This window comes from Rosa rugosa, chromosome 4, assembly GCF_958449725.1.
Source record: "Rosa rugosa chromosome 4, drRosRugo1.1, whole genome shotgun sequence".
Classification (NCBI taxonomy): Eukaryota; Viridiplantae; Streptophyta; class Magnoliopsida; order Rosales; family Rosaceae; genus Rosa; species Rosa rugosa.
In genome coordinates this window covers 30,285,825-30,425,411 of record NC_084823.1, presented here as the reverse complement: position 1 = coordinate 30,425,411, position 139,587 = coordinate 30,285,825, and the positions used below count along the sequence as shown (strand labels likewise).

The following is a 139,587-nucleotide window of genomic DNA, read 5'->3' as shown; positions in this document are numbered from 1 at the left end:
GACAGGTATAAATACATAGCAAAAGGTTGGAACATAAATAAGCATGCAAAGTAAAAAGAGCAAGAGATAACAACTATGACACACTATACCTCAAGAGAAGTAAACAAAGAACAACAGTCCAAAAATTAGAGGAAAAAGCAATACTGCCACCTCCCATTCCCGTCCATTTAAATCCCTAGCAAATGCAGACAATATCATGTTACTACAACAAAAACAAAAAACTGAAAGATAAATCACAAAAGCTCAGAGTTAAAAAAAAAAACAAAAAAAAAAAAACAATAAACAATAAACCAACAGATCAGATCAAATACCTTCCACCTCTTTTCTTTCAACCAAGCAACATCCCCTCTCCTTCTTTCAAGCAAGCAAGAGCTCCTCTCCTCTGTGTTTGACAAACAACAAAACCCCAAAACAAAAACAGATTTGATCAGATCCCAAAACAATCCCAAACTCTATAAACCCTAAACCAAAACTACCAATATATCAAATTTCGAACAAAAAAAAAAAAAATCAAAAAATCTCACCCAAGATCGTATACTCTGTAAAGCATCCAACAAAATCTACACAATAAACGATTACCCCACAAATCAGCCACATCATTCACAAACCAAATCATATAATACAATCATTCATAAGCAAGTTAGAGGAATCCAACATGCAGAATCGAAGCCAATATGCTTAATCAATAGCTTACCCACCTCCTAATCTTTACCTCCAGATCATAGTTATTCATAACTATAGGTATAGAAGGATGAAAATCAGGTTTTACATGTAGTTTTAGGCACTCTTTTCTGCCCAGTATTCACTCTCGCCCTCCTATATAAGCAAGCATTTCAAACTTCAAAACCATTTTCAAATCAAACCAAAATTTTCAAATGTTTAACAATCAGCCAAAAAAAAAAAATCCAACTTTTCAGCAGAGTAGTTGTCAATGCATGAAAACTGATTTTGAGAATCTGCAAATGGAAACCTTGTAATACAATTGAATGGAACAAATGGTGGAAAAAAACAAAAAACCCAACAACTACATACCTCTACATGCGAAGAACCCAGCCAAAAAGGAAGAGAAAAAGAGAGAGACAGAAGATCGCGACAATGAGCCCAACACCTCCTTGACCCAACAAAAACAAAACAAACACCGATTACAACAAGTAGAAAAGTGAGGGAAAACATTAATCCATTGAAGCAATATGCACTTGAGTTTCCAACAAACCCAAAATCGCCAAAGAAAGTACTCTCCTGCTTTCCTCGATCTAATTACAATCTTCGTCTTCCCTCTCGTTGCTAACATGAACTCCTGCATCACCAAAACCCCAAATCAGTCACATGCAAGGAACAAACAAACCCTAAATGGAAAGAAAACAAACACCATCACAACATGCAGAACCTATTCTCTGCAACTCTCTCCCAAGAACGCAGAGTTGAGGCAAAAACGAAGAGAAAGCAAAAAGGTCGCGTCCACCGAAACAAACCATAAAAGGAAAACAAACACGATCACAACACACAGCACCTATTCGCTGCAATTCTCTCCCTCTCTTTCACTCTATCAACAACAGAAACACAGAGATCAGCCAAGAACGAAGAAAGGGGAAAAGGGTCGCTTCTATCACCTCAGCGCGTTTTATACCCAGGCCAAACAGCAAACCGCAATTAAGCAAAGAACGGAGGGCAAAACCGTAATTTCACAATGTCGGCTCGGCTTGAGCCGGCATTGTTACTAAGCCGATGAACAGTTAACTGAGAATTAGTATATAGTAAATGGGCGTGTGCCTCACTGTGAATTAATTAAGGACAGCGAATGTATGTGCAAGCAATCAAGTCTCCCATGCAATTAAGGAGTGTGGTGGACGTGGAACGTATGGAAGGAAGTAATCATCCTTGATTATAATCAAACAAGGGATCTCAGTGCATTAAGTGTGCCATAAGCTACGGAGTGCTCGCGAAGGCAATCTATGCATATCCAAGAATCAGTCCTTGAACCACCATAGGTGGTCGAGTTGGTAAGAGCCTCTAGGTGTGGAACCCCTACACCCGGGTTCGAATCCCGCCGACGCTTATTGGAGTTAAATCCCAATATATTCTTGGTGGCCAGGGGGGAGGAAGCGTTCTGACAAGATCCCCCGAACACGGATTAGTCTCTGAGCCTAGGAAGCCTTTGAGGACACCGTGTGATTGACAAATCAAAAAAAAAAATCAGTCCTTGAGGCAATTACGTTGCCTAAAGGAAGATTACGTCCAGGACTCCAAGAGGCGATTAACCTTTGCCTATATTCTAGCCATGGACAAAGGATAATTATCTATTATTGCCTACGATAATATCAAAACTATTAAGTGTTTTGATTTGATTCAAGGCCAATAACTGTGGCCTAAAATATAGTATTGCACTCCTATAAGGAAGGTGAATCTGCAGCAGCCTATATATAGAGGCTAAAGACGATATAGAAAAAACAACACCTCTCAATCAACTAATTAATCTCTCAGATTATCAAAGCCTCTCCGGAGCAAACCTACCTTCAACCTAGTTGAAACCAGCGAAGCAAGGGTAACGCCCTCGCAACCCAGCGAAGCTAAAGTCACGCTTTAGCAAACCCGTGTTTTCTCCTACTTCACGGTGATTGCTCTGCTTAACCTACAACGTTAAGTATCGACTCGGTGACGCAAGAGATCACACCACAAGTCCTTATCCGTAAGGCAAGAAGTCCTTTTCCGAAAGGCAGAGAAAAGAACCTTGTGACGAGGTTGGTGCTCTCCTCGTCCACATCGTTTGATCCAATGACTAAAATATCGAGTTTCGAGGAAATATCGATGGTCCCGAAAACGGAAATTTCGACGGAAATATCGATTTCGATAAAAAATCAAGAAAAATGATGGAAATTTGAAGAAAAATATGGAAATTTTAAGTGAAACTTTTGGATCTGTTTGTTTTATCAGTTGTCTACTATATATGAAAAGAAAACCTTGAATAAACATTGTTATATAGTAATTTGTTATAATTTAACATAAAACGATAAATGCTGAATCGTCGACAACTCTGAAATTTTTTGAAATAAACATCTAATTTTTTTTTTATGGCTGGAAACCCAATGGGAGGCTAGGCCATCACGCCTTATATACATTCTTTATACATATCATACATTACACCTTGAATTACATGAGTAACTTAGAACCACGTAGAAGACCTATGAGGTACATAATCTTCACTATCTTCATCATCTCTATATGTAGAGTCTTGAGTGTATTGTGAAGAATAGTCATTAAATGATACCTCCCCTCTGTAGTTTTGCATGTATTGACTTACATGCCAACCATATAGGTCCAGGGGGATTGGCTGCGGGTTTTGGTGCTGGTAGTTATAGTAGGGATCATGCATTGCTCGACTTTGGCCATAACCATAATCATTTGAAGATTGTCCTTCAGATTGTGTCCATGAGTTGTCACTTGATTGCATCCCATAAGGCGTCATATATGCTGGGTAAGGCATTGCCAAGTTTTGCCCATAAAAGTAAGGTCCATAATTGCTTCCTCCCACACCAAATGAGTCAAAAGTGGGAGATAAAGAATCATCTTCATGCATTGACATGCTTCATTGACCTATTTCCCTTAGTGTATAGTGTTTTCCTATAGCACCAATACCTGATCCTGCTCTCCTACTCCCATGATCTTCATCTTCTGTTGCATGTGTGAAGTTTGGCTCACCAGTAAATGGGCTCATGTGACCAATTTGACTTCCATTATAACCTCCAACTCTATCATCACCTCCACCTCCGCTGTAACTTCCACTATCTCCACCTCTGATGCTTGATGAGCCTCCTGATCTTATGCTAGAGATATCATTTGTCCTTGAAGGAATATGTGAGCCATGAGATTCTCTGCGAGAGGATCGAGGTAAAAGATTATATCGGCCCACTAACGCTTCAATAGATTCTCTATCAGGTCCTATAACCTCTTCTTGAATTACTTGCTCTACATTTATTCCTTCTGCACGTGCTTGTTCAGCAACTCTGGGAGATGGATTGCATTCATTGTCATCCAAATGAAGTGGCCTGATCCATTCATAAAGTTGATCACTCTCTTCGTCATCAGACTCAGTACCAATATCAAAGACATCCAATGGATCTTTTTGTTCCACCTGAGAATGCGCAGCTTCTCTGTCTCGAATTTTAAGCCTCATGTTGTAATAGCAGAATGCCAATTTCTCTAGCCTACCATATCCCAACTTGTTTCTTTGCTTAGTATGAATTAGTGCAAATGTGCTCCAATTCCTTTCACAGGCAGATGATGATGCTATTTGTGATAATACTTTAATAGCTAACTTTCTCATAGTAAGTGCACTACTTCCATACATAACCCACCAATCGGCTATCATAAAAATTCATTTGCATAAGTTAGACATCTTAGCATAGTAATTATGTGGACTCATATGAAAATATGAAATATTTTAATATATATACTCACTAGGAGACATCTCTGTTCTGGCTGCAATTGCTGTTGGCGTGCCAAAATTTAGTTTTGCATCTTTAAAATAGGTAAGCTGAACATCACACAAAAAAAAAAAAATTTAAAATTTATCATAATCAATGGAGCTTAAACGGAGCAATAAGGTAGCAAACATGAAGTATAGATGAAATTTTTTTGGACTTAGGTTATTCTCATCTTTTTAAGGTAACTCCTTTCGGATACGACTAGGTTAGGAGAGGAGCGATTTTGGTGGAGCTAGGCTCACTTGTAAACACTTCTCGCATCCAAACCAATCCTAGACATCGTATCATACTAAGATGAGCCTAGTGAAAGATAAGTTTTCACCCAAAACAATTTTGACTCTTAAAACAAACTAACAAGTAACAACCTAAATAATAACAGAATTGTAAATATCTTTAGACGGTGGGAATCAAACCTCTTTTCCGAATTGACCTATTGTTGGAGAGTTAGGGTCCAATTTAGAAAAAACTTTATGCACAGCTTCAATAAGCATACAATCATCTCCGACGCCTGGTCTATAATTGTATCGAGGATTCAAGTAGTAACCTATATTAAAGAAATGTATATAACAATTAGTAAATTACATCTACATTTAATAATTATAGTTTGCTAAATAATAGGTGTAGTATGTACCTGCTGAATGCAAATTGTGCCATAATGTTTTGAACCACCGATCATTGATAATTTTTACTACCCATTTTGCTCCATGCTTTCTGTTTGGCTCCAATTTTGCTGCAGCTGGTCAACAGTCTCTTTTCTTGCGCGGGCGTGCCAGCACCGCTCGGGTGCGATCGTCGGGGATGTCCCTTGACCTGACTTCTTTCAAGCAATTGTGGACGAGGAGAGCACCAACCTTGTCGTGGGATTCTTTGTGCCTCGTGGTGAGGACTTTTGTTGAGCTTCTTGAAAATCACCAAATCGATACTCGATGTTGTAGATCGAGCAGAGCGAGAACCACCGGGAAGTGAGGAGAACTTGCTAAAGCGTGACTTTAGCTTGGCTGGGTTGCTAGGAAGTTACCCTTGCTTAGCTGGTTCAGTAACCGTTGTGGTCGCGGCACTACCGTCGGCTCCCGAGGAGACTAGGACCGAAGCACGTTGACAGAGGGTTTGGTGGCACTGAAAGTCGGCTTCTGAGAAGACTAGGACTAGGAGCGTGATCACCGCTAAGAGAAAGAGAAGGAGAGGGAGAGGAGTTGCTCTTAGAGAGGTTTGCTCTAGAGAGAACTTAGATCATCTTAGAGATGTTGTTGTTGTGTTGTGAATGTGTGTTTTAGAATGAGAGGAGAAGGTGTTTATATAGGGAAGAAAAAGAAGAGTGAAATGATGAGTGGAAGAAAAATAATGAAAGTAGATCTAAGTTCACTTGTAAAATATGGAAAAGATAGAGAAAAGATGAAATGAAAGCAAAGCATGAAGGTGCAGCAACATGGAAGTGGTGATGACCTATTAAAGAGATTGTAGAAGAAAAATATATCCAAGGAAAAAGAGAAAAGCATCTAGCTTTCTTCATGTGGGTAGGAAACATGAACATGTGAATATTGAGCTGGTTTTAGGTCAGTTTCTGCCCCTTTATTCCTTCAATTATTTCTCCAACAAGACTTCATTATATGCCTTCGACTTCTTCATATGAAATGTTCCACTATGAGTGTAGATCATCCTGACAAATTTTCAGATTTTTATTCCATGTGGTTGGGCCGAAAATGCTGCTGGACCTCTTACAGGTCCAGTTTTCCAGTTTTGCTTCTGTAGAAAATTGGGCTGATTGTTTGAAGGCCTTCCACTCAAAAAAAACTCTTGTACTCTTCATAAGAAATGATCCTTGGGCTGTCTAGAATGGATCTGGAAAGTTTCAACTCATTTCAAGTTCATTTGGTCAGTCTGCCGCCGCTCCTTCCTTGTTTAGCTCGGTTTCTCCTAGCCGAAGTAGGAAAATGTGCTAAAGTTGACTTTTCATGTTTCCATGCTTCCATAGTAGGCTTTATTTAGCCTCTAAATATATATTTCAAACTTGTCGACAATATATAGCTTGAGCCACTGACATTGGCTCAATTTCTCCAACACATGCCTTGTCAGGCCAAAATGTTCATTTTGGGTCCAAACATTGCCCCCCAGACCTTGAAGTCAAAGGTCCTCGTCTTAACTGAAGAGGTCTTGAATCAGCACTCCTCTTATAATGTCGTTGCTCCAAAGCCACTTGTATTGGCTTGACTAAAATTACTTGAACAGTAGCCTCTCTCCCTCTTAATTATACATAGTGAGCATACATATATTAATCGCCAGTCTTCCTTCGCGAACCATCCTTTGCGAGGCCATGTAATTAAAACCACTTCGCTGCCAACAATTCGCAACCCAGCTTTCGCCACAATTATTGGCAAAAATATTGATTTGACCTCCTCCACTGCTAATACCATACTAGGCATATTAAATGCCTCTTGTATATGTGCCCAGACCAATACCAATGGCCTCTTAAGTATATTAGCAAGTTCCAGCCACTATTAGGCAAGAACACAATTTTTTGCATCCTCCGCGACGCACAAATTTGAAACTCTTTTTGTATTTTTGTATTTTTGTATTTTTTTTTTTTTTAATTTTAATAAGACATTGTGAATCAAGGTTTAGACATGCGGCCCAAGTATAGTCGTCTAGACACAAATTTTCTTTCAAATCCTTTGGGCAACCTTACTGAAATGGCCAGGTGGGGGAGGGCGAACAAGAGAGGCAGAATCCATTTTGGCATGAGCTACTCCCACATAGTGGTTTAGGCCCATTTGCACGCACTTCTGGATTCAAGAACCTGTCATGAACGTTGTCCCCTTTCTAGACACCATTTCACATAGGCTATACTTACTAAGATGAGAAAGGTCATAAGTGTGAAGACAGTTCAACAAGTGTTAATAAAAGCCGCCCTTAACCTTAAGGGACCTGAACTAGGCACCAATAAGGAGTTTAGGCCAATATTAACAAAAGAGACTTCACCTATTCCGTTATGATTCACAAATGACGAAAATAAAAATGAAAACTGAAAATTGACAGGAAATTTAAAAACAAAGAAAGAAGTTAGCAGCACTATATTTGGCTAACCTCCAGAAGGCCACGGGGGAGGCCATCTATGCTTCATTCCAAGCTCTGATGTATCAAAATTTGTAGGGTAAAAATCCCTCCTGTGAGAGCTTGTAGGAAAAGAACAAAGATACTTCTCGTCAAAGAATTGGAAGCAATTTGGCTCGTGAGAGGGGTAATCTTGCCCCCAAGTATCTTTGTTGGTTGACGAGACATGATCTCCAATTGTAATTTGGAAGATGACGGTGTCCCAAGATCGGCTTTGTCGCCAACTGTCGCCAACTTCTCTTGATCAAAGGGATGATCATGGGTCATATCTTGCCCCCCATGCATCTGATCAGTAGCCACATATTTGGCTTGATCAGTGGAGACATCAGATATTTGTTCAGAGACAATTTTCTTGTCTGAAGAACAATCTTGTTGATGACGTTCTCCATAAGTAGCCTCTATGTAAGGCTGTGATTCACCAGTGAGGCCATTAGGTTGATTGCCACCTATAGGCAAATCAGCCTCATAAATGACCTCTTCTCGAGCGTTCTGCTCAATTTCTAGGTCCCAATCGCGAAACCTCTGCTTTGTTTTTTCGATCAAAATGGCCATGTTCCTGGCTTGCTTTTCTTTATTCCTCTCGATGTTGGCCATGATGATCGCGAGCTGTTCATCAATGCTTGCCCCCTCTGGGATGGGAATAGGCATAAACTCATCATTAATGGCGGTATCGCCAATGGTGGCAACATTGTCCATCAATTCACTTTAGGAATTTCTTTTGGTAAAGATTTTCCCCTGGCATCTCAATGATGACAAAAAAAAAAAAACTCTATCCTTGTCCCACTGGGCGTGCCAAAATGTTTGGCTCCAATTTTGCTGCAGCTGGTCAACAGTCTCTTTTCTTGCGCGGGCGTGCCAGCACCGTTCGGGTGCGGTCGTTGGGGGTGTCCCTTGACCTGACTTCTGTCGAGCGATTGTAGACGAGGAGAGCACCAACCTCGTCACGGGATTCTTTCTGCCTCGTGGTGAGGACTTTTGTCCCACTGGGCGTGCCAAAATGTTTGGCTCCAATTTTGCTGCAGCTGGTCAACAGTCTCTTTTCTTGCGCGGGCGTGCCAGCACCGCTCGGGTGCGATCGTCGGGGATGTCCCTTGACCTGACTTCTTTCAAGCAATTGTGGACGAGGAGAGCACCAACCTCGTCGTGGGATTCTTTGTGCCTCGTGGTGAGGACTTTTGTTGAGCTTCTTGAAAATCACCAAATCGATACTCGATGTTGTAGATCGAGCAAAGCGAGAACCACCGGGAAGTGAGGAGAACTTGCTAAAGCGTGACTTTAGCTTGGCTGGGTTGCTAGGGCTGGGTTGCTAGGGCGTTACCCTTGCTTAGCTGGTTCAGTAACCGTTGTGGTCGCGGCACTACCGTCGGCTCCCGAGGAGACTAGGACCGAAGCACGTTGACAGAGGGTTTGGTGGCACTGAAAGTCGGCTTCTGAGAAGACTAGGACTAGGAGCGTGATCACCGCTAAGAGAAAGAGAAGGAGAGGGAGAGGAGTTGCTCTTAGAGAGGTTTGCTCTAGAGAGAACTTAGATCATCTTAGAGATGTTGTTGTTGTGTTGTGAATGTGTGTTTTAGAATGAGAGGAGAAGGTGTTTATATAGGGAAGAAAAAGAAGAGTGAAATGATGAGTGGAAGAAAAATAATGAAAGTAGATCTAAGTTCACTTGTAAAATATGGAAAAGATAGAGAAAAGATGAAATGAAAGCAAAGCATGAAGGTGCAGCAACATGGAAGTGGTGATGATCTATTAAAGAGATTGTAGAAGAAAAATATATCCAAGGAAAAAGAGAAAAGCATCTAGCTTTCTTCATGTGGGTAGGAAACATGAACATGTGAATATTGAGCTGGTTTTAGGTCAGTTTCTGCCCCTTTATTCCTTCAATTATTTCTCCAACAAGACTTCATTATATGCCTTCGACTTCTTCATATGAAATGTTCCACTATGAGTGTAGATCATCCTGACAAATTTTCAGATTTTTATTCCATGTGGTTGGGCCGAAAATGCTGCTGGACCTCTTACAGGTCCAGTTTTCCAGTTTTGCTTCTGTAGAAAATTGGGCTGATTGTTTGAAGGCCTTCCACTAAAAAAAAACTCTTGTACTCTTCATAAGAAATGATCCTTGGGCTGTCTAGAATGGATCTGGAAAGTTTCAACTCATTTCAAGTTCATTTGGTCAGTCTGCCGCCGCTCCTTCCTTGTTTAGCTCGGTTTCTCCTAGCCGAAGTAGGAAAATGTGCTAAAGTTGACTTTTCATGTTTCCATGCTTCCATAGTAGGCTTTATTTAGCCTCTAAATATATATTTCAAACTTGTCGACAATATATAGCTTGAGCCACTGACATTGGCTCAATTTCTCCAACACATGCCTTGTCAGGCCAAAATGTTCATTTTGGGTCCAAACACTTTCTTTCTAACTCTTGTTTCACTACACGCATCAGCTCATAAACAGCACCCATGGTTGGATAGACTTCTGTGTCAACAACGCGTAATACTTTATAAAGGGGCTCAGAAATTTGACACACATTTTCTGCTTGATTCCAAAATGCTTGATCAAATATAATATCTTCAACAATGCGACCATGATCAGTGCGACTAAAATTAATGTTGGTCCACCAATCACTTGAAAACAATTGCTTCAATCCTGACTTCTTCTTGACCAAGCTTTCCAATGAAATGAAGTTGGTTGCGAATCGAGTTGGTGCGGCACGAATAATTTCTCCTTTACAAAAATCCCGCATCTTGCTCAACAACAAATTATGATTGTAAATGTATTTTGAAATAATTTTACCTTTGTCAATCACCTTTGCAATTTGTTCTTTCTTCCCCATTTCTTCGAAAATGAGATCAATGCAGTGAGCTGCACAAGAAGTCCAATATATATTATGGTGTTTCATCAACTTCTTACCAGCTTTAACATAATTAGCAGCATTGTCAGTCACCACTTGAACCGCATTGTGCTCTCCAACCTCTCTGACAACTTCCTTCAAGAGTTTGTATATATAGTGATGCTCTTTTTTCTCACCAGAAGAATCAACTGACTTGAGAAAAACAGTGGTACCTTTGGAATAGACCATGAAATTTATGATGGACAATCTAGTTGGCCCTGACCATCCATCGCACATGATCGTGCATCCATAAGTCTCCCATGTTGCCCTCAAGGTGTTGACATATTCAGAAATGTCTTTGAACTCCATATCCAAATACTTGTTCCTTATCTCATAAGGTGTGGGGGGTTGAACTCCTTCTCCTGCTCTTTGGATTCCGATCACCATATTTTGATAATGAGGACATGCTGCTTTCTCTGCAGGAATATTACCATGGATGAAAAACTTTGCGATCAAACGACCCATTACCTCCTTTACTGAACCTTTTGAAAAGAGATTTTTAATACTCTTTTGGCGGGCTTGGAATGATTTGCTAAGATTTGGTGCCAACGGTTGCATTGGTTGTGATTCTCTGGAACTTGAGGCTCGTTGCATATGTGTGCCTCTACTAGACCCAGAAGATTGTCCTCTGTTAGGAACTTTGTGGAGGTGTTCCCTTTCCCATTGTGCTTGTTTGGAGTTACGAATTGCTTGTAGGAATGCTGCTCGTTCCTCAAGACCCATGTCATCATCATCATACACCTCATCGTCGCTATCATCTTTTGAGCCAATTATGTCTCCACGAAGCTCTGCTCGAATCTCTTCCATTGTATGTGCTTTTTGTGCTTTATTTTTTTGTTTATTCATCAATAAGGTTTTGATGAAATTCTTCACTTCTGTTGGAACGGCCTCACATTGTTGCACATTGTTTCCTGGATCAAGTCCACTGAGATGGTATTTAAGAAGTGTCACTCCACCACTTTTCATCGTAACCCCACAATATTTGCATATGCTGCCATTTTTGTTATCAGGGATTTGTTCTCCGTGCTCCCATGCAGGATCACGTCTACTTCTGCCACTAGCCATTGTATTTTCTTATAAAAATTCCTGCACGTAAATTAAGTAAAGTTAAACCCTAAACCCAAATAAGGTATGCAATTAAGTACTATTGATAATTTGATATGCAATTAGGTATGCAAATAAAGTTAAACCCTAAACCCAATTAAGTAAATTAAGGAATGTATTAAGATACCAAATATTAAAAGTAGTAAATGTCAATTAATTAGAACAATAAAATAAACAATAAGAACTAAATGGTTAGGTTAATAATATTAACTTATTACTTACCAAAATTATAGAGTGAAGAAGTAGTAAAAGAAAGAAGAAAGAAACTTTGTTCTTTCGGTGCAAGGAATGGTGGAACCCTTTACAAGGATTTATAGAAGTTCAAAATTGAAATGTAGTTGTAAATTTTTTGAAAATTTGGTAAATAAAATTCAAAATGTAATAGATTGTTCTGTGTTAGTTATTGATTGGACATGTACCTAAGTTTTCAGATTCTTAGGCTAATTGAATATATATTAGAATGGTGCAAAAATAGCATGAGTGTATGTGCAGCAGAGTTGGTCAAAGCTCTCAAAGTGCAATGGAGTGACCAAGGTTCGAGCCTTGGTGACTTTGTTGGTTTTTTTTATTTGAAATTCAGCCACTTGCATGTGAGTATGTGACCAATGCATGCTTTTTTGAGTGAATTTTAGGCCAACTGATTGTCATTGTCCCACCACGTGGTGGGCCGTGGGCCATCAGTTTGAACTTTGAAGAGTGGTGGACGTGCATGTGAGTCCTTGTAGCAGAATGGTAGGTCAAAGTTGACCTTGCATGTGAGAGAATTCATGCAAGAATGGAGGGTTGGCGTGAGAAACTAAGAATGTTCCGGAAATATCGCTAATTTCGGCTATATCAAGATATATCGGGAAATTTCTAAAATTTCGGTCGAAAGATGCTTGGTATGTTAAGGATATATTGGATCCTAAAAAAAATGAAATTTTCGGCGAAATATCGCCGAAAGTTTCGATTTTTTAGTCCTTGGTTTGATCAAGAAGTCAGGTTAAGGGACTCCCCGACGACTGCACCCCACGGTGCTGGCACGCTTGCGCACATTCAAAAGAGACTGTTTGCAACCAGACTGGTTTTGGAGCCAAACATTTTGGCACACCCAGTGGGACATACTAGAGTCTCTTTGCGTCCATCATTGGGAAGCCGGAGAGAAATCCTTGTCCGAGGAAAGTCCTAGAATGCCCAACTTATGGAGTTCAAAAACTCCTGGAAATTTGACTATGGTGAAACTGAGCAAACATTAAAGGCGTCTCAACATGATGCCTATGAAGATTCCTCACTTAATGAGGTGGTTATTGAGAGTCCCGGCCAAATCAAGTGGATCGATGACACGGTTTTTGTCCTCCCAGCCAAGTATGCCCTCCCAACCAAGTATACGACATCAGAAGATGCTCCGAGCTGTGGAATAAGAAACCGACCAAGAAGTCAAGTCTGAAGTTGGCAAAGACCATAAAGACTTCTTGGAAAGTCAAGAAGTTGCACGCGAAGATGCTGTTTTTGAGACTGAATTGCCTATAGGTGGCAATCAACCTAAGGGTCTCACTGGCAAATCACAGCCTTACACAGAGGCTGTGCATGGAGAAGATGGACCACAAGAATGTTCTTCTGACAATGAAATTGTCTCTGAACAGATAGCTGATTTCTCCATTGATCAAGCCAAATATGTGGCTACTGATCAAATGCATGGGGGGTAAGATGCAGCCCATGTTGATTCCCTAGATCAACAGAAGCAAGTTCATGATCAATTTAATTATGATTTTGCTACTAGACGTCATCTTGGTCAAGGAGATGGTCAAAGTGGTCCATTCAATTATCAATCAAGATGTCATATGGTGGTTGGACGTCATCATGATCATGCAAAGGGTCAAGAGCATGATCCACTAAATTATCAATTAAGACGTGGCCCACCTTACTATCATCAATTTAGCCTTGGCCATGCTACTGGACGTCATGGTAAAGATGATCAAAATCATGGCCAACTTAATTATCAATTAAGTTGTGGTCTGGAGAAGCCAATCTGTGGCTTTATTAATCAATTAAACTTGAATTTCTTCGTCAGTGCTTCAAGGCCAAGCGGTGGCTTTGATATATGTGGGAGACACATCTGCAACCCACCTTGTAAGAACGGTCAGAATAATTATTCGTGTGGCCAATTTGTTCTTCGCGACTGTAAATTTGAGTATCATCAATACAAGTTAACTTTTATTTACGATTATCCAGCTTCAAATTTCTTGCAAGAGAAATTTGTTTATGATGATACTAAACAGTCCATAGAGGCGTCTCAATATGATGCCTGGAAAGTGGACAGAGACAAACAAATATTTGAGATGCCTATCTTTGAAGAAGAGATCAATTCACCACTTTTTGGTGACTCTAAGTATGATCTAGATGTTTCTTTTACTTGTTTAATTTTTGGAGTGCGGGTGGGCGCTTGACGCCCCAAATTTGCTATTGCAGAGGAGCTAATATCGCCTAATCCTTGATTTATATATAAAAAAAAAAGTATGATCTCGATGCAGAGCCAATCTATGATGAATATGACGATAATTACAATTTGATTATTGGTTCCAAAAATCATATGCAGCAGTTCAAATTCCTTGAACAAGTGGTTAAATGCAAAAGCCAATCCGTGGCTTATTCTGAAGACACCATGTTCTATGACATGGTAGTTGGCGACAAAGCCAATCTATGCTCATCTTTATCTCCAAAATTGCAATTGAAGGTCATGCCTCGCCAACCAACAAGGATACTTGGGGGGCAAGATTATTCCTCTTACGAGCCAAATTTCTTCCAAATTTTTGACGCGACGTATCTTTGTTCTTTTTCTACAAGATCTCACAAGAGGGATTTTCGTGCTATAAATTTTGACACATCAAAGCTTGGAGTGAAGCATAGATGGCCACCCCCGTGACCTTCTGGAGGTTAGCCAAACATAGTGCTACTAACTTCTTTCTTTGTTTTTTAATTTCCTGTCAATTTTCAATTTTTACTTTTGTTTTCGTCATTTGTCAAAAAAAAAAAAATAGAAAAGAGAAAAACGAAAAAAAGGTTATATTCAGTTTAGGCGTCGCGAAGGACGCCAGTAGTTAGCGAATGTTATATTCGCGAGGCCAGAAATCAGCGAATGTTCGCGAGGAACATTTTCGCCAAGGCTTTTCTAGCGAGAGATGACTACATGAAGTAGAGTTCGCCTAAGCCTCACCAACAAGGTACAACTGAGGCGAAGTCTATCTAAAGGCCAGCAAGTGGGCTTTAATGGACAATGCCAACCACAGTGGCAGACGTCAAGGCAGAGCCAAGAGGGAGGCTTTCGACGCTAAAGAGAATTCAGAGAGAGGTTTCCCCGTCGGCGAGAAGAAGCAAAAACTGAACTGCAGGAGACTACATATCCAATCCAGCGTAATCTCCCACTGCTACCGCGAATTATGTTACAATCTTGTAAATAATGCATATTATGAAGATATTTTTGTCTAAGTTGAGATTTTTTTTACAAATCATATTAAATTATTAAATAGACGAGGAGAAGTATTAGATTTCAGTTCCATCTCCATTCATTGGCTTTGTTGAGAATCCCAGACTGATGACAAGAAGTGCGGTGATAAGTAATTAGGTGATTACAGATAGCTCTCCGCGGTTCGATGTGCACGAAATGAGTGAATGATTTTGGTTTCGGGAAGTCGGTACTTATTCGAAACGGCTCTGATAACAAATTTGATGAGAAGTTGACTGTGTTTGCTGGGGCTGAAGAAGGAAGTATTGATTTTGAGATTTACCTTTCGACTTGAACTCTACACTGTTTGACAAAAGGATGCAGAATTTTCAAATATATATATATATATATATATATATATATATATATATATATATATATATTTATAAATATATATACAGAGCCGTTCGAGAGTGGACGTCCCAACCCAGAAAAAGTACGGACGTCCCTCCTCCGGCATCGATCAAGCGGCGATGGCGGAGCTGCTCGTGCCGGACAGAAGCAGGCCTCGATGGCGAGCCGTTCAGAAGCAGCTGTACTCGTCGATGAAGGGTTTGACGTCGACCTCGACGGGCTTCCATGGTTTCAGGCGAGCTCGCCGCACACCGCTGAGATTCCGATCACCTTCACCTTCGCCGCTTGATCGAGGCCGTCCGGGATGTCCAGATGGTGCGTCCGGCTCTCGCAGCGCAGCCATCGCTTCCTTCCCAACGCCGGAGGAGGGACGTCTGCACTTTTTCTGGGTTGCGGACGTCCGCTCTTGATCCGGACCGAGTATGTGTGTGTGTGTATAGACTAGGAGAAGAACATGATTTTCATGTTATTGAGATTGGGTTGTGTTTGTCTTGTTCACTTTCATGATCGAGTGGGTACTAAAAATCCATATCATTGCCCGACCCATTCGGTTCGGCATGTGATTATGACTCTCCACATCCTCATGACAATCTCTTCAGCAAATTGACTCAATCTTGCAATCTTTCCACTGCCATTTCATTATCTTGCTCATCGATTTCATGATGGAAATAGGAAGATGAGGCCCTGATGCCACCCTCCTTAATGGGAATAGTGTTAAGATATATCCTCTACACTCAAAGGTAAACAATTAATTTTAATTATTCATAATTTTACTTTATATTAGAGATCAGTTATTTTTCTTTATGCAAAGAAATTGTGAAAAAAATTATAGGCTGAAAAGAAAAAAAAATAAAGATCTCAACCATATGGTCTAATACTAGTCCAAAGGCTCCAAATCTTTAAGTATAATCATCAAAAACTCTATCAATAAAATCGAAGAGATCAAAGAATATCTTGAGTGTTATTACCTCCTGATTATCTGAGTATTGGTTAGATTCACAGTTCAACTGGTATCAGAGTTTGATTTAAGCTCAAAGAACTTTCTTTGTAGTTCAAGTTATAGAAGTAAAGTTTGAGTTTGTTTTATTTTTTATTTTTTATTATACCCCACCACTTTCCAGAATGAAGTCTCAGTTAATAATAGAGAAAGTTGAATCTCTATTTATAGATGAAAGTCATCGTGAACTACTAAAGGAAACTATCAGGCTTAGTGAACAACTAAGACGTCTTATCAGATCGGATTGGATGGCTCTGATCCGTTTTGGGTAGTTTGGATCTGACCTGGGGAGGGGCGGCACTTCTAGCTGGCCTGAGGCAGAAGGTGAGGACGCTGCCGCAGGTGGTGGGACGGTACGAGAGGCGTAGGCAGATGGTGGCGTCCTGGTTTTGGCAATTCTCAAACTTGATTTGAGCTTGCTGTTATTTGGGCCTGGGCTTAGGCCCTGGACCTGTTTTGTTTATTTCTTGGTTTATTTTTTTTAAACTTTTAAGTAGACATGACTTTATGCCAGAGTAGTTTTAAATACACACCTCTAATTACTTAATACACATCCCTTACTCAATACACCACATATTTAATCTTTTCATCTAGCATTTTATTAAATACACAACCCAAAAATATCCAAACCACCCTCAATTCTCATATACCAACATCCATTATCAATCAATTTAGTACCATAGTCAATCGACCTCGTGTCAAAGATCAATGATGCGTTACACACCATGATCAAAGACTTAGGATAGCAACACGTGACCCAAATTAACTCTTTGATTTAGATGCATTTTTGGAATTTGGGTAAAAGGTTTATAACATTTATATGGTTTGTTGACTTTGCTGGTTAGAGATTGATGGAAATGTAGGATTAGATTGAAGGAGATAGATTGTTTGGTAGAGGTGAATAATAATTTAGGAATTGAATAATTTTTTCATCTTCACATTTTGAATATGTAAATTATTTAACTTCTCTAATTCATGATTGCGGCTTTATGAATTGAATAAAAATAATCATTTCATGTTGATCTTTTCGTTAGGCATATACAAATATAGCAAGAGGTTTATGACAGTGACGTTCATGTGTTGCAAAGTTAATGTTGGGAAGACAAATGCAAAGATATACATAGAGAAGAGATAGAGTAATTCAATTGAATTTTTTTTTCCTAACCTTCTAATATAGATGTCTCTTTTAGTCATTTCATCTACTCATGAAATTTGATTTAAAATGTTAAAAATAAGGATGTGTATTAAGTACTTAGGGATGTGTATATAAAATTTCTCTTTATGCCAGCAAGTCCCTATCATTATTTGGTAGAGTGACATGGGCGTTGTCCCGGAGTGCACACTCATGATCAGTGTGTCTTGTTTGGCCTATAGAGGCGGTGAACTATTTGCTTGATCAAATGGACACAATCTCCTAGTGGCCGGATGAAATGGAGTGTCACTTGATTTATTTCCGTGCGGCAACATAGTGAGAAAGCTGTGCTATTTGTAATAATGCTTCTTCGTAATAAAGTTATCTTTTCAGTATGTCACCGCTATGTCAAAGCAAATGGAGTAGCCATTCATGCACTCTTTGCTAATTGATGCTTGTTAGAATACATAGAATTTGTAGAGAATCCTGATATTATTTCAGGATGTTCTCTGTACATACATGTACATTTGCAAGCATAATTAGCTCTAATGGGCTACGCTCATTCTACCGCCAAAGGTACTAACTCCAACCAAGGGAGTGACATGCAGACACACCGCCAGGCGGGCTACAGCCCCAACGTCGGACCACCTCCAGATCGCCGCCGACGCGCCGCCACGCGCCGTGCCAAGATGGCATCAGAAGCTCCTGAAACTGGGAACTGAAGCATATCAGTCCCACATCGAAAACAAAGAGAAGATCAACCTCTTCCTCACCTATAAAAGGTCCTCTCCTCTCTCCTCATTAATTACGCATTCAATACTTGCCTACTGTTACTTTGTCAACATAAATACATTGACTAACTTAGGCATCGGAGAGTTGAAGACCGCCCAACGCGGTCTCCCTCTGACGCCCTTTGTATTTTACTTGACAGGTAGCGGAGGCTCTGCGAGCACCATAAGTACCGATCCGCCCACCGGATCAGCGTTAACAAAGGTTCAGCTACCGCCGAACTTTTAGACATTAACATTGGCGCCGTCTGTGGGAACCCTTGAACAAAAGGCCACCCCACCACAATTACCATGACTAACGGTAGCGGGGGAAACGCTGAAGAGCAGGCAGACCATCCCGCCATCCCCCAACCCCCCGACCCAGCAGTAGGCGTTAACCGCGCACTATTCACAACCCCGGCCAACCCCGGCGGTGAGGCAAATCCAAGCAGCAGCCGCCCGCCGGGCCAAGATCTCGTCACTATGTACGAGCTAGCACTGGCGGATCTTCACAAGGCAAACAAAGAACGTGAGGCGGAGCGCAAGGAGAAGGCTGAAGCCCAGAGGTAGGTGGCTACACTCATGACACGTTTCGAAGAATTAAAGAAGACGCTGGAGGCCACCTCCCGACCAGCACAGAGCGAGCAGTCACGTGGCACCAGGCGTAGCCGACCCGGCACCGAAACGTTGGGACCAGGGCCGGTCATACAGATGCAGGTACCGCTGAACCCACCCGAGTTGTTGGGAATGGGACCACCGCCCATACCCCAACCAATGTTAGAACAAGAGGCGGAATCACTCCCGCACACCAACTGCTCGGAGGCTAGGGCAAGAACTGAGAATAATCCGCCTGTGCCGGGGCGCAAGCTGTCCCAGCGGGTCATTCAGGCTGATTCCACCAACGATGCAACCGCCCAGATATTGGAAAGGATGCACCAACTGGAGCAGAGGTTGATCCGGGCGGAGTCGGGCGTCCCAGCGCCAACTCAGAATCCGCTCTTCGCTTCCAGACCCGGGCCCTTCACCGCTGCAATTCTGCAAGCTGTCAGACCAGCATATGCAAAAACCCCAAAGATGGCGCATTACGGCGGAATGTCTGATCCCTTCGTCCACATGGACACCTTCAAGAAGGTCACCAACAACAAGGGGTTCGACGACGCCACCTTGTGCCACTTGTTCAGCGAAACATTGGATGGCGAGGCAATGAACTGGTTCTTTGAGTGTCCGCCAGGGTCTGTCAGTTCATTCAATGCACTATCCCATGCTTTCCTCTCCCGGTTCATCTTATTATCCGCCGGTCATCACAACACAAGTCAGCTGTTCAGCATCAAGCAGGGGGAGGACGAGTCACTGAAGGCCTTTGTCACAAGGTGGCGGGCGGCAGCATCTCAGTGCCGTGACCTAGACAAAACGATGGCATCAGCGGCCTTCAGGAAGGGACTGCTCAAGGGGCCGTTCCTCTATCACCTCAACTACAATCATCCCAATGCGACGTATGACCACGTCATGAGTGAGGCGGTCATTCACGCCCAGGCGGAATTCATCACATATGGAGAAACCCCACCGCCACCACCAACACCAAAATCAACACAGCCATCCTCCAGTCATCAGGAAACCGCTAACAAGACCCCCTCAGCACCATCAACTGACAAGAAAAGGGAGTGGCAACAGGGCCATCACCAGAACAAGCGGCAGAAGGACCAGCATTACCACAAGGGCAACCGCCCAACCCATGGGGATAACCGCAACAAGCAGGCGGAGTCCTCGCAGCGGTATGCAGTTTTCACGGTCTTGACTGCCTCGTATGAAGACATCTACAATCAGTGCAAGGATCAGATCCCGCCGCCACCCCCTCCAAAATACCCAAAAACAGGCAAGCCCAGGAACACCGGTAAGTGGTGCAAATACCACGAGGACAGCGGCCACAATACCAATAGCTGCAATGCTCTCAAAACGGCCATTGAGACCTTGTACCGTGACGGCAAGTTGGAGCAGTTCAAGGTGCGTCAACCACCACCAGTAATTGCCAACGTTGAGACCTTGGGCCGCATCAACACCATCGATGGCGGTGCTCCAATCACCAGCATGTCTCACAGGGCAAGAAAGCGCTATGCACGCGCTAATCACCCAAAGGAAGTCTGCAACATCCGCTACGAAAGATCCGCCAAACTCCCAAAATCAGGTTGGGAACCTATTACCTTTTCGGAGGAGGAAGAGCGCGGAGTGCATTTACCCCATGACGACCCATTCTTGGTCGATGCCATTCTTGGCAAATTCTCGGTGGGGAGAATTTTGGTAGATAGCGGGTCCGCTGTCAACGTCATCTTCAGTGGCTGCTACGACCATCTCAAGCGGAACAAAAAACTACTCCAGGATCACGAGCCACTGCTCAGCTTCTCCGGTGACGTCACACAACCGCTAGGGTCAGATTACATGCGACTGGTTATTGGCACTAGCCCCTGCATGGCGGAGGTACATACAGAATTCATTATTGTCGACTGCTTCAGTTCGTACAACGCCATCATCGGTCGACCAGCACTTAACAAGCTCAAGTGCATCATTGCCGGGTACATGCTTCTCATGAAGTTCCCCACGCCCAACGGCACGGGCTGTGTCAGGGGAAGCCAACAGCTGGCACGAGAATGTTACTCAACGACTATAGCGCGGTCGACGCGCCGCCATGAAATTCTGACAGTAGGTAGTGAGGCACCGCCACCAAACATCTTTGAGGATCCTAGGGATGAGGAGGAGAAGTACGTAAGGAAGGAGCCGGTCGACCCTGACACGTCGTTAAAGGTTGTCTGCCTCTCAGACGAACACCCTGAGCGGACAGTCCGCATAGGCGCCCAACTAAACCCAGAGGTGGAGGCAGAACTCACTCAGTTCCTACGTGATAACGCCGCCGTCTTTGCATGGTCATACGCGGACATGCCAGGTATCTCTCCTGAAATTATCACTCATAAACTAACCATCAAACCCTCCTTTTATCCCATCAAGCAGAAGCGAAAGGGCCTTCGATGAGGAAAAATACCGGGCAATCAGAGAAGAGGTCGCCAAACTCCAGGACATTGGGTTCATCCGCCAAGTCATCTATCCCCAGTGGATCTCAAACCTGGTAATGGTCAAAAAGGCCAGCGGCAAGCTCAAACCTGGTAATGGTCAAAAAGGCCAGCGGCAAGTGGCGGATGTGTGTCGACTTCAAAAATCTCAACAAAGCATGCCCAAAGGATAGTTTCCCACTACCTCGTATCGATCAGCTAGTCGATGCAACTGCCGGACATGAGCTCCTCAGCATGATGGACGCTTTCTCCGGATACAATCAAATCAAGATGCACCCCAGCGACCAGGAATGCACCACCTTCACCACCGACAAAGGCCTCTACTGCTACAATGTCATGCCTTTCGGTCTGAAGAACGCCGGTGCAACTTACCAGCGGTTGATGAACGCCATGTTCGCTGAGCATCTGGGAAAAATCATCGAGGTCTACGTGGACGACATGCTAGTCAAGAGCATAAAGGCCAGCGGACATGTGGCAAACCTCAAGGTCATAGTAACCATCCTCTTGGCCTACGGTATGCGCCTCAACCCTGAAAAGTGTTTCTTTGCTGTCACCGCTAGCAAATTCCTGGGATACATCGTCAGCGAGCGAGGCATCGAGGCTAACCCAGATAAGGTCCAGGCCATCCTTGACCTGGCGGACCCTGAGTATAAGGTACACGTCCAGTGCCTCCAGGGCAAGTTAACCGCCCTTTCTCGATTCATCTCTCGACTCACTGATAAGTGTGCCCCATTCTTCAAACTCCTCAAAACAACGCACAAAAAGGTCATCAACTGGAACCCAGAGTGCCAGGCAGCGTTCCAGGGCCTAAAAGAATACCTGGCGGCAGTCCCTCTCCTTTCTGTTCCTGTGCAAGGAGAAACACTATTCATCTACCTGGCAGTCTCGGAATCGGCGGTAAGTTGCGCCATTGTCCGGCGGGAGGGCCAAGATGAGCTTCCAGTGTTTTACGCCGGCAGAGGTATGAACGGAGCAAAAACAAGATATCCTCCCTTGGAGCAACTGGCCCTCGCACTTATCGTTGCCGCTAGACGCCTCCGGCAATACTTCCAAGCTCACACGATCCATGTGTTAACCAATCAGCCGCTGAGGCAAGTGATGCAGAACCCTGAGCACTCGGGGCGCCTCAGCAAGTGGGCCATTGAGCTCAGCGAGTTCGACATAGATTACAAGCCAAGAACCGCCATGAAAGGCCAGGCAGTGGCGGACTTCATCGCTGAGCTAACCGAGCGACAGCCGGAACCCGGTGCTGAGACTAGGCCCGGAACAGAAATGGTAACCGTTGAGGAGGTAGCTCCCCCACAGTCAGATTGGAACCTGCATGTGGACGGCTCCGCCAGTGCCAAGGCCAGCGGCGCCGGAATCATCTTAACAGGACCCGGGGGACTGAACGCGGAGTACGCGTTAAAATTCAACTTCAAAGCTTCAAACAACACGGCGGAGTACGAGGCACTCATCGCCGGTCTACTCCTCGCCATTGACTCGGGGGCTGACAGCGTCAACGTATTCAGCGACTCCCAATTAGTCGTTAACCAGGTCAACGACAGCTTCCAAGCCAAGGACCAGCAGCTAGCGGCATATTTGGGGTACGTCAAAACGTTGCTAAAAAAGTTCAAATTTCACACCATCACACAAATCCCCAGGGAAAAGAACGCCAAGGCTGATTCACTGGCGAGACTGGCAACCGCCCAGCCACATCAGAGTCCAGCGGACACAAGGGTAGAATACCTTGACAAGCCAAGCATCACAAAGACCCTGGAGGAGATCTTCAACATTGAAGTCAACCCCAGCTGGATGGACGAGATCATTGCATATAAGCGCAGCGGCACATTGCCAGAGGATAAGATCCAGGCAAGACAGCTCAAGCGGAGAGCAACCCGCTACAACATTCAGAATGGCAAGCTGTACCGCCAGGGGTTCACCTATCCCAACCTCCGCTGTCTAACCCCAGAGGAGGGAAAGATCGTCGTGGCGGAAATCCACGGCGGAGAATGTGGAAACCACTCAGGCGCCAGATCATTGGCCAACCGCACATTGCGACAGGGCTACTTCTGGCCCACACTGGGTGATGACACCCGGCAAATTTCGAGGTCCTGCCACAAATGCCAGCAGTTTGCAGATCTCCCACATGCACCGGCAGAACCTCTGTCAGTCATCATCGGCCCTTGGATTCATTCCACGTGGGGCCTCGATTTGATGGGAAAATTCCAAACCGCCAAGGGCCAGTTCAAGTACATTATTGTAGCCATCGACTACAACAGCAAATGGATAGAGGCGGAGCCACTAACGGCAATTACTACCGCCAAGGTCATTCGCTTCCTCTGGAAGAACATCTACTGCCGCTATGGTGTCCCACACACAATCATTACAGACAACGGTACACAGTTCAACAACAAGGAACTCATATCGTTCACCGCCAACTTGGGCACCAAGTTAAGTTTTGCATCTGTCGCCCATCCCCAAACCAACGGCCAGGTCGAAGCAGCAAACAAGATAATCAAGAAGCTGCTAAAAAAGAAGCTCGACAGCGCCAAGGGTTTGTGGGCGGAGAAGCTTCCAGAAGTCCTATGGGCCATCCGGACAACTCCAACTACCGCCACCGGCGAAACTCCTTTCTGTATGATGTTCGGCACAGAGGCGGTCCTACCTATTGAAGTAACTCAGCCTACCGCTAGGGTCGAGGGCTACTGCCCAGACACCAACAGCGACGGCATCAACCTGGACAGGGACCTCCTAGAAGAAAAGAGACACAAGGCCCATTTGCGCAACTTGCAAAACAAAAGGCTGGTATCGCGTTTCTACAACGCCAGAGTCAAAGCCCGGAACCTCCAACTGGGGGACTGGGTAATGAAGGAAGTCATTCCGCCACCAACAAAGCTCCGCCCAACTTGGGAAGGCCCATACAACATTGTGGAAGTCGTGAGCCCAGGCACCTTCTACTTAATGGACAAGGATGGCGTCAAATCGGCCCACCCTTGGAATACTGAACACCTTCGGTATTACTACAAATAGTCAGACCGCTACCCAGGAGCATCTTGACTTAGCTAAATTTTTGTTTAATATTTAGCTAAGGGAAGCTACCCGACGGGTACTACCCCACTTTTGCACGCTGATCAATCAGCTATCAATGAAACGAGGAATTATTCAAACCATTGTTACCAAGTCTAGCACTGAGGGCAACTGGCAACGCCAGCAATCGTCAGCGGACCTCGTCCGCTACGAGGTGCACTTGGACCAATTTTAATTCCTTTAATGCGTCATTGATTGGCAAAAGCAAAATGTAACTCAAAGTACTAACGATACAAACACATCCCAGCAAACACCAAATCTCAAAATTTCATATTATTCAGCAACAAATTACAAAATGGTATGCCTCAACGGCTACAAAAGAAACAGGGAAGTTGAAAAATCGAGAGCGGTCCGAACTGGCCTCAGGGGTGGCCTTCGACATCTTCTGCTTCGGCAGGCGGCGGCACGACCGCTCGACTCGTCTGATCGGACCCTCGCGCCGTCGGACTTGGGGTCTCTATGGTACCATCCGCACGGGTGTGCGCCGCCAGGAAACCAGCGCGCGACACCTCTGATGGGGTGGGGTTGGGAGTCTGCTGGGACCCTTCCGCCGGATGTGCACCACTTTCCCCGCTCCCTGACCGGGCACCTCCCGCTGGAGCGGCCACGGCGTCTCTCTCCTAAGGGGTACTCTTGGCTGGCGGCGCATCAGGCTGCGACGCTTTGGCAAAGTCGATTGCGCCCTTCCGCTTCAGCATATCTATGTTTGCTAAGGCCCCAGCCTTCGCCGACTAGGTCATCGCCTTCTTAAACTCCGCAGACCGCTTGAATGCTTCAACAGCGGTTGCCGCGGCGGTATCCTCTTCAGCTCTCAGACGAGCAACCTCACCTTCTAACCGCTTCAACTCCGTCGCTTTGGCGCCGGACTCCCGCTGTACGATAATAAGTTTTTTGTCCTTGGCGGCAATCCGATCCTGCAGCAACGCAACGTCCTGCTCCAACTTGGAGACGCGGTCATTCCTCTCCAAGTCGCGCTCGATGGCCACGCGGAGCTTACCGCGGGCGTCGGCCAGGTCACACTCCGCCTTCGCCAGGCGCCGCTCTGCCTCCGCCAGCTTCTCCTTCTCCTCCGCCAACTCCCTCTGGAGACCTTGAATTTCCTCCCTCAGCTCTCCCTCGACCATGGGCTGCTTCGACGCCGCCACGAACATGTCGTGCAGTCCCGCCGATATTTGCCCAAACGCCAGGTTGAAGGGCGATTGGTCAATTGCTGTCGGGCGTGAGATACCCGCTAGGCCGCCGAACCCTAGCCGTTCGCAGAGGTGGAAGAGGAATTCCCGCTCCCCATCTGTCATGAACGCCGCGTACTCGGCAAACGAGTCCAGCTCGCTAGCGGCGGGCTCTTCTCCCTCCACCACAACAGTCTTTGACGGAGCTTCTCGGGCCCTCTTCTGTCGGCGGGACCCGATCACCTCCACGTCCTCCCCCTCTTCCTCGTCAGGAGAGTCAACCTGCCGACGTTTTCTCTCCGGCGCCCTTTGGTTCCCGGCGGCGGTCTTCGTCACCCTCACCGGCGGTTCCTCCCTAGGCGCAATGACAGTATCCGCCGGCACCACCCTTTCCTTTTGGGAGCCACGCCTGTTGGCGGGCATCCGATCTTTCTGCTGCCCAGCCGCAGCACCTCCCTTCTTCCCGCCAGCCACTTGGACCCCCGCCTGCACTACCGGCAGGCCATCCTCACCAAGATGGGAGTGGTGCGGCATTGGCAGCACCACCGGAACCTCGGACTGGCTCAGCGCCAGTGTCTCGGGGTTCACCAGCGTCTGTTGGGCCGCCAGCCCCTCGGCGTACATGGTCTCCAGAAAGTTGTCCACCTCGGCGCGGTCCATTGCTTTTTCGAAAGCGTCGTGACTCGATTTATTCCCCGGCGGAGTTTCTAGGAAAATATACATAATCCAGTCAGTCTCGGCTACTTATTACAAACGAGACATCGGTCTGACGGAAATTTCTTACCAACGGAGCGAGTAAGTCTCTGGTCGACTAGCAACTCCCAGCCAGTCAGAAGTCTAAAGTCCAGCAGGTTGCGGTTCCGCCAACAGCCTCTGATCCGCGCAACGCGACACTCCTCCTCCCGCGTTAGGTTGTACCGCAGTCCCGCTGCACAAACACAAGTGGATTAGTAAGAATACCAAGTCTTCAAGATAGAAACCCCGCCGGCTACCGCTAGCGGAAACTGGTCACCAACCTCGGATAGGTTGGAATTCCGACTTAATCCTAAACGTCGGCCCTTCTTCGTTCGCTCCAGCCTGGTACTCCCATCCCTCCGTGGCGACACAGAAGGTCCCCCGCCAATAGGACATTGAATCCCTTAGATTCTCTATCAGCTTGGGCGCTCCCTGACGGCGGCTCAGGTTCACTTGCCCTCTGCAACCCTGGCGCTTCACGTACACCAGCTCGTAGAAGTGAAGCACTTCCGCCACGGTAGGCCCCTCGCACCCGGACAACCGCCACAAGGAGTTCATCGCCAACAGCAAACGCCACATGTTGGGACAAACCTGACCGAACGCAAGGCCGAATTCACACACCAGGATTTGCAGATTCGGCACCAGCGGTAGTGTCACTCCTTGGCGGAGTATCGCTTCGTGAACGGCCGTAAATCCCGCTGGGAGAATCGACGCCTTCTCATCCGCCGTTGGCGGGCGCAGCTTCACAGAGCCCGGCAGCCGGAACGTCCGCTTCATCTTGGTAACAGCGGCGAGAGTCATCCGTCCTCCTGCCTCGTCGACAGGGGTGCCATCCCGGAGGAACCACGCGGACTCAGCGTCCTCCCCCGCTGTTTCCTCATCCCCAGCGGATCCGCTGGCGGCGCTGTTGCTTGCCAAGCGCTCGTCGCGCCTAGCTTTGGCCGCGGCCACATCACCCGCCTTAGAGCTCTCCGGACGTGACGTACGACCCATGGCTACTGCCCAAGGTATGGTTTGTAGCGGCTCAACCTCTAGCGGTTCTGGCAGTGAGGTTCCTGCATGGGCAGACGGACGCAACGAGTCAATAAAAATCCTATCCGCCGCGCTGAACGACACGTCAGACCCGGAATCCTCACTGCTCGATATCTCTATGACGTTAGCCATCCCAAACCCTAAAACCCACACCAGTTAGCACAAACACAGATCTAGCCTATTCTTACATCAGTTATCGACAAGAACATCAGCAGCAGTTTACCCAGAAAACACAAAAACAAGAACAAATAACCAACAAACACTAAACCCAGATTCGACCATCTAGCAAATCCAGAAATCCCAACTGTCAAAAACACCAAAACCCATCCCCAAAAGCCCACTTTACACACTCAGAACACCCCAAATCCACAAAACCCAGAAAACTGACAACAGCAAGTACATAGAAATTCAATGGAACAGGGATGAGATTCAGAACACCAACCTTAATGATGAAACCTGTGCTGTGATTGCAAGCGCTTGTCCTCACCAATAGAAGCCTCGTCCCCAAGATCCGATAACTCCACAGCTTTCGCCCCGCAGAACTCTATTCGCAAATCGCAGAGAGCTTGAAGACGACGACTCGGGTTTGAAGTTTTCACAGAGTGTCAATTCTCGCTAAGGTTCCCCCCCTTTTATGTCAACATCAACGCGTTCTAACCCGTCCGCTAAAAAACGACATCACACACCAGCTGTACACGTGTCACAACTCTTCACTTACTCTCAGGATTAACCGAAGCGTCGCCTCGGTTACGAAATCCATAATTACTTTCATTAATGGCGAGAAGACAGCTACGCTTAGGAGACAAGCCTCCGCACGCTAACCCTCTACGGGTTCAACACGTGTCAACTACCACCAGACGAAGCGTCTGGTGGAAGCAACCACTTGGGAAGAGTTCACCAATCGTCCGAAGTCTCTGCTGAGCGAAACCCCGCCAGCGGAACTTTTCCCTGGTCATCTTCCAAGTGACGAAGTCTCCGCTGAGCGAAACCCCGCCAGCGGAACTTTTCCCTGGTCATCTTCCAAGTGACGAAGTCTCCGCTGAGCGAAACCCCGCCAGCGGAACTTCTCCCTTGTCATCGTCCAAGTGACGAAGTCTCCGCTGAGCGAAACCCCGCCGGCGGAACTTTTCCCTTGTCATCTTCCGAGTGCCGAAGTCTCCGCTGAGCGAAACCCCGCTAGCGGAACTTCTCCCTTGCCATCCTGCAAGCTGGGCATCTTCCGCTGTGCACCTCTAGCGGAACCCCCTTTTCAGCTTGCTAGCGGCGTATGTTGTTCAGCACTATCGCTCAACAAAATACCGCCAGGCACGTCTACCGGACGCTGCTTCCTACTGCATTTAGCGGGGGGATATCCGCCAAACGGCGAATCCCGAGGCCATGCCTCACTCTGACAACGACCGCCACACGGCGTTACCTTCAGACTGTCCCTACGGGACACGGGGACTTGTCAACAGTCTACGACGGCCCTGATCAGGCACGTTGACCCCCGTCATTTGGGTACTAAAGCTTGGGCTCGCTACCCAACACCCTCTGCTCCGTGCAGCTCCCCCTCAACAAACAATTTGCCGACCATCCGGAGGTCTATCTTAGCCGGGGAGTGGGGGACTCCCTGGGGGGCCTAGCAGGGGCCCACCCGAAAGGGTATAAAGCGTTTGCTCAGTAAAACCAACGGTTGACAACGCACTGACGCTAATTATGCTCTTGCAAGTCTAGCGGAAGAAAACGCTTCAAACCGCCGAACAACTCTCCAACCAAGATTGCCCTCCTTGACTGGGGACTTGGGGGACTTGTACATACATGTACATTTGCAAGCATAATTAGCTCTAATGGGCTACGCTCATTCTACCGCCAAAGGTACTAACTCCAACCAAGGGAGTGACATGCAGACACACCGCCAGGCGGGCTACAGCCCCAACGTCGGACCACCTCCAGATCGCCGCCGACGCGCCGCCACGCGCCGCGCCAAGATGGCATCAGAAGCTCCTGAAACTGGGAACTGAAGCATATCAGTCCCACATCGAAAACAAAGAGAAGATCAACCTCTTCCTCACCTATAAAAGGTCCTCTCCTCTCTCCTCATTAATTACGCATTCAATACTTACCTACTGTTACTTTGTCAACATAAATACATTGACTAACTTAGGCATCGGAGAGTTGAAGACCGCCCAACGCGGTCTCCCTCTGACGCCCTTTGTATTTTACTTGACAGGTAGCGGAGGCTCTGCGAGCACCATAAGTACCGATCCGCCCACCGGATCAGCGTTAACAAAGGTTCAGCTACCGCCGAACTTTTAGACATTAACATTCTCTTTATGCTTATTGTAATCTGGGGTTCAGGCTCTACGTCCCCCATTATATTCTGCAGTTTCATTAATTAAAGCTTGAGGGCAGCCGCACCAGCCCGCTTTTATAAAAAAAAAAAAAAAATCTTCCTAGAGGAAAAGAAGATTAAATTAACAGAGGTTAGAAAACAGTCGAAAAACTGATAAAAATTAAGACAAACTTAACAATTAACAAAGAGAAGTCTTGATGAATGTCCAAGAAATAGCAAAAATTTGGATAGAACAAAAAAACCTTGTGTTAACAAAACTTATCTCTCCAACAAAGACAGTTGTTAAAACATCTACTGATTTTATGCCATTAGAAAAAGAGTTTTTCTATTGGAACCTCCAAATTTACTCACTGGACCTCTATGCTTTTTACACCTCCTATCAAATTTTTAAGGGTTTTTGTCCATTTACACCATTTTTAGAGATTTTTTTCTCACTTACCCCATTAAGTTTTTTTAATTCCCTCTTACCCAAAACACTCTAAGGAGGTCTTCCCTAATACCCCATTAAGATTTTTTTTTTGTTTTAAATTTTTTTTAAATACCATTTTACCCTCACCCCTTTGTTACTTAGAGAGAGAGAAAAAAAAAAATGGAAGAGAGAGAAACCATGGGAGACTTTGCCGGAGCCCGGTCACCGGCCGCCGGAATCCGGTCACCGGCCGCCGGAATCCGGTCACCGGCCGCCGGAATCCGGTCAACCGTCGCCGGATTCCGGTCACCGGCCGCCGGATTCCGGTCACCGGCCGCCGGATTCCGGTCACCGGCTGCCGCCCACCGGAATTTGCTGAAAATCTCACCGGAAAGGTTTTTTTGCCCCCAATAGACATCTATTGCCCCCAATAGACCTCTATTGCCCCCTAATAGACGACTATCAGCCATGTATTGCCCCCCAATAGACGTCTATCAGTCATGTATTGCCCCCCAATAGACGACTATTGCCCCCCAATAGACGTCTATTGCCCTCTAATAGAACTTTCGTTAGCCGACATAGGAACTAATCTTCCTAAATTAGACAAATAAAACCTTAATTAAATAAAAAAATAAAGAGATTATATCAATTTAAAAACGTCTATTGCCCTCCAATAGACGTCTATTGCCCCCCAATAGACATTTAAAACTTTTTTTTTTTCTTTTCTTCTGCCCCATTTCGGCAAAGTTCTATTGCCCCAATAGAACTTTTTTTTTTCATTTTTCTTTCACTCTGGGCCTTTTGCCCCAATTTTACACACACAAAAAAAAAAAAAAAAACCAAAACAAAGAAAGAAAGAAATTGATTTGGGCACCCAGAGAAAAACTCTGGGCTCCAAATCGTGGTTGTTCGCCGAGGCTGCAGTCGAATAGAGGCGAGTATCCCTGATCTGCGGCGGGCTGCAGTCGACAATCTCTGATCTGCGGCGGGCTGCAGTCGAATCGAGGCGAACTCTTTCGCCGGAGATAACCTCCTGACCCTGCGCTCTATTCCCAATCGGATCGGAGATTGTCAACGTCGCCGTGGTGGTGGCACCAGATCAACGTTGTCCTTTGCCATTGGCGCACCAGATCAACGTCGTCGTCGTCGTGGCGGTGTCGGAGGAGGTCAGCAGCCCGTGGAGAGTGGCTCCGCCGCTGAGGAAGAAGAAGGTGACGGCAATACTGCTCCCCAATCGGATCTGTGTGTGTGTGAGAGAGAGAGAGAGAGAGAGAGAGAGAGAGAGGAGAGAGAAGTGAAGGAGGGTTGGTTTTGGTGACCGGAAACGACGACGACGGCGACAACAGCGAAGACGGCGACGACGATGATGAGGTTGATCTGGTCCTTGAGCGTGAGAGAGTGAGTCGTGACCGGTGTTAGAGAGGAGAGAGAGGAATTAAATGGCATGGATGTAGTTTTTTAATTAGGTTGAGGGTAAAAATGTCAATTTAGTTTAAATTGTGTTAATGGGAATAAAAATCTGTTGTTGGGGTAAGTGGGTTAATTTTGATCAATTTTGGTGCTTTGGGTCAAAGACCCAATTTTTAAATACTAAATTTACTTACTAAACCTCACTGAATTTCCTCAAATAACCTCACTCATATAATTTGCAAACAAGCTATTATCTTTAAAACAAAAAAAAAAATTAATTTAATGAATTAATTACCCTATAAATCTTAATTACATATCCATTCCTTAATCAGACAACATAAATTTTTTTTAATAAAAAAAATTAAACACAAGGTATTGAGTTTTAAAAATTAATTTTTAATCAACAAGAAAATAACATGAACTATTTTGTGATTTTTTTTAACTTTTTTTTTTCTTCTGTTTTAGCTCTGCAAAAAAAAAATGAAGATTAATCATTTTTTCTTAATGTTTATTTTATGTACCTCATGATTAATTATTTAAATATTTGTTTAGTTTTTTTAATTGCTAGCTCATTTTTTTATGTTGCAAATATAATGGATAGACTTAGATTTAGGTCATAATATGATTTGTTTTGTTTTTCCTCACCAATACGCGTTCAACATGTATATCATACATTTTTATGTCACATAATCATAGTTTTAATTCGTATTAAATATATATGAATGTTTAATGAGTATGTAGTGAAATTAGAAAATTAAAATAGATAAGAAAAATAATAAATAATGCAATATAATATTATTTAATTGGAAAGTCTATAGAAAATCAATTTAATGTTTTTTTGGTATAATTATTGTCCTTAATAGTCATTTTATAGTAGGTTATATATGTCATTTAATAATTCATAATAGAGTGAGGTCAAGTGAGCAGATTTGGAGGTCCCAATAGCAACACTCTTAGAAAAATTTGCAAAGAATTAAAATGAAGTTGTAAATTTATAGTTGTTTTGATGTTTCAGAGTAGCTTTTGTGTTGGTGGTAATAGCTTTCCTAGTCTCTAAAAATAACTTTCTCAGTTTCTGTGAGTAGCTTTTGTTCTACTAGATAATAGTTTTTAGTGTCGGTGAGAGTAGCTTTTTGTGTTGGTAAGAGTAACTTTATGTTGTTGATGAGTGTAGTTTTTTTTTTTTATTGTTTGTGAGAGTAGCTTTTAGTGTTAAGGAGACACTAGCTTTTGTAACCTCGCCGGATGCCGCCAAAAATCTCATATGAGTAGCTTTTGTCGTTAGTGAGAATAACTTTTGGTGTTGATGACAGTACCTTTTGTGACCTCGTCGGAATTTTCCGAAAACCTCACCGATGTTCAGCGGAAGTTGTCGGAGAGGAGAGAGAGAAAAAAAAAGTTCAAGAGTTCGAGCCCCATCAAGGGTGGGAATGGGGTGGGGTTTTTTTCAAAAAAAAAAAAAAAAAAAAAAAAACTGCAGACATGTGTGATATAAAGAAGAAAATAACAAAACTAATTTTATGTCACTTCCTTTCTTTGTTTCTGGGCAAAACTGGGACTCTCCCTCTTTTTCGTCCATCACGTTGAAGCTGCCCTATTTCCGTCGGAACTCCTAATTTGCTCACCAAACAACATAACCCTTTTCGTCGTCGATTCAATCTCAACACCCCATTCCTCATTGATCCCTTCTTCAAATTCTTTTCCGACTTTTAAAAGCTCCATCATATATATTTTTCAAGCTTCAAGCTTCAAGCTTCAGAATCAACTACACACTGTATACACAACCACAGTCTCCTTCATTTTCTTCAATTCTTCGCAATCAGGTGTGCCCTATCTTCTCCCTTGTTTTCACACTATTTCGCTCAATTCTTTCAATTTCGTCTGTAATCTCAACTTGCCAATTGGTTTATTCCTTCTCTTCTTAGCAAAATTTGTTTAAAGCTTTCATCTTTACTGCTAATTCGCACTGTGGAGCTGTTTCTGATCTATATAGATATCCCTTTACCTCATCAAGTTCGTTAATTTCTTATTTGAATTAAACTACTAGGTGATTTAGTTCAGCTTTCGATAACCTAGGGCATGACTGATTGGCTTTGGAGTGGCAAGTGGGCAATCCAGAGCTAGAGTAGAGGAGACCCTAATCTAAGTACTGAAAGGATATACATAACCCCATCATGGACCCGTCGATTATGAAGAAGCTCTTGGAAGACGATGAGGTTTTGTGTCTCTGTTTCTGCCACAGCTCTAGCTTTGGGTGCATTTGATGCTGACTTTTTTATTGTTTTTTGTTTTTGGGTGAAGGATGAAACAATGCATTCGGGGGCGGATGTGGAGGCCTTTCAGGCGGCCCTGAATAGGGACATTGAAGGAGATGTGTCTGCTTCTCAGCGGTCTGATTCAGACTCTGGTATTGTTCTAAAGCGAACCTTGATTCAAGAACTACTTACATGTTAATCGTAGAACTAATGCAGATTACTTGGTGAATACTTTGTTAGAATTATTTAGTTTTCAGTAATCAACTTTGGTGTTTGGTTAAATATCAGAGAGCACGAGTGGTTTGAACGGGAGTTGATTTTTATGCTAATTCATTCGTCTCTTTTCACCATTTTCTTTATTGGTCATAAAACATCCGGGGTGGTTTGAAATGGATTTACCTTGAAATTATTTATGTAGTGTTCATTTCAGTTTACTTCCCAGAATGTGTGGAAAAGTTTGCAAGTTGTGGCCATAATCTCTAGTTAAATGTCTTTGGCTTTTTGGGACTGGGAACCTCTAGGCAAGCAACACTTTTTTTTTTTTTTTTTTTTCGGACAATGGCTATGAGATTTCCTTTGGAGAGGGAAATCTTTGTGGCATGCTGTAATCTGAAGCAAGTATATGGCCTCTCCTTCGGAGCCTCTCCATTGGTTGATACTCTATTTCCACCCTGGTATTCTCCTGGCAAGAGGATATCGCTCCATAAAATCTATTTCCGATCTTTCTTTCATAGCCTTCTTTCTTTCAGATGTATATAATATAGCAACAGATTGAAGTGGTAGGCGAGCTAATTCCGTGTCCTCTGCGTCCCATGAAAATGGTTGAAATCCTACGGGGTCAAGTTCGAGCCGTTGGCAGGACATCTCAGCCGGTCCAAATAATATTCCCTGTTTACCAATTGGTTGTTGGCAACGGAAGGAGAGAGGTTTTGGGGAAGACACACGGGTTGGGGGTGAATGTTTGAAGCAATGTTTTCCAATACTCTTTAGATTATCAAGATTTTAAATTGCAACAATAATCAAGTTTACCACTGACCTGTCTTATCCTATGAGCTGGGACTTTGGTTTAAAACAAAAAAGGAAAAAAAAAAAAGAATCTAAATTATAGGAGATACCAGAGGTATCTTCAATGATGGAACTCATAGATGGAGTCAGTTTGGTGAAACAACTAAGTTTAGATGTTAGGAGGTGGAAGCTAGAGTGTTTTTGAGGATTCTCATGGAAGTCTTTTTCAGCCATTAGTGCATTATACAAATTAAAGGAAGAGTTTGTCAAAGGAGAAGACCAAATAAACTCCCCATTGGTGCGTTGTGCTTAGACTTCAAGGAGAGAAAGCTAATCATGTTTTTGTGCATTGTGCAGTGTCATCAAATTTATGGCAGAGATTGTTAGAGGGTGGGGAATCTCCAGCAGGGTGGTTTGTTCTGTTAAGCAAAAATTCTTACTGGCTTTGACAAAGGGAATAAGACTAAAGCTCTTTGGCATTGCAGTGGCTGTAATTTGGGTGATTTGGATGGAAAGGAATAGAATAAACTTTGAAAACTATAATGGAGTGGGGTGGAGGGCCTCTGGGAGAATGTTAGATTCTTGTCTGCCTTGTTGGCTTCAGTTTTGGTTGAACTTAAAGACTATACTTTCTCCTCCGTTTTTCTAGGCTCAAAGGCTGCAGTGGTTGAATTTTATGTTTTTAGGCCTAAGGTTTATCACTTTATTAGGCTAGACATGTTGTAGTATTCTTTGTTTGTGTTTTGTTTCTTGTAGTTGTGAACTTCTTGTCCAGTGCTTTTGTTTCTTGTCCCCTTGGTTCCTCTTTCAATAAAAGTTTCTTCTTATCGAAGAAAATGTGTTTTGCTTTTACTTATGCTCATACCTAGAACTCTTTGCTTATTTATATTCTGTGCAATTTAATGATGCAGCAGTTTTGTCTCAAGGAAGCAATAATACTTCTAGTCAATCATTACCACAGTTGCATACTGCTAGCCAGGATGAAAGTACTGCTGGTCAAATTCAGCATGACCAAAATATTGCACAACAGCGAGAAATGCAGTCATCAATGGAGTTAAAGCCACAACGTTCCATCTCTGAGAATATGCCACAACAGAATGATACATTGCAGGAACTTAATCATTTTACTTTGCCCCAGAAGCAACCCCACAGTGATCTTCAGCAAGGGAAAGGAGATCAAAAACCTCTCCAGACTGGAATGTTGATGTCTGGAAAAAATCCAGTGTCAACACAGGAGCAGGACTTAACTCCTAAACCAGAAAATGAATCTCAGTATGTAAAGCTTCAGAAGATGAGTAGTCAACAGGCAATGACCACGGAGCAGCCAAGCACCCCGATGAATCGCAGTAAACAAGTACCATTTGGTCTGTTACTACCTGTCTTATTGCCTCAACTTGATAAAGACAGAGCCATGCAACTTACAACTCTTTTTAGCAAACTGAAGGTGGGTCCTATATGCAAGTTCAATGTAAAGTAGTTTTGTATTTTGATAATTTTTCTGTTCTCTGAATTGTCTGCTGCTTATTCTAGAACAATGAAATCTCCAAAGATGCTTTTGTCCGACACATTAGAAGTGTTGTTGGGGACCAGATGCTCAAGATGGCAGTACATAAAGTACAGACACAGGTAAGAGAAGAAATGAAACTACTATTCTTTTCATGAATAAATAATGTTTTGATGACTTAGCTAACTATAATCATATGAAAACATGGCAGCCTGCTCTTAAACAACAGTTGACGCCTCAGGCTTCATTGCAGCAGCAACCTCCTAGGATGCCATCTATCAGTGCAGGTGCTACCCAGTTCACTGATCCTCGTTTTGCAATTCATCAGAGAGGTGCGAACCCTTCCACAGACCCATCGCACATTCCCACAGTTCACGTGCAGACTGATTCAAGCCATTCGGCCATTGAAAACAATGCCAAAAAATTGCGGGAAGCAGAACGTCAGTCAGATTCTCATGCAATGCAAGTAAATCAGATGTCTTCTTCCAGCACAGGAGCTGCCAATCAAGAAAGGGAGCGGTCCTCGGTTGCTATGCAAGTACATAACAAGCAGCAGCAACAGCAACTGCACTACCCCCAATCATCCTTTGCCATGTATGGATCTACTGGTGGTAATTATCATCCATATTCAGGGACAAATGTCAATACAATGCCTCTCAAACAGCAATCACATGACTCTCATTTGAGGCAAATTCCTCAACATCAAAGCATGGGCTCAGCTCAGCCAGGTGGGGTGGAAGCCCAGGGAACAAACATCATGAGTGTGCCCAAATTGGAGAGGCAAAATTCTATGAATGACCCTAGCAGACAGCAGGGTGGATCTCTTCCTCACTTCACAAATAATTCGACTTTACAACAAAATCCAGTTCCTTGGCAGTCTTCAAATAAAGAGCAGATTTCTGGCCCTTTATCATCAATGCCTTATGTAAAACAGGAACCCACTGACCAGAGTGCTGAGCAGCAGCACAAGACCCCGCTATCTAATTCTCAGCGTTTGCCTTATGCTTCTTCTGTGCAACATGAACAAGGAAATGCATCACCTGGAATTTCAATGGACGAGTCTTTAGAGAAGCAGTCTTCAAGAATGGGATTTTCAAACACAGGGCCCTCTGGGAGCATGGTGCCTTCGTCATCTACAAGCACAGGGCCCTTGAATCCTGTTTCTTCTTCCACAACGACGCAAGCTGATCCTAACGTAAATTCATCTTCTCATCTCTCTTCTAAATATCCATTTTTAGGTTGTATTGTGGAATACCTATGTTCCATTAATGTGTTGTGGAAAAGTTCACTACTTAAGTTATATAGCACCTTTTCAATGGTGGTAAAACAGGAACTGTGTCCTGTAATATGTGTCCACTTGGTCATGAATTGCGCGATGATATGGGATATGAGTTGGGATCGGAGTGCAATTATTGTTATGAATATATAATTTGCTCATTATATTTACTTTATCAATAGTAATAGGCTTCAACTGTAAGAATACAATTTCACTGGGTGGCCTAGTTTCATGCTGGTTCTAGTTTTTCTGTATTTATTTTGATGTTTGTTTTTACAATTTATGCTTTTGGTGTAATAAGAATATCTTTTCGCTCTACTCACAACTATTTTCTTCTCTGATTCTCCATTTTCACCAGTTAAGCTCTCGGATACCTACTGGCACTTCTCCTGCTGGGATTAATAATAGAGTACCTGCAAAAAAGACTTCTGTTGGCCAAAAGAAGCCTAGTGAAGCACTTGGTTCTTCACCACCGCCTTCAAGGTAAAATTATTTTCTTTTATTGTATCATACTCTGGATGATTTAAAATCACATCCTCCATATAACTTTCTGTTGAATCCATTGTAACAGTAAGAAGCAGAAAGTATCTGGGGCTTTTTTGGATCAAAGCATTGAACAACTCAATGATGTCACAGCTGTTAGTGGAGTTAATCTAAGGGTACACTATCTTATCATTTTCAATCCATGCTAATGCAAAATATTATCTAATTAAGTGAACATTAGCCATAAGTAAACAAGCTCAGACCATTTTGATATTCTTGATGATATAGGAAGAGGAGGAGCAGCTGTTTTCTGGGCCCAAGGACGACGGTCGAGCTTCAGAAGCATCTCGAAGAGTTGTGCAAGAAGAAGAAGAAAGGCTGATTTTGCAGAAGGCTCCCTTGCAGAAAAAATTGGCAGAAATCAGTTAATAATCTTATTCCATATTTTATCTATTTCTCATTCAGGTGTTAAGAATTGTTTTTGTCATGAAAGGAAATATCAGACACATAACGATGTATGGTATTTCTACATTTGTTCTTAACAGTGTTCAGATGTGGTTTGAAAAGTATAAGCAATGATGTGGAACGATGCTTGTCACTGGTGAGGGGCTACTTTCTACATTCATCTTTTTTTATATAAACTTGCATATATCTTACTCAAAGGCACTTGAATTTCAGTGCGTGGAGGAAAGAATGAGGGGACTGATAAATAATTTGATAAGACTGTCAAAGCAGGTTTGTTTCCAATAATTGTTTCTGAACAAGTATAAATCAATTTGAATTAAATATCTCCTGACTTCAAGTGAATCTTCTTATGCTAGCGGGTTGATGCTGAGAAACCAAAACACCACACCATCATTACCTCTGATGTTCGGCAACAAATTTTAAATCAGAACAAGAAAGCTAAGGAAGAATGGGAAAAGAAGCAAGCTGAGGCAGAAAAGGTCCGGAAGCTTAATGAAGTGAGTGTCCTTTTTTATTCCCAATTTCAGTTATGCATTCACACATGGTAACCTATCAGTGGGCTAACCATGCACGCATGCATACAGTCGAATCTTTTATCTTCATGTGCATTTAAATAAATTCAAAGTATTGATTATGACTGCCTACAGCCTGAGGTTAGCAATGGAGTTGATGGTGATAAAGACAGAGATGAAGGTCGTTCTAAATCATTTAAGGTGTGTGGATTCTGCTTAGCATTATGTTTTTACTCTTGAACGGATATAACAATTGGTCTTCCAACTTTCTGGTTCTTCAGGCAAACAAAGAAGAAGATGACAAAATGAGGACAACAGCAGCAAATGTTGCTGCCCGTGCTGCTGTTGGAGGAGATGACATGTTGTCAAAATGGCAACTTATGGCTGAGCAAGCTCGCCAAAAACGTGAAGGTGGGAGTGATGTGGCATCTGGGTCTCAGCCAGGTAAAGATGTAAATCGCAAGCCTACATCAGCAGCTGGAAGAATTATGAAGGACAATCAAGAAGTAGAAAAAAGAGGGGGTGCAGCTCCTGTTTCTGCAGCTGGTAAGTGTCATTAAGATTGATTGCTGGTCAAATCCTTTGTAGAGTGTTGTGTACTGGGTAGTGTGAAAGTAATTAAATAAAAAAAAAATCTTGAAAACTTTGTGAAGGAGGAACTGTATGGTTGTAGCTTATTGTGTGTACTGGGTAGTGTGGATGTAATCAAGTTATAGGAGTTTTGAAAACTTTTTTGGGGAGGAGGAAGTGATGGGTTTCGGTGTACAGTCTATTGTTTGACATAAGTGTGCACTCTTTCAAGATATACCTTTCTTCATGCAAATTTGAAGGTGGTAGTCTCTTGCATTTATGTTATGTAGTGGTATTCCATCAATAGGAAGGAAATGTTATGGAGTTACTTTAGTGTTTGCCACGGACCTCGGACTTTTGCCATTAAGTTTTCAGATTACAGGCACTCCATATTGTTTTGTTACTCTTACTAGTGGGCAGCTTGTTTTTACCGTGCTCCTATATTCACTTCCATCATAATATCTGTGTTTTTGTTATTTTTTTTCCTCTCTTGTTTTATTGGAAAAAGTGCCATTTTTTGCTTCTCGTTGCAATTTTTTGCTATTTGTACTAGTTCTCAAATTCTGAATATTTACTGTTCTCATTTGAGACATCTTGTTCAATGTTCTTGGAGTCGACTAGAAATGGTCTGATATCTTTTCTGCATGTAAATTCTTTTATTTCTCTCTGAAACTAACCTATGAAGATATACTTTAGATGGCTCGGATACAATTGGTCCTCTTTAGCCTAGTTTTTAATTTTAACGATAGGGTCCCATCTCATTTGTTTTGGTCTACAAGGGTCATGCAGGATGCCAATGGTGTTGCAACTTATGTAAGACCAAAAATCATTTGTTGCCTTCCTAATTGTATTTTTTCTCTCTTTCTTTTCATGGTTGCAAAAATTCTCCTTTGTTAGCTATACATATTCAATGTAATCCACATTCGCAATTCATAATATGGTATAACAATCATTTTTCTACTTACAATCATCTCGTGTAACGGCTTCCATGGATAAGTCTTAGTGAATAATTTTATCATCTTTGGTAGGGCATTTGTTGAAGAATCATTCTATATCTTTCTCTAGTAGATGGTGCTTTGTAATTGCGATTTTTTTCTTTCCTATAGGTACTGTTAGAAAATTTGGGAAAAACCAATTTATTGTGCCCCAGACAAGGGTGGCTCGTAGTATTTCTGTCAAGGATGTGATTTCTGTTCTGGAAAGGGAACCTCAAATGTCCAAGTCACCTCTGATATATCGCTTGTATGAGAGAAACCAATCTGACTCTGCGGGTGATTAATCCAAAACTGTGTGAAGCACGGTGCCTATGAGATCCTTAGAAAAGCTCTTTCAACCGACCTGGTCTCTCTGGCTGTACCATACGGTTCGTTTGAGTTATGATTCTTCACCTTGTTCTGTGGTTGTAATTATATTTATTTGGGTTGGGTAAGTTTGTTTATGTACGATTCTCTATTCATCCTGTTTTTGGTTTGTAAAATAGCATTGTAGCTGATCCTGAGGAGCAATAATGTTTAGCCAGAAGAGAGCAATGAAATGGCCCCACTGCATCCTTGGTCCTTAGATTATGCTGATATCTGAATATCTGAATATCTGAGTCTGATGGCATTGTAAATTACTTATTTTTTATTGAATATAGAGGAGTTTTGAGGCTGGAGGCAATGAAATAGTTCATGCTTTACCACTCTGTGTAGTGCGCGTGAAATCCTATTAGGAGGGTGATGTTTCAAACTTCCAAAGCAATTTGTGCTCTTCTTACATATGAAGTGCTTTTACCTTTAGGTCTTGTTGGTTTGCAGATTTGAGAGCCTAACTCTTTCCTTGTAAAACATGAGGAAAGAAGCGACTTTTCTGAGGACAGAAAAAATAGGGGAAAGTGAAATTTTTAGGTGCTACAGTCAAACAAGCTTGGATATATTATTGGGGCGTCAAACCAGCTGGCTGTAGCACCTAAAAATTTCTCTTTTCTAATGACTTTTCCATGCATTGAAAAAAAGAATTATGAGGATCTTAGTTTTCTATCTCTTGGGAAATGCAAAGGAAAAACTCTACTTTCTATGAAGGGTGGTTCTAGTTTGACCTCTAAATTTACTATTTGGACCTCTAAATTTGTTATTTGAACCTCTCATACTTGGTATATCTCTAATTACTTTTTGGAATGCTCGAAAAGCTACGTAGATCTCCTTATTTTTACCAAAACGCCTTTAAACATGAGATACAACAATTTGTTACTCTACTTTTTTATCTCTATTTTCAACCACGAGAAGAAGAATGAATAAAATCACATGATATTGCTCTCTTATGAGTAGGTCTATCATCTACTAAAATTAATCAGAGGGTTGGTTCTCAATCTTGATATGTTGTGGAATCCCTTTGAATTTGCTAAAAGAAGGATTTCAAGGGTTTTAGGTTGGAAGATCGAGTAATAACTATATCATAATATTATTAATTTAGTTTAAGAAAGTTCTAAATCAGATTGTTTTGAATTTACTTTTATATTAAATGATGGGCCATGTATAGAAATTATTATTTTTATTTAAGTATTTTAGGTAAATTATAAAACTATAAACTTTATAGTATAAAGGCAACATAAGGAAATTTCAAAAAAAAAAAAATTAATTGAATGTAATATTTGGTTGGAGGAGGTAAGAAGAGTATTTATTTATTTTTTCATTTTTCTCTCTCTGTCCTTATTTGTCCTTTCATATAACTTGACAAATTCTATTAATAATTAAAAAAAGTTGGAGGTCTAAATATCAAATTTGGAGGTTCAACTATAACCACCCTTCCATAAATCAAATAAGGCCTTAAATATGAATGTCTGGAAGATATCTTTCGTGTTAATTACAGATCCTATGCTTAATGTCTTTCTTTTTGTCTGTACATTGGTACAAATCTTATATGAACCATTGATTCAGACTAATTTTAACTCAATTTCTTGTTCTCTCTTGCCATTTAGCTAACCACCAATGTGAACCGGTCGTCCTTAAGTAAACTAGATTACATGTTTGATATTTGGTATAATTAATACTGTGGAAGCTACATACTCAAATCTCAATGACATCAAAGGATAGGTTGATGAGGGGGAGTGGAGTGGATAAAATAATATTTTCATGTAAATGCTAAATTTGATTTAGCAAGGAATGGTCTATTTTGAGATTTAAAACCCTCTCTATAGAACTTAGGAGAGAAAAAGTAGATCTTAGAGCCTCCCCCTCCTTCTCCTAATCCCAGTGATCTAGATTTGCAGGTTTCAGGGTTGACACTGGGGTAAATTTTGAAAAATGACCAAATTTGGGTATTTAAGTTGGATTTTAACCTTGTTTTTCAAAATCAAGTTGGGTATTTAAGTTCTGCTAGGTTGTGTTAAATTTTATGAATACTTTTTTTGGACGGAATAGAGACTTAGATTTAGGTTCTTTGGCCTAAACCTTAAAAGGATATAAATGTTTTATTTTATTATTTGAAAGTATCAATGATACAGCATAGCCCTGAACTAAAAAGTCTTATGTTCAAATATCATTATAGTAACAGGTCGGCCTGCAATAAGTTGTGCTCGAGCCATGTTGGACATATAACAGGCTCGAGCTGGATCGGCTCATGGGTCAATATATCTCTGCCCAGGCCAGCCTGACCCGACCACTCTTAATTGTGCTTAATCGAACCGCTATTAAACGGACCAAGCTCATGTTGTACTCAGGCCAAAGTGACCTAGTAGAGTCGGAAACTTTGTGCAAACCCATACGTTACAAGGGATTGTTTGGTATCAAGTTGTCAAGAATATTCACTCGGATTGTTTGGTATTAAAAATACTGAACAATCCTTTAACATATGGATTTGTACAGAATTCCCAACTCTACTGTGACAAGCTGTCAAGAATATTCCCCCTGATTCTGCAGATCGAGGATAGCCACAATCTATACTGTTCAAGGAATTGATAGGAGCATTTTAAAGTGGTATTTTAATAGTTAATTCCTCACATTTTGCTTAGTTAATTCCTTAACGAATCGATTTTTAACTCAATTTCTATTTTCTTAGGTACATTGGAGTAAATGATGGTGAAATGAGCATTAGGTCCACACTTACCTATAAATGGTGGAGAAAAATGGAAATGTACTAAAATGTCAATTTTACACATTTTCCTACTCCGGCTAGGAAAAACCAAGCCAAGCAAGGAAGAAGGAGCGGCCGCCGGACCAAATGAACTTCAAATGAGCTGAAACTTTCCAGATCCATTCTAGACATCCTAAGGATCGTTTCTTATGAAGAGTGCCAGAGCTAGAATTGAGCGGAAGGCCTTCAAACAGTCAGCCCAATTTCCCGCAGAAGCAAAACTGGAAAACTGGACCTGTAAGAGGTCCAGCAGCATTTTCGGCCCAACCACATGGAATAAAAATATGAAATTTTACCAGGGTGATCTACACTCATAATGGAACATTTTTTATGAAGAGGTCATAGTGAAATTGGGAATGCTTGTTGGAGAAATAATTGAAGGAATAAAGGGGCAGAAACTGATCTAAAAACAGCTCAACACCACATGTTCAAGTTTCCTACCCACATGAAGAAAGCTAGATGCTTTTCTCTTTTTCCTTGGATATATTTTTCTGCTCCAATAGATCATCATCACTTCCATACTTCTACACCTTCATGCCTTGCTTTCATTTCATCATTACTCCATCTTTTCCATATTTTACAAACCACTTTCATTATTTTTCTTCCATTTATCATTTCACTCTTCTTTTTCTTCCCTATATAAACACCTTCTCCTCTCACTCTAAAGACATTCCTTCATCCATTTCATCTTCTTTGTCTCTCCATTTCCATTCCATTTTTCTCTCCATTCTCTAGTTGCAAAATTCTGCGTTTTCAAGTAAGAAGAAGAAGAAGAAGAAGGAGCCGGGAATATCATATCCTCCATCGTCCACCTTGAAGGCTTGCTTCCAAGATTCAAGATTTCAACGTTTCAAGCACTCCATCTCCATCTCCAACTCACGGTGTAATTCATTCTTTTTCCTTATTTAATTTCGTAGGAATTTGTTTCTAGTTAACAATAACATTAAGGGCAAAGTTTAAGCCCAATTTCTATGTTTGAATAAAAATTGTGATTTCTTTATGTTGATTTTTATGTTGCTTATGTGAGATTGCTTAATTGATTTTGGATTATGGAAAATTTTTATATGTATGTGTTCTTTGATGGCCAACTTAGGATATATGCATGTAATTGGTGCTAGATTTAAGTAGTAAAGGCTTTGGACAAAAGTCGAAATCAATTAAGGAGGATTGCAAATAGATGGACTTTTTCATACTAGGTTGTGCACTTTGGTTGACATCCTTTCTTTGTTCTTCATGCATTGAATGTGTTCTTGATTAGCTAGTTTTCTAGACTATGATTGCATGTTCAATAGGTTTAATTTAGGTGCTTTCACTTAGATTAAATATTCAAGGAAAGTAAAATATGGGAAATCATTTGCTTCGAATATTTCACATGGTCAACTTATTTCTCATGACATAGATAATCAACTATAAGAATTGTAATTGGATTTCATTCATATGATTGTAGTTTTGATCTTTGTTTCTTGTGTTCCACCCTTGTATATGTGTTTTTACACTTTCTTTATTTCATTTAATTTTAATTCCAATTCTATAATCTCAAAACCCCCCTTTTTATATTAACTTGTATATATTTTTATTCTTTATTTTATTTTTGTACATAATACTTTTTACTTTATTATTTTAATTCTTTATTTGTTTTTGACAATGACAGGTGTACCCTCAATCCCCGGAATAGAACGATCCCTATTTGCTTATACTACTAACGATGTTTTCAGGGTTAAATTATGCGCTTGCCTTGAGCGTATCAGGAATATTGTTCTACAATTGTACTATGACATGTCATAGATCCTAGGACTTCTTTGTAAAAAGACCTGACATCCCATCACTTCACATTGTAATTAGGAGATGCAACTCCAAAATCATGTACAATTTTCTACTCACACACCAAAGCTCTTCCAAAGCTACCAATCAAACTAGCTTGAGCGTAAGAGAGCGTTAGGCCAGGGGTCGATCGATTGCTCCAACCTTCACCACCGATAAGGAGTGTCTGCCCAAGTTTGAGCTTAGACCTGTCCAGTAGTACAACCTTTGCAACACGCCAATCTTCAACATCAACAAGAAGCCTCCACGCAAATCCGACAGAAAATCACCAACATTGCTGATGTACCATGGTTTGAAACGGCCACCATCCTCACTTTGTTGGCCATAGGAGACCAAGCGTCAGTGTCATTTCACAAAACTGCAAAGAGCCAAGCTTGGAACGAACCAAATGAAAAATTCCATAAGAGAGAACCAGAGGACAAGGAGAAGAAGGGGTATGTCGTCAAACTGGTACCAAGTTTTTTCTGCAGCTATGCAAAAGCTTAGAAGAAAAAGGAATCATAAGAGTGGTCCTAAGTTTTTAGAATTAAGAGTGCACTTTTATTTCATGCTTTCATGTTTGTTGACATGAGCTGTATCAATTAACTTTATTCTGATTTATTTTGTGTATCAATTAGTTGACATATATTAGGATTGATTACTTTCCTTTCTATACATGAATGTAATACTATATAAACCTCCTTGAGAGATGAATAGAATGATCACATTATTCCTAAATATCAGTTTGACATGGTATCAGAGCATTACGCTCTTGAGACCTACCATCAATAATCAAATTCCACTACTATTCATACCAATACTCAAACCCTAGAAGATTACCGTATACCCTAATACCCAGAAAAATACCGTGACCCTATAAATCCAGAATTGGTTGACTTTAAGAGAAAAGTCAACCTGGTAGCTCCATACATTGTTTCCTAGACTTTCGACCTTGACCTTGACCTTGGCAAAGCTGCAGACCAGATCGAAAACCATCTTGACTCAGACTCCATTTCCTGCAGAGATCGAACTTGTACCAAGAGTAAGTCAGACCGGACCTAGAAGGCCAGAACCGACGCTCGGAACCAGTTTTACCTTGACCCTCGACCTCCTCTTCCAGTTTGACTCGCCGGCAGACTCGACGGTCAAGAACATCGAACCAGCTTTCTGTTCCAAATATTGGACTGAAAATAGACTCCAGACCATCACTGACAATGCATTAGCAACCTAGACGTTCGTCTACACTGATCGCCGTCGTACCCAGATCACCGACACACACCGCCGGAGCGTCACAGACTGGAACCAGGCTCGTCCCTGCGTCCTTTGATCCAGACCCAGAATCACACCTAACAACGGCCACCGGCGTTCTTCGATCCAAACAAGACCTCGTCGAACCCGGTGAGACCATCAGTGACAATCTAAAATAGAAAATCAGCAATAATCACCGATTTGAGGCCACGACCTGCACACCAGTTCCAAATTTGACCCGATCCGACCCTGCTCCAGATTCTACCCAACTATGGAGATCCGACCCGCTCTGACAGATCCGGTTTGACCTTTGTTTGTCTGACCTGACCCACTATTGTAGGAAAAAAAAAAAAAAAGGAAAGAAAGAAAGAAAAGAAAGGTCCGTTGAGTTGAAAACCCGAAAGGGCGGCTCAATCAAAAGTTGTGAGTGAATATATATTTGGTACCGACAAGATGTCACTCTCCAAAATGTCATCATTGAAGAACGAGGTAAATCAGTACTTCTGCCATGATCTTGCATTTGCTCCAGTGTTTCAAGCTAACTCAGGTACACATGGCCACCATTTGCAAAATTAAACTTTAAATGGAAAGATATGTGGATAATTGACTCAGGTGCAACTGATCATAGGACTCATGATCCAAGTGTCATCCAAAAACTATCCCCTGCCCGCATGTCAACTGTCACTAATGCCAATGGTGACGCATATCCTATTACTGGTGCTGGTTCTGTATCTTTGACCCCTTCTATAACCCTTGATATAGTTTTAGTTGTCCCCTCTTTATCGAATAACTTGTTGTATGTGCATCAAATTACTAAACAATTATATTGTTGTGTAATCCTTTATCCTTGGTGTTGTGTCTTTCAGGACATCCTCACAGGAGAAATTATTGGCCGTGGTATTGAGAAGGGGGGATTGTACTACATGGAAATGACACATGCTGGTGACCTCCGTGCTAGTGAAGTATATCATGTTCAGAAAGACTCAGTAGGAAAGGAGAGAGACAACATATGACTGTGGCAACAGAGATTGGGGCACCCATCATTTAGCTATATGAGGAGTTTGCTTCCTACCTTATTCAAAACTTGCAAGGAGTCTAATTTCCAATGTGAGACATGCATCCAAGGAAATAGTCACCGTGCTAACTATCCCATCAGCAATTCTCGCAGTGTTATGCCATTTGATTTGATCCACTCAGATGTATGGGGGCCTTGTCTAGCTACTCCTTCTGGTATGTAGTATTTTTTGTTATTTGTGGATGATTGTACCAGAATGTGCTGGGTTTACTTGTTGAAACATAAAAGTGAAGTTTGTTTTGTATTTCAAATCTTCCATACCATGGTCCAAACCCAGTTCTAGACTCCCATCAAAGTATTTCGCGCACAGATAATGGTGGTGAGTATGTGAACCATGCCCTTCATCAGTACCTAACCAACCATGGCATTATTCACCAGACCACATGTCCCCAAACTCCTCAACAAAATGGTGTGGCAGAACGCAAGAACCAACATATCTTTCAAGTTGCCCGCTCCATGCTTATAGGGGCCCACATGCCCGAATACTTATGGGGTGATGCCGTCCTTAGCACCATTTACCTCCTAAATCGACTACCCACACAAGCCCTTCAAGCACCAGAAGAGGATGCCCATATACGTCCAAAAACACAACTTGAAGCTCTTGGCCAGTTTTTTACCCTACCACCACTCCATACACTTCCACCCAAGATCTTTGGTTGTGTGGCTTATAGACATATTCCTCGTAATCAGAGAACAAAGTTAGATGCTTGTGCTGAGAAGTGTGTTTTTGTGGGATATGGTTCTACCGAGAAAGGATATAAGTGCTACAATCCCTCTACCAAGAAGTTGTATGTTACCATGGATGTGACATTCTGTGAGCAACAACTTTTCTTTGCCTCGAAGACTTCTCTTCAGGGGGAGAGCGCATCTAGAGAAGAGGTGTCTTCTTCAGTATTGGAAGTACCAGAAATTGTTGTGGAAGAAAGAATTGTGGTACATGGAAGACATCAAATGGATCCAGAAGGACCAGCAACAAGAAATGATGTTCGTCCTCAGTCAGTCTTGTCAGATTCAATTGAAGACCCCCTACTCCTACTACATCAGTCCCTATTTCTCATGAGGATGCTCCTGAGGTAAGTCTTAATCCTGAACTTGAGTCAGATATTGTTGAGTTAGATATTGTTAGAAATAATGAGTTTGTCCCTAATCATGTGTCTAATGATGTCATACATAATGAGGCTAGCCCTGAAACAGGACTCAACACTGAAACAAGTGTGTGCCCCAAATATCAATTGCCAAATCGTACAACGAGAGGGAAGCCTAAAGCCCAGTATGAGCCAAATCCTAGAGCAAAAGCCAAATACCCCATAAGTAATTATGTGTCAACACATAGGTTGTTTGAGTCATATGCATCATTTGTGTTTCAATTATCTACTATTGTCATTCCAAATAAAGTGCAGGAAGCATTAGCAGATCCTAAATGGACTGAGGCAATGAAGGTTGAAATGGAAGCTTTGGAGAAGAATGATACATGGGAGCTCGTACCAAAACCTCAAGGAAAGAAAAACAGTGGGCTGCAGGTGGATCTATACCTTGAAGTATATATGCTGCTGATGGGACATTAGACAGGTACAAAGCAAGATTAGTTGCTAAAGGCTATACACAAACATATGGTATTGATTATTAGAAAACATTTGCACCGGCCAGTAGCCAAGATTAGTACTATCCGTGTACTACTGTCTCTAGCTGCAAACTTGGATTGGCCCCTGAAGCAGTTCGATGTGAAGAATGCATTCTTACATGGAGATCTGAAGGAGGAAGTATACATGGATCTACCCCCAAGATTCATTGCACCTTCGCAGGAAGGAATGGTGTGTAGATTGAAGAAATCTCTATACGGACTCAAGCAATCTCCCAGAGCATGGTTTGGAAGGTTCAGACGATCCATGAAGGCATTTGGCTACAAGCAGAGCAACTCAGATCACACTCTCTTCTTGAAGTGCATGAAGGGTAAGTTGACTGCTTTAATCATCTATGTGGATGATATGATTGTGACAGGAGATGATCAGGAAGAAGTGAAGAAGTTGGAAGCTTATCTATCATCTGAATTTGAGATGAAAGATCTGTTGGGTTTCCAGCCCATGAGTCTTTCCTAAGACAATTGTCTTAGAGTATGAGAATTGTTTACCCAGTAGGTTTTGGATTCCTACTGATGAATGGAGTTCCAATGAGGAAGGAAAATCCTTATTGATGTAGGATTACCTGTAATCCTTGTTGATTACAGAGAAGGAGAAGACATAATTGCCTACCACAAATAGGAATAGGTTTCCTAATTGGTGAAGAAAGCTGATATCCTTATGGCTATATAAGGAGGGGTTCTGCTCTAGGTTTTTCATCACAAAGACAGAGAGCAAAGTGTATTCCGTTCTCGGAGTTAGAGAGTGAGAGAGGGCAAAGAAGGGAGAGATAGGAAGAGAAGAGAGAGTCCTTGTTTTCTTATTCTTTCTGGTTGTACCCATTATAAATATAGTGGAAGATCGTTTTTCTGCCCGGTGGACGTAGGCAAAAGTTTTGCTGAACCACCTTAAATTTGTGTTCTTGTGCTCGTATCTTTGTGGTTGTTTCTCTTGGTGTGCTGTGTTTATTTGTGTTTTCGACTTCACATATTGACCGATTCTCAACAAGATCTTGGTGGATTGAAGTACTTCCTAGGCATTGAGGTGGCCAGATCAGAGGAAGGCATTTTCCTGTCTCAAAGGAAATATGTCTTAGACCTACTCACTGAAACAAGTATGCTCGCTTGCAAACCTGCAGATACACCTATGGAGCAAAATCACAAGTTAGCAGAATATCCTGATCAAGTGCCTACTAACCGAGAGAGATATCAAAGACTAGTTGGCAGACTTATCTATCTCTCTCACACTCATCCTGACATTGCATATGCTGTGAGTGTGGTGAGCCAATTCATGCATGCTCCAAGTGAGGACCATATGAATGCAATATATCGTATTCTTAGTTATTTGAAGTTAGCTCCAGGCAAAGGGATCATGTTTTCTAAAAATAATCATTTGGAGGTGGCTGGATATACTGATGCAGATTGGGCTGGATGTATCACTGATAGAAGATCAACCTCAGGATACTTCACATTCGTGGGAGGTAACCTTGGGACATGGAGGAGCAAGAAACAGAAAGTAGTGCCAGGTCTAGTGCGGAGGCAGAGTACAGAGGAATGGCCCAAGGTGTTTGTGAAATGTTATGGCTACGTAACTTACTGAAAGACTTGGGGTTCAAGCCCAAACAGGCTATGAATCTCTTTTGTGACAACAAGACAGCCATATACATTGCACAAAATCCAGTTCAACATGACAGAACAAAACATGTTGAAGTGGATAGACACTTTATCAAGGAAAAGCTAGAATAAGAGATTATTGATGTACCACATGTGAAGACTAGAGATCAACTTGCAGATATTCTGACAAAAGCTGTTTCTGGTAAGGTATTGCACAGCTCACTTGACAAGTTGGGCATTTGAGATATTTATGCACCAACTTGAGGGGAAGTGTTTACATGAGCTGTATCAATTAACTTTATACAGCTCATGTTTACATAACATTAATGTTATAGTTGACTTATATTAGGATTGATTACTTTCAATACTATATAAACCTCCTTGAGAGATAAATAGAATGATCACATTATTCCCAAATATCAGTTTGACAATGTTTAGGTTAGAATGAGCCAACGTCCCTTTTGTCTCAGTAGTAATATCTAAAACACTTGAGTGATAGATGTTTCGATAACTTCCTTCAAAGATGATTTAGTGGGCAAAAGTTGTCAAATTACTACCATAAGGAACAATAGATCATATGAAACAATTTAACGGTCCACGTTTTCTCTGGTTTATAAAAGAATTATGTAAAGCTTACATTATTAAAGGGTTTGCAATAAAACAACACAAACTTTTAGGCAAAACCCCAACATATTGTTGAACGAAACAGTAGTATGCTTATAGTTTAATGCTATGATGCAGCTCACTTAGCCTAAGCATCTAGGCAAGTCAAAGTGCTCATTTGTATAATTGTTTGATTTATTTACTATAAAATCCCCATTTGATGCTTTTTGTTAGTATGATGATAATTTAAAGAATTCATGTGGAAGCCAAGTGTTTCTCCTTTAAATAGATTGTTCTTATAAAATGGTAATCATTGAGATTCTTAATAGAATCTCAATGCTTTCGCAGAATTCTCTAATCTTTCATAATTTTGATAAGCACACTTAAGAGTAAGTAGAATTCATATCCATATTTAGTAAGCAGACTCTTGGGACATACCACATTATGATCGATCATCTCATAGTCTCATGGGGACCTCCTGTGTTTGAAGGAATAGTATCACTTCTCATAGTAAAAAATTGTTATGAATTCAATCTAACATGATCTAGTTATTAAATATGTAGGCGGATAATCATAGATCACCCATTTTACATTTACTAAAACATACTTAATACATTGACACGATCGATACAATTGTCGTTCCATTGATCTTGACGAGGAAAACAAAAGAAGAAAAACAAGAATTAGACAAATTTCACCCCGTGTGAAACGGTGAAACCAACTCCTTTTATTTCAGTAAGAATGAAGGGCACGTTTACTTACTTAGAATGGAATGGAATGATTACGGAGTAAAAATACTCCTGTGTTTACTAACACATAAAGGAATCGGAATGATTCCAGGTAAAAGAATTCATGTGTTTACTAACACATGAAGGAATGAGAATTGGTGTAGGTCCCACCTATTTATCAGGAATTGATTCCTGAATACTTAGGAATTCGATTACGAAAGGGGGAGATGAGTTTAGGAATCATTCCTCCGGAATCAATACCGATTATTTTCTTCTCTCATTCCACTTGTCTCCGATTCATGATTATTTTCCATTCCAAGTAAGTAAACGTGCCAGAAGTAGTCTATCTCAAACATATAAATGATGGCACATAAAGCGCCAAATGGAAAATTAGTCCTCTTTTTCATATCTTTTATTCGGCCAATCCGTTGCTCCAAATTTGGTTAGCAAACAATAGCCAAATATTTGGTACGTGGGCCATACCTGGATCCATTGATTTTGACTCTCTAACGGAATTTCAATTTTCAGTCAATGTGAAATTTGATTCACCAATATTTCGGCATTCGGTTATTTTTTTTACTCTATTGTTTGTGGAAATTTTACCATTTTGTGACTTCATCAGTATACTACTAAATTGAGCACTAATCATCGTTTACTATTGGTAGACCACATGAGAATGTTTCTTTCTGAATGAATTATCGGAACAAAATAATTTAGTAATTTCTCATCGAATATTTTTTATCGTAAGGTTGTTACGGGAGAGACTGTTGTAACGATACAAACTAGCCGAATGTAAAATAAAATGATAAAATCGGTGGAGAAATTAACATTGTAAATAATTTTCGCTCTATTTTATTTAAAAATAAATTGATGTAACGGAGAGAGGAGGGGTCATGACTCATGGGAGAGCACCAATATGCACTAATAAATATACCTTTGCAGGTCTCGCCGGCACAACACAAGCAGTCTCAGAGTAACTTTTTACTTCTACTACAGAGTACAGACTCTTCTCTGTGTTTGTGTCGTTTACTCCTTAAAACAAAAAACTACAGATACAGACAGACAGAGTCCAGTTCTCTCCTCTTATTATCTTCTTCTTCTTCTTCTTATGCTCTGAGTCAGTCAGTTTCATCCCATTTCAACTCCCCCCACAAGCACTTGAATCCAAAATCAGACTCAATGGGTTGCCTCGAAACCCCTTTTTGCCATCTGGGTCTGCATTGAACCCTTAAAACAGAGAATATATATTTAATTTCTGGCTTGGATTGTTTTCTCTGGCCTGAAGCAAGGAACCAGTAATGGGGACACTTTTCTGAACCAGTCCTTCTCAGAAACTGGTTAAGATTTGTTTTCATGGAGGTCTTAGTTTTTTAGATGGTAGTGTTGACCCTTTTTGAATTTGGAGAAGTCAGTTCTTGGTCATGGCTCGCCGTCATGGATGGGAACTCCCTGCTCACACTTTTCAGGTCCATATATATATATATATATATATATTGGCTTGGCTCTTAATCTTTGTTCTGAATGTGGTTTCGAAATGTGTTTAGATTTTCATTTCGTGAGTGTTGGTTGATAATAATATACTCCTGTGCATTCTGTGTTTTCTGTATTTTAGTTGTCAAAATTACTAAATTATATGCGTTTAGGCCTGTGATTCTTTTGCTTTTGGTCCCCCTGTCTCCCACAATCACTTTTGTAACAGTTTGAAGAACTTGCACCCAATTGGAGTACCAATTGCATTAAATTCTGCATCCACGCGAAAAAAAGAAGAAGCAACTGACTTCTTTTGTTAATCCCATTCTAATTTTGATCTAACTTATGCATGAATTATTCATCAAATTAAACAAGCCATAGTATCAGGTTTCATAAGATGGTAGCATGTGAGTTGTCTCTAGGAGGATTGAAGTTTAGTTGTTTTAAGTTGAACTTGAAACATAACTGAGATAATAACTTATAAAATATAAATGGAAAATGGGGACTGTTGAAGCATCAGTGATAAGTCAAAGGTAAATCTATTGTGGTTTGCTTTTAGTAGGTAGCCAACCAGATTTGAATCGACAAGTTTGTAGTACCCAAATTATTACCATGGTTTCTTACGTCCACGTTTTGTGAAGATTTGAGAGCCTGTTTGATTGTATCAGGCCTTCCTGACAATGCTATACTCACTCCAATTATTCTTTCTAATGTGCACAGGTCGTGGCTATAACCGTTTTTTTCTTGCTAACGGTTGCATATTATGCCTTCTTTGCTCCCTTTCTTGGAAATGACATCTATGAGTACGTGGCAATTGGTGTATATTCTGCGTTGGTAAGCTAAATAGTGCCTTAAAATCTTACACTCCATCGGTTAGCTCTTCTTATCATTGTCTAATATCCTAGTCTTGGTTTTCAGGTGTTTTCTGTATTCATACTTTATGTTCGGTGTACAGCAATTGATCCCGCTGATCCTGGAATACTACTTGAAGCTGACAAGACATTTTCCCACAAAGAAAACAATAACACAGGTATTCCTGGTTAGTGTATGAAATTGAATTTATATCTCTAAAGCTTGCATTAAAGTACACATTGGGGCCAAAAACAGGTTTATGATCTCACACTGAATATAAGGTCCATCATGTAATTGGGACAATGGTAATTTTTTAAGGACATTGGATACATAAAGATGATAAGGTAACCACCCTTTCTTGTGGAAAATAGTATAGTTCCATGGTCTGTTGGACACTACAAACAAATAAATAGGTTCCACCCATATAAATCATAACTTCCTTTTTGGTATAATCAATCAGATAGGATGTTAATTGTTCACCTACCTGAGTGAAGTTAAAAATAATACTCATTCCATCAATCGGTGCACGGCAGCGTAAGCTGTAGATGTTAGCAACTCCTTATGACTTTGTCCTCTGGACTTTATGATCGAACCTTATGTGCTTTTATTAGGGAACATTTCATTCAGTAATGGAGGACAAGTGGACAGCCATGGTGCAAGTTGGTGCTCAAAAGTTGGAGGTTTCTTCTGTGGTTGTCTTGTAAGAGAAGATTGCCGCAAACGTGAAGATCTCTTGCAATTACAGCAGCAATCTGGAGAGGATCCTCTCTTCTGCACTTTGTGCAATGCTGAGGTACAAGATTTCTAGTTAAGTTTGCATTTTTTATTTTCTCTTTGGAGTGCACTGGGATGTATACCTTGACATATGTGCTACCTACATGGGTGATCCATTGGGAGTTAATCCTCTAATTTAGTTGTAGACAACGTTCAGCTTTTCTGCTGCTGAAGGATTGCAGGAATTCTTGCCTCATTCTTCATGTTACAGAATACCAGTTACCTGATGTTCTACAGACTAAACCACAGAAGGGAAACATCATTACCAGGTCAACTGATGCTGTTATGTTCTTATGTAGGTCGGCAAGTTCAGCAAACATTGTAGAAGCTGTGATAAATGTGTTGATGGATTTGATCATCATTGTCGGGTAATTTCTAAACGTCTTACTATATATTAATCTCTGCCACTTCATGGCCTCTTGTGTTATACTTGGGCGATTAGCCTATCTTCTATGACACTTATCCTAGTGCTCAGTTTGCATTCTTAGCTATTTGAAGAGCATATCTATTTATTATGACATTGCTAACAGCACCACTGTCTTTCTTGCAGTGGCTAAATAATTGTGTGGGGAGGAAAAATTATATCACATTCGTGTCTCTTATGGCTGCAAGCCTTGTTTGGGTAAGGTCTTCAATATCTGCTTTTTAAACATGGTTTCATGTCTCTATGTCCAAACAAATTATTCTCTCATATGTCTGATGTTTGTGGATGTATGCCTCAGCTTATTGTTGAATGTGGTGTTGGTATTGCTGTCCTTGTTCGATGCTTTGCTGATAAAAATAGTATGAAAAGGCAGATAGCTGATAGGCTTGGAGTTGGTTTCTCTCAGCCCCCCTTTGCCACTGTGGTGGTATGTTTGCTGCCTTGTGTCTTTATCTTGTTTTACTTTTTACTCTCACACACTCTGTAGATTACAGGATTCTGTCAAATTCTGCCTCTAAAACGTTTATAATATTTGCAGGCCCTATGTACAGCTATTTCCTTCCTTGCCATTTATCCTCTGGCAGAGCTGTTCTTTTTCCACATAATTTTGATTCGAAAGGTAGGGTCACCCTCATAAATTACACACCACCAGTTATACTGCACCAAAAATTAAAAACCATTGTTTCCGTGCAGGGTATTACAACCTATGAGTATGTCGTTGCGATGAGAACACAAAGTGAACCTCCTGGACCATCAGTGGATGGAGGTGATCAGCAAAGTATTGCATCTTCACCAACAAGTTCAGCTGTGACTGCCATGAGTGGAAGAAGCTCTCTTGGAATGAATTTGCCATACAAAGGTGCTTGGTGCACCCCTCCAAGGATCTTTGTGGATCACCAGGTACTACTCTTTAATAGGAAAGAAACTTTCACTAAAAGGAACAAGAGAATCAATACAAACCAATACAGGGGACAGGATATCCCCTGGAAAAGTTAGAGAACTCTATCGGTATGAGCTACCTAAAAGAAAAACAATAAACCAGGACCACCACGTACTACCATTACATATTATTAATGATGTATATAGGAATCTTTTCTAGTACTAGTGCATTTACAAATGAAAATTTGAAATTTGGTAAAACAAAATGGGGCTATCCGGATAAAATTTATCAACCAATAGCAGCCATTTTATCCCCCAGAAAATGAATTTTGAAAATGTTAGTTTTACTAACAATATAATTAATTGTGATGATATGCATAAACAAGAAATGGATATCTTCTGTGTGTGGTGACTAATGATTTTGTAAGACATTGGTTTCAAGCACAGCAATGGGATCATATCGCAAGTTCCTTATAACCTTCATAAGGTTAAAATTGATTGTTTCATGGGTTCTCTAGATGCAGGATGAAATTATTCCACATTTGGAGCCAGGACGCTTACCATCGACATTGGATCCAGATGCAATACAGCAGCCTGATAAGGCAAAAAAATTACCCCAGCGTCCAGTCCGAATAAGTGCATGGAAGCTTGCTAAACTAGATGCTAATGAGGCAACCAAAGCAGCTGCCAAAGCTAGAGCATCATCATCTGTGCTTCGTCCAATTAGTTCTCAACATCATTCGTATGAAGCTGAATATGTATCGAGTAGTAATGTGAGTGGAAGAAGTAGTCCAACCAGTACTGATCAGGGGTTTAACAACAGAAACAGTAGAACTGGGACATCAAAATTATCTCCTATGAGCTCATACCCACCTAGTCGTGCTAGCAGAGAAGATGTTGAAATTGGACGTTATGCTGGTAGTAACTTAAGCAGTCCTCATGTCTCTAGTCTCACCCCTTCTCCTCTAGAGCAGAAAACCTCAAACTTGGATCAGTTCAACCCCATGTATCAGTCATCAAATGATCAATCTCCATTGTCAGAAAAGCAAAGTGAAGCAAAGGTAAATGTAGGACAGATGCCTACAGAAAAAGGTAACTCAAGTCTTCAAGGAAATAAGAGATCGTCAGTTTTTTGGGATCAAGAAGCTGGACGTTTTGTCTCATCTTCCAGATCTGGTGGTTCCTCCTCAGGAGCAGAGCTATTGTACACGGGACAATCCATATTTTTCAGTGGACCTGTTCTCAATGAACCACCCGCTAGAGGGACAAGGAATATTGGTTCACTGGCTTCCGAGCATGACAGAGGTTCTACATATCAACAGGGTAGATCACAGAGAGGTGGCCAGCTTCCCGTGTTTGTTCCAAGTGAGTCTGAGAAAAATCAGTTCTCTTCTAGATTGATTTGAGTACTGTAACGAGAAACACTAGTCACCTTTCTTCATATATATAAAATTTGAGCCAGGATGTTTCTTCCAGTTTGATGTTACTAACCAAATACATGTGTTATTGTGTTATGTTGCTATCATAACATTGTTCCTTAACTACCTCCCCGCAAGGTAATTAAACTTGTAGTTGAATTTCTGATTTGCAGTTATATTAGTCATGTTCAAACAGTCATTCCCTTTTAAAAATACTGATTCAACTCGCTACAGAGAGAAGTCACAGAAAACCCCAAGTGTGGTAAAAGTTCAAAATTATACAATCACATGCTTCATCTGCTATAAGAGAACTTCCATGCCTCTCACCTTCTATTTTCTGTGTCTTCCTTCCCTGCGGTTCTCTTCTTATGAACTGGCTCATCTCTCTCTTGTCTCGCCTGTCATCAGCAACAGATTTCTTCCTGTAGTCTCTACCATCCCTCAAGCATGCATGCTTATCTGCACGTCTCTTTTTATAAAATTCATCGTCTCTCTTTTCTGAAGGGCTACCATTATCTACACTTCTCTTTCTATATTCTCTATCCCTACTCCTTTCTGTGGGTCTATCACCATCTGCAGTTCTCTTTCTGAAATCTATATCTCCCCCATGTGCTCATATGTACCGTCATCTGCATATCTCTTTCCACTCTCCTGCTGGTCAATTTTATCATCTGTATCTTCGTCTCTCTTTATGCTTCTCTCCATCACTATCTGCAGTACTCCTCCTTCTGTAATCTCCATCACGTCTTCTCTCTGCATAGATGCCATCATCTGTGTATCTCTTTCCACTCTCCCGTTGATCCAGCTTATCATCTGTCTCTTTGTCTCACCTTAGGCTTTTCAGCATCCCTTCCCCCTTCAAAATCTCGATGACTTCTTCCACCAGATTGACTTGATTCCTCTTTGTATCCTCTACCTCTGACACTGCCTTCAGTCCTCAGAACTCTGCCTATTCATCTTTTGGTTCTCGACTCGGTTATTTGGCTCATGTCCTTGATGTCTCTTTTCTTGTCTTGACTTTCTGGAGTGTCTCCATCAACTTTTCCTTTGTTAGTTAAATCCACTTCCTTCATTTGATTACGCTTACTCGTGGTTTTATTACAAATCAGGATGGTTAAAATAAAGGGGAACGAAATTTGTCACAAATACACCATCCAACATGAGTATTTTCAATTAACATGTGCATGATTAGGGTGTAGTTTGCAAAAAACAAAAAAAAATGGAGTGCCTATTTCACCCCCTTTAATAAATTCTAAGTATTGTGTTTAAGCCTGCTCCATTGGTGTCATGAACAATTATTCTAAACTCGAACTCAACCCGTTATCCAAACTCTACCAAGACATTGTTGCTGAGTAATAGAGAGATTGTTTCCTGTGGAGCCTAGTTAGCACGAGAGTTAAATTGTTTTGCCATTGAAATTTCAACATCCAATTTCTGATCATGAAGCAACAATATACTATCAAGGACAGAACAAACAAAACCAAGGAAAGTTAAAACAAGAACTGAATGTTTATTACTGCATTCTAGAATCCTTAATATGCATCACCGGACGCGACGGGCTTTCTCTTCCTGTCCTATACCAAGTGATTTCTGCGCATTTGCTATACCTTCAGGATCTGCACACAAGAAACCACATTAAGCAGATTGGTTAATCATGAAAACAAAGAAACCACATACATAGACTGACTGTTTAACCAATTATCAGCATGAAAGACGAGAAGTACCAGTGTCATGGCTAAACTAACTACCTGTAAAAGTAACAGATATTCTTGCCAGAATAGTTATAAACTAGTTCCTAACGGAAAAAAAAAAAATGGTAAAAAACTAGTTGTATCAATGAGGAGTAGACACCCCAAAATGAATTAAAGGAATAGTGTAAGCTACATCCTGACTTGTAAAAGTACTAACCTACAGCTCATTCACAGAAAAAATAGGGTTTATTCTTTTCTTCTTTTTTTTCCTTAAATAATGTTTCAGCATCTTGGAACCTACAAACACAATAAACAGATAAACTTACCAAAAAACTGGGTGAAAATGCGAGTGAAGAAGTTCAAGTTGCGGGAGACATTGTAAGCCATGGAAGGTGGAAGAGGTTTCACGATAGTATCAATGCTAAAAACTCGTTGAAGGAACTGCAAATTGAGATGTTGTAATCAAATCAGATTAATTATACAGAAAAATCATATGAATCATGGATACTAAATGCCACTAACAATAAAAGCAGAGGGAATAAAGTTCTAAAAGTCGGTCATTTTAAGCATAACTGAAAAGCTGTTAGATAGACAATTGAACTTGAAGTCACTGTCTTCTAAATTCCAAAACACTATCAGAAGAGGTTTATCTAAGGACCAACTGTTTCAAACTTAGGACTTGTGTATGCAAGATGATAAGTCAATCTTCTTTCTTTTTTTTGAAAACACAAGATGACAAGTTAATCATAGAATATGTTTAGTGTTAAATGCAAAGTGTTTTGATTGCTGCACTATTCTGCAATTAGAACTGGGGTGTAACTGTGCAAAATTGAGTGTCAAAATCACTCTCCTAAATTTGAAAACTGAGAAGTCTTGTCCACTCCAGTGTTTACAACTATTCAACTCCATATTATTCCTTCCTGAAGATAAGAAGTTTATGACTCGAAAAAAAAATGTTAATGCCATTGTAAAACAATTACTCTCATTCCCAGAAAATATAATTCACCAAGTCTAGAGAGATGCCTAATACCAAGATTAGTCAGTAGAACCCCCACTCCAACAGAAATTTTATAAACTGCATACAGTTCCCGAACTAATCCAATACCTCCTCTCTAAAATATCCAACAAACAAACACATAAAAGCAGTGCACACATCCCTCTGAAGTACAGGACCAGAATTTTACAGTCGTGGTATTCCTTATCTATTCCGGCAGCAGCATAAAGATCATCGGTGTCAAATTATACACTCTCCCAAGCCTCTAACATGTTTGCTCTAATCTGAAGTATATCAAAGGCACAGTAAAATGGAACGGGGTTCAATAAGAGTAGTAAAAATTAAAGTCTTCCGGTGAGGCAGAGAATCGGCATAAAATCATCACTTGTTTCTGCATAATCCACCAGCAGCAGCCTTGTGGTCCGAAATTAACAAGAGTGCACAATCTCTTGCCTCCAATTCATGTGACACAACTTTCTGAGAGAATTTTCATTTTTCCTCTACAAACTACAACTCTAACCAGCAAAACAAACAAGCCTAGATACATTGAATCGGTAATTCCAGAGAAACTGAGGGGTAAAGTTGAAAGGAGGAAGTACCTGATAGTTACGGTGGAAGCTGTAGCGGAGCTCAGGGTCGATCTCAGTGAGGGAGTCGTCGTCGTCGTCTTGATAGTCCTGAGCGCGCTTGGTTTTCTTGCGAGGGACGTGCATGGTTGATTCCGCCCCCGCCTGCTGCCGTGTCACTTTCAGCTTCGCGTCGCTGAATTCTTCCTCCTCTTCTTCTTGTACCCTCCACGGCGCTGACGCCATCAGCTCCTTCTTCGCCTTCGACATCTCTCTCTCTCTCTCTCTCTCTCTCTCTCTCTCTCAGAAGCAAGTAGCAACCAAGAAGAAGAAGATAGGGGTATGGCTCGGTTTAAGGGGTCCAAGCGACGACGTCGTTTCGATGGTTAAATAAAAACGTCGTCGTATTAGTACCACGGTCCAAACGGCGTCGTATAAAGGGAAACACCGCAGCCCCTCTCTGTCTCTCTCAACACGCAGTTGAAGCTTTTAATCTTCTCCTTCTCCAAATAAGCTTCTTCTTCTTCTTCTTCTAAGCCTGACGAGTCAGGTCAGACAGCAACACACCCAGGTATTGTGCTTTCTCATCTTTCAGCTCTTGATTTATTTATTTATTAATTATTATTATTATTTTTTCGGATTTTGGAGTTGTGAATTGATAATTCAGTGACTGTTGGATACCTAGGGTATGAATCTTTACTGAAATAAACCTATGAAAATTAGCTTCTTTCTCTTTGCAAAGCTACCTACTTTCTTTGCTCCCTCCCTCTTTAACTCTGTCGATTTTGCTCCTCTCTTTTCATATTGCTGATTCGAAGGTTATGTTATGCTCACATTTTCTTCTTGTTTATACCCTGTTACATATTCTTATTGTAAATACTGATTTTGGGTCTTTGATACAGTTAGGTTGATATTAAGGTTTCAGTTCTTGCAATTAAGTCCAAGAATTGGCCAAAAATAAATAAATAAATAAACTAGTTTTATTTTAAAGAATTGAATACTGCAGGATGACAGGATTCGTTACAATCAATATCTGAATGTGGAGTTTATCCCACATTGGCTTTTCCGCAATACTCATAAGGAAGTAGGCGGCATATATTTGCTTAATCAGTGGAAATAATTGATTTTGGTATCATGCACATTGTGTATGTCCCTCACATGCCGTTTAGGAGACTTGTCTGGGGCATAATATGTGATCTCCTTTTCTTTCCTTTTCATGCGTATACCAGGCAGATTGTCTGTCTTCTCATACCACTTAAAAACTGGCATGATCTTGCTTGAAAGTCTTCCAATATATGTGTAATGTTTATGAAAAATAAAATGTGTACACTTAATGCAATAATAAATTTGGAAACTACAAGTAGCATCTTACTTTAAATATTAGAACGCAGAGTCTAAACAACAATGGAAAGGGTAAGGTTCTGGGAAGAGAAATGGGTAGGGGAAGCAGCTTTTGTCATTTGTTTCCTCGGCCATATATTATCAAGGGTTTAGGGTTACTGGATAGTAGTTTAGCTTTCCATTTGTCAAGTAGTTCAGATTTCTGGTTACAATACTCAGGACAGAACGTGCATCGGGCATGTTCAAAATGTTAGTTATATATTGTTGGTCTTAAATGTTAGGTCTACTAATGGTCTAACATAAGTATCATAGCAGTTGTTGAAGGGAGGAGGTTTAGTTCTAGGTAATAATGATCTGCAGGAAGCTAGTGGGAGATATGACCTAGGAATAATATTATTGCAAAAGTGGTTGTAGTCAGTCACCAAACCAACCACAGCCATCAAGGCTGTCAATTCCAATTCCAAACCCAATAAAGCACTGCTTCACTTTACATGCATATGCCAACCGTACTTGCACCTTACAGTTATCAGCTTGGGTGACACAACAGTTGATGTTCTACTGAATTTTTCTAAAACATGATTGCTTTGGAGGAAGGAACAGTATTATTCCTAGATTAGTTAGTGATCTTCCTGTACTTTCATTTTGTAAGAAAATTAAAGAGTAATTCCTGTGGCGCAATACAGAATATTTCATTTTTTTCATTTGCAGACAATACATAGAGGTTTCCCTGTGGTGGTATTTATCCATTTTGTTTTCCTCTGTTAATTGTTGCATCTATTTTTATTTTTTTCCTTCTTTCTGGAGGTGAGGGGTTATAACAGGACCTTTTCTTAAGTTACTTTCATGAGGTCTCTCATATTATACTATAAACTGCACACATTCTATGCGTGTGAATGTGTGATAAAGGAAAGAGAAAAAATAAGGTAGAAGGAAGCCACCTGCAGAGACTAAATTATGGGGATTATGTTAATTTATTTTACTAGCTTTAATATACTTTAGAGTATCTAAGTTGAAAAGGTATAACCGGAAGTCTTTGGCAAAAGAGTTTAACAAAGCCTCATCTGTATATGGTATAGATGGTTAATGGTGTTTATTTACGTATTAGGTTATTAACTATTATAGTCCTCTTGATTAAAGGACCATATTTAGTCAATTAGTCATCTTAACAGGGTATTTCTCTTTTAATTTCTAATAAAGCAGCAGACCCCCACTGAGTTCCAGCCAACTGATTTTCTCTTATACCCAATAGTACACTTGATAGATTAGTAATATGGTCCTAGTTGATTAAATGGAGGGAAATTATGGCTATATACAGTAATTCCATTTGATTACCATAGACTTGTAGATGGTACCAGCTTCTTTTTCTTTGTGAAGAGTTATATACAATAAAATTTCATGATTGAATTGGTTACATAGTCAATTATTTATGTCTTGGAGTATGTTTATTGCATAGATTTATTAGTTGAAGAATTTTAATATAAAAAACCCATTGTTATGTTTAGTTCCATTGTTTGAGGTTTGTTTAAATTTTTGTAGGTATTGAAGGACTGTCCCAGCGAACCAAGAATGGACAGCATACCCGAAGAATGGAAATCTCTCTTCCCAATCTCATCAGTCTTCCAGCCTCCACTTCTCATTTCAAACCCTTCAATATTGGGTCCTCTAATCTTCAACCCAAAACCCAATAGCACTACTCTCCTTTTATCTTGCCCCACTCTCCTGCCACCTCTCACTCCTTTACCTCATCTCTCTCTACCTCGTTTCCTCTTGACCTCCTCACCAGAATCTGCTCCTCTTCCCTCTACCTCTTCCTCCATAGCCTCCTTCTTGGGCCCTCATCAGTACAAAAATGACATTCTTTCCTCTTTCCGAAACCGTCTCGAATTCCTTCAATGCCCACAAACTAACACTATTCTTATATTTTTCCCTACCGGTGAGAATTCTGACCAAGTTGGGTTGTTCGAGCTGGTATTAAAAGAATCGACTTTTGACGTTAAAGTTTACAATCTCACTACAAGGTGTCAGTTCAAATACCAGATTTTAAGGATTTCTGTGACTCCCCTTCCTAACTTATCCAATTTAAGAGGTAATGGTCCTGTTAACATTGGATATTTATTGGCTTCAACTTTGTACTCTGTGCATTGGTTTATTGTAAAGGTTGGAGATTTTGGTCCGAATTCATATAGTGTTAGGTTAGTGTATTTGGGTGGTAAGGTCTTCAAGGCTTGCTGTGTTGTACATGCGTGTTGGAGTCCGCATGTGCTGGAAGAGAGTGTGGTTTTGTTAGAGAATGGTGCTTTATTCTTGTTTGATTTGGAATCTCGTCTAGACAACGATATTTCAAATACATATTTTAAAGGGACCAGATTGAAAGTCCTTTGGGACAATAATGGTTATGGTAGTTCTGGAAATTATAAGTGGTTGAGTTGTGAGTTCAGTTGGCATCCTAGAGTTTTGATTGTTGCACGTTCAGATGCAATTTTCTTAGTTGATTTGAGGTTCCATGAATGTAGTGTGACTTGTTTGATGAAGATTGAGATGTTGCATATGTATGCCCCGATTGAAAAGGAGCAGTTCCGTGTGCTTTCAACGACTAGTTCTGATAGTTTTCACTTTGTTTTGGCTTCCGACAGTTTGTTACTTCTTTGTGATGTGCGCAAGCCATTGATGCCGGTGTTGCAATGGGCTCATAGCATCGACAAAGCAAGCTATATTGATGTTTTTAGACTGTCAGAATTGAGGTCATACTCGAAGGATGACACATATAAATGGCCTTCGGATTCTGGTTTTTGCATCATCTTGGGTTCATTTTGGAATTGTGAGTTCAATATCTTTTCCTATGGACCTTCCCTCCCAATGCCAATAGGATCAGTAGCTTCAAAAATAATGGAGCTTAGAAAATCCTTTTATGCCTGGGAGCTCCCTTCAGATCTTTTACTGTCTAGTCAGGAATGCCATTGTGGAAATTGTCTTGTAAGAGAAGAGTTTTTAAAAGATGCGCTTCCTAAGTGGATTGATTGGCAGCGCAAAAAAGAGATAGTGCTGGGCTTCGGTATTGTAAACAAAGACTTGTCTTCTCTGCTTTCTGAACCAGATGAATTTGGTGGTTTTACACTGATAAGGCTAATGTCCTCAGGAAAGCTAGAATTACAGAGATATTGTGCATCATGGGATTCTATAAAAGAAGTAGAAGAATCACATGGAGAGTTGCTGCATTTTAAGGATCATTTGCTCTGCTCCCCCGAACATGAGGAATACAAATTTCCTAGGAGATTTAAGTACCTTGAACTTGACTACCTCTGTAGTTATCTAAATGGCAATCTTGATGAAGTTTTGGATGCAAAAATAAAAAAGCCCTCTAAGGTTCCTCGAGGGAATGAACTCTTTAGCCCAGAATTTCATGAAATATTATGCAAGAAGTTACATGAATGCGGTTTCGGTCAGTTAAGATCATCTCCTGCTATTACAATTGTTTTAAATGACATCAGCTTGCCAGCAAGCATACATGAAGTTGTTTTGAGGAGATTGTGGTCAGAGTTACCCATGGAGCTTTTGCAATTGGCTTTTTCTAACTATCCTGAAATTCTTGAAGTGCTTGTGAACAAAAAGAGGGTGGCTTTGGAATTCTCTGCTGTACCAGACCTATCTCAGTTGCCTCCTTTCATTTTAAGGAGGCCTAGGAAGCCGTTTTGCCGCAGCAATAAGTGGTCAAAGAAAGTGCAACCTGGTGAAGCCCTTGTGGGTCCGGTACTTCCTCTTCCTCTGTTGCTTACACTTCATGAATTTCGTAATGGGTGTCCAAATTCAGAGGAACAATCAGGCAGATTTTCAGTAGAGGCAGAGCTTAGCCGCAGCTGTGATGAGGTCATGCGGGTTGCCAGCGAAATGGCTGTTTCCAATTCTGATCAAGAGGTTCTTGATGATCAAGTGACTTCCCTTGCTAATGATGGAGAAGAGAAATGGGGCGACTCTCAAAGGTCAAAACCTTTCTTTTTATATCAGCCGGTTGCAGCTAAAGGCTCTTCAACCTGTCGTAGACAGGGAAAATCTCTTTATAAGAATGACAAGTTTGACACCTTGATTTCTAAAGTGTCAGAGAAGAAGCAAACATCCAATGACATTAGCGATAGCGTTGGACCAGAACTCTTTGATGATCTTTGCCCTGTGGAATTGAGATTTGATGCTTGTCCCATGAAGTTTGAGTCGAAGGAACTGAGGGAATATAATATATTGAAGAGGCAATTCTTAGAATGGCAAAATAGGTTTGACTTGTATAAAGACTTCCGCTCTCGGATCGAATCAAAATCTAATATATGATTCATTGATCTTTTTGTTTTTTTTTTTTCCCAGAATTATTTTGCCTTTTGATTTTCTTAGATTCTTGAGAGCAGAAGAATTCTCCAAGTGGGGATGTTAACAATGCCGGAAGAGTTGAGGGTTCACATGTACAGGTAACAGGATACATCCAAAGGATGTTTATTACATTTCAAAAATAGAACTTTTTTTTCTCACATTCATAGATATGAAGTTGATTTCAGATATTTTTGTAATCATGACTTGTATGGAACTTTGGACGGGATCTATAGTTAAAACCAACTCATGTTTCTTTCTTTTTTTTTTCCTTTTTTTGTGTGTGTGTGTGTGAGAGAGAGATCAAAAGGCCTAACAAATTACAATCTCAACGTATATAATTCTAATTCTAGGACTTTCAAACAAGTCATTAAGCAAGCTAGAAATAAGTTAAATAACTTGTGGAGGGGGTTGCTCCATGAATTGAGCTTCAATCTCTGCATCCAAACCAGCTGTGGCGAGAATGTCACCCTAAAAAAAAAAAAAACTAATGTTTTCATGAAGTTGTTAATTTGGGCCCTTCCCATAGTCTGGAGTATAAGTTCCAAAGTTTAAACAATCTTTGACAGTGTATTTGGATAAAGAAACAAACTCTGAGATTTAAATGAAAATGTGGGAATTCATAATATATAAAAATTAATTATCTCGTTTAATATTCTCAACCTGAAAATTTAAAATTTCTCTGAAGGAATTGATTGTCCGAAATTCAAAATTGTATCAATTTTGTATGTCGACCACTTTGATAATCAGGCATTCAGGCTAACCATAAACTCCTACGTTTCAAGTTTTCTATTTATGGTAATGGCAAACAGGAAATTAAACACCCCTAACATGGTTGTCTTGGAATCCATTAGCAAAGAACAACCAGGAGCCGCCAGCTGTTTGATGGCTAGCCTTCCCTTACAAAAACCAAAGAAAGAAAAACTCACCATAATTAAGCACAAACCCGGATTTCTAGTACTCTTTTTTTCTTCTGTATCATAATCATCGTGATTGATGATGATGATCACGATGATTCTTAGCTAAATTAGTGATCTCTTTTCTTTGTCATTGTTCGTTAATAATAATAAGGGCCAATTTGTTGAGATTGATTGAGGCGTGGCTGGTCGGGTTCAAAAATGGCCGGTGGTGGTGGCGCAGGCAGCAGAGAGCTCGATCAGACGCCGACGTGGGCTGTCGCCGGTGTCTGTTTCCTCATCATTCTTATTTCCATAATTTTGGAAAAGGTTCTTCACCTGGTCGGACATGTACGTAATAAACAAAATGTTTTTGCATGTTGATTTTGTCTTTTCATTTGAATTGTGTATGCATGCATGGTTTACGTTCCTTTTAATTTGCTGGTTTCAGTGGTTTGAACGTAGAAAAAAAGCCGGTTTGCTTGAAGCTCTGGAGATAGTTAAAGCAGGTGATCGAGTAGTTCTTTTTAGATGAATTTTTTTTTATTCTTTTCTATTGCATTTCTGTTTTTGTTTCTAATTGTTCTTTTGTTGTTGGATTGCAGAGCTTATGGTTTTGGGATTCATTTCTTTGCTACTGACATTTGGGCAAGCGTACATCGCTCGATGGTGCATTCCTGAAGACTATGCAGATACAATGTTGCCCTGTCCTTACAGAAACGGCCCTGATGATCACGGTGGTGGTGACAAAGGTGGTGACAAAGGTGGTGGAGGAGGAGGTCATCGCAGGCTTTTATGGTATGAGCAGGAGCGCAGAATTTTAGCTGCTGGTAGCTCTGGCAAAGCCTGTGCAAAGGTAATTAAGTAATACGAACGATAAAACATCTTATGATCAGCTGTTTGATACATTATTCATTCTACTACAATTATTATTATTGTATATGATCATATTTTTTGTTTTATTATTCCTCTAAGACTGTGATAAGAAACCAAAAAAATCAATACAAATTGCTCATAAGTTCCATTTAGGACTTAATATTATCAATTGAGTCATCATATGTTTAAATCCCTCGTATAACCACATATGAAAAAAAAAAAAAAAAAAAAAAAAAGTCTCAGACAGAGAGAGAGAGTACCACATCTTTGCTGGTCCGCCGTCGAAAGATGACCGGATAGCTGATATCTAGCTGCGTTGGGTTTGGCCTGAGAACGGGTCAGTAGATTTTCGGTTCTCCAGCAGTAGCTTTTCAGTTTCTTGGTATTACTTTTTTGGTTCATCCACAATAGTTGTTCGAAAGATACCAATAATGTTCTTTTCAAAAGGTTTTGTGAGTGACAGTAGATTTTTTGGAAAATAAAAATAACTTTTCAATTAGTCGATAGTATATAGCTTTTCGAAAAATGGTCGTCACTTTTCCGACGGATAACAATGACTTCTCTGTGAAATGACAGTAACTTTTTGATTTTTCCATTGTAGCTTTCTGGTTCTTCAACAGAACTTTTGGTATCGTCAGAATTAGCTTTTTTGTTCGTTGGCTTTTCAATTAATGATAGCAGTTGTTTGGACACAATGGCGTTTCAGTGAATAACGGAAATTAAACATGTGGTGGCATTTTTAATGCTACATGGCTTTTCTGGAAATTCTACATGGATTCTGAAAATAAGTAATAAAGCTACTGTTTGCCTAATCGTAATATTGAGTACTGCATGGGGTGCAGGGAGAAGTGCCGCTTATCTCTATAAATGGATTACATCAGTTGCACATCTTCATCTTCTTCTTAGCAGTATTTCACGTTATATATGGTGCCATAACCATGACACTAGGAAGATTAAAGGTCAGTATGCTCATTTCTGATTTGGTTTTCTTGTGTTTCTGAGTCAATTCAATTTTCCTAGAGGTTTCTCAACTTGTGATGAAATCCCTTCATGTGTCCAGATTCGTAGGTGGAAGCAGTGGGAACGAGAAGCTGTAAATGATAGTGAATTCAATGGTAAATCATTGGACACTAGCTCAATGTACTACTGCGAGCAAATTTTTATTGCTGCCTATACGGATACTTGTCTGTATTGAGTGCTGAATTGGAGTTCCTATTTTGAACAGATCCTACGAAATTCAGGCTTACTCACGAGACATCATTTGTGAGAGACCACACAAGATGTTGGACAAAAACACGATTCACCTTCTACTTAGTAAGAATTCTGCTATTAATTCCTCTGTTCCAATTCGTTTGAGAGTTTGAAACTACTAATTAATTTGTATAAGTTACTGCTTTGAATCTCTGGAGTTGGAGTTGCTAGACTTTCTCTTCACTATTGTCTGGTTCTTGAATATTCAAACTTTTTTTTCACTTTTCAGGTATGCTTTTTCCGACAATTCTTTAGGTCTGTTCGTAGGGCTGATTTCTTGACCATGCGGCATGGATTCGTCACTGTGAGTTTCATTGGTTGATTATGACAGAATCTTCATCTGATAGTGGTATCTTTAGCTGACTATATGGTCTGTTATTATAGGTTCATTTAGCACCTGGAAGCAACTTTGATTTTCAAAAATATATCAAGAGATCATTAGAAGATGACTTTAAGGTAGTTGTGGGAATCAGGTATATATTATTGCCAACCTTTTCTTTTTCATGTTTCCGCAAGTTTTTTAGCAAGTTTTGTTCTATCCATAAGGTAGTTATGTCATATCTCATGAAGATGACTGTATGCTTTTTGCTAACCATTCTGATGATACTGGCAGTCCACTGTTATGGACTACGATGACGCTCTTTTTGCTTCTCAATGTTCATGGTGATTAACTCTTGTTCTGTTTCCTTTTTCCTATATCTGAGTTGACCTTTTCTTTTATCATTATATTTGATGTGGTGTTATTTACTCAAGGTTTCTTTCATTTCAGGATGGGAGGCTATGTTTGTCCTGTCCGTACTTCCTCTAGTTGTAAGAACTTTACTAGAAAAGTCCTGCTTATGTTCAATCCAATAATATTGTTCTAAAAGAGTGCTGACATTTGTATTGGTTGAAGATAATCTTAGCTGTTGGAACAAAGCTGCAAGGAATTATAACACAAATGGCACTTGAAATCCAAGAAAGACATGCTGTGGTGCAAGGGATACCTCTGGTGCAAGTCACTGATAAGCATTTTTGGTTTAGCTGGCCGGAGCTAGTGCTTTATTTGATCCATTTTGTCCTGTTTCAGGTAGACTAGCCTCCTCTTTTTTCTCAGACACCAATTTGTCCCTGCTATTATGATTTCTGATATTTTCGGTCATCTGATTGTTTATATTTCCGTGTCCAGAATGCCTTTGAGATAACACATTTCTTTTGGATATGGGTAAATAACAACTAAATCCAAGAACCTCTTTTGAATTCGTTGTGGTTATTTATATGTCACTGCTGGAGTTCTAATTGCTTTCTGGTGAATCCTAATGCAGTATGAGTTCGGGATCAGGTCTTGTTTCCATGAGAACTTCAATCTTACATTGGTCAGAGTTGGTCTTGGGTATGTCTTTTCCTTTTCCCATTTACTGATACAGATACATTTTTTTTTATTATATTCGAGTAAAGCATGGGATCCTACATGGAAGTTTTTATGAACACATTATTCCCTGCTAGATTATATGATCATCATCATAAACATATACTTTGTTGTTCCTATACCGTGCTTTGACACATGCCTTATGATCAGGGTTGCCGTCCAGTTTATGTGCAGCTACATCACACTTCCGCTATATGCATTGGTTACACAGGTACAATCACTAAACATTCAAGGCACTTTTTATTTTCTGATACTGTGGAATTGAACTTATAAGGATTTTAAATCAAGATCTTTTATTTAATTAAGCTGTTATAGCATAGGCAAACAATAAAATGAGACTCTAAATGAAAGTAGGCTAATCCGCCCGTAACACTTCTCTTTGATTAATTGAGCCTATTTTTATTCTGAGAATGGCATGTAAGCATCTGAACCCTTGCTTCTTCTGTTATGCATTTCATAAAAGTCATTCGTTGTTTCTTAATTTCCATTTTGTGAACGTACAGATGGGTTCAACAATGAAGAAGTCAATCTTTGATGAACAAACTAACAAGGCCTTAAAGAAATGGCAAAAGAATGCTCAAAAGAAGAATAAGCATGAGGGCTCGCATAAAACAACTAAACAAAAACTGGGTGGACAGTCAGCAAATCCACAGAGTGACATGGAAACAGAGGGATCAAATCCACGACCATCGGCAAACATCATGGCCAGTGTCGACGTTCAAGGCAAGAATGACCTACTAACAGGACCGTGATTCCATTCTGGCACTGAAGGTGGGAGAAGATGTTGAGGCTGCAGTTGCAATTGAGGGAAGGACCTTCCATTTGTTTCCTTCTTTGTGACAGTATGTAAACGTACACATGAAATTGCAATTGACGAAATTAATTAGCATGAACTGAATCTTCTGCAAATACCAGGCCAGCAAACTGTATCACAAACTAACATCAGCTTAAAATTATGTGGTGAAGAGATATCTCCTTCTTCCTTATTTTTGGCCGACGATATCTTCTTCTTCTTCCTATGTAATACTACATCTTCACAGTTTTGTTATAATTTAGAGACCAAATTCCACTATATGGATTCTTATTCTTTGCAGTGTATCATCTGTAGTCTGTGCAATTCTCATTCAAATCAAATTATAACTGTAGAAATTGAGAAATTTCACTGAATTTATTTCATTTCAATATCAGTTTGATGCTTGTGAATGAAGTGAACACATAATATATTAAGATGGTAATGAGATAGGTTTTGTAGCTAGTACTGTTGGGGGAATGAGATACAAGATGGTAAGGTACATATTTTGGCGCTTAGCATCTCTAGCAACACCATACAAATTTTAGCCACAACCAGAGCTACTCACTTAATGGACAGTTTTTGAAGAATTATATAAGAGACAAGTAAATAATCAAACTGTAACTTTCCCTCTCTTGAATCGCCATATTCTCTATCAAACCTCCTCTCTACTAGTAAGCGACTCTTACTAGAGTCAAACTCATCACCGCCACTTACAGTAGTAAACTAGTAATAGACAAAACGGTCGTGGGCGTCTGGGATTGGACATTGGAGTTGGGAGATGCATTTTTTTTGGTCAAAATCAGTGATACAAGAATGGGCATTATTGTAACTTTAACCATCCGAAATGGATAGGGATATGGTTGGTATTAAGAGACCTATAAAATGTTGGCACCAGAGTCTGTTACTCCAAGTTTCCAACGGCCATGGCATCATCAATAAGGTGCTTGCAGTTGCACCACCAAATCCAGTTCACTGCTTCAACTTGGAAACCCAGTAACACTAGGAGAAGCCAAGTCCAAGTAGTCAAGGCAGAGCAGCAAAATGAAGCAGCCATTTCAAGACGATCATGCGCCAATATTCTCATCACTTGGCTGCCGGCTTTGACCCTCATTTCGGCGTCTCCGCCGTTCTCGGAGGCCAGAGAGAGACGCAACAGGAAAGTCATCCCTCTTGAAGACTACAGTACTACCCGTAATTACTTACTCACTTAACTCTCTGTGTCTCTTCTTTGCTTGTGTGTGTATCATTGTCTAAAGAGGCTTGTGAATGCTTGATGTCGGATGGTTGCTTCTGTTTTTTTGCATTGGGATTTGGATTTTGATTTTAGGTTTTCTTTTACTGAATGTAAATAAAAGTTACCCGATTCTTGGTTCTCTTTTGACTGTGAAGGGTAATTTTCCAGAGTAGTATGTTGATGGGAAATTTGGTCCCATTGAGCATGCAATGTATTGTACACCAAACAAAAGAAAGCAAAAAACAAGAGAAATTATTGGCGATCGTAATACATTGGATGCAGTGCTCAGGTCTCAATTTCGTCTCTAGTATAATATGGAGTAATTAGGTCTTATTTTTTATCAGTCATATACGTAATGCAGTGCTCAAGTCAAGTGAAACTTTAGTTGTGTTGTTCTAGCTCCATTTAAAGTTATTACCTTGGGACCATTTATGTTATTTTGACGACTAATCGTGTATGTTGCTAGCTCTGAAGATTGTGGGAAGGCATCGGTGGGATTTGTTAGTACTAGTTGAATTTAACCCATATTTCCTTTTTGCTATCTCAGCAGCTGATGGATTGAAATATTATGATTTGGTTGAGGGAAAGGGTCCAGTAGCTGAGAAAGGATCAACAGTTCAGGTGTTTAATTTCTCTCAATCAAGTTATAGCAAGAATCTATCTCTAATGCAAGTAGAAAGATGTTTCTGTTATCATGTCTTTTGACATATACATACATGTATCGTAATGTGCGGTTGATAAGTTATTATGTTATTCGTTTCCAACTTACACGGTTAATACTGCAACCCCAATATTGATCCAAATAAGCCTAATTAGGCTGTTAATGCTAAGAATGTGCGTGCTTAACCTGTCCATGTCTGAAATTTTGACTTATACTTCACAATTGCAGGTTCACTTTGATTGCTTATATCGTGGGATTACCGCTGTATCAAGCAGGGAATCTAAAATCTTGGCTGGAAATCGTATTATTGCCCAGGTTCTTTCACCCTACTTTTGAGGATGTGTTAACCCTTTTGATTGTTCATGCGCTACCTCTTTCCAACCAAACCAACTAGCTAGCTTTTCATAAGGTAATTTCTGATTGATGAATGAATTGCTAAGGCACAGTTCCTTCTTTTCTATTAGCCATATGTCTTCAAAGTTGGCGCTACTCCAGGGAAGGAACGAAAGCGAGAGTTTGTGGACAACGCAAATGGTCTATTTTCTGCACAAGCTGCACCAAAACCCCCACGAGCAATGTACTCGGTAACTGAAGGGATGAAAGTAGGGGGGAAGGTGATGGCCTTCTCTTTTATTTTGATACATATATACATACAGAGAACAGCTATAGCAATGTCTTATCTGTGTCTTTCTGAAATCACTTGTCCATTTAGTTTCGGAAATCTTCATTCCCATTTTGATACTGTACATTTCCTTTCCTTCCTCTCTCCTGTCAACTTGTAAGCTCCTTTGTCATCATTTTCTGGTCTCCTTGCAGCGAACTGTGATTGTTCCTCCAGAGGCTGGATATGGCCCAAAGGGCATGAATGAGATTCCTGTAAGCCACTTCAATCATCATTGTTTTGCTGGTTATAATGCTTTGGTTTTTTTACTAATTCTGACTCAAGACTTAATATGGTGCTATATATAATTTTTTCACTCATTTTTGTCAGCAATTTTATATGGCTGTGGTACTGTTATCTTTTAATATGTTTCTTGCATCAAATCTTTTTTAATTCAGGAAAAGAAAATCATTGGATGATCCAAAAAGTGAACATGTTTCTAACCTTAGAACTAGTCTTGGCATAGTCCGCTTTTACTCATGTTACAAAGCTTATTGATTCCATTACTTGTGCAATTCACATGATGTATTGTATAAACATGTTTAAATTTGATGTTCGTATATGCATTCTGGTACATAACATTGATACACCATAAGTAGGGTATGGAATTTTCACAAAATACATTTGCTGCAGCCTGGAGCAACGTTTGAGCTAAATCTGGAGCTTTTGCAGCTGAATCCACCTCCAAGAGAGTGAGCAGCCTGATACAGGATGTGACAAGATCATCGTAATTAACTTCCGCATCATGACATCTCTTCATTTTTTAGTGTAAGAAGAGGCTGTGTTGGAAGTTGGAACAACATTATTCAGAGAGAAGTTTTGATCCTGAAAGATTCTTTTTTGTACCTAATAGAAAGATAGCGAAAAGCTGACTGTATCTGCATTTGCTGTATGCTGTTCAGATAGGCAATTTGACATTGCTGTATGCAACAGGGTTCATCAGTGCAACTGTGCATTTTAGCATAACTGTCATCAATGAAGTGACAGATTTTGTTTTGGCATGTACAGTTGACAGACTTCCTTTAGTATATGCTATTTACCCTTTGAAACAAGCAGAGCAGGTTTTTTCTTTCAAAAGAACGGCTTATTTTGTCAGTAATTATAATTTTTTTTTTTTTCATTTGGTTGAAGTGCAAGTATGGTTTGGTAATTCGGATAACTTGTTTTCCTTAGTTTTACCTCTGGAGTTGAGAAAGGCTGGTGAGCTACTCAAAAGTCAAAACTATACTTCACTTGAATATCATACGAACAATGTAAGATTGATGGAAAAATGTTTAGATTCACTAAAATGGTGATGTAGGATTTTTCTGGCCGTGGTGATGTTGAAACGGAACTGCAAGGTATATCTCATCTCTGAAAAGATAGTTAAAAGAGACCAGTCTGTTTGATGGCTGCTAGAGTGCTAGGATGGTTAAAAACACAAACCTAAAGAGGTCAATCATACTCTGCAGGGTAGACCAAAATAGGCAGAAAAAAATTGTCTCGAAATGTTTCAAGCAACTTTGATAAACCATTAACAAGTTTGAAAGTTTACCCTGTTCCGAAAGTTTTCCACCCTAAAATCAATATTACAAACAACCATAAACATAGACAGCTTTCGTCAATTTTAGCAAACTTTTATTTTGAACATGATGGATGTCTTCAAATTTCAATTTCCAAGAGGAACCGAGGGAGGGAGAACTGGTAATCAGTCTTCGTAAATGAACAAAGGTGATGAATGATAAAGATGCATGTATATGAAAGCCAAAAATGACCAGTAGCTAATTTCACCATATTTTCGAATCAGATCTAATTGGTCAACCGTAGTCATGATATGTAGAATACATATGCACATATTCTATATAGAAGTATGAGAACTATTGTCACTTTACCGTGAGTTCTTTTGCTTGAACTCTTGTAACATATTCTATATAGAAGGATGAGAACTTCCAGTTTCACCATAAGCCAAATTACAACAAATTCACACACACACACACACATAAGAGAAGAGAGAGGTGAAGCTTTCGGCGGTGGCGAGGAAGTCCCTCTCGATGACTTTGAGAGCTCTAAAAGTCTGAATGGTCTGGTTTAATGGGGGTTTTGAGTCGAACCGGTGAGGTTTGGCTTTGAGATTGGGGTTTGGAGCTTGCCGGATACGACATCTCAGCTTGTCCTCCTCCGTCTTCTTCCCGCAGTCTTTGTGGGTTTGTGTCCAAATTACTCAATCTTTAGTGATTTTGCAGTCTCTGTGGGTTTATGTCAAATTCTTGTTTTTCACCTTCTGTCTGCAGAAGCCATTTTGAAAAGCTACAAATTGTAGCTTCTGAAAACCTGCTGTTGAGAGAAGTTAGAGGGACCAAAAGCATCTTTTAAAGATTTTACCAAACACCTTGGATTAGACCCAAAAGCGCATTTGGTTCCGAAAGCACCCTAGGAAGCAATGCCAAACTGGGCCCATATCAGAGTCAAAGTCAAGCAATGAGGAAGTCAACAAATTCAGCTGTTGTTATTACACCTTGATAGGTGTCCCAATATAATCGGTGACAAAGAAGAGACAGTTACAAAAATTGGTTAAGCCTAACTGAAAGCTGTTAAAGCGCAGCCTAAGCTTTAAGCTAGTTGTTAATGAGAAATACCATCTTCTTCTTCCTCTAACTTTCTACCACTCGCTCTTTTTCCCCGGAAAGTTCTTTTTGGAAGCAACGTACGGTGCCAACCGAGGAGGTGGCAGGAGTCGCGGCGATTGGAGCCGTGGAAATGAGAATGAAGAGTCGAAACCCTCAATTCCCTGATTCCCTCCTCCTCTTTTCCTTTGCGATCCGATCAGATTAAGCCGATTGCGAGAGAGCATGTTGTTCCTACTTCCAAATCTGATTTAACAAGACCATGTTGACCAAACTTTTTTTAAATTGGATGAGCTGAATGGCTAAGATATTATTTAAATTGGAATAATGGCACGTGCGTTTCGTCAGTGTAAAAACGCTTCTTCTTCCTCTAACTGAATCCGTTTCCCCAAAGAAAGATTCATCTAGCTAATTGGGATCTTGTTTGCAGGCCCAAAGATTGTGGTGGTTTAGGTATTAAGAAAGCCAAGATGATGAATCAAGCCATGCTTGCAAATGTTAGCTGGAGATTGCTGCAAAATGATAATGGTTTATGGAGTAAAGTTCTTCACCATAAATATATAAAGCAGAAGTGTTTCCTAGATAACAACTATAAAGCTCCTCCAGATTGCTCTAGTACTTGGCGGAGTATTGTCTTTGGAGCTCAACTCCTCAAAATTGGTGTTATGTGGCGCATTAGTGATGGGAATTCGGTCAAGTTTTGGACTGACAAATGGCTCCCTGGAGGTACTCTTTTGGAATATAGTGATAATCAAAATAATCTTGATTTGCAGCTCAAAGTTAATGATGTTTGGTCTAACTCGGGTTGGAATATTGATTTTCTTCACTCCCATTTTGAGTTTGAAATTGTCAACCAAATTAATAGCATTCCGTTTGGTTTTCCTGGAAGTGGTCCTGATAAATTGATTTGGGGTGCTTCGTCAAATGGCCAGTTTAGTGTTAAATCTGCTTACTCCACCTTGGTAAATGAATTTGAGTTTCTTCCTTATACTTGGCAGTTTATTTGGAGACTTGCTATTCCTCCCAAGATGAAAACGTTTGCTTGGCTATTGTCCCATGGCAAAGTGCTGACCAATATGGAAAGGGTTAAAAGAAGGTTGACTCTTGATCTCTTGTGTCCTATTTGTCACCAACATCCTGAAAGTATCCTCCATTTATTTAGAGACTGTCCTAGAGCTTCTGAAATTTGGAATAGGATTATTTGCATTGAGAAGATTCAGAGAGCTAGGACTCTTAATTGGGTCAGTTGGTTTAAGGCCAATGCTCTGTGCAATGAAGACTGCTATAATGGCTTAAAATGGAGTAGTGTTTTTCTTTCCACATGCTGGTATATTTGGAAGTGGAGAAACAAAAGTATTTTTGATACTGACTTCATGATGCCCTTTAACCCTACTAAAATCATAATTGATGCAGCTACTGATTGGTTCAAAGCTCAATGTGTTACTGCTGCTCTTAATCATAGTAACACTATTGTGGTGCAGTGGTCTAAACCTGACTTGGATTGGCTCAAGTTAAATGTTGATGGAGCTAGAAACAGATCTGGTAATATTGGAGCAGGTGGTGTGCTCAGAGACCACCAGAGAAATTGGATTATGGGTTTTTATGCCAATCTTGGTACTAGTTCAGTTATCGTTGCTGAAGCATGGGGCCTCCTTCTTAGACTTAAGATGGCCTCCCAACAAACAAGGGGCAAGATTGTAGTTGAATGTGATTCAGAGGTGCTTGTTAATCTTATGGCTAATGGGGTTGATGATCTTCACCCTCTCAAACCTATTCTGAGCAGTTGTAGAATTCTCATGGAACTTCAGCAATGCACTATTCGCCATTGTTACCGTGAAATGAATATGGTCGCGGATGGACTCTCTAAGTGTGGGTTGGCGACTAACATTGGGATTCATTTCCTTGAATCTCCTCCTCCACAAGTCATTGAAGATTACCTTGATGATTTGTGTGCAGTTACCAGAAATAGGAATGTCTCAGTTATTTGTTAAGCTGTCTCCTTTGTTTTTTGGGTCTTTCTAGACCCCCATGTAACCAAAAAAAAATCCGTTCCCCACTTCTTCTTCCTTTAACTAAATCCGTTTCCCCTGAGTGTGTTTGGATAAGAGAAAAAATGATGGAATTTAATTGAAAGTGAGGATTTCATAATTCTTAAAAGCCAATTCCCTCGTTTGGCATTATCAGATTGGTAATTTTAAATTTTCTGTGGAAAAAAATGAAAGAATTCGTTATTTAAATTCCTCACTTCAATTTCCACCAAAATAGGTGTTATTTACAAATTCCTTTGCAGTATTCAATTTTTATTTCCAAAACAAGACTTTTTTCTATTTTATCTTTTTATTTGTTTTAAACTTTGTTAATTTGCCTGTGATTGGTTCACAGGCAAACAGGATCCAGCAGCCGGCGATTGGTTCAATCTGATTTCGCAGGTCCATATCCATGCACGGGTGAAAGCCTCCGATCGTGGTGGTGTGGTTTGCGATTTGGATGGTGGGATTGGAGGTTTGAAGGATCTTCAACGGGTTGGAGAGTTGGGATGGAATTGGGTTGCGGGTTTTACGAATTCAGGTGGGTGTTGGCCATGGTTGTTGCGTACTTGGATGGAGGTGGGTTGCGGCTTTGGCTGGCGCGCGGGTAGCGGTGGTGTGATGGCGGCGGTGGAAGTGGTGGTAGGGTTGCCGGGACACCTTTGGGCCTGGAATGTGGGATGGTGTGCTTCTCTTGCTGTCTGCGGTAGTAATTGGGCTTGGGTGTGGTCCATGGGCTTAGACCCACTTAGTGGACCTAGCTTGGTCCTTTTTTATTTTCTGGTTTTATTTTATTTTTCTATCTAATAATTAGTGGCATTTTGCTGTTAATAATTCCCTGCAGTTGGTTAGTAGGGTTTAGTTTCTTTCGGTTTGTTTTTCAGCATTAAGTTACTTTCTAGATTTTGTTTTAAGTTTTAGCTGTTGAGTCGGGTGCACTGCAATTTTGGCATTGACAATCTTCTATTCAGCGGTCTAGAGGTCGTTCCTGTTCTGGAGTTAGATCAGCAGCGGTGGCGAAAATGTCTGGCGGTGGCATACTGGCCTAGACAATCATCCTTGGCCTTCTAGTGGGATTGTTCCTGTCTGATCTCGAGTCGGAGGTGATGGCGATTTGGAGCTTTTGTGGATTGACGGTGTTGACATTAAGGTGGCAATGGTCTTAGGTTTAATTTAGTCTCAGGTCTGACGGTCCAACATTTTTGTTTGGTCGGGTTCGAAGTCACAACTAGTGTAGACTTGGTCGATCAAAGGCAGGTCAGGAGGACTCTGGGTGGCGAGTTAGTGTTGACAAAGTTGTGTGCCTGTGCCTATTGTCTTTGCCTTTTAATTGTAGTGCAAGTTAAGTCTGTAGTTGAGTCGGGGCTTGTTTGGCTCCGTTAGTCAGTCATGTTGGAGTTCCAGTGTGAAATCCAGTGGCCATTTCTGTGTATGAGATGATGCCAAAACTCATTGTATCCAGTTCATTATTAATGAAGTTTCTTCTTGATCAAAAAAAAAAAACTTTGTTAATTTATTACATGCACATTTCAAATCCTAAATAGATGCAACCAAACAATAGAAATTGCAATGGAATTTTAGATTGATGGAGTTAAAGATTCCATCATTTATAAATTCCTACGGAATTTATAATTTTCTCATCCAAACGCACCATAACAGTCCCAAAGGCCAAAACCCAGCAACCAAGCAAACGCCAAAACATTCCTACATTTCTTCTCTCTATCTCTCTCTCTCTCTCTCTCTCTCTCTCTCTCTCTCTCTCTCTCTCTCTCTCTCTCTCTCTCTCTCTCTCTCTCTCTCTCTCTCTCTCTCTCTCTCTCAATCACCCAATCTTGTTCTTCCGGGTGGGGCATGGCTTCTCTCAATCACCTACGTTGGCGTTCGCTTTGAGTCTGCACCTGACGTGAACGTCACTCACATCGGGGTGTTCAAACACCATATCGATATCAAGAATGGGCCGGAACCGCTTTATGTCGTTCTTGATCTTGATCTGACCAGAGAGGTAACCGCGTGGATAGAATACATAAGTGAGGAGAAATCATTTCGGGCATGGGTCGGTTACTCCGCCCGGATTCAGCCTCCGATTCCGGCAATCGAGCTCCGGGTCGACCTTTCCAAGGCCTCTGAGGACTTGGCCCATGTTGGGTTCATTGTGGAGCGGGCGGGTTCTTCCACTTATCTGTTGACGAATTAGAGATTCCAGGCTTTTTTCGACCGCCTCCCTTCCACAATCCCCGAGAGCTCTTGGGAGCATGTCGACTGTGTTTATTCGATCCTGGAGGGTTCGGGTCACAGCGGAAGACGCACAACAGGTATCCTGATTGCTCTGCTTTCTGTACTATTACTTGCGCTTGTTGCCACTCTGGTTTGCTTGCTTCTTTCAAAGAAGCAAATTGCTGCGAGTGCCAGAAGGAGGGGGACCATGTCCCAGGTGCAAATGACATAGGCGACTCCTACAAATGCTGGTTCCAGATTTCATTCATTCAGTACGTTAATTCTTGATTTCTGGATCTAAAAGTTGAAAGCATAGGGATTCTTTTGTGCATCTTCAGCCAGTTATGGTAGATTCGTAATATGCTACTGAGATATAAGAAGAAGTGGTGTGTGTGTTTTGTAATTGCAGACGGATTAAATGTTTACAATTTTGAATTCCATAGTGGAAAAAAAATGATGTGCTTTCATTGAAACCGGTTTATTTCCTTGCAAACTTCTCTGTCATTATACTAATGCTGTGGAATCTGGAAATTGTCAATGCCTTAGATGTGAAGCTTTTTAACATCTGTCTGAAAAAAATAGTATTGTTAGAAACGGAGTTGATCAGATAATGATAAAGTCACTGTTATAGGATGAGCAAAGTTGGCCAAGATTCGTACCTGGCCATTCTGTTTGAATCTGGACGTGACGAGGTGAACGTCAGTCACATTGGCGTGTTAAAGCACCATATTGAAACGGGCAAGGGTCGGCCCGAGCCACGTTATGTTGCTCTAGATCTTGACCGTACAAGTGGGAGAGAGGTGACCGCTTGGGTTGAATACAGAAACGACCAGAAGGCCTTTCGGGTTTGGGTCGAGTACTCGCCCCAGAACCTACCTCCGAGTCCAGCTCTTGAGCTCGAGATCGACCTCTCCAAGGCATCTAAGGAATTAGCCCATGTGGGTTTCAGTGCTAACCCGGCGGGTTCTGCTGCTTATCTGTTGACATATTGGAGCTTCCAGGCTTTTTTTTACCGCCTCCCTTCCTCAATCTCTTTCAGCTTTTGGGAGCATATTGACTGTGTGTATATTGCAACATAGAGCGTTCGGGTCATAGCCAAAGACGCACAACAAGCATCCTGATTGCTCTCGTTTCTGTACTACTAGTGCTTCTTGCGACGCTACTTTGCCTACTCCTTTCAAAGAAGAGAAACGTGAGTCCCAGAAGAAGGGGGACCATGTCCCAGGTCCAGATGACATAGGCAACTTGAGAATGATTCTTCAGCATTTGTAATAATTTCGGTTTTGATCCATACATTCAGTACCTCAATTCTTTATTTCTGGATCTAAAAGTTGAAAGCAGAGGGATTCTTGAATGGAATTTTCAATTTTGTGTATGTTAAGCCGGTTATGGTTAGATTTTTGACTGCCTATTGTTGGTAAACAGATAGATACATATATATACAGTGGGGTATCTAGAAATCCTATCAAGGAGGGTCAAGAATATGATCAAAATAGCTTACCATCTTCATGTACAAAAGAACTGACTTTTCGTAGTAAACAATAAATGATAATTTTATGACTTTTTCTTATGTTCGTGGCTTAAATCGATTGAAACTTGGATGTTTTACTAAAAAGTAAACAAAAAAAAATAATCGAAAGTCATAGAATTTGGAAAGAGGTAGAGGGGTCAACAAAGGCTTTACAAGCTATGTGAAACGAGAAACACAAAATTGAAATTTAAAAGCAAAATTCAGACTGTCAAACGCCCTTGGATATAAAGTCAGTTTATAATCAAAATTGGGAAAATTTCGCAAACAGTACACCAAATAAAGGTCACTAATAATTCTTATACATAAAGTTCCAAACCAAACATTTCGGTACACGAAATTTGAAACTCGACCCACTATCAGTACACGACGTCAATTTTTGACACCAAAATGTCCATTATGCCCTCAGTTCTTTTTTTTTTTTAATAAATTTTTTTTTCCTTCGTTTTTTCTGTTATTTTTTTTCCTTCGTTTTTTCTGTTTTTTTTTTTTCTTCCTTCGTTTTTATCTCTTTCTTTCTTTTCACATGACTAAATATTGGCTGAGTTACAAATATAAGCTGTAGGACCATCAATCTCACCAATTGGAGGGCAAGGGCGGCGTTGGAAGCGAGGGAGTGAGCCCGGAAGAAGGAAGAAGAAAGAGATAAAAACGAAGGAAAAAAAAATAACAGAAAAAAAAAGCGAAGGAAAAAAAATAACAGAAAAAAAATTTTATTAAAAAAAAAAAGAACTGAGGGCATAATGGACATTTTGGTGTCAAAAATTGACGTCGTGTACTGATAGTGGGTCGAGTTTCAGATTTCGTGTACCGAAATGTTTGGTTTGGAACTTTATGTATAAGAATTATTAGTGGCCTTTACTTGGTGTACTGTTTGCGAAATTTTCCCTAATCAAAAACACCTCAACATTTAAACTGTAAGTATCACATTTTAGGTACAACTCAACAAATCTCAATTGCAAAATACAAAGCATTATGGGTGTTAAATAACTGAACTTAATCTGTGCAACAGGACAACCGTACCGTAACATGATGAACTACAATAAAAAGACAGAAGGGATAAAATCCAAGCTATTTGTATCTTTGAGCTGCATCTCCATCCAATTTCCAGCAGCAGTCCAATAGATGAAGAGGATGATAGCAGGTTCAGATTTCAGAATCTATTTGAGATTCCTATTAATGAAGATGACTGATTCCACTCGTAATGTTACAACCATAAAAGTCAAGCCTGGAATAATATTTCCCAAAGAGATGTGAAAGAGACTCTATTAACATTCCAGGCCATAGTAATTTCTCACCCGATGAGCAAACAAAAGTTGGAAGCATGACCAAACAATAACCGACCAGTACCAAACAATAACCGACGTAGGATGAGTCTCCGAGCTTAATTTGGTTCCAGACCCCTTTAAAAAAAAATAAATAAATAAATAAAGAGAGGCAGGTGTGTATTTATTTTCCAAACAGTGTGATTGAACCAGCAAACATGCCTACAAAATCCAGCATATTTGACTGTAGAATGCCTTATTTAAATAAGGGCAGTGTTGGATGTGTTCCCACAGTTATAAATCAATCATCTCTTCTAAGATTCAAGTATAATCTCCAAAATAATCTAGTTTATCATACACAATCAAAAATGGAAGAATCATCCATTATGAATATTCAAATGCGTGGAACAAAATCTCCTTACAGAAGACGGAGAACAGCCAAACTGGTGAAGTCACTAACTGTTCTTGATTACTCATTTTTGGCAGCAGCAATTTGTCTTGCACCAACAGAAAAGAATTCAGTAATGACTTCAAGGGGCATGCCTTTGGTTTCTGGAACTTTCAAGTAGATAAACACCAAAGAGATGACACAAACAACTGCATAAATCCCAAAGATACCAGCTAGGCCTATTGAATCCAGCAGAACTGGCAGCGTGTAGGTGACGATAATGTCTGAAATCCAGTATGCCAGGGCACAGATGGCAATGCAGACACCACGCACCCTTGTCGGAAAGATCTCGGAGCAGAGGATAATTGGGATTGGCCCATAGGCCGTGACAAAGACACAGAAATAGATTATCACACAAGTGGTTGATATTGCGGCTTCAACGACTGAACTTAGGGTCACTAAGTTGGCAATGACTAGAAGAATGAGTGACAATCAACACAGGAAGTGTAGTCAGTAGCAGGATCCTGCAATAAGAAGTGCATTAGCTAAGATTTAAACTTCAACTTTTCCTCTAAAGCACAAAATAAGCTAGGGTTCTGGATTTTTAGTAGATTGTCAAGAATCCTATCAACAGCACAGTTCACACACACACACACGTTACTTTTATAATTTTATAAAATAGAACGTTAAGTCAAGAAATAGACGCAGGCTGGCTTATTTTGACAACGACCAGTATTTGGTGTTGATGGCAAGGCAAATTCTTCCTTGTTGAGTTGAAAATCTATGACAGTTCAGCTCAAAAAGAAAAAACCATGTTAAGAGTAAATCACCTTCTACCAGTGATATCCATGAGCTTCATGGCTAGACCTACACAAGGAAGCATCAACAAAGTTGTGAATGCACTGATGAGGAAAGATGCAGATGTTGTACTGAGACCAAAGCTTTCAAGAAGAACTGAGACTCCAGCCTCTTCAAGAATTTGAGGAGTGTAATAGAGAACTCCATTTATCCCAGAAAACTGCAAAATTATATTAACATTTAGCCGTTAGCTTTACCCCAAAGAGCATTACAAGACAAACGTCACTACTTACAGAAAGAAGATGAACCTTGACCAAAAGGAAATATATGCAAAATATGACTAATAATAGTGAGAGAGAGAAAATTTGATGTGCCATTTTTTTCGCATCCTTTGGAGTTTGGACTGGCCAAGCAAATATCATGACTAACATAGCATAACATCAGAGAAACTCGACTACTAATAATATTTCTCCATAAAGTTGAACTAGGTAATTAGCACATTTTAGCTATCCTTAAGGACAAAATTTAGATCAGATAAAAAGAAAATTTGGTATAACAAACCTGCTGAAGAATCTGGATTCCAATTCCAACAAACAATGCGTGCTTAACCCCTGGTTCAAGCAGAGCAGCCCATATTGGTCCTTTCGAAGCTGTTTCTGATGGATGAACCATTGCAGGTCCAACAGGATGCTGATCAATAAGTGACTTCGAATACAGAGCAGGCTGACTGACCAGAGCGGCTGCCTGGATGAACTCGCCTTCTGCAGGAACATCACCACCAGGAAGTGACACAAGGGACCCACGACGTGAGCCAGGGACTCCTTCCTGGTGCAAATATACCCTCTGGAATCCTCCTTCCTTCTTTCCATCCTCGCCTTGTCTCTCAGACCACTTCCATGCCAACTGCCACCCACCACCAATGCCTGTGCTACCAACTGTCTCCCCAGTTCCTTGCATGAGACTGCTGTTGTGCCTCATGCCTAGAATACTACCATGGGAAGGAGGAGGTGGCACCATATCCTTTTCCATACTTGTCGTCTGGCATGAAATCAAAGGACTATGCAGATTGTCATCTGAGTCTCCTCCAGATGCATAGTCCTCACCTTCCCTATGCAAGCTCTCTTCATCCCATTGTTCAGTTTTACCCCGTGGATGATCTGCTGTGCTGAACACGCTGCCAAAGTTAGAAAAGAGCATGCTTCCCCGCATACTCCCTGCCTCTGGGAAGTTTTCATGGACACTACCAAAAAGAGTGACAAGAGGATCCATTAGAGGCACATTCTGGGTTGCCAAGCTTCCTTGGCGAGAGACAAGACTGACAAAAGAACCCTGCCCAGTTACAGGTCTGGCAACCCAGGAAAGGCCCTCTTCGGGTCCATATAACCTGATTTTGTCTTTGTCAGCTGTTTCCTGACCATCAAGATCATCAGCTGGGCCTATGATGTACTCTTCTAAAGATGTTTGACCTCCAACTCCAAGACCTTCGACAAGCAAAGCCATCTCACCTATAAACACGGTGCATTAGCGAGATCCACATGATAAAGTTTGTGCCCTTGAAGATGCACTACTCAGCAGTCGCACATAATCTCAGCCCTTATTACATGCCTAGAAAGGCCTATTGCTAATTGGCTTTAAGCACTTGTGCAAATGCTAGTATGGATCTGATATCAGTGTACTTCTCATTAGTTGAGAATATGAACCCCCATTTTGCACGTTGGATTCATGTTCTCAACATCATTTATGAAACCCACCGATAATCCAGACCCAGAATAGAGAAGTATTAACGGTTCTTGATAAAAAGAATTATTAATGTGAAATAAACATATAAGAATCTAAGCATAATCTATATGTAGTCAGTAAAGTAAACCCTATATAAAAGTTAAGGTAGAGCAATGCTGAAGAAATAAGTCATGTGCATATCTTACTATACTTGTTTCCTTATTTAGATTATCCATCACAACCAAATCACTGTGTCAGGATGAACGGATAATTCTTCTAAAGCAATACATTACAAGCATTAATAAAAGTTTGACTAAATGCCTAAACCTTTTCTTCAGATGAAAGCTATTTGTCTGAAGCAAGTCAACATTAATGCTTAATGGGAAAGGGAAGGAAGAACGAAAGGGAACTCCACCATCCTTTACTGGTAAAGAAGCTACGCAGCTTTTTGTCGAAGATATTGCATTTATATATGACGTGTAGTATGACAAGTCAGTGCGTGAGTCCATGCTAAATTATGGCGCTATGCATTATAAAACATAGATCACTATACATATACAAAATATGAGCAAACCAGAGAATAAGCAACAAACCAGAAACATCTTCAGTGCCACGCAAGCTCTGGAGAACCTTCTTTGCCTCGAGCATCCTGCCCTTACTCACAAGCCATCGAGGAGATTCAGGTAAGTAAAACACGGTTAATACAAAATATATAAGAGAGAGAATGGAAAGAATCCCAAGCATCAGTCTCCAGCTTGGCGAGGCCAACAGCGACATCCCGAAAACCATACAATATGACAAAAACATGCCTCCTGAACCAAGGAACTGTGGAAGAGTATTCAACGATCCCCTTATATCTGATGGGGCGGTCTCGGATATGTAGACTGGGACAAGAGTAACCGCTAAACCAATTCCAAATCCATCTAATAGCCTTGCAAGACATAGTACATACACATTGGGTGACCACAACATCACCAAGCCACTCACAAAATAAAGAACTGATGATGCTATTAGCATTGGCCTCCGACCAAGCCAATCTGATATGCCTCCTGAGCATGTTGTAATAACTGTTGCCCCGATGAGTGTCATGGCCACAACAAGACCTTCTACCGAGCTACTTAAATCAAAATCGTCCGTGATGTAAACAATAGCCCCTGAAATATGAGCACTAAATGAGAACAAGCAAAAACATGAACTGAACACAACAAAATGGACAAACTCTGATTGAAATGCGTAAACCAGATAGAATTACTGGAAAGATTCAATGAAGCACAACGCACAGAGCCTACGAAAAACAAGAATTGAAGAAAGCTAAAAAATTTCAAATAAGTACCAGCAATTGTAGCATTGTCCCATCCTTGCAGAAAGTTACCAATTGTAGCAGCAAAAGCCACAAGCGCAGCTCCCTTCATGTTTTCACCAATGAATGAATGTAACCCCCAATCTCAATCAAACCTGAAGGAAGCATCAATACTCAAATCAGAAAACTAAAAATAAAAACATCCCCACTATAGACCCAGATCAGAAACCTTTTCCTAACCCAAAATTCAAACCCACACGACTAAAACAACTCGAACACAAAGAGTTCAGATTGCTTACCTCTTCCAGGTGAGGCTAGGCACAGTTCAGAGCTTCCTAAATGTGAGTGAGCATTGAGCACCCACAACTGAAATTAAATAAAAAGCAGAGGCCTTTTGAAGACAATACAGCTAACAGCAACAGGTCAGGTATCTTAAAACGGCAAGTGTTGTGAGGACTAGCTTAGGCCGAATCTTGGTAATACAGACAAATTACAGCCTCAAGTTTTAGAAATTTAGTAATATAATCTGGCAGATTAAGATCCAGAGCAACTCAGAAACTCGATCGAGATCAAGAAACATGGAGAAAGAGTGAGTTGGGTTTAAACAGCTTCTTCCAACAACCCTTCAACCACCGTCAACACTCTCATGTCTGACCCACTTCACTTACTCAACTCAGTTAAACTCAGAATTCTCAGACAGCAAACACTTAAACAATGAAATTATAACTAGGAGAAGTGTGTGTATTTGTGTGTGTGTTTTTGTTTAGTGATTAAATAAGAAAAAACCAGAAAACCAAGAGGAGAATCCAAGAGGGTGGAGGACAGTGGAACCTACTAATCTTCGGAGAGCAAGTTCCAAACGGTCTAAACCAACCCAACCCAACCCAACTCACCATTTGCCTTTTCCATGCCAATAAATTGGTTCTCTTTTTTTTGTGTTTTGTCATGCAATGATTGAGTGAAGCTGCCAAGTTTCTTGACTTGTGTGGTTCCGTGATTATTTAAAAGAGAAACACAAAATTGATATTTAAAAGCTAAATTCAGACTGTCAAAGGGTCAATTGACCCTCCTCGATCACCACCCTTAGATACGCCCTTGGATGTAAGGTCAGTTTATAGTCAAAAACACCTCAACATTTAAACTGTAAGTATCACATATTAGGTACAATTCAACAAATCTCAATTGCAAAATACAAAGCATTATGGGTGTTAAATAACCTAACTTAATCTGTGCAACAGGACAACCATAACATGATGAACTACAATAAAAAGACAGAAGGGATAAAATCCAAGCTATTTGTACCTTTGAGCTGCATCTCCATCCAATTTCCAGCAGCAGTCCGATAGATGAAGAGGATGGTAGCAGGTTCAGATTTCAGAATCTATTTGAGATTCCTATTAATGAAGATGACTGATTCCACTTGTAATGTTACAACCATAAAAGTCAAGCCTGGAATAATATTTCCCAAAGAGATGTGAAAGAGACTCTATGAACATTCCAGGTCATAGTAATTTCTCACCCGATGAGCAAACAAAAGTTGGAAGCATGATCAAACAATAACCGACCAGTACCTAGACTCATGAAGTCCTCGGAAGAGCACTTATGCCTTTGAACTTTCCATTTATAAGAATATCACAAGTAATGTCATCAGGTACGAGGCCTTTGTCTAGCATTTCATCGTGCAACCTAAACGATTCTTGCAAATTCCCCTCCTTGAAGTGCCCAACAATCAAAGCAGTATAAATATGAACCCTAGCAGTCATTCTCCTTCTATTCATGTATTCCAAGGTTTTGCGTGCCTTCTCCAATTGTCGTTTGCAACAAAGGCCATTTATTAGAACTGTATATGTGTTGATATCAGGTGTAATTCCCTTCGAAAGCATCTTTGAGTAAAGATCTGATGCAGATTGTAAATCACCCTTTCTTAGCAGTCCATTGATTAATGCAGTGTACGTTTTCACATCACATGGAATGCCTTCAGTTATCATTTTCTTATGTAACTCAATAGCTGCTTCCATGTCATTTACATTCCGGAAGCCACAAATCATGCTAGTATAAACACCTGTATTTGGAGATAAACCAACTTCCAGAAGTTCCGAGAAAAGTTCGCGGGCACTTTTCATGTCTCGCCTTTTGCAAAACCCATCAATGATAGCAGAGTATGCTGTAACATCCATTTTGATGCCCTTACTTTTCATTTCATGCCACATTTCTAAAGCAAGATCTATCTTATTGCTTTTGCATAACCCATTAATAAGGCTGGTGTAAGTGATAACAGTTGGAGTGACTCCACCTTCACACATTTCTCTATAAACATTCAGTGCCGAATTCATGGCACCCTCCCTGGTAAACCCATGTATAATACTATTATAAGTCATACATCCAGGAATAAAACCCTTCTCAAGAAATTTCTTCAAAAGATCACTTGCCACAGATGTCTGGCCAACTTTGCACAGGCCATCAATGACAATGTTAATTGTGTAGCCTGTGGGGATTTTCTTTGCATCCACCATATCATCAAAGACATTAAAAGCACGTTCGGCATTACCGTTCCTGAAATACCCATTCATCAAAATAGAGTAAGTAAAAACAGTAGGTTCCAAACCCCTTTGTGTCATCTCCAAAAATTCATTATTTGCACCATCCATATCCCCTATTCTGCAATAGCCATGTATCATGTTGTTGTAGGAAACTGCATTAGGTATCACACCATTACGCATCATCTTATCCCATAAACTACGGGCTTCGCTTACTTTACCCTCCCTACAAAGCCATGCTAAGAAATTATTGTACAAGAAGACATTTGCAATACCGTAGTCAACTGCCTCGTCAAACAACTTAGACGCATCTTCAAGCAACCGACATTTCAAAAATCCACGCACCAAATGATTCACAATGAACTCATCAGGCAAAATACCCATCTGTTTCATTTTGGTGTAAAGCTCATATGCCCTTTCCATGTTCCCATTCTTACAGCAGCATCCTATCACAGTTGCATAAGTGATTCTGCTAGGAATAAGTCCATCCTGCATAATCATGTTGAACAAATCCAAAGCAGCATCCAACTTCCCTTGCGCACAATAACCCTTCATCAAGCTTGTAGCAACAACCAAATCAATCGATTCCCCACAACTCACCATTTCATCCTTGAGCCTTAGCGCCTCCACCATATTCCCCTGCTTCACACACGCCCCAATCACACTAGTATACGTACGCCCGGAAGGAACCCACCCCATTTCTCTCATTTCACCCAACAACACCAAAGCCAAACGCGATTCGGGAGTCTTACAAACAGCCCCAATTGCCACATCATACAATGCGGCATCAGCTGCTATGCCTCTCCCCCTTGCCTTCCGAAAGTACTCCCGGGCCGCCTCCGGCTTCCCCTCCTTCAAACAAGCACGCATCATGACATGTAGAGTGGCGCAATCACCGCCAACTCCTGTGTCAACCATTTTACCATACAACTCTCGTGCTTCCTCAAACATATTCCTCCGAACCAATGCCGTCAACACAATGTTCATATATTCAACACCACCAGCATATATCTCAAGCTCCACCATTCTATTAAAGCAATCAACAGCATCCCCTATTCGATTGGCTCTAACATAGCTATTCAACAAGTAACTGAAAACCCAAGAATCTAAATCAAAACCAAACCTCTTTGCGCAGTCCAGCAAACGATCGAGAAAGACTGCCGGAGGAGGAGGAGGAGGGCCGGAGTCGCCGGAAACGTAGCGGTTAAGCAATGTCTTGGCGCGCCCGCGAGTCTCTGGAAAGCCCATTAAGATGTGAAGCAAGACGGCGACGGTGTCGACGCCGTTGACAAAGCCTGGGTGAGCTTCGGCGCGTTTGAGGAGGTCAAGAGCGGAACTGGGATCGGTCTTGTGGGAAAGAAGAGTGTTTAGGAGTTGGGTTTGGGTTGAATCGGAGGGTTGTGGAATTGGGTTCGGCGGCGGTGGTGGTGGTTGTGAGGAGAGGGGCTTGGGGTTTAAGAGGTAGAAGCGACGGAGTGAAGGGAGGGGTGAGGAGTGGAAGTGAGATTTCTTCATTGTACGTACAAGGACAAGAAAAGATGGAAGTGAAGAACAGACTGAAATCTCCAACCTAGCTCTATTGAGACCAAAAACAACAATTCAGTGTCTTTTTTTTTTTTTTTTTGGAAAATTAGGATGGCCGGATGGGGTTTAGGGTTTAGCATCTCTCGTAATTTAATAATAAGATCAAATAAAAAAAGATTGGTTCTTCACTTACACATTTTTAAATTTGTCATTTCGATCTCTGCGTCTGTTGTGCGTCTTGATCTTTGATTTAATCGATTATGCGCCTATGTTTTGGTTATCTTTTAATTTCTTAAAAGTCTTGGCTTCATGTCACCCTAGCTGCTCTCTCTTTTATTTTATAAATTTCTATGATTGCCAACAAAAAAATATATGATTCTACCCTTGTAAAATAAATATGCAAAAATGAAATATTAAACATAAATAAATAGGGTTAATTGCATATAAGATCATTTTTTAATATTTTTTCTCTCATAAAGACTCTTTTGTGGACCACATGTACAAAGTTAATTTGGATATGACTTTTTAACCAACTTGGATTGGGAAACCATAATGCACAATGAACTCTCAAGAATGTTCAAGAAGACCCTAGAAACATGTTCAAGAATGTCTCAGACTTATTCAAAGCCAGTATGAACTAGGTTTTTTTCACCAAAATGGCTTGGAGGCTCAAGCTGGTGGCGAGGAGGATTCATGTGACAAGACTATTCTTCACCGAAATGGATTGGAGACTCAAGTTGGTAGAGAAGAGGATTTGTGTGACCAAACTATTCTTCACCGAAATGGATTGGAGACTCAAATTAAAGTTGGTGGAGAGGAGGATTTGTGTGACAAGACTATACAAATACAAGACAATCACATTGTAAAACACACCCTTCACCTTATCTTCTCTCTTGTTCATCCGCCACCTTCTTCTTCTTCCTCCTCCTTTTCAATCTCTTTGAAAGCTAAGAAATGTGGCAATCCTCCTCCTTTTCAATCTCTTTGAAAGCTAAGAAATGTGACAATTGCATCATCCCGAGTACTACCATCGTCTGAAAAATACAAGAAATCCACAATCAATATTACACAAAAGTTTGAAGAGTGGATAGCCGAGCATAACCGCGTCTACTCCAATAATTCAGAAAAGGAGAGGCGTTACAAAATTTTCAAGAAAAACTTTGAGCAATGGCAAGCCAAGTATAACACTGAACCTGCGCTGAACATATTTGGTGATCAAACCGGTGATGAACTCCCCAAAGGTTGCGTGAGAGTACCCTTAGAAGCACCGGAGATTTCTTACAATACTTCTACTGTGTTCGACAATTGGGTTCCTGACTACAAAAATTGGGTCTATGAAGGAGCTGTCACTGGAGTTAGAATGCAACAAGAGGGTAAGAATAATAATTATGTCGCAGCTACACTACTTAAAAAATAAATGATCAGATAGACAAATAGTTCCCAACTACAAAAATTTATTTTTAATCCTCTAATAAATTTATTAATTTTCCAAAAAAAAAAAAAAAGATCAAATAGACAAATTGTTTACTCCTAACAGCTACTGACATGTATTTCTTTTGATTTTTTTTTTCACACATCTATGCACATGCAGATACTTGTTGGGATTTGGTAGCAGCAGCAGCAATCGAAGGAATTGTAAAAATTGAAAAAGGCGAATTAGTTGCATTGTCTTCTCAACAAATTGTAGACTGTACTAGATCTCGATGGAAGTTTAGAGTTTATTGGGGACTCAATGGCACAATTGGCGGTGGTCACCCACAAGCGGGGTTTGAATATGCAGTGGACTACGGAATCAACCGGGAGATCACTTACCCATTCATCGACAGGACCAACCATGCAACGCCAATTTGGAAAGAAATCCTTATGCGCATGTATTTGGTTACGTAGCCATACCTGCAAATGATGAAAATCGTATGAAGAAATATGTGGCTAGACAACCGATCGCAGCCATAATGGAGGTCACCAAGTCAATCATGTATTACAAAAATGGTGTACACAAATTAAGATGAATTTGGAGAATGTAGAACATTACCAATGAAAAAACGTAGCTATCACGCTTTTACAATTGTTGGGTACGGGAGAGATGAAGATGACACAGACTACTTAGTGAAGAATTCTTAGGGCCCGAACTGGGGTGATGAAGATGAATATTTCCTACTTCAAAGAAATGTGGATAAGCCAGGTGGTTTATGTGACATTGCAATGATGCCTTCGTAAATCCTTTTTCTTTTTTCTTTTTTTTTTTCAATATTTGCTATATTGGAAATGACCCTGTCCTAATAACCAATTGCTAAATTGCTACATTTGCTATATTAATTTGGCTTTTCAATTGCTAGAAACACTTGCACTTAATTACATGACCACAAGTTCACTACAGCAAAACTGGTCTTTTACAACACACAATGTGCGCCGTAAAAGACAACTTTACGACACAAAGAAGCGTGTCGTAAAAGACCATGTCGTAAAAGACAAATTTTTTTGTGGCACACAAAATGTACGCCGTAAAAATCATTTTTTGCGCTTCGTAAAACACTATTTTGTGTGCCGTAAAAGACCATTTTGCGTGTCTTAAAAGGCCTTTTTGCGTGTCATAAAAGATGTATTCATGCACTCTTCTAATAGACAATACTTTCAATTAAACCCTTTCATTCAAGCATAGTAAACAAAAGCATTCATATAGTAAATTATATCAATTAAGTAACTTCATATTACAAAATCATAATATAATTAAACTGGTTTTCATTAATCAAGACTTGAGGGCAGCCGCACCGGCCCTTATTTCAAAAAAAAAACTGGTTTTCAAATATAGAACATGCTACCTAGATTAGAATTGTCTTCAGATTGATTACATGAGTACTTAGGCTGATTATAGCTTGATATGATGCCACATGCCAACCATTTCCCATAAAGAAGTCGTACATCATAGAGCCTACAAAGACAAGCAATAACAATTTAAGAATTAGTGAAGTTGGTCCTTCAATCAGTCCAAATGAATAATCCATAAAAGTCAAAACAAATACCATACCAAAATTCGTGGCAGGATCCACTGCCATAGTGCTAAGAGTCTAAGACCTCATAATCAAACAGAACTAGTAAGAACTACCAACACCTTAATCTCCCTCCCTTCATTTCAAAATGGGCAGGTCCCTGGTCTTCTCTACTAACTTTGCTCTAAGATTTGGGTCTCAAAGATTTGGACTTTCAATTTCCAAACCAACATGGGTCTCAATTTCCTACACTTCACTGTTCCAACGGGTAGATTTTTTTCCCTTAATTTTCTGGTAATTATTTTATTTTTTTTTGGAACAAAAAGGATATAATAACCCTTCAATTAATAAGAGCCGTAGATGAGTTTTTTTCCCTCAAATCTGAGCCATCAGATCGAAAATAGATCCGTTCAGGAAAAAAAAAATGCACATCGGACCGTCCATTTTTAAACCTGATCAATCAGGACCGATCATTTCATGACCGTTGGGGGTTCCAACGGTCACCAGGGGACAGAACAGAGAGGCGGGCCCCACATCTGCAGACAAAAAAGCAGCGTGCGTTCTCTCTCCAGCGCCGTGGCGCGCGTGCTTCTTCTTCCCTTCAGCTGGCGCGCGCGTCTTCGTCACTTCTTCTTCTCGGCGCGTTGGTTCGGCATTTGGGCTGAGACAGCAAGTGGGCTGGCCACCATGTACAGTAACCGAGTCCTGGTCTTGGAAAAGTCTCAAATATGAGACTACAAATGAGTCCAAGTCCTATATTTATAGGACCAGACCCCCCAAAAACACATGGTTGGAGATCCAAAGTCTCAAAATGGCCCAAAATCTGGTTTGGCACCCCAAGGTTGGAGTTGCCCTAAGAGCATAGTGAGTCTGCATTGTCTTAGATACAACTTCATTACTCTCAATTTCCAAACCAGCATGGGTCTCAAAGATTCAGCCTTAAGAGCATAATGAGTCTGCATTGTCTTAGATACAACTTCATTACTCTCGGCATAACTAAAAAAGGAAAAAAAAAAAATCCACTTTCGGTCATCAATTTCATCAATCACACCACCAAATTCCAATCCCAAACAAACTAATGAATCAAACAGCAATAATCACAACCACATTGCAGTTAAATAAAAATCGAAATCCCAACTTGAAGTAAACCCAACTCATTAAACATACAAAAACACTAACCAAGATTACTACCGAGCCAAAAACTAATCAAACTTTCTAGTTACTGCAAAACCATTAAAAGAAAGACATGACAGGACAATTAAAAGAAACCTTGAGATTATAAACAAGAGTCAATGCAAGATTGAGCACAGCTGGGATTATTACTAGAGAGTATACCAGATAGGCATTACTACGATTAGTCTGAGTTTAACATCAGAATCGAAAGAAAGATATAACAGAACAATTAAAAGAGAATATGTATTAATGTACCTCAATTGACAGCCGAATTCACCTTGATGTATTTGACAGGCCATGCGATTAAGTTAAACTAGAATGGGCCCATTCTTTTTCCATTCTTTCATATTTGGCCCATTCTTTTTCCATGATGGCTTGTCTATGATTTCCTTGGGGCTCCTCTTTATATGTTTTCAGACCACCAACACTCTAAAACTAATACAGAAAAATCAGAACATTAAAAAAAAAAAAATCAGAACATTCATGTAAGGCTCAAGTGTGGCTCAAATAAATACAAGGTAAGCTGCCAATAGTTATAGTTGGTGTTGTAATTGAATGCAAGGTTTCTTGAGCTTGAACCCAGGTAACATATCTCAATATGCTTGAACTAGAAAAATGCATAGCATAGTAGAAACAATTTAAAGTAGAGAATCAAGATGTCAAAGTCACGTCATCATGTCTAGCATAAAATGGTAGTCCTATGTTGCGAAAACTGAACTTGGATCACATAAAAGAACTTCATAAAACATTAACAAGCTTGAATCAAAAGTTCAAAACTGACCTTGGTTCAACGACCTGAGAGTGTAAACTTCCCGAGTAGCTCGATAGATAGCTGCACAGAAAATTAATCACATCACCAATCAACAATCAGTTATGCAAGAAACCAATCAAGCTCTCTTGTTTGACAAAAAATCAACACTACTGCAGCTAAGAAGCATCAGCAGATCAACCTTTGAAGGCATGAGCAGACACAACTCATAAATGTAGACAGAAAATATTAGAAGGGTTGAAAGAAAAAAAATATACAAAATAGAAAGGAAGAACATAGAAGCAGTTACTCAAATAACCATCTGAATAGGTTGACATTGATCTCCCTAAAAGAATGCTCAACTCCTTCAAAAGCACTATTATTCCTCTAGCCTCAAATGCCGACATGCACAGGAATAATGGAACCTTACTATTTAAGGTGAATTCCATTAATTCCACCTGGATATAGCTACTTAAGGAGGTTATGTCCTACCATGTTAAACAGAGCTACATGGTGTCCTAAGAAGTAAAGAAATCTTGACGTTTTAATTAGGTGCATAAGATTGGTTTGAAAAAAGCTGAACCACAGTTTCCAGGCGGCTCTAGCTGCAGGTTGTGTTTTTGGATCATATATTATACATTAATTCATATATAAAACAACTAACCTGAATCCTAGCTAACTTAGGAACAAATTGATTATCAACTACTTAATAAACTATGACATTGAGTAATTTGAGCATTAAAGAGTTGCATATAAACAATACAACAAGCTTACACCCACTGAGGGTCTGAGGCATTGCTTTAGCAGAATTAGAACCAAAATGATTGTTGATTCATAATTAAACAAAACCAAATACCAACATCCATTATAAAGAAAAAGATTTGAAACAGCAGCTATAATATAAAGTACAGTGACTAGTCTGTACAGAAAGTACAATCAGTAAGCACGGCATCCACATGAATGATGAAAGTTATATCTTCAATTATGTAAAAAGTGGGCAGTTATCATGCATATAAACTATTTTCTTATGTACTCTTCAAAAAATTGACAACTAATGGAATAAAATATCTTGAAATCCACAATCAACTAGATACAAACAAAATTATCTAAAACTCAAAACTATAGCTAGATGCCTTGATCAAACCATTTCCCACAGAGGTAACACAAGCACCAGAATCCAATTACCAATGCTTTTCACTGAAAAATAATAACTAATAGAACAAGAAAATACCTCTAAGGCCTTTAAGATGGAATCATCACCCAACTTGTTAGTAACTTTGGAGGGAGGAAGCGACCAGTCCTCGTCGTCTTCCTCAATAACTGTAACCTTGACACTTTTATCAACCTTTTCAACCTAATCCCCAATTCATCCAAAAATATTAACAAATTGAAAATCATATGTAAAACCGTAATATCCAATAGTGGATAATAGTCTGGTACAGATCCTCCAGGTCCTGATGTTTCAACCTCACTTCCACCACTTGGATCATTTTTTACATAAGCAACCTAGGAAAATAAAAATAACAGAGTAAGATAAATGCCAGCAATGTACTTTGACGTCCATTTCCCAGGAAGGATGTTATATTCAAAAAAAAAAAAGACTGAGAGGCATGTTATATTAAAAAAAAAAAAAAAAAAAAAAGTGATCAACATTTTAATATATACCTTTTTGCGTGTATTATATTTGCTAAATTGGAACAGTCCAAATAGTTGCAGCAAACCTTAAAATAATGCAATCATACTAATTCAAATAGTTGTGCAATTTAGCTACTGTTGGGTTTCTTCATAAAGCTAGTTATAGTTTGCTTTGATTATCAGAAGACTAAAAGCAAATGAGTACGTAGGAGTGTAGGACTGTGTTCAAAGTCCAAACGAAATATATAATTGAAGGAAAGTATGATTCCATCAAGCTTATCTGCAAAGAAACTCCTAGACTCCACATAACAGAGAAATCAAATAGAAGATAAATACAAGCTGGCGTGGTCTTTACAGAGAAGATGATTCCCACTCAAACTAAAATGGGTGAGATCCATTCAATCTCGACAACCAAAGCATGCTGAATATAAAAAGGCCCTTGTAGCCAAATAAAAGGAGGAGGACACAACGGAGCACAGCAGCGTGGAAAAGCAGAAGGAGAAAGCAGCAAAGCAGCTTGGAAGACTCTGAGAGCAGTCCTTTTTCTCTTGACGACGGTGATTTTTGAGCCTTGAGGTTAATTTCTTTGCAATTCGAAAACGAAAGGAGCTCCACACAGATAACTTCAACAGACAATAAAACCAAAAGATTGTGTTAGCCTTTAAGCAAAACTAAATTATGAAAGCATGAGTTTTGTTTAATGTCGAAGCTACCAGCTGGGACTTAAAAAGGAAGACAAACAAATAGCTAATTGAAGCTTTTTCTCTTCCTTTACTCTGGAGCGGTGGTGTTGCAGATCATAAGGCGGAGCCTTAATTAATATGGCTTTCTTTTATGCATGAGCCAAATCTCCCAATCTCACTTGCAAGCATATGAAAGATAAAACTTTTCTTCGCTCCTTGTGGCGGTGGTGCCGCAGACATTGATCAGACATGCATAAGCCAAATTGAGAATGGCTTGTCAAAAGGTTATGCCAAATTAAGATGCCGCAAGCAATTAAGAAAAATATAAAGCTGATTTATAAACAAGTTCAATATATCAGGAAAGGAAGAAGCAAAAGTCAATACAACAAAGATCAGTCAAAATTTAACGAGAAAAATTGCCGCAGAGATTGTCTTTAACCTTTCATTGGTAGCTAGAAATATCAAATGTATCTGTTTAATTTGACGCCTGAGTTTGATTTAAGTTCTTCAAAATTAACTGAATCCTCAACTTTTTAGTACAATGTACTTAAAAATAAAACTAAAATTACCTAAGTCTTCTATTGAAATCATTAACTAGTTCCAGAAGAAAATTTATAACAAGCGCAGAAAAAATGCGCCCATTTCTTATATCTCATCAATAAACTCAAGAAGATCGTCAACCTCCTTCCTCAAGGCAGTGATTTTCTGCAGCTGTGAAGCAACCCGATTTTCAATTTCCTTTCCTCCATACTTCTTCTCGTAGCAATCCACTATAGTAGAGTGCTTCGCCATTAACCTTTCTTCCAAATCTCTCTCCTTGGTCACCAGCTCCTCCACCTATATAAACAAGCAATATTAAATACAATAATTAACAGATGTGCAGCGTGATAAAATGTCTACAACTCTGCATGACATGAAATACCAAGCACAGAGAAATAATTTCCAATTAAATTGAATGTTCGATAGTACATAGACAAAAAATATATTTCCGACATCCAACGTCAATAAAGCTAGACCAACATTTGAGATTCATTCCAAACTTCATGTTCAGTGAGATTTCATTTATTTACCCAAATCTCTACAAATATTTCATTCCAAACATCATGTTCAGTGAGATTTCATTTATTTACCCAAATCTCTACAAATATTTCATTCCAAACATCATGTTCAGTGAGATTTCATTTATTTACCCAAATCTCTACAAATATATAACTGCAACAATCGAAAAGCAAACCAACCTTGGGCAGTATGTGAGCAGCCTGCTGAGATGATTGCAAGAATGCCAACAAGGGCTTAATCTCTTTGGAAAGCTCCTTCAACGAACCATCAGCTGCTTTTCGTGCTGCTTTACAGGCTTGGATGTCCCCTGTCCGAGAAAGATCACGTAAAGATGCTTCCAGTTTATCATGTATCACGAGGCCTCGGTTGATAATATGTTGAATCTGCTGAATTGTTGCTTGCACCTAGAACAACACAGCAGTAAATAAATAAATGTTTTCTAAATTATAAACAGAAACTGATTAAGAAATGACTTACTTCATCCCACTGTAGTTTTGCCAGATAAGAAGCAGAAGATTTGGAGATGGACAAGTCTACATGCATGCATACAATGCCGGCAACAAACAGGAAGAAAAATCCAGAAATCAACATCAAAGGTTCCATAAGCATCGCAAGGCTGTTGAACTTGTAATAGACCTGCAAATTAAGCATTAAAAAAGCAGGAACATAAAATGGAGGACAATTATAAGGGAATACCAAAACAGGTCCACAGATCAACATAAGCAATTAATTAAGTGAGAAGCTCACTTCGGTAAATGTTTTGGAAACTCCTAGAATGTCGTTTGTTTATCAAAATGATCAGAAGGAGATGATTCATTGTTTCTCGAAAAGAAACCAGACTCATTGCTTAGAATAAAGAAAAAGTATACGGCATGGACAAGAAAGACACACAAGAACCCTTGGGGAAGCCAAAACTTCACCCAACAAAGCTGATAAAACAAGCAAACCGCCTAAACAAAGCTAAATTAATTAATTAAAATATATTTTACAGAAAAACTAGTGAACCCGAGCCCAAAGGGAAGGTCAAAACTTAATCTATCCCTTTTGAATACTCTTGGTCATCCCCAACCCTATTTGATTTATTTCCAGCCAAATGACCCAAAAAACAGCAAGCACCAAGCACCCCTATAGAATTTAGGCCTTCTTCACCACCCCTGGAATTTTATACGAGAGAAAAACAATGCCTATGACTAAAATAACTATTACTAATTGCACAGAAACATACACTAAAAGAACCCATCTCCATAAAAATGAAGTTCTAAAGTCTATGAACTGGGATGTGTACAGTCCATGATATTGAAATAACAATGTCTTGGAAGAAGAACAAAAAAAAAAAAAAAGAACAGAGAAAACGAACAAGGGGACAAAAAGGCAACAACAATATGACAGAGTCGTCGGGTACGAGTGAGATAACCGCAATAAGTGGCAGGAAACAGAGCAGCTCTTCTCCAATATACCTTCCACTAACGTCTTTCTCTTAGCAAACATATACATAAATAAACATGCTACTATAAATTAGAAAGCCATAATCGGCACTCCACAAAAGTGTCTTTGGTCGTCCTTGAGTCAAACTCAGGATCTCCCACTTACAAAGGAGAGATTTATGCCACTAAACGACGAGGGCTTCTCTCTCATACCTTGGTAATAAACACAAAGAAGGTCTTATAGTACATGTTTGATGGGTGGTTTTCCTCTCCAGAAACTTTCCAAGTTTTTTATGAGAGGTTCAACCTGGCCGGTTCTTCAAGGTCAATTTAATCTCTACTTCAGCTGATTCTCAATCTCACCTAGAAATAGTATTGGGTTTTGGATCTTAAGTTTTGGGTTGGGAAACGGAAGAAGAAGAAGAACCAGTTGTGACTTCATCAAAAAAAAAAAAAAAAACAGAGGAGACCCATGTCCCTTTGGCCATTGCAACTTCAACCTCATCTAGCACTTGTGGTCGTGGCAGAGTCATGAAGCAAGAAGAGGAGAGTACTGAGGTAGTGAGAGTAGTGAGGAAGAAGAGGTTGTAGCAAATTGCCCTAATTCTCTTGGCCCAATGTGATGTGATTAACCCTATAGCAATTGAAGCTTAATCTGGTATCAATTCAACTAGGGTTCTTCAATTGCTTCTAGTGTTCTCAGGAACAGTTAGTTGGGGGACGAGAGATGCAGTTGAAACATGGGTGAAGAAGAATGGATGAATATGTTTTAAAATGAAAAGACAGTATTAGCCGCTCATGTGATGAGCATGTGAGTGCATACTAATGGAATTGGACGAATGTCTGATATTTGGACAAAAGATGGATCAATTTATTAAACTACATGACCAAAATTAAACATTTTGAGACCACATGTGCAAGATCACACATCACCCTAAACCACAGGGACCATTTATAACGTTTACCTAAAAATATGTGTGTGTGTGTGTGTGTCTATATAGATATAGATATAGATATATATATATATATGTATATAAAATTAATTTCCCTATTTTGTAACCATCCATTTTTTCATGCTATGTTAATTAGAAATAGGCAATACTGCAATAGTAATACCTGGAATTTCTGATTATGCTCTGGCACAGCATTAGTCTTTTCCAGTACAACCACTGGCCTACCAGCAATATCCAAGTGGGAAAATTTTGTCTGTAAGAGTCGTCATAGTATTGAATTAGAAAAAGAATAACCCATATTCCACTAAGAAAAGGAAAAGGAAAAAAAAAACATTTTGATATAGATGTAATAAAACTTTTCAAAAATATGTACAAGAGTGAATAGGATGACATCAGAACTTAGTCGACAATACCTCTTTTGATTCTTTCAGCGGAAATGGAGCAGATACAGATATATCTCTAGAACCCTCAGGCAGAACAACCTGTGGTTTGCAATCCCAAAATTAAGCATAAAGAAAATGTCTTTTTTTACATAATCTTACTACAATTCTTCTTTTAATGCTTCTCTAATACAAAAAGATACACCCTACACACTAAAAAGTAGTTTATACGAAAGCAATTGAGTATAGCCATCCAAGTTCTAACAAATAAAGTAGCTGGCACAAGTTGAGGAATAAAGGATTAGAAAAACTAGTTTAAATAAATCATCACATTACCAACCTTCACAATGAGAGTGTTGATGACCACCTCATTCATAGGGCAACCAAAAGTTATGTCAACGAGGCGTTTTCCATCAGACTGAAATAAGAAGTCATGAAGCGGTAAACCATATCCAATGGTAAATGCAGTTTTCCAACCACCAATCACAGGATACCTAGGCTCAATTTCTAGTTCTGTCTGCAATCACATAGAAGAGTTAAGCAAAATCAGGAATAAAGAAATTAAAAACTATAAACATAGGTCACTTAACTTAAATTTATTACCTTCTTAGAATCACTCCATAAGTTAGATGTTGAAATATTACCAATTTCGTCTCTATAATAGACAGAATGAGCTCTAGGTGGCAACTTTGCAACAAGACGCCTAATGGCATATTGACCTCTCACATGAGGTCTGGCTTGATAATCGAGCCTGCAGGAAAAAATGGCCAAGAATAAAAATCAAACTCCAAAGTCCCGGCTAGCATAGTATTGACAAGAAAATGCAAATAAACAAGGACCTTGAAAATTCTCCTTTGCTTTGGGCACCTCCATGGACAAATTTGTAATGCTCTGTCACTTGAACATTACCCCAATGGGAAATCTCTATCTCTCGCACCAACTCTTCAGCAACAGCAAAGGGTTGATTGCTCTCAAAATGAACAACGATAGGTGAGTATGAAAAGGGAGGGAGATTCTCATAAGGACCATATTTGATCTCTGAACCAACATTCTTTGTATTGTCTACTCTCGTATAAGATTCAATCCTTGCATCAGGCAATTTAACAGTGAGTGTTTGTGCCTTGACTGGATAAGGAGAGAGGTAGTGTGCAGTATCCTGAAACACTAGGAGCTGAATGTCAGCCTGCGTAATTTTCTCCGGAAATGGCTTCAACGTATGGGTGAGAACAGCCAACACATCAAAGGTTACGCTCTCGCCCTTGCCCAGTCCCTTTGGTAAAGTTACCGAGTAAAAAGTCAAGGAAGCAGGCATGCCTTTAGGGTCAACAGGTTGAACAGCATAGCTAGTACTAGAACCTTTCGCTTTTCCTTTCCCTCCTTTCCCTACACTGGAGGTTGCCGCCACATGTGCCAAATGCTCTGCCTGAACATCCGGAAATGCCAACAAAACCTCGGTGACTAAGTCGCTTCCCTCATTCTCCACCTGCACAGCATTCATGGTAATGCTATGAGTAGAGTTCAATACAAATATTCAATTTCCAACTGGGTCTAGAAACACAAACTTCCTCTGCATTCTTAGGACGATTCTTTTACTAAATCAATTTCCAAAACACAAACAAGAATTCAAAATATGCTAAAGACATTCCGAATCGACGACTCATTGATCTCCAACATGTTCAACCATAAACATCCACTATTAATAAGAAATCAATGAAGGACGAGAAACAGGTACCTTGAGTGTGGAAGTGATGCGCGCAATTTGTGATGTCAAATCAATCTGCACGCAAACCAACGTTGAATCAGTGAATCAGCTGTCACTACTCCCATTACACACACGAAACTTCAAAATATAACCAATAACAACACTTTGTGACATAATAAGGAATGAGAAGCATGAACAAAACAGATGCACAAGAAGGAAGGGAGAGATCTCTATGATTTAATCGTGAATGAAAATTTGAAGAAACACAATCGGGCAATGAGGAGTGAGAGAGAGAGAGATGAGAGAGTTACGCGTCGGTCAACTTTGGAGATGACTAGATCGGAGAGCACAGGTGCCCATAGAATGGAAACTGCCAAGAGGAACAGACCAAACCTCGAACCCATGTCTCGCATCTCTCTCTGTCTCTGTGTTTCTCAGATTTTCACTCGCATCAAACTCAACTGCAATTCGCAAACGTTTTGGGTTTTCTTCTCCCTCTTCAAAGCGACGTCGTCAGCAGCATTTGGGTCCTTTTGTAATCAAGCGGCCTCAGTGACGGACTACTGGGCAGTATTCACGTTTTTTTTTTTTTTTTTGGTGCGAGTAAGTATTTTTTTTTTTTTTTTTTTTGTGCAAGTAGTCGCACTTCAATACTATTATTAAGAGAAGATGTGTTGTTAGCCAAAACTGATTTTTTTTTACCTTTTATATCCCCTATACATTTAGAGGATGGATGCATGACCACCCAAGTTATTATTAAAATTATGCTTTAAATATTATTCATTAATAACACTATTATTAAGAGAAGAGGTTTTGTTAGCCAAAACTGATTTTTTTTACCTTTATAACCCTCAAATATTAAAATATCATAGATTACATTTTAACATCAGGGATAAAAACGTAAAAAACAAAATAAAATAATAAAAACATAAAATATTAAAATTATGCTTTAAATATTATTCATTAATAACTAATAACAATTTAGGCCATGTTTGTTTCCCGGAAAGTGGGCATTGGGAAAGGAAACACTTTCCTTTCCTGCGTTTGGGACAGCCAAGGAAGGGAAACATTTTCCCAAAGGAAAGGAAAAAGTGAGGGAAATTGGTTCCCCCCTCCCTCCGGAAACACTTTTCCAAAGGAAAGGAAATTGATTCATTTCCTTTCCACCAACCAAACATTAGATGAGTCATGAAAAATAAATAATTATCTGTTATTTGTTCAAGTAAATCCAGATTATGTGTCTGGCCCAAACTCTAGGTTACTTGACCTAGTGGTAATAGGATTTATCTAGAAGAATCTTAGAGATTCCTAGTCAATGTATGATTACCTTTCCTTGTACAATTCAGATTCTATGCATTGTAATTCTCTATATAAAGAGGCCCCTATTATCAATGAAAGTACGACTCAATTCTCTCCCAATTTCTGTTTCCCTAAAACACGTTATCAGCACGAGCCCTAACCCTAGCTATAAGCCTAAAATCGGATTAGCCTCGCCTGTGCTACTACTGCCCCCGCAATCCCCGCGTCACAACTCAACGCTAACCCTACCAGGTTAGCCTCGCTGCCCCTGCAGCACCTGCAAGCCCCGCTTGCCTCCTGTCCTCGCGCCCGCAAGCCCTGCTTGCCTTCTGCCTTTGCGAGCGTTTGCTTTTCCTGCGAACGCTCACCTCCTCGCGCGACCCCCACGACTCCGCACCCCGCGACACGCCAGCAACCCCGCGACCTCTGCAATCCTAAGAGGTAAACTTTTCTAAAGGTTCCCGCTTTTGAAGTTTTTTATTCTTTTCTCGGGGACTTGCAACCTCCCTTCTTCTACCCACCATTTCTTCTTCATAGGGGAGACCAATAGCCGAACTGTGGGGGTTCGTGCTCACTCCAAGCTTGGAGCTTGTAGAGTCCTCCAAACTTAGAGTTTGTTGAGATGTTATGATCGACCACAAACACATCATTGTCTAGATCTAATCCAATTCCTCTTGGAATCGGATTTCTTGGAAGCGACTACGCTCAGAAATCCCTAAATTTCTTGGAAGCGACTACGCTCAGAAATTTCTATTGTTTTCGTGGTAGTCTTTTTCGCTCCGAAACTAACCCTAATTTCTTGTTCTCTTTCAGGATGAATAACCTGAACAAACTGGACTTCGCTCCATTGGAAACAACTGGCTCTGGATATCACAGGTGGGTTCGTGATGTCCACCAGCATCTCAAGGCCGATGGAATCTTGGATATGATTCTCGAGCCTAGTCAGGACGTGCTAACTATTGAGCAAGCTCAAGCTTTGGAAGCAAATAGAGCAACCTTAGAGGCAAATAAGGCAAAAGCCACCATCCTAATGACTCGTCATATGGATAATTTGCTCCAGTACGAGTGTATGAATGAAGAAGAGCCCAGAAGGCTGTGGGTCTCACTCGAAGAAAGATTTGGCAACGTCCGTGACTCCCTGCTTCCTGACCTAGAAGTGAGATGGCATAGCCTCCGCTTCTGTGATTTCAAGTCAGTTCTTGACTACAACTCGGAAGCACTTCGCATTAAATCCTTAATGAAATTTTGTGGTAAAGAGATCACAAATGCGATGTTGATTGAGAAGACTCTCTCTACCTTCCCCGTCTCTGCATTGATGGTTGCTAAGAACTATCGAATCGATGTTACTGCAGGACGGATCACAAGGTTTCATGAGCTTGTTGGAGCTATGAATGTCGCTGAAAAGCATGACAACATCCTTGTGAAGAACTATAATTCGAGATCCGTAGAAACAGAGCTTATTCCGGAATCCAATTATAGTCACGCCCCTAAGAGAGGGCGCCAAGAGCGAAACCCTAATCTTAGGGATACTTCTGGACGTTCTGGTCCATATAATCGCTCTACTTGGGAAGGTAACCGCCAAAATAGGCAAACACGGAACCGAAGAGGTCAACGTGGAAAGAGAGAGGGAGGCAAGAGGGCCATGTTGGTGGCGCCACCAACACTAAGAGCCATCTAAATGACGCTTTCAAAGCACCTCAATCAATGGAGTCCGAGCAAAGAGATGCATGTTCTCGATGTGGAGTATCCAGTCATTGGGCACACATTTGTAGAGCTCGTGAAGAAATTGACACCGCCTACAAAGCATATTGTGAAGCAAAAGAAGCTCACTATGTGGAACAAGAAGATCAAGGAGATGATCTAGAGTGAAGGGTTGAAGACTACAAATCTGGCTGGGATCAATAGATCGCCAATTCTGTTTAAGTCTTTATTTTTCCAAGAGATGTAATGGGCAATTGCCATTTTGCATTAGCTAGCATTTGGGTTAGATTCTCCTAATGGTTCAGAGACAATGATGTACTCCGTTGGCTTATGAATAAAATTTCGAGTTCTGTTCATTATGACTCTATTTTGATTATGAGCATTGACTTTGTGACTACTATGGCTGGGCCATCAGTATTAATTCAAGGACATGGAATAGCCCAAGTTCCCCTTGCCAAATGGCATCTTGATTACTGTCACAGAAACTCTTTACGCTCCAAGGGCAAATCGCACCTATGAATAACCAACGGATTCCATGCGGAAACGCATGTAGAGAACGGAAATGAGTTCCTTTGCAATACCTCTAATGATTGTGAACAAAGGCGCATCTTAGAGAAGTTTATGTGTCTCTCTAGTGTACTCTATGTCACTATTTGAGATATTAAATCCAATAAAGTTATAAGAGAAGATCTCTTGGATTCTGACACATGCATACTGGCTTTGGCATGACCGACTATGACATCCTGGTCGTGATATGATCCTCCGTATACTAAAGACTTCACATGGACATCCATTCTTCAGAGTGAGAAGAAGCAAGAATCGAAAATTGATTCCTGGACTTAGCAAGACCGCAACAATTGCAGCATCTGGCGCTGCAGCCATCTTGAGGTGCCATAGGGCCGCCCAAGTCTCATGTGACAACGCCATAAATGGCGCTACCCTTGGCCATGACGCCATGGAAGTCCCTTCCCATGGTCATGACGCCAAGGATGATTCTCCCCATGGTCAAGATGCCATGGATGCCACTTTCCATGGTTCCAACGCCATGATGGGTGATGTAGTCACACATTTTGCTTCTAATAGCGCTACGGACGCTTAGGCCCAACCAACATCCTCATTGGTTGCTTCTAAGGCCCCTCGCTCGTTTTGCAAAGCCTGTTCCTTCGGGAAATTAGGACCGAGACCGTCCTACGCAAATAATCCCAAAATACTCATTCCGTTCTTACATAGAATCCGTAAAGATTCTGTGGACTGATTCAACCAACCTGCGGACGTTTAAATATCTCATGATGTTTGTTGACACGCAAACACGCTGGTCACGTGTTGTGTCATTGTCCACCTGTAAAAGCTGCTTATTCTACACTCCTAGCACATACCATATAACAACGGGCTCACTCCCCGGATCATCATATTCAGTCAATTGGATTTGACATTGCTAGAGAGTTTACATCGAAGATTTTCGATGGTTATTGCATTGGGACTGATGTTGGACATCATATTCCCATGAACAAACCCAAATGGTCTCGCGGAAAAGACTACGATGGTAGTCTGGACATTGGTAATGCGCACCAATCTCCTTACATTCGCTTGGGGTGATGCAATATCGCATGCAGCTATGCTAATTCGTCTACGACCTACCACCACTAAATGTATCTCTGCGTTACAGCTAGTGACTGGGTACAAGTATCGTACTTACGCATATTTGAGTGTGCCATTTATGTGCCAATTGCGCCGCCACAACGCCCTATGATAGGTCCTTTCAGACGAATGGGCAACGACGTTGGATTTGAGATTCCAACAATCGTCCGCCACTTAATGCCCTTGCTAGGCAATCTCCTTACCGCTAGATTTGCGGATGTCACTTTGATGAGACAGTCTTCCCGTCGTTAGGGGGGAGATAAGAACACGGATGTTCAGCAGGAACGACAGGAATTGTCGTGGTCTGTCCCCACTATGTCTCATCTCGATCCCTACTAAAGTGACGAGATCACACATCTGCTGCAAATATGCCTGCAAGGAAGTACGTCCCTACGAGAGGACGTAGCGCCACCCTACACGGAGGTAGGCATGGCGCCAACGCCAAAGAGTGTGGCACTCTGGCGTTACAGGTCATGGCCCCAACTAGGATGCGTGGGAGGCCCGTGGGTTCGAAGGATACTTTGGCACATTCCAATCCTTTGATCATTAAGACTCAAAATCCGTCCCATGAGTATCTTCCGGGTTATGGTTATCGTTGGGGGACGCCTCAACGTCAGAACCTATTCCTGAGAATATAGAGCTCTATGAAAATTACACTAGTGTACATGAGACGTGGGATAGAAACTCCATCACAATTGATGATGTAGTTGCGCATTTCATCGCGCATGAGTTTGTTGAGTCCGATGATATCGAACCACGCTCCGTTGATGAATGAATGCCAACGTAGAGAAATTTGGCCTAAATGGGAAGATGCGATCCAGGTTAAGATGGATTCTCTAACGAAGAGGAAGGTTTTCGAGCCAGTGATGCCAACACTTCCTATCATAAAACTTGTTGACTAATGGGTCTTCGTTAGAAAGCGTGGTGAGAAAAAGAGATGACAATCTCGCCTTATGGTGCAAGACTTCTCACAAAACGCCCTGAAATCGACTACGATGAGACATATTATCTCGTAATGGATGTCATTGCACTCCACTACTCTATCAGTTTGGTAGTTTCCAAATAACTGATCATGCAGCTTACGAATGTGGTCACTACGTATCTCTATGGGGATTTAGATACGGAATATACATGAAGGTTCATGGTGAACTTCATTTACCCAAGTCAAGTGGCTCTAGACCACGGAGCGCGTTTACAATAAGATTGAAACGCTCACTAAAATGACTACTTGATTGGGAAGGGATATGCCCGCGCGTTTCCATAACAAGTTTCGGATTCTATCGCGGTTCATGTTAGACATGATCTTCATTGGAAGCCCTTAAAGAGTTAAGGGAAACCGGTGAACACTTGAAATCCGAGTTTAAGATGAAGGATTTTGGGAGAACACGATTATGTCTCAGTTTGAAACTTGAGCATCGTGTTGATAGATGCTTAGGCATTTTGACAAGGTCAAGCCTTTAAGCACCCCCATGATCGTTCGTAGTCTTGTTCCTGAAAATGATCCTCTTCGCCTGAAGGATGATGACGAAGATGTGCTAGAGGCAGAAGTGTCTTACATGAGTACAATAGGCGCATTATTGTACTTACCCCAATGCACAAGACCAGACATCTCATTTGCAGTGAACTTGTTAGCTAGATATAGCTCTGCGCCAACGCGACGCCATTGGATTGGTGTAAAAGATATCTTTCGATACTAGAGATGTACGACTGATATAGGCATGCATGCTTTATCCCTACAGAGAGAAGATGGATTCGGACTCATCACACACCAAGAACGCCGCCAACATTGGCCTGCGTCCTCTATTCTCATCCCAAAACGACATGTGTTTTGGAAGGTTTTGCTGATATTGGGTATCTCTCTGACCCACACAAAGGTCATTCCCAAACTGGTTAAGTGTTCACCATGGGTAAAGACCATGATATCTTGGAGGTCTACATAACAGACCCTAGTCGCTATATCTTCAGACAATGCAGAGATTATTGCTCTTCACGAAGTGGTTTGTGAATGTATATGGATTGGATCCATAATTACGCATGTTCGAACAATTGTGGTTTGAAGTCTACCACAGATGAGCCTACAAGCATTTAGGACAATGCTGCTTATCTTCAATAAGTGAAGCAATGCTACATCAAATGCGACAACACCAAGCATAATCAGCAACAACAGACTCTCCTCAAGATCAAAGGGAACTAGGTTCGATCTAAGGACAGTGTGACAGACTTGCTCACTAAGTCATTGCCTAAATTTCACTTTCGAGAAACGTGTTGGTAGCATCGTTTGCGGAAGTCATCTGAACTCCTATGACCATAGTCATCAGGGGGAGATGCAGACATCACGGGGAGATGTCTACACGTATGGTCTCGAAACGTGAAGGGTGTGTTGTGCTCTTTTTCCCCTTCGACCGAGGTTATTTTTGTCCCACTGGGTTTTTGTTATTCGGCAAGGTTTTTAATGAGGCAACGAGAGGAGCACCACGTTTGGGCGACACAAGGGGGGGTGTTCAAGTAAATCCAGATTATGTGTCTGGCCCAAACTCTAGGTTACTTGACCTAGTGGTAATAGGGTTTATCTAGAAGAATCTTAGAGATTCCTAGTCAATGTATGATTACCTTTCCTTGTACAATTCAGATTCTATGCATTGTAATCCTCTATATAAAGAGGCCCCTATTATCAATGAAAGTACGACTCAATTCTCTCCCAATTTCCGTTTCCCTAAAACATTATTTAATTTGTCTTTCAAAATAAAAAAATCTGTGATTTTTTTCTTTGCTATAAATTAGTCTACCAAGCACACATGTCCGCTTTTCTCACATAGTAACAAAAAACTGAAAAAGCAACTTCATTCCCAGATCTTATGAACAATAAAACTAGCGATACAACCAAGCAGACTCTTAATATAAACTTCGGGTCCGGATCAAGGGGCATATTATTTGACACAATTTTTTACACTTACTTTTGTCCCTTAGATCTTAGTTGATCAAATGATTGTTATTAAATGTGAGTATGATTTGGCAAGTGACATGGTAATAATATTATTTTCCAATCAAAAAGATAATAAATTTAGTTAAACAAAATTCTTTTTATAAAGAAAATCAAAGAAAAAGTTTTACTTGATTGAAGTTGAACTGTAGAAGAAGAATAACAGAGGATAGCAAGAAGAATCCCATGATTCATTTCGAAGCAAATTCAAAGCAGAAATAGCACGAATCTTAAATCAAAATTGCACAGTAAAAAAAAAAGAAAAAAAAAAGCAGATTCCTGAACACTATACCATCAATACTCTATTAATTCCATATATGAACACCGCCGACTAGCACAAATGCATGCAGTAGAAATAGAAATTAAAAAAACCTTCATTCTCAGAACACCAAGCTGGCCTTCATGTCAAAGATGTGTGTTCCCCTTCAAATAAAAACACAACCTCTTCAAAAAAAAGAACACCAAATCTGAGGTCATATCAAATTAAAAATCCACATCTCTTTACAAAAAAAAAAAAAAAATACCCAAGATCATCTTCTTCTTGAAGAAAGGGAAAAGAAGAGTTTAGATATGGATGTAGTTCATTACGAATCATAGTATTTGATTCCTTCCTATATATTCTAAAAGCAAAGAATTAGGATTTGCTTAGGTCCCTAATCTCACTGCATAGATATTAACTTGATCGATTGCTTTGCCTATTGGTTAAGGCATTCAATTAAGAAGATTCATTTGGTTATTTAAAAAGACAGATTAGATGTGGATTTTGAATTTGATATGACCTCAGATTGGTGTTTTTATTTGAAAAAAGGAGCACACCTCTTTGCCATGAACCTGGGTTTTTCTTTTCAAACACTCATGTTCTTCTGGAGTTGGATCACATAAAACATTTTTCTTTGATTTTCTTTATAAAAAAAAATTGTTTAACTAAATTTATTTATCTTTTTGGTTGGAGAATAATTTTATTGCCATGTCACTTGCCAAATCATACTCACAACTAATAACAACCATTTGATCAATTTAGATCTAAAGGATAAAATTAAGTGTAAAAAATTGTGTCAAATAATGTGTCCCTTGATCCGGACCCATAAACTTCAACTCGTAAAATTTTAACAAATTAATAGGACTTGATATGGATAAAACATGAATCGAATACTAAAAATAGATATATTATCCCTCCAAAGCACTGAGAAGCTCTATTTTATATAGACAAGAAAAAGAACTTGCTGTTCCAATCAAGCATAACATAGTAAATTCTATGTCCATAACAGATTCATTACAAAATGATGAGTTATAGGTAAGCGAACCTTCATCAATGTATCGTTCGGATTGTTTCATGAGCACGCCGATGAAAAGAACAGTAGAGGTGGAGTTGAATTGTCTGTTATACCACATGCACCGAGTTGAATTGTGATTCTGTGATGAATTGGCCTGTGTGTGTAGTGATGCGATAGAGAAGGAGAGAGTGACAACTTTAGTTTTAGTTATAGTGACACGATGAGTTTAAAATGCTTCAATGACATATTTCATAAAATATAGGAAATGTAGAGTATAGAAAGATCATATTGCTCTCAGTTTTTAATTAAATGGAGTTATCCACGAAATCCAAATCTGTATGTTTACAATTTTGGATAGTGGTTGAGCGTCCAGGTTGGAGCGCTTGATCCACAAGGTTATTGTTTTGTTGCTAGGCGGAGGAAACATTCTGACAAGACCTCCCAACTGCAGATTACTGTGGTCCTTTGTTAAAAGCTTCAGAATACCGCAGGACTTGGTCAAAAAAATAAATAAAATAAAATATAAGTTAAGGGAATAAAGTAAAAAGTAAAAAGTTAAAAAAAGAAAAAAGAAAAAAAAGAAAAAACACACTATACTCGTGGTCTTTATTCCCAGAGATAGGGACTCGAAGTGTTTGTGAAGTCTTTTGTTTCTCCGCCATATCCAGTTATCTAGGGTTTCGAATTTCATTGCTCTCAAAACTCCAAAACCTCCGAATGGAGACCTCTCTCAGATACGGTGGAGATTCCAAAGCTCTCAGAATCCACGCCAAGCAGAAGTTACCTCTCGATTCCAAAACCCGTTTGCAGGTACCCATTTCACTTCACTCCCCAATTCCTCTCTGTTTCAATTTCAATTCCCTAGTTCACTGTAATTCAATGATTGCTGTTCCTTTTATTAATTCTGCTTCAGGTTCATGGAGAGCTAGACACTAGAGTTGGAGCTCCAACTTATTTTACTGCTCTTGTTAGGCGCTTCTACCCAGATGTATGTTATTGAGTTTAAACCCAATACTTTTTCTTAGGGGGGTTTAGTGTTAGAGTTATCAAGTTTATTCCTTTCTTGAAGTTTAATCATTTGTTATTGACATGCTTGGAAAATGACAATGCAATTCGATTATAGTTTTACACTAGCATTGGAGCTGGATTGCATTATGATAAGCGTGATAAGCTTCGCTACACTCTCCGCGGGAAGAAGGCATTCCCTGTGACGACGGATGGCCTGTTGAGCTTTAGTGTTAAGGGAAAATATGATCTTGACAAAGATTTTAGAGAGGTTGGTATCGAGTGATGTTATTGCCGAAATGTGATGTCTAGGTTGTGGAGAGTTGGAACCTTTTGTGTATGTGTTGATGTTGGCTGTGATTTCTTTTGACAGAGAGGATCCAAAGGAGCAGCTGAATTGTCCTGGTGCATTTTAAACTTTCAGAAGGACCAAGATGTCAGGTTTAAAGTTGGGTATGACTTGATTGAAAAGGTAATGTTACCTAGCTCTAATTCATATGATTCTGTGCGTCCTGTTTTTCATTGTTGGGATCATTTGTTCCGAATTCATATATCCCAGCACTAGTTTTAATCTGATGACCAATTGATTGACAACCTCAGAACAATGTAAACAATTTTCTGTTGGCTCTATAAGGCCCTGGTTGGATATAGTTATTTGGAGCTGTGGATTTGGATTTGAAATCTTCAAATTCGAAAGTTATTTCAAATCCTCACTTGGCCACACGAAAAAGCCTGATCGCTCCTCACTCCTCCTTCCTCCCTGCTCCCTTAATTTCTTTTGTCTTTCTCTCATCTTTCTCTTTCCTTTCTTTCTCTTCAAAATTTTGTTTACAAAGGGAGCTCAGATTATTTAACCTTGTTGTTCCCCTTTTGAATGGCTGAAGGAAAGACTGGACTTACTGGATCAATTCAATTCCACGCTCGAGTCTTTTCTCTCTGTTTCCCCATTTTTAGGGTCACTCCAATATGTTTTGGTGTTAACTTTCTGGGGCTTATTCAATTTGTCTCCCCCTTTTCAGGTTCCATATGCTCAGATCAGGGAAAACAATTGGACACTCAATGCTGATTTTAATGGTAGATGGAATGTGAGATTTGACTTGTGAGAAGCGAAAGTTAGAATGCTTTTTTTGGAGGTGACATTTGTTTCTGCAAAACATGTTGTATTCTATTTGCTTGTAGTGAGAGTCACTTTGATGAAATTTATTAGTGAAAAATGAAATTGCCATATTAGCTGGCCATTATTGATACCTTTCTTTTGTGATTTCGCTCTCCATAACTCTCTACCTTGCCACGTCTCTGGCGTTTTTATGGCAATTCCTGATGCTGTCATGGATTGTTAAAAATTTTGTGATTCTGATGCTAAACTATGTAGTGTGTAGCTGATGCTTTGTCTCTGGTTGGTGTGAGTTACATTTTGCACCTAAATAAGGTGGTAATAATATATATACGTGGCAGTATGGTGGTGCTGGCTGAAATAACAGAGCCGATTCTGTAGCTTGGAAAACGGTTTTTTTTTTTTTTTTTTTTTTACTGAAACTTTGCTATCCCAGGCTTAATCTTTTCGTCGTTCTCGATTATTGACTTGGGCTTGGTAAAGTTAGATTGGGTATCCGGCATTGCACAATTAGGAGAAAGAACTGCTGCATGAAAGAAATGATCTTCAATTGGAGGGAAAACCTCTGCCTTGAAAAGGCATCAGTTAATTTGGTGAATGAGGACACTCGTTCATAAGTGACGAAGACTTTCCACTTAGGCCATCTCGAACTCTGGGCTAAGGAGTTGGTATAGCTCAAAAAACACTATTTTCCATCTCCAACCCAAGGCTATGCTATAACAAAAAACTGATTTGGGGGGCTACAAGGGCCAAGGGCTGGGCTAAACATGGCCCTTTGTTTAGCCCTTGGGCTTCTTCTTCGTGGGGACCACGCTGGTGGCCCAAAATTCTGATGAACAAAACTAATGGCTGAGATTGAAGTCAGCTAGCTGTTAAAGACTAGCCATTGATTTATTTATTTTAATTTTTTTTTTTCAGTTTGAAATGTAACGGTAAATTTTGAAAAAAATAATTTAAAAAATATAAATATTCATATAAATACCTCCTCACTCTCATTTTCATTTCTCACGTTCACTCATATTTTTTTCTACCTCTTCACTAAAATTTAATAAAGAATCCGAATAATTGCTTACAACGTGACACATGGCACGATCTAAAAAATTAATAACATTTGATCAAAAAAATAATTATATAAGAGTGAAAATAGTAGCATAGTTATAAAATACTATATATTAATACATAATGAAAAACAATAAAATATCATGACATTTAAACTTATAGCCCTAAGGGTTAGAGATGGTAGAAATTATAGCCCTTACTATTTACATGAATAGTGATTATCGGGGGCTAAAATTTAGCCAAGGGGCTATTTTTAGCCCCCCACAGCTGGAGATGGCCTTACAACACTTATGCCAATAGACCAAATGGTACTAGGTTTTAGAAGTTTTGGTGTAGTTTTGGTATTTGCACAGGTAATTTGGATATGAGGGTTATTACATTTTTTTTTTTAGAAGAAAAGAAAAGGCATTACAAAGAAAACCCTCTTGGGCAACCAAAACTAAACTGATCCCAATAGTGCGCTGAAAGCAGGGAGACTGTTAAGCCAAATTCTCGGAGTCGATCCATGACCAGTAGCAGTAATAGCATTCGCCAGAAAATTCGCTTCTTGAAGCACATGAGAGAAAGAGATGCTTGAAAAGGAGCTTGCAATAGAGGGTTATTACATTTTATTCTACTCTACTCATTATTTTTTCTGAAGTGTGGTATTATGTGTGAGAAGCTTATTTGTGAGACCACGATATGTTCTTTTGTAATACTACTACTATTTTAATAAAAAACATTAAAAAAAATAAAACCAGAAAAACTAGGATAGAAATGTTTCATGATTTGCGAGGTAGTTAGATAAAGTTTAACATCATATTCCATAGTCTTGGAATAAGACCTTTAACCGATGGACAGTTAAGGCATTACTCACCAAGCATCTAATGCCAGCTTATGTAGCAACTAGATAATGTTGTGTCATTTTCTTTTTATTACATTGGACGGGAAATAAAATCCCGCTCTAGTGTAGTCTTAACCTAATTTATGAACCCCTCTCACCATTTGAACTAACCTCAAGGATAAGGAATAAAGGGCAAACACTAATCAAGTTTCATGACCAAACGTAAAGAACAGACTTTGGCATACTTGTTCAATAACACTTGGAATATTTTACAATATTACACTTGAAAGGAAAAAAAAAAAAAAAAAAAAGGTGGAAGGCGGAGCTCCTCGTGACACTCAAAAATGGCCATTTCTTGTTGATCAAGTGTCACCCAAGCTTCAATACCATCACCACTTTTTGTGTCCAGCAGCAAAATAAAGTTTTTGTGTTCACTTGGGCTAGAAACCCAGGTAGGTTTTCCCCACCCGAAATCGATTTCATACAGAGGGAACTTGTACTCCTGTAGAGGTTGATGCCCTTTTATGCTTTATAAAGATCAGCATTTTCTCTTATTGACTCAGACACTACCAAGAATCGGCCGTCACCTTTAAATCTGTTTGCTTTTTCCTTGCAGAAGTCTATCAACCCTTTCTTCATACTGATCACCACAACTCGTGTATTTCGGTCTCATTTTCTTTGAATAACAAGGAAAGCGCCCAAAACCAGTTCCCCATTTCGTTTTCGGGTACCTCTGGTACCATTCTATGCGCAAGTTTACCATTTGGGATAGTACCATTAGCCTTGAAGTAGTATCTCCATCAGGCTTGGATTGATGAAAAGCAGCAAGAGCACATTTCAAGATGATTGCCAGAACTAGTTATCCGTTTGTCGGGGTGAACTTTTGGCTTCTACTACCAATTTCAGCCTTGAGACTTGCCATCTTTGACACATTAAACATGAACATTCTTGTGGTTAAAGTTTGAGTTGGGATCCGTCCCATGAAGTTGTGCATGGCAGACAAGTCTTTAGTCGGCAACAAAGTTTCTCCATTAAACTCTGGTAGCACTAGTTGATGGTACTCACCGCGATTTATAGCTGCCCAGAAGCGTACAAATGTGTGAAGGGATGTTCCATCTGCAATCTTATGTAAAGGGGATACAGCAACAACTATTCCTCCGCAGTTGAAAACACTGATTTGAACAAGCAAGACACAGGTACCCAAGGCTAACTGAGCAGTTTTAGAATTATGTTTTGCCATGAATTGGTTAAATAACTTAGGATAACGTTGTTTAAGAAAACCTAACAGCTGACACTTAACCTGGGCTTCAACAAAATATACCCCTTCATTGTTGCACTCGATGGACGCAGTACCTTTGAGACATGCAGCTAGCAAGTGGATAGAAGTGAACCAAGTTTTTAGGATAGAGAAGCTTGCAAGAGCTTAGAAGTAGTCTCGAAAACTTTCGAAAGTGTAACATCATGATCACAGTGGTTGGTGGTAGGGGTGTAGAAATACAGGATGGCTCCGTATAAGGTAGGAGGAAGAAGTTGGTCCAAAAGAGAGAGCTTGAGATATCTGTTGTGATCAATGTTTTCAAATGCGAAAGCGAAGGCGAAGGCAACCGCCTAGAGCCTCGCGAGGTGAGTGCCTCAAGGCGTTGAGGCGACCGCCTTTCCCGTAATAATTATAATAATACATTACATTTATAAATAATATGAATATACTTAAATAAGGTTCCAAATAAGCACTCCCATAACATTAAATTCAATAATACACAGTTTCATACTAAATTAATTCGAAAAATAACACTGCACTTCATTCTTCCAAATCATAATTATCATATCCATCCATACCCACATGAATGTCATCACAATCATCAATGTTCAATGCTGTATCAGTGTGTGGAGGCAAAGTAAGGTCTTCTATCTCATCATCTTCATCCCTAAGTAATGCAGCAAATTTTCTCATTTTCTTCTTGGATCTTACCTTACCTAGATATAAGATTTGAGATTAAAATTATTTGATATATATGTATATAAATATATAGTAAACTAGATACTTACTTGAGCTTTCATCATTTTTTCTTTTAGGAGAAGGTGAGTAAGAAGCATGAAGATCGTGCCCATCAAATCCTAAATCATCCAAGATCGGCTCCTCTAGTGGCTCCACATGAATAGGCATTCTAGTTGACAAACCTTGTTCATAACATTCAATTGGCACATTCCTTATAGCATCGACCTCAAATAGATCATCTTCAAGCCAAGAAAGATCACCTGGAAGAACCAGATCTTCCATCTCCGAAATCCATTCACCATGGAAATCAATTTCTTTCACTAATATAGGATCAAGCAGCTTCTTTGCATTTCTTCTAATGTTTCACTCTCTTAGTAAAGAGTTGTACTTCATATAAACCAATGCATTTAGCCTTTTATGTTCAAGTCTATTCCTTTTTTTTTTTTTTGTGAATCTAAAACCAACATAAAAATAAAAATAGATATTAGAAACATTCAACCTATTATATAATTGGACCACTTAATAACAATTAACCAAATAACCTTACCGACTCAAATGTGCTCCAATTCCTCTCACATCCTGATGCACGTACTACATGTCAGGCTAAGGACACGAATAGCAAACTTCGTCAATTCAGGCGTTTCCTAGAAGAAAACGGCGTTGCTTGTGAATCCTTATTTCTTCTAGGTCTCTTTAACCCCTAAACCCTAAAAATAAAATAAAATGAATAACAAACCATGCTGATCTAATATCACAAGCAAATCAATGCACCAATAGACCAAGAATTGAATATGAAAGAAAAGAAAGTAGCTGAACAAGACTTGAAAAAAAAAAAAAAAAAGAAGAGCAAACCATACTGATCTAATATCACAAGCAAAGAACGCACCAACAGACCAAACTAAACAAAATTGGGATGGGAACAAGACTTGAACCAATCAAATCAACACTTGAATACAAAGAAAAAAGTAAAAAAAAATTGAGATTGGTACCTTGTAGACATACCAGCTACGCTTCTCAATCTGATAGATGTCAACTGCATTCTGGGGTTAAAGAGACCTAGAAGAAAACGGCGTTGTATGGGGAATAAAATAAAAAAAATTGTCAAAACGACGTCGTTCTGACGGAAAGAAAAAGAAAAAAAAAAACCTCGCGACTTCTTCTTGCTCGCTCTCCTGCCTGAGGTGCCGCCTCTGTAAAAAGTGACTCTCCATCACCTGGACAACGGCTTTTTCAACAACACGTCTGAGTTTGATCTGGCGAAGCTTTTTCCGGTCGCCTCACACCAGAGAGCGCCCTGGGCTCGCCTCGGCGGCCTTTGCAAACATTGATTGCTCACGTGGAATCCATCCATCAATATTCATCAGATCTAACTAGTGTCCTACGATGTCCAAAATAAATATAGGAAAGACTTGCCATTTGCCAAAAGTAGATAGACAGTACAATATATTTTGGTGGATCCTTTAGGTCATCTAATACAAGCTAAATTTAGACAAAAAAAAATAAAATTGTTCAGTATATGTGCAATAAAACGCCATGTTTAATATTTTACAAGAAACTTGCAAATGAGCTGTAATTGAGGCATGTAGAGTAACATGTAGGTTGAAAAACTTTACACAACTAACCAGATCAAGAGCTGATGAAAGCCTTCATCCCACAAAAATCCCCTTAGAAAGAAGGGTCGACTTGGAACAGCTGTGTAAAGCTCAGCAGGCCAATATAAAATAGAATCATCCTGACTTACCAGCTGCACAAGGAAATGCCCGACTGTATAATTTGTCAATGTACAGTTGTATACATTGATAAATATTGATATTAAGTACAAAGAAGTGTATATCTAGCTCCAAAGGTGCAGCCAGAAGTTTCTCACAAGAATGGTCACCTTCAATTTATGATTCTATTAAGGAACCAGGGAGAAAACACTCATCATGATTCAACCTTATCTTTCTAATATCTTATTAATCTTATGAACACCCTTGTTTGTGATTCTTGTATTAACTCAGCAGTAATCACTAGCATACTCATGTAACTGGTTAAGAGAACTTAACTTCCATAGAATAAGAACAACAAGAGGATAAAGTCGAAATAAGAAAACAATTTTTTTTTTTTTGGCAAAGTTAAAGGAGAAGTGCAAGGTATTCAAGGGAAACCAATAGTCCACAGAAGTTGTCAATGACTTACATTCACATCCCTAGGGAGGGCAATTTTTGACTGGCCAAAGAAATAGCCAATGCCACCCAACAAATTTTCAATAGCAGCCTTACCAGCAATAATAGATTCAGGATCAACCTGCAAGAATAATACATGAGTTCAGAAGTTTGTTGCGAAATAACATTTACGCACATTAAGTGAAACTTCAAGAAGAAGTTATATGAATTCTCATGATGTTTACCAATCAAATCAACACTTGAATACAAAGAAAAAAGAAAAGAAAAAAAATTGAGATCGGTACCTGGTAGACACACCAGCTGTGCTTCTCAATCTGATAGATGTCCATTAATTGCGTTCTGGGGTTAAAGAGACCTAGAAGAAAACAGCGTCGAATAAAAAAAAAATTGTTGGTGGTGTGTGATAAAAGTGTCGGTGGAGTGTTAAAAAAAAAAAAAAAAAGTGTCGGTGGAGATATAATTTGTCTACTCAAAAAAATATCTTTGGTTGCATTTCCAAAATGTTCATCACTACTATTTATTTACATCATATTTTCTCATTTAAACTAAATAAATTAATAAAATATTCAATGAACAGTAACTGACCCAGTGACCCAAACATAACTGGTGGAAACAGATGTCCAGTGGCAGTGAACAGTGTACTGACCTAGTGACCCAATGACCTGGTAACCCTGACTTATTAACCCAACGGGTGAACTTGCTCTAATCTGAAGAAAGCATGAGCCTTTGTTTCATCTGAGAACCTTTCATGAGATGTTCCTTGCTTAGCTCTTGAAGGATTGTAAAATTCTCGATCTATTACTGTTTGAGTTTATGGGGAGTATATGCGTTCATATGTGTTGCATACATGCCTTTGTGCTTTGAGATGATTGAGGACTATGTGGAGATTTGTGCCATCTTTGATATAAGTGGTTACAATTAGGACGGAAGCTATTCTGCAGTCTTATCTAGATTAAAACTACTTTGCAATTCTAAATCTGAAGTTTGAAGTTGTTAGTCTTGTTACAATGTTACTCATCATCCTATTAATCTAGAAATATATCCCCCTCTCACCACTTGAGGTAAAACTAAATAAAGAGCAAACACTAATTAAGTTTCATAATTAACCAAACATGAAGAACAAACTTTGCCATAAATTCAGTAACACTTTGACTCTACAATATTACACATTTTATTATCACTAAAAAAATAATAATAAAACTGAGGAAGATATATATGCACATCTTAGAGTTGCGTCTTTGATATGAACTGGAAAATGTGATTGGAAGATAATTCAAACTAATTAACGACGCTGGGATTAACGGAGCTGAATGCAAGGAGCTCCTCGTGACACTCAAAAATGGCCATTTCTTGTTGATCAAGTGTCACCCAAGCTTCAATACCATCACCACTTTTTGTGTCCAGCAGCAAAATAAAGTTTTTGTGTTCACTTGGGCTAGAAACCCAGGTAGGTTTTCCCCACCCGAAATCGATTTCATACAGAGGGAACTTGCACACACTTGTACTCCTGTAGAGGTTGATGCCCTTTTCTGCTGTATAAAGATCAGCCTTTTCTCTCATAGACTCAGACACCACCAAGAATCCGTCATCACCTTTAAATCTGTTTGCTTTCTCCTTGCAGAAGTTTGTCAATCCTTTATTCATATTGATCACCAACTCGTGTATTTCTGTCTCATTTTCTTTGAATAACAGGGAAAGCGCCCAAAACCAGTTCCCCATTTCGTTTTCGGGTACTTCTGGTACAATTCTTCTGCGCAAGTTTACCATTTGGGACAATACTGTTAGCCTTGAAGTAGTATCTCCATCAGGCTTGGATTGATGAGAAGCAGCAAGAGCACATTTTAAGATGATTGCCAGAACGAGTTGTCCGTTCGTCGGGGTGAACTTTTGGATTCTACTCCCAATTTCAGCCTTGAGACTTGCCATCTTTGACACATCAAACACGAACCTTCTTGTGGTTAAAGTTTGAGTTGGGATTGGTCCTAAGAAGTTGTGCATGGTGGACAAGTCTTTAGTCGGCAACAAAGTCGCTCCATTAAACTTCGGTAGAACTAGTTGATGGTACTCCCCGCGATTTATAGCAGCCCATAATCGTACAAATGTGTGGAGGGATATTCCATCTGCAATCTTGTGTGAAGGGGATACAGCAACAACTATTCCTCCGCAGTTGAAAACACTGATTTGAACAAGTAAGACACAAGTACCCAAGGCTATCTGAGCAGTTTTAGAATCATGTTCTGCCATGAATTTTTTAAGTAACTCAGGATCAGGTTGTTTAAGAAAATCTGAAAGCTGACACCTAACTCGGGCTTCAACAAAATGTGCGCCTTCATCGTTGCACTCAATGGACGCAGTGCCTTTGAGACGGCCAGCGAGTGGATAGTAGTGAACCAAGGTTTCGGATAGAGAAGCTTGTAAGCGCTTAGAAGTAGTCTCAGAAACTTTCGAAAGTGCAACATCATGATCACAGTGGTTGGTGGTAGGGGTGTAGAAATACAGGATGGTTCCATATACGGTAGGAGGAAGAAGTTGGTCCAAAAGAGAGAGTTTGAGATATCTATTTTGATGAGGAGTTGGAGATGATGGTTTGATGGATTTTCTTGAGGTGATTTCTACCAGTGAATGCATGGAGCATTTGAATCCATACTGTCTAATTGGATAGACACTGCTTGTGCAGTAGGCGCTTACAACTCTCTGAAACTTTGAAAGAAAAGTCACCATTGTTAGCTCTAGCTACTACTGCTGGTCTAGACTATATAAAGAACACACCACTGGTCCTCTGGACGATCAAGTAGTCTATTAACTATTTGAACTCTTCGCTTTGATTCCTTCAATAATCTTGCTTTGTTTTGTTAATTACTTGATGTTATAGACTCTTCTTGCACGTAAACTAGTTGACAACAGTATTCATCATTAAGTCAACTAAAAATTCATTCATTATTGCTTGCACCTATATATAGTAGCAAATTAGCTAGTTTTAGTCATAATCTGATTATAGAAAGAATGTGACAAATCTTAATCATGGATTCATCTATTATTTATTTGCCAATTGAGCAGAAGTCTTCAGAATCGACGTAACTACGTAAGGATGGGTGGAGAAGTCTTCAATTATAGTATTATTAATTTCAACCATATATATATCCAGGATGAGTTTCATTTATCCATTTACCATATAAGAAAGAAAGTTAATGCATAAGTTCGTAAATAAAATTACCAACAGATCGAGTAAACCTCATTAAAAGGACAACTCAATTTTAACTTCTTATGTGTTTTCTTATGATGAGTTTTTTTTTTTCAAGAAAGAAAGAAAGTTAGGTTTGGACCGTTTGGTACATCGTTGAAAAAGTTTTCATTTTCTAATTACAGTAGTAATTAGTTTTAGCCATATGTACCGAATGAGTTTTGCTTATTCAATTTACATCTACAATCTAACAAAGAAAGGTAATGCATAAGCTACTGAATCTCTTAAAATTCACGTACGGATTAGTAAACCTCATGAAAAAGAGTAATTCTTACTTAACTTTTTCGAGTTTTGATGTTTTGTAAGGTAAAGGTTTAGGTCACTTATCAAGTATGGACGTTTTAGTAATTATACTAGTTTTGATTCCAATTCAGGATAAATTGTTACAATATCGTTTATAGTTAATAAACAGCATAATCAAAATGATTCATTCTGATACCAATTCATTTTCTCTCACGTTCATGAATTTCTCAATTCCAAGTGTGTAACCTTGCCATGAAATTAGCTTATCTCAAGATATGGCTGAAGGAGATATATGAGAAGCTATTCTTCATGCTGATGACATGTTTTATACGCCAAGAAATATCACACTTTTCATGTGGAGTTGCCTTCAACTTTGATAAATTAGTATCCTTTTTCTATGACTTTGAAAAGGTTGTCCCGCAGAGCATGCAGTAGCTTCAGCAAGCTACACGCTAACTAGACTGACATTTCTTGAACCTGAAACTTCAAATAATACAAAACAATTGTTTATAATTTCCATTAAAAAACGTCATATTAACCAACAAATTCAATATGAAAAAAAACAAAAACAACTTAATTTTAATCTCAAAAGTCTGTCTCCAGAATAAAAAAGAGAGCATCGTTTGAAACTTTAAATAAAACAAAACAATGGCTGGTCCACATTATAGTTCCAGAAAAGGCATATTGGTAACGAATTCAATATGTTGGAAACTTGGAATATGATAAAACAACTCAATTTTAATCTCTTTTGTCTGTCTCCAGAAGAACAGAGAGAGCAAATCAATATGTTGAATGGGAAAAAAAAAAAAAAATCAAAAAATGAACCTGACGTGAATCGAACACGCAACCTTCTGATCTGGAGTCAGACGCGCTACCATTGCGCCACAGATCCCACATACATGTTTATCTATCTCAGCATATAATTAACCACACTCTGCTCATCTGGTGGAAACCACATTACAGAGACGCATACTGCAGCAAAAAGTTTAACTATAATCGGATCATTTGTACTAAATTTTCAGTTGATTTCACTTAATACCGCAATTACATGAAAAAGGAATACTAACTGGCTACAAGTAGCGAATTCCTGACATTTTCTTGTTCCCCTGTACTAAACTATAACTTCAACTTTGTGAAGGACAAACATTTACTGATTCACGTTTCGAAGCTCCATAAAAATGTCAATTGGGATGCTGAATGCTGATCCTAACCCTTGTTTCATATGTTACCACGAAAAGCTAGCCATAACTACCTCGTGGATGTTAATTTCTACTACCGAATCCCTTTTCAAGCAAAATATATATGCATCAGAATATGTGCAAGTATTAAGAATATAGATTGCCAGGCAGCAAAGTAATGTTGATTTCTGGATAGCAAGACTTCAAGTCTTCTTCATGTCCATATAAGTTCTCCTCCTCCTAACTATACATTCACAGAGGAAGATAATATTTGATGTTTGGATTTGGATTTGGACAACTTCAGTTGCACTATCAAAGGCATTACAAACTTGGGACAAAAATAAATTAATAGCTAAACAAAACAGGTGACTTATTTTCTGCAACTGAAACATCAAACATGCAAATTTTACCTACTAGATACACATTGAGTAGATTCAACAATTACATTGTCATAGCACTAAGCCTTCAGGATATATGAAGAAAATTCTGATATAAGAGCACGTCTCCATATCAACAAATAAGGCATTGCTATTGGAACTATTCGATCGATCTATGTTTACAAATGGTATTTCATCTTTTTCACTATGGACTACCGAATCAATCTAGGTTTACAAAACAAATCAATACAATATTTTGTCTTATCAGGGTTTTCCAAGTCATATCCAATACTCATCTCAACCCAAATGTCAAACAAGGATATTCTGTGAAACAAAAACCATCTTAAAGTCATCTCAACGAGAAGTTGCCAATGGAGACTTAGCAATGAAGAATGCAGCTCTGCAGAAAATAGAATGCCGAAGCAACCGAACAAGACAATATTACCTTGAAGGAGACTTCTCATTTCCTCGTTCATTTCCCATAGCCCATGTGTCTTTGTTGTTTCTTTCTGAGCTGCTGTTCATTTCAATTAACTTTTGTCGTTCTTCGTCAGTCTGTTGTGCCTTTACTTCATTCACAACTTTGGGCTTGTTGCTTGTAGATTGCTGATACATAACACCACCTGCCATACATATCAATAACCCCACAGTACCAACAAGTGTCGAATGCTTCTCCCAAATAACCAGATTAATCACAACCGTTAATAGCTTATTCACAATACCCAGAACAGTAAATCCAGTTGCAGAAATAGCCCTCCGGCAAGAAAACCCAAAGAAAGAGATGGATAAACCAAATAAACACGATAACCCCACTGGCAAAATCACCCCAAACGAGTACCAATCTGATTCATCTGTGATTTCATGCTTAATCTTCTTCAATTCACCCATTACAAGTAGTTCCAATGGGAACAGTAGAAGAGCTTCAAGATTGTTGTACAATACAAGACCCCATGTATTTAAACCAATGGTCATTACCACATGCTTTATGTATACAAAATCAATGGACATGCTTATCAAGTAAGCTAGAGCCCAACTATAAGCCGTGACAGTGAACTGGTAATCTGTTAGCACATAAATCACACTTCCTCCAAAAATAGTCCCGAGTGAGATCCATGTCCTCATTGATGGCCATGGCTGGTGCAAGAAGAGAGTCTCTCCAATTGCAACAAAGATGGGAACGACTGATCGAAACACAATGAAAGTGTCAACATTAGCATGCAGAAGGAGCTCGCTGTTGGTGAAGAGAGAGAGGTAGAATATAATTGCGGCTGGTAGGAACCGCCACATAGTAAGGAGGTCAAGCGAGTCATACTCTATGAACTTAAACCAGCCACAGAGGAGGACCCCAACAGCACTTGTAAAATACTGTAAAGCAGTCAGTGCCCCAGGATAAGGAAATTTTACCACAGCCCATTTGTTGATGATGGAAAGCAATGACGCAGATAAGCAGTAACCAGCAGCTATTCCATAGACTGAGATGTGCTGGAGTAAAATACTGTACCAGTTTGATTGGATGGTAACAGCAGGGGGAGTAGAACCATCCTGGTCTTCACTGACTTCAGGATTCTGCACATCATTATTATCAAAATATCTACCCTAGAATTAATATTTGCAAGTCCACCAAACAAAAACATGCTATGACATATTATGAAGATAAAATACAATGATAAGTTGGCAGGATGCAGATTTCCAGGAAAACTTATTGGCATATTATGAAACAAATGCTTAACAAAAGAGTATAGCAAGAATAACAGCACCTTTCTCTTGAGTGCTTCAGCTTCATCCACCTTCCCAATTTCACCAAGGGCATCCACTTGCTTAAGCAAGTTCTTTAACTTTTCCTCCAGGACAAATAACTGTTCAGACTTGTTAGTTGGCAAGGGAGTTGGTGATGTAGGTTCCCCCTCCAGAGAACGTCGTTCTCGTTCACGCCTTACTCTTCTATCTAAATCCATCACCTGCAGGGCAAGAAGAGTATGACAAAGAACTATAGGTACAAAACAATAGATCGCCGAGACAACAGTAAGACATGCAACCTACCAATATCTCACAAAACTGTGCAAGTTCAGCTTCAAACTTGGGCACGTATTCGTCATGTCTTGGGGACTTCTCAAAACTAAATCATTAAAACAGAAATGAGAAAACATAACCACAGCCCAGCAGGGAACAAGAAAAGAAAAAGAAAAAAGCAGGTTATGGATTATGATACAAGATTATTAGCTTTACGTATGATTTAAGGGGAAGCATACTACTTTCCATTAGCATAACTATTTAGCGAATTGAAATACATAAGACACTACATTGCATGCAAATATTCTAGTCATCTAGCTCAATATTGGAAGCTACAGATTCTTCTTCCCTACTATGAAGAAAATGATAAAGACGCTTACATCACTTGGATTAAAATAAAGAACAGAAACAGCAAGAGCTTAAAATACCTCGGACTGCAAAATAAACTCTCCTTCCAAACAAATGCAACTATTATTCATAGAAAAGAAATTTTTTTTTTCTTTAGAACAAATTACGCTACACAATCAAACTAACATGCAAAACAATAAACATCTTATGATTTGCATTCAAACTAAATATACAACTAAACCGCGAATAACATTTCCAATAAGAGAATCCTACTCTAAACAAGAATGAAATCCAGCTACTCACCTTTCTTTCAGTTTCGGGTCATGTATCCTATAGCATGGTCCTGAAACAAAAACCAAAACCTCACTGTTAGGCTGTCAAAACCTCCCACATTGCAAACATATGAAAAGAACATGAATCAAAAACCAAAATTTCGAATCATGATTCAAACAATTCTTTTCCTAGGTCTTCTCAGCAACCAAATCTAGTGCTAGAAAATGTGGGGATTCAAATAGAAACTGACCTAGATCGCTTCGGGTACCGGCGAAAAGATCATGAGGGCAAAAACGAACCATGTAGTGCCCACAAGCCTCCTTATCATCCCATTCAATTTTCCTGTGCCCCTTTCCCTCTTCCTCTGAAACTCACCCAGAAACAGTGACGCAAAATCAAATTCAAATTGAGCAGAAATGTAAATCCATTGCAACCCAATTATAACATCCAAAAGGTTCATTAGGGTTTATGAGATATACCTGTTGCCATAGGTTCCACCAACAGAGAAGGATTTTCAATCCACAAGGGTTCGAAATTGAAAGAAAATTAAGAAAAAGAAGTAATTTTGGTTGGAGAGAAGGAAAACCAGAGGGGTTTGTAGCAGAGACTGTAAGTGAGGATTGGGCAATGAAGTAGCTCCGACAGCGCTAAGCCCCAATAGGGTTTGCTGTCAAGGGTAGATTTTTCTCAGAGAGAGAGAGAGAGAGAGATCCGGTGGTGGAATATGCTATATACATTTTCATGGGGAGCCGACGAAGCTTTGCTTAAGGGTAATTTTGGAGTATTTTGCTATTTACTCCAGTGCTAATTTTACTATTTCCGATCCCATTTTCTCTTTTGCACTTTTCCAAATTGTTTATTTATTTATTATTATTTATTTTTTTTAAGGAAATTTGGTGTCAATCTATTAATGCAAAAATGTGGTTAACAATACACAATGACCATTTGTAACGGGCACGATCGATTTGCGTCACTGCTTATGAAGCCTTAGAGCAACCGACATAAAGGTGATCAAGCGTTTTTGAGGAGCACAAAGTAACCAGTAATCTGATACTACTTGGTTTTTATTCGAGCAATTTAAGATCCAACCCGAATTTATTCATAAACCTTTGGGACCACTCTACTCAGAGGGGGCTGCCCCAAAAGCAGCTAACATCAGAACCCTAGGACTAACAGCCCAAAGCCAATGATAAAATTTGGGTTGCGATGATCTGGGACACAGGCTTATGATTATGGTTCTTAAGAGTTTGTCTGCTTTGGTCCAAGTTTTTGACACCCTTGACCGCCTTTGATTTCTTGGGAGTATCACCTTAGTTTGGCTTGGAAATCCTCCTAGGGTGTATCTCTCTGGTTACAACCACCACGTTTACAGTTATAGATATAGTTATAGTGATTACCACATTCACACTGCTCAGCATCAGTGTAGTTTTGGTTATTCATGTCTTGATTACTTTTCAGTTTAGATGCACATTTTGTTTTGTTTCATTACTTTTCATTCAATCATCTTGCACTGTATAATGTTCATTATCAGATGGTCGTCATTCCTTAAACCAAGAAAACAAACAAAAAAACGAATTCATAAAAAGAAATTTTTTTTTTTGAGTGAAGTAAATATTTATTATTTGGTGAACTTTTGACTCTTGAGTGGTAACTTGGTAAAAGTTGCATTTGTTGAGCCCTACCAATTACCAATGGCACCCGAGTCTCTGGCACAAATGGTAACATCTGCAAAACCATTCATAGAGGTTCATTCTCTCAAAGTATGATACTGAAGCACTCCATCATCTAATGGCTTCCACTTCGACTCTCCAATTCCACTCCCTTTCCTTCCAGGTATTTCTTTCTGCAAAATCTTCTTCCTTCCTTTGTTTATACGTCTTATCAATCGTTCCAACCAAAATTAACATAATTATTTGCATTCATTTCTCACCGATTCAATCCTGTGTTTGATTTCTGAATCATAGACCTCAATTTGGGTCTCAAAGCATCAAACACCTGCATTGGTACTAAAGTTTAGACCCGAACTCGGGTCCAGTAACGGTCGGTTCATCTGGGCTCGACGGCTAAAACCCACTCACAGGTTCCTACTTAGAGCCATTGACGGCTCAGGTAGCTCTAATGGTGAAAACCCTAATGCCCATAATGATGAGAACTACAAGTATACCATAAACCTCAAAGACCCAGTTGACAAGTTCCACGGAATGATCAGCTCAGTCTCTCCCATTGTTTTCAAGGTAACCTTCATATATCAAATAGGGGTTTATATAATGATGGGTTTGTTAGGATTATACAGGGTTTTTGTTCTGGGTTTATATTTATAGCCAGTGTCTGCACATTAGCAACATTTTGACAACTTGATAATAATCAGATACGACAACGAGTGGGATCGAATTTGGCAATTGGTTTATGTATTGCAACTGCATTTTTGGTGGTTGCTCTGAGAGTATTCATGGTCAGGAAGTCGAAGAACAATCGTCAAGGCTCTGTAGCTGATCTTGTCAGACGTGGTCAGCTTAGGTCCGATAGAAGAGGCATGTATGATTCCCAATCCTTTCAACACTTTTCTCTCTTTGTGTTTGTATAAGCTTCTACAGGAGATTACTGTGAAACACTGTTGAGTTCTGATTGTTTGCTTATGTTGCATTGTTTCCGTACTTGGATGATGCTCAATCTGACAGTTCGAAGCCTCTCATGTACGATGACCCATTCAATAATCCATTGGTTAAAGTTGGTAAGGGAAATTCGACTATAGAGATGTGTGGAAAGGTTTATCGCCTTGCCCCAATTACTCTTACGAAAGAGGAACAAGCTATCCATCGAAAGAGGAGGTCGCGGGCATACCAGTGGAAGAGACCGACAATGTTCCTTAAAGAAGGGGATTCGATACCTGCTGATGTTGACCCGGATACAATTAGGTGGATTCCTTCCAATCATCCTTTTGCAACCACTGCCGGTGACATTGATGAAGACTTGGCACAGACCAATGTGTATCAGAAACATGGTGTACCGTATCGAATTCAGGCTGAGCATGAAGCACTGCAGAGAGTAAGTAGTACATTATGGTTGTGACTCGAAAAAGAAAAGAATCTTCATGACTCTGCCTATTGCAATAATGCTCAACTTCATAATTTTTTTGTGATTTTGTATGGTAGGAGCAAAAGGAGAGCAGGTTAGTGATGGACTCTAGCAATGCTACAGATCCTGTGAAAGCATTCAAGTCGGGTCCCAAGTCACCCGAGCATGGGGAAGAAAACCTCATCAGTAATGAAGGTGGTGACTCCAAGCCACCCTTATCAGAACGTGCCTCAAATTCCTCCAGTAGCATGTCATCCTCCGAGGAAAGGCATAAGCCCTGAATTTAAATCTGGGCTTCTATTTCTGCCATTCAGTGATGATTGGAATTCTGAGTTGTAGTTAGCAGGTCAAGATGTCAATTGCAATTGCAATTGCAACTTGATGTAGCTACTTTAGATATCCGGTTTTAAAAGTTCAGGTCGGCCTGTAAATAGGATCTAGTTTCATCTCTGAAATATACTGTTTTATAGATGACAATTTAATATTCTAGAATTGTGCACTCTGTTTATCTGATTTCACTCTCAAATGCCCTGACTTGGTATCTATCATCAAACTGAATCATGCACCTGTTTGTTGACGTTGTTACCATGATAAGCATGTTCTTGATGGTACTCGGTAACTCGGATGATTTGATTTTGATTTGCCATCTTTTGCGGTTACTTGTTCTTTCTTGCTTACAGCACATGGTGAGCAAGAAAACATCGTAGTGATTTGCATACTCAGTTGGGCAAGCCATGTGCTATCTACTACTTTGCTAAAGGCTAGGTAATAATTTCATATCATAAGGGGATTGAAGAGGTAAATATATATTGATGATGTCACTTGATCTGCCGGTGCCTAAACGTTTGGCAAAAACTTCTTTTTGCATTTAGCAACAGTAATTTCAGCTGCATTTAGCCGTCAGTGTAATAGATTCATTTCTTGTATATTAGGCTCGATAATTGAGGTTTGTAGTTGTATGACGCTCATAGGTACCTGCTGTTACATTAGTTTCTGGCATCCAATTTCAAGACTATGGTTACATAACTAGTACAGTAGCCAGAGCATCACTCTCACTGGTTGTTCTCAAATCAGCACTACGAATGACAATAGGCTTTCTGGCCTTGTTTGACTCAACATCACCCAAATAAGGTTCTTCTTACAGGAGGTAAAATGAGAGTAGTGACACTCTAAAATTGAAAAGTACCATTCTAAAAATGGTTACCTGTGAAGTTGTGCCGAGGTATGCCTAGTTGAAGCCGGCGTGTCACAGGTTTGACGACCTCCATAGTTTGAGCTTTTTCAGAAGTTATAGAACATACTCCATCTTCATGGAACACACGATTGCATTGTTTACATTTTCCAATTAAATTTTCAAAAAAGAAGGGAACTTTTTGTTCAACATCTTGAGCAAACTTGAGAGGCTTTTTTTCAAGAAGAAGGGTTTCGAAATATCATGCGAAATCCCAACCTTTGCAACCTGTAGAGTCAAAAAGTTTGTGCTCAAGAACAAGGTACTTGCCTGCCGCAGATGCTACATTTTGGACAGTCATTCTTTTCCCAAAAGCCGAACGCATGTCCTAACTCTAAATGTGTCCCTTTCTTAGCTCTGTCTTCGATCTTTATTATAATTTACAATTACTATGAACCTTCGAGTATAATTACATTTGCCATTTTAACTCCACCAACAAGGTGCCAATAAGTTATTAGCAGTAGTTGGCCACGGACTAAAAGAGGAAGTATGGAACACGTAATGTTTATTATGTAGCAATTGGTTAACCAATTAACAATTAGATAACTCGTAATTTGTAACATTTATAGCATAACAACTAGAGAAGGTTGCAAATGGCAACAGTACAACGTACAAGTTGAGTTTGCTGCGTAAACTCGCTAAATGAATATGATGGCATCGAGTGTGAGGTTAGGATGTGAGAGCTTTGGCTCTTTCTCTTGATTTCGTACATTTCAATTAGTGCTCTCGAATCTAAGACGGTAATAGTGTTGCTCATAGTATAACAAAATACACACTTGACTGATTGTGGCATAGACTAAGTATGAGAGTTTTGGCTCTTCCGATTTTGTGTCTTCAATTAGTGCCCCAAGTTTGAAACAGTAATAGTGTCGCTCGTGGTATAATTATAGACGAAGTTGTTATGTTCTTGAGATATAAACTGAAGATGAGTGCTTCTCGGGCACTTCTCAAGACTGCATTATTAATTATTTATCCCTAATTATTAATCAAAACCTATTGGTAATCCCTCTTTCTAAATAATATCGTCTCTTAGCTTAGAATTTCGCTGAAGAATTCATGCGTTTTTAACAAAAAGCAAATTTAGCTACCCTATAATGAAATCATTTTGATAAAACAATATGACCGACTTATTCATAGCAAACAGGCTCTTAGAAAGTGACTGATATATATATATATATATATATATATATATATATATATATATATAGACACACACACATATAATTACAAGTCAATATCTTCAGTCTTTCCTAGTGAGAGAGATGAAAGTGGCGCAAGCAATGCCATGTGAGTGTGTGACATTGATTGATAATGAGATTAGAGTGGAAACTAGGACAAGTTTCATTGATTAATCGAATAAATAGATACAGAATTGTAATTACTTATTTTATTTATTTATTTAAATTTTTGGCATGAGAACTTTCATAACAAAAACAACAAAGGAACAAAGAAAACATCAGCCCATACTAAGAGCCCTCAGAAGAGGGAGGGCAGGGCAATTTATCTTGAAGACTCAGAGCTGATCAGCTGATCCCATATTTCCATATTAATATTCTCTTTGTCAAACATATTTTTTTTCCGATGATTTCTTTGTCAAACATATTTCTTATTTTGTTCAAACAGTCATTGCATTCTCCATCACTAACATAATATTATCCGGCCTTCTAGATAACTATATAGGGAAAATTTTGCAAACAGTACACCAAGTAAAGGCTACTAATAATTCTTATACATAAAGTTTCAAACCGATCATTTTGGTACACGGACTCTCAAGCCCGACCCACTATGTAGACTCGACGTCATTGACATCGTTAATCATTGTGTCATTTTTCATTTGTCTGAGGGTAATTAAGTACTTTTGTCAATTTCCTCTCTCTGACTCTCTTGACTGTACGTGAGACTCTCTCTTGTTCCACAGACCCACTACTCTCTCCATCCATGGCCGCCGCGACCGGAAGCTTATCAAGCCGGAGATGAGCCGCCACCAGAAGGTCGGCTCCATACCTTTCCACCACCTCTAGAAGGCCCACGACTCTCAGTCTCTCTCAAACCCCAAAATTTCCATAATGGAAAAGCCCCAAAATGAAGAACCAACCCAAAATCAAAGAATCCCAGAATTCCAGTCACCGAAATCTCCATGTCGCTGGCTCCGCCCTCCTCCTCCTCCTTTGATTCTCGTTTGCTTGATCTGAAATAGTTAGTGGCTCACACTTTCCCCTTTCTCTCTCTCAGCTCAGGGTTTCTACCTCTCCTTTCTCTCTCAAAGCTTTAAACAACTTTTTGGTGGGGGCAGTGCTGATAAAACTTCCATCTCAAGTTCAAAGTCCAGGAAGAGAAAGATGAAGAGGATTTCTGAAATTGAAGAGACTAGCCTAGTGATATCACCGACAGTGAAAGAGAGCAATGCTTCCAGTCTAGGAAATGGTGATGGTGGAAATGAAGGAATGATTGAAATAGGCGCTGAGTCGAGAGAGAGGAAGAACATTAGGTACTTGTCTTACCCATACGTAAACTGGGGGCAGAAAGGATTGTCTGCGGAAGGAATGGCAACAACTACTGATGGTGGACACCTTCAAATTTTAAAAGCACCGGTGAGAAATTCTGGAGGAAATGGCATAGGAGGTTTACTGGTGTGAAATGTGAATAACATATCTGGTAATTCAAATGTGAAAAATACATCTTCTGCTGAGTTGCTTTCTGAATTCTACTTTGCAGCCATCGGCTGCCAGTATCCGATTGAAAATAAAGCATTTGATTCAGTTGCTTGGTTCATCTCTAACTTCAGGATATCAGTATTTCATGACGAGCCCATTTGTGAAACCTACAGTAAGAACATGGCTGGTCAGGATGAGGATAAAGATGCCGAACCTTGCCTGTTGGAAAATGGTGGTCAGAATTAGGCTAAATCTGAGGTTGGAATTGCAGAGGTGATCGGGATTGGGAGGGAGGAAGAGAGATGGGTGCCCATAGTGAGAGAGAGAGAGAGAGAGAGAGCGCTGGGTGCCCAGAGAAAGAAAGCCGGGTGCTCAGAGTAAAAAACTGAAAAGACCATAATACCCCTCAAATTAACGGCGTCATTGACGTCGTGTCTACATAGTGGGTCGGGCTCGAGAGTTCGTGTACCAAAATGATCAGTTTGAAACTTTATGTAAAATAATTATTAGTGGCCTTTACTTGGTGTACTGTTTGTGAAATTTTCCCTAACTATATATAGAGAATAATCTGACATAGATTTTTTTTTTTGAAGGAAAGTACGGATATTTTATTCAAAATCATGAAGTGGGAGTACATTCTTGTAACACAAGATCAATGATACAAGGAGGAGCAGCTCCCTGCCAAGTTGCTTGCTGTTTCGACTCAAAAGCAAGATTAGCCAGTCTGTGAGCAATCCTATTACAGGTTCTGGGTGCAAACGTGAGCCAGACCCCAGGCATGGCCTCCAACTCCCTCTAAATGTCTAGAACTAGGCTACTCATCTCAGATAGATCTACTGCTGTACCGGTTATTTCCTGAACAACTACTAGGCAATCAGTCTCAAGAATGACATTCCTTAGGTGCATATTTTTGATAAACTGCAAGCCCTCCTTGATAGCTAACAATTCAACTTGTTTTGCCGAGTTGACATGATAAACTGGTTGTGTTGTGTGAAGGCAGCTTGGAAAGTCCCACAAGAGCTCCGTAACACTCCTCCAGTTCCACCATGCGATTCCTGTAGTATAAAAACTCCATTAATATTGAGCTTAGAAGTTGCAGCCGCTTGCCATTTCTTTGAAACTTTCTGGACCAGTAGCTTATCATTTTTCCTAGCCTTTTGGAATTCTTCAAGCCAAGTAAAGCTGCCAAGCATGATATCATTTGAAGATTGAAACCTGCCCTCCCAAAGCATCACATTCTGTTAATGCTCAAAGTCTGGCGGTAGCCAAACCTCCGTTTAACGCAGGTCCGGTGGGCGGACCGCTACTCTGTATACTTGATGATCTTTGCTGGCTACCAAATGAAAGACAGGGCGTCAGAGGGAGACCGCGTTGGGCGGTCTTCACTTCTCCGATGCCTAAGTCAGTTGACACATATAGGTAGCACAATAATAAATGAGTAGTTAATGCGTAATTTAATGAAGAGAGAGAATAGGACCTTTATAGGTGAGGAGAGGTCCGATCTTCTCCTTGTTTCCGATGTGGGACTGAAGTGCTTCAGTTCCCAGTTCAGTAACTTCTGATGCCGTCTTGGCGCAGCGCGTGGCGGCGTGCCAGCGGTGATCCCGGGGTAATCTTGTGCTCAGGCTGTAGCCCGCCTGGCTGCCTATCCGTGGGTCACTCCTTTGGCGGTAGTTGGTACCTCTGGCGGTACAATGAGCGTGGCTCATTATAGCTAATTATGCTTTGCAAATGTACATGTAGGTACAAGTCCCCCAAGTCCCCAGTCAAGGAGGGCAATCTTGGTTGGGGAGTTGATCGGCGGTTCGAAGCGTTTTCTTCCGCTAGACTTTGCAAAAGCATAATTAGCGTCAGTGCGTTGTTAGCCATGGATTTTACTGAGCAAACGCTTTATACCCTTTCGGGCGGGCCCCTGCTAGGCCCCCCAGGGAGTCCCCCACTCCCCGGCTAAGATGGACCTCCGGATGGTCGCAAATTTGTTTGGTGAGGGGGAGCTGCACGGAGCAGAGGGTGTTGGGTAGCGAGCCCAATCTTTAGTACCCGAGTGACGGGGGTCAACGTACCTGATCAGGGCCGTCGTAGACTGTTGACTAGTCCCCGTGTCCCGTAGGGACAATCTGACTGTAACGCCGTGTGGCAGTCGTTTGTCAGAATGAGGCGTGGCTTCGGGATCCGCCGCTGGCGGGTGTCCCCCCGCTGGTTATAGCAGTAAACAGCGTCCAGTAGACGTGCTTGGCGTTACTTTATGGAGCGGTACCGCGCTGAATAAAGTACGCGACTTGCCAGATAAAAGAGGGTTCCGCTAGAGGTGTGTAGCGGAAGGCGCCCCGT

The 139,587-nt window shown here is 40.1% G+C and overlaps 14 protein-coding genes, 1 long non-coding RNA gene, 1 other non-coding gene and 2 pseudogenes across 22 annotated transcripts in view; 7 read left to right on the top strand and 11 right to left on the bottom strand.

Moving 5' to 3' along the window:
- The window catches only part of LOC133707273 (uncharacterized), a 5,620-nt gene extending 3,872 nt beyond the window's left edge, over positions 1–1,748 (bottom strand). Inside the window, exons 1-6 of the long non-coding RNA XR_009845027.1 lie at positions 1,511–1,748; positions 1,197–1,297; positions 1,033–1,111; positions 525–816; positions 312–382; positions 90–175 (exon numbers count right to left, since the gene is read on the bottom strand). This is a non-coding gene — a long non-coding RNA (uncharacterized LOC133707273). The remainder of the gene's footprint in view (positions 1–89; positions 176–311; positions 383–524; positions 817–1,032; positions 1,112–1,196; positions 1,298–1,510) is intronic.
- Positions 1,749–9,972: 8,224 nt separating this feature from the next.
- Positions 9,973–11,538, bottom strand: LOC133744631 (uncharacterized). Its single transcript, XM_062172704.1, has one exon. It carries the CDS (start codon positions 11,536–11,538, stop codon positions 9,973–9,975), a length of 1,566 nt encoding a protein of 521 aa, XP_062028688.1.
- Positions 11,539–33,076: 21,538 nt separating this feature from the next.
- On the top strand, positions 33,077–41,371 carry LOC133707266 (transcription initiation factor TFIID subunit 4b). Of its 3 annotated transcripts, none has more exons than XM_062132827.1 (15): positions 33,077–33,346; positions 33,571–33,739; positions 33,825–33,930; positions 35,698–36,227; positions 36,314–36,409; positions 36,499–37,482; positions 37,922–38,046; positions 38,135–38,222; positions 38,335–38,470; positions 38,592–38,647; positions 38,725–38,781; positions 38,868–39,008; positions 39,159–39,224; positions 39,305–39,569; positions 40,700–41,371. In XM_062132827.1, the coding sequence occupies exons 2-15, from the start codon at positions 33,698–33,700 to the stop codon at positions 40,870–40,872; spliced, it is 2,865 nt and encodes a 954-aa protein (XP_061988811.1). In that variant the 5' UTR covers positions 33,077–33,346; positions 33,571–33,697; the 3' UTR covers positions 40,873–41,371. The 3 variants fall into 3 exon arrangements, with proteins under 3 accessions (XP_061988811.1, XP_061988810.1, XP_061988809.1); XM_062132826.1 differs by having other exon boundaries at positions 33,078–33,346; positions 33,600–33,739; positions 35,695–36,227; XM_062132825.1 differs by having other exon boundaries at positions 33,078–33,346; positions 35,695–36,227.
- An 11,988-nt stretch (positions 41,372–53,359) lies between these two features.
- Positions 53,360–59,820, top strand: LOC133707269 (protein S-acyltransferase 21). 2 transcript variants are annotated; one of them, XM_062132830.1, is made up of 10 exons: positions 53,360–53,852; positions 54,577–54,690; positions 54,775–54,886; positions 55,320–55,501; positions 55,782–55,850; positions 56,033–56,104; positions 56,205–56,333; positions 56,445–56,525; positions 56,600–56,806; positions 57,304–59,820. In XM_062132830.1, the coding sequence occupies exons 1-10, from the start codon at positions 53,808–53,810 to the stop codon at positions 58,189–58,191; spliced, it is 1,899 nt and encodes a 632-aa protein (XP_061988814.1). In that variant the 5' UTR covers positions 53,360–53,807; the 3' UTR covers positions 58,192–59,820. The 2 variants fall into 2 exon arrangements, with proteins under 2 accessions (XP_061988814.1, XP_061988813.1); XM_062132829.1 differs by having other exon boundaries at positions 54,775–54,895.
- LOC133707272 (uncharacterized) lies at positions 59,588–61,773 on the bottom strand. The gene is made up of 3 exons (XM_062132835.1): positions 61,488–61,773; positions 60,221–60,335; positions 59,588–59,819 (listed from the first exon to the last, which is right to left on the bottom strand). Exons 1-3 carry the CDS (start codon positions 61,722–61,724, stop codon positions 59,746–59,748), a joined length of 426 nt encoding a protein of 141 aa, XP_061988819.1. The 5' UTR covers positions 61,725–61,773; the 3' UTR covers positions 59,588–59,745.
- Positions 61,774–61,888: 115 nt separating this feature from the next.
- Positions 61,889–67,135, top strand: LOC133707267 (uncharacterized). The gene is made up of 2 exons (XM_062132828.1): positions 61,889–62,025; positions 64,332–67,135. Exon 2 carries the CDS (start codon positions 64,362–64,364, stop codon positions 67,110–67,112), a length of 2,751 nt encoding a protein of 916 aa, XP_061988812.1. The 5' UTR covers positions 61,889–62,025; positions 64,332–64,361; the 3' UTR covers positions 67,113–67,135.
- Positions 67,136–67,138: 3 nt separating this feature from the next.
- On the top strand, positions 67,139–72,648 carry LOC133707271 (MLO-like protein 9). Of its 2 annotated transcripts, XM_062132834.1 has the most exons (16): positions 67,139–67,246; positions 68,217–68,392; positions 68,493–68,550; positions 68,647–68,897; positions 69,760–69,876; positions 69,978–70,032; positions 70,143–70,231; positions 70,398–70,472; positions 70,553–70,641; positions 70,782–70,831; positions 70,938–70,978; positions 71,064–71,237; positions 71,337–71,372; positions 71,473–71,540; positions 71,727–71,787; positions 72,080–72,648. In XM_062132834.1, exons 2-16 carry the CDS (start codon positions 68,264–68,266, stop codon positions 72,326–72,328), a joined length of 1,542 nt encoding a protein of 513 aa, XP_061988818.1. In that variant the 5' UTR covers positions 67,139–67,246; positions 68,217–68,263; the 3' UTR covers positions 72,329–72,648. The 2 variants fall into 2 exon arrangements, with proteins under 2 accessions (XP_061988818.1, XP_061988817.1); XM_062132833.1 differs by lacking the exon at positions 67,139–67,246 and having other exon boundaries at positions 68,052–68,392.
- Positions 72,649–73,250: 602 nt separating this feature from the next.
- On the top strand, positions 73,251–75,965 carry LOC133745591 (peptidyl-prolyl cis-trans isomerase FKBP18, chloroplastic). 2 transcript variants are annotated; one of them, XM_062173689.1, is made up of 6 exons: positions 73,251–73,560; positions 74,154–74,224; positions 74,493–74,579; positions 74,729–74,878; positions 75,081–75,140; positions 75,559–75,965. In XM_062173689.1, the coding sequence occupies exons 1-6, from the start codon at positions 73,293–73,295 to the stop codon at positions 75,619–75,621; spliced, it is 699 nt and encodes a 232-aa protein (XP_062029673.1). In that variant the 5' UTR covers positions 73,251–73,292; the 3' UTR covers positions 75,622–75,965. The 2 variants fall into 2 exon arrangements, with proteins under 2 accessions (XP_062029673.1, XP_062029672.1); XM_062173688.1 differs by having other exon boundaries at positions 74,151–74,224.
- Positions 75,966–84,713: 8,748 nt separating this feature from the next.
- LOC133741800 (monosaccharide-sensing protein 2-like) lies at positions 84,714–89,207 on the bottom strand (annotated as a pseudogene).
- A 223-nt stretch (positions 89,208–89,430) lies between these two features.
- On the bottom strand, positions 89,431–92,886 carry LOC133741798 (pentatricopeptide repeat-containing protein At3g54980, mitochondrial-like). Its single transcript, XM_062169518.1, has one exon. The coding sequence runs from the start codon at positions 92,817–92,819 to the stop codon at positions 90,345–90,347; it is 2,475 nt and encodes an 824-aa protein (XP_062025502.1). The 5' UTR covers positions 92,820–92,886; the 3' UTR covers positions 89,431–90,344.
- Positions 92,887–100,456: 7,570 nt separating this feature from the next.
- Positions 100,457–106,106, bottom strand: LOC133743455 (dolichyl-diphosphooligosaccharide--protein glycosyltransferase subunit 1A). The gene is made up of 10 exons (XM_062171398.1): positions 105,884–106,106; positions 105,603–105,647; positions 104,710–105,353; positions 104,474–104,621; positions 104,211–104,387; positions 103,904–103,972; positions 103,654–103,743; positions 101,591–101,749; positions 101,293–101,517; positions 100,457–100,891 (listed from the first exon to the last, which is right to left on the bottom strand). The coding sequence occupies exons 1-10, from the start codon at positions 105,983–105,985 to the stop codon at positions 100,700–100,702; spliced, it is 1,851 nt and encodes a 616-aa protein (XP_062027382.1). The 5' UTR covers positions 105,986–106,106; the 3' UTR covers positions 100,457–100,699.
- Positions 106,107–115,095: 8,989 nt separating this feature from the next.
- LOC133745738 (outer envelope pore protein 21B, chloroplastic-like) lies at positions 115,096–116,714 on the top strand. Its single transcript, XM_062173860.1, has 5 exons — positions 115,096–115,274; positions 115,378–115,452; positions 115,588–115,740; positions 115,843–115,941; positions 116,489–116,714. The coding sequence occupies exons 1-5, from the start codon at positions 115,182–115,184 to the stop codon at positions 116,570–116,572; spliced, it is 504 nt and encodes a 167-aa protein (XP_062029844.1). The 5' UTR covers positions 115,096–115,181; the 3' UTR covers positions 116,573–116,714.
- A 1,882-nt stretch (positions 116,715–118,596) lies between these two features.
- On the bottom strand, positions 118,597–120,202 carry LOC133744630 (acyltransferase Pun1-like; annotated as a pseudogene).
- A 9-nt stretch (positions 120,203–120,211) lies between these two features.
- On the bottom strand, positions 120,212–120,902 carry LOC133742872 (uncharacterized). Its single transcript, XM_062170555.1, has 2 exons — positions 120,512–120,902; positions 120,212–120,439 (listed from the first exon to the last, which is right to left on the bottom strand). The coding sequence occupies exons 1-2, from the start codon at positions 120,741–120,743 to the stop codon at positions 120,264–120,266; spliced, it is 408 nt and encodes a 135-aa protein (XP_062026539.1). The 5' UTR covers positions 120,744–120,902; the 3' UTR covers positions 120,212–120,263.
- Positions 120,903–123,741: 2,839 nt separating this feature from the next.
- LOC133706846 (acyltransferase Pun1-like) lies at positions 123,742–125,439 on the bottom strand. Its single transcript, XM_062132399.1, has one exon. It carries the CDS (start codon positions 125,345–125,347, stop codon positions 123,905–123,907), a length of 1,443 nt encoding a protein of 480 aa, XP_061988383.1. The 5' UTR covers positions 125,348–125,439; the 3' UTR covers positions 123,742–123,904.
- A 1,491-nt stretch (positions 125,440–126,930) lies between these two features.
- TRNAW-CCA (transfer RNA tryptophan (anticodon CCA)) lies at positions 126,931–127,002 on the bottom strand. The gene has a single exon. It is a non-coding gene; the product is annotated as a tRNA-Trp (tRNA).
- Positions 127,003–127,672: 670 nt separating this feature from the next.
- On the bottom strand, positions 127,673–131,045 carry LOC133745758 (GDP-mannose transporter GONST3). The gene is made up of 6 exons (XM_062173876.1): positions 130,776–131,045; positions 130,547–130,660; positions 130,327–130,366; positions 129,706–129,781; positions 129,423–129,623; positions 127,673–129,231 (listed from the first exon to the last, which is right to left on the bottom strand). The coding sequence occupies exons 1-6, from the start codon at positions 130,783–130,785 to the stop codon at positions 128,107–128,109; spliced, it is 1,566 nt and encodes a 521-aa protein (XP_062029860.1). The 5' UTR covers positions 130,786–131,045; the 3' UTR covers positions 127,673–128,106.
- A 927-nt stretch (positions 131,046–131,972) lies between these two features.
- Positions 131,973–133,924, top strand: LOC133745159 (protein MULTIPLE CHLOROPLAST DIVISION SITE 1). 2 transcript variants are annotated; one of them, XM_062173155.1, is made up of 5 exons: positions 131,973–132,129; positions 132,261–132,530; positions 132,665–132,831; positions 132,975–133,341; positions 133,449–133,924. In XM_062173155.1, the coding sequence occupies exons 1-5, from the start codon at positions 132,085–132,087 to the stop codon at positions 133,650–133,652; spliced, it is 1,053 nt and encodes a 350-aa protein (XP_062029139.1). In that variant the 5' UTR covers positions 131,973–132,084; the 3' UTR covers positions 133,653–133,924. The 2 variants fall into 2 exon arrangements, with proteins under 2 accessions (XP_062029139.1, XP_062029140.1); XM_062173156.1 differs by having other exon boundaries at positions 131,990–132,129; positions 132,282–132,530.
- Positions 133,925–139,587: the final 5,663 nt, after the last annotated feature.

Excerpts from the sequence above, each read along its gene's own strand:
- LOC133745738 (XM_062173860.1), top strand. The coding sequence starts at position 115,182 with ATGGAGACCTCTCTCAGATACGGTGGAGATTCCAAAGCTCTCAGAATC. Across the intron at positions 115,741-115,842 it reads TTGACAAAGATTTTAGAGAG|AGAGGATCCAAAGGAGCAGC; the intron begins GTTGGTATCGAG and ends TTCTTTTGACAG. Across the intron at positions 115,942-116,488 it reads GGTATGACTTGATTGAAAAG|GTTCCATATGCTCAGATCAG; the intron begins GTAATGTTACCT and ends CCCCCTTTTCAG.
- LOC133743455 (XM_062171398.1), bottom strand. The coding sequence starts at position 105,985 with ATGCGAGACATGGGTTCGAGGTTTGGTCTGTTCCTCTTGGCAGTTTCC. Across the intron at positions 104,622-104,709 it reads AGCAAAGGAGAATTTTCAAG|GCTCGATTATCAAGCCAGAC; the intron begins GTCCTTGTTTAT and ends TTTTTCCTGCAG. Across the intron at positions 103,973-104,210 it reads TCAACACTCTCATTGTGAAG|GTTGTTCTGCCTGAGGGTTC; the intron begins GTTGGTAATGTG and ends TGCAAACCACAG.
- LOC133742872 (XM_062170555.1), bottom strand. The coding sequence starts at position 120,743 with ATGGAAGATCTGGTTCTTCCAGGTGATCTTTCTTGGCTTGAAGATGAT. Across the intron at positions 120,440-120,511 it reads AAAAAATGATGAAAGCTCAA|GTAAGGTAAGATCCAAGAAG; the intron begins GTAAGTATCTAG and ends TCTTATATCTAG.
- LOC133707271 (XM_062132834.1), top strand. The coding sequence starts at position 68,264 with ATGGCCGGTGGTGGTGGCGCAGGCAGCAGAGAGCTCGATCAGACGCCG. Across the intron at positions 70,979-71,063 it reads TGTCCGTACTTCCTCTAGTT|ATAATCTTAGCTGTTGGAAC; the intron begins GTAAGAACTTTA and ends TATTGGTTGAAG. Across the intron at positions 71,238-71,336 it reads TCCATTTTGTCCTGTTTCAG|AATGCCTTTGAGATAACACA; the intron begins GTAGACTAGCCT and ends TTCCGTGTCCAG.
- LOC133745758 (XM_062173876.1), bottom strand. Across the intron at positions 130,367-130,546 it reads CGGTACCCGAAGCGATCTAG|GACCATGCTATAGGATACAT; the intron begins GTCAGTTTCTAT and ends TTTTTGTTTCAG. Across the intron at positions 129,232-129,422 it reads CTGAAGCACTCAAGAGAAAG|AATCCTGAAGTCAGTGAAGA; the intron begins GTGCTGTTATTC and ends AATGATGTGCAG.
- LOC133745159 (XM_062173155.1), top strand. The coding sequence starts at position 132,085 with ATGGCTTCCACTTCGACTCTCCAATTCCACTCCCTTTCCTTCCAG. Across the intron at positions 132,832-132,974 it reads AGGTCCGATAGAAGAGGCAT|TTCGAAGCCTCTCATGTACG; the intron begins GTATGATTCCCA and ends TCAATCTGACAG. Across the intron at positions 133,342-133,448 it reads AGCATGAAGCACTGCAGAGA|GAGCAAAAGGAGAGCAGGTT; the intron begins GTAAGTAGTACA and ends TTTGTATGGTAG.
- LOC133707267 (XM_062132828.1), top strand. The coding sequence starts at position 64,362 with ATGGACAGCATACCCGAAGAATGGAAATCTCTCTTCCCAATCTCATCA.
- LOC133744631 (XM_062172704.1), bottom strand. The coding sequence starts at position 11,538 with ATGGCTAGTGGCAGAAGTAGACGTGATCCTGCATGGGAGCACGGAGAA.
- LOC133707269 (XM_062132829.1), top strand. The coding sequence starts at position 53,808 with ATGGCTCGCCGTCATGGATGGGAACTCCCTGCTCACACTTTTCAG. Across the intron at positions 55,851-56,032 it reads GATTTGATCATCATTGTCGG|TGGCTAAATAATTGTGTGGG; the intron begins GTAATTTCTAAA and ends TCTTTCTTGCAG. Across the intron at positions 56,807-57,303 it reads GGATCTTTGTGGATCACCAG|ATGCAGGATGAAATTATTCC; the intron begins GTACTACTCTTT and ends TGGGTTCTCTAG.
- LOC133707266 (XM_062132826.1), top strand. The coding sequence starts at position 33,698 with ATGGACCCGTCGATTATGAAGAAGCTCTTGGAAGACGATGAG. Across the intron at positions 37,483-37,921 it reads CGACGCAAGCTGATCCTAAC|TTAAGCTCTCGGATACCTAC; the intron begins GTAAATTCATCT and ends CATTTTCACCAG. Across the intron at positions 38,223-38,334 it reads TTAGTGGAGTTAATCTAAGG|GAAGAGGAGGAGCAGCTGTT; the intron begins GTACACTATCTT and ends TTGATGATATAG.
- LOC133707272 (XM_062132835.1), bottom strand. The coding sequence starts at position 61,724 with ATGTCGAAGGCGAAGAAGGAGCTGATGGCGTCAGCGCCGTGGAGGGTA. Across the intron at positions 60,336-61,487 it reads GCTTCCACCGTAACTATCAG|TTCCTTCAACGAGTTTTTAG; the intron begins GTACTTCCTCCT and ends CTCAATTTGCAG. Across the intron at positions 59,820-60,220 it reads CATTTTCACCCAGTTTTTTG|ATCCTGAAGGTATAGCAAAT; the intron begins GTAAGTTTATCT and ends TCTTGTGTGCAG.
- LOC133741798 (XM_062169518.1), bottom strand. The coding sequence starts at position 92,819 with ATGAAGAAATCTCACTTCCACTCCTCACCCCTCCCTTCACTCCGTCGC.
- LOC133745591 (XM_062173688.1), top strand. The coding sequence starts at position 73,293 with ATGGCATCATCAATAAGGTGCTTGCAGTTGCACCACCAAATCCAGTTC. Across the intron at positions 74,225-74,492 it reads AGAAAGGATCAACAGTTCAG|GTTCACTTTGATTGCTTATA; the intron begins GTGTTTAATTTC and ends TCACAATTGCAG. Across the intron at positions 74,580-74,728 it reads GAAATCGTATTATTGCCCAG|CCATATGTCTTCAAAGTTGG; the intron begins GTTCTTTCACCC and ends CTTTTCTATTAG.
- LOC133706846 (XM_062132399.1), bottom strand. The coding sequence starts at position 125,347 with ATGGTGACTTTTCTTTCAAAGTTTCAGAGAGTTGTAAGCGCCTACTGC.